At 39.8% G+C, this 144,179-nt stretch overlaps 1 protein-coding gene across 38 annotated transcripts; it reads left to right on the plus strand.

The window, feature by feature from the left end:
- Positions 1-959: 959 nt before the first annotated feature.
- DEUP1 (deuterosome assembly protein 1) lies at positions 960-121,547 on the plus strand. Of its 38 annotated transcripts, none has more exons than XR_014067507.1 (17): positions 1,875-1,996; positions 3,345-3,418; positions 9,026-9,225; positions 36,214-36,385; positions 38,642-38,737; positions 45,827-45,961; positions 50,838-50,951; positions 52,944-53,186; positions 60,308-60,453; positions 64,972-65,077; positions 72,093-72,290; positions 74,240-74,326; positions 90,648-90,671; positions 94,172-94,323; positions 99,953-100,067; positions 118,350-118,469; positions 120,576-121,547. XR_014067507.1 is itself a non-coding variant. In XM_081536606.1 (16 exons), the coding sequence occupies exons 4-16, from the start codon at positions 36,248-36,250 to the stop codon at positions 120,750-120,752; spliced, it is 1,731 nt and encodes a 576-aa protein (XP_081392732.1). In that variant the 5' UTR covers positions 960-1,117; positions 3,345-3,418; positions 9,026-9,133; positions 36,214-36,247; the 3' UTR covers positions 120,753-121,547. The 38 variants fall into 38 exon arrangements, 24 of the variants coding, with proteins under 24 accessions (XP_081392732.1, XP_081392737.1, XP_081392749.1 ...); XR_014067505.1 differs by having other exon boundaries at positions 9,026-9,133; XR_014067502.1 differs by lacking the exons at positions 1,875-1,996; positions 9,026-9,225 and adding an exon at positions 960-1,117.
- Positions 121,548-144,179: the final 22,632 nt, after the last annotated feature.

Below are 144,179 nucleotides of genomic sequence, written 5' to 3' on the forward strand. Positions count from 1 at the left end.
TAGAGTGCAAATAAAAACTTTAAGGATTAATCAACTGAAAGAACTGGGAAGGAATTCTGTCCTTAAAATAATGTTAGAATATTTTTTTAAAAATAAAATTTAAGTGCTTAAAATATCACTCATGGTAAATCAGTGGGAAAAAATGTATATATGTGTGCATATGTACGTACAATATATATGTGTATATTCTTTCCTATCATTTCTTTGACATCAGAACCATGAGACAGAGCTTCTGGTATCAACTTTAAAAAATAATCACAACCTAAAAGTTGACAGTTATGTTTTATTTGGTGATAATTTTTAGGACTTCAAGCCTGGGCGACAGCATCTTAAATGTACATCAAGAGATTTTGTTGTTGTTGTTTAGTAGCTAAGTCATGTCTGACTCTTTTGCGATGCCATGGACTATATAGCCTGCCAGGCTCCTCTGTCCATGGGATTTCCCAGGCAAGTATCCTGGAGTGGGTTGCCATCTCCTCCTCCAGGGGATCTTTGCCACCCAGGGATCGAATGAGTCTCTTACATCTCCAGCATTGGCAGGCGGATTATTTACCACTGAGCCACCAGGGAAGCCCCCATCAAGAGATTATTGTTAATGAAAGGAAACCATATTTCCCAAGTTAAGGAATTTAGTGCTTTCCTATGTATGGGAAGGTGTACTCACTGAACTCATTCCTTTCATGTGCATCTCAGCTCTCTGGGCCCAGTATCCTGTGTTTTTGTTTTTTTGCTCAGTGCTCATCTTGGGGAGTGGCTGCAGCCTAAGGGCTGCAGTATTACATGTATTGTTTTCCTTCCTGGTGGCCTTTAGGGCTCAGAAATCAACATGTTCATGACTGTGACATCCTTGTTTACTAACATGGCAGGAATGCTCCATTTCTCAGTCATCAATTATTCTCAGAATTCAGTGAACAAAAGAATTTAGAATCAATCACTCAGAGTTCTGTCTGGGTTTCCCTACTTAGGTGCTATTCCTTCTCCCTAAAAGGGAGGCAACAGTGTCTGCTCCGGCTTACTTGAAGTTGTTGGAGGGACCAATGTGCTCCATTGGAAAGACAGATGCAGTTGCTTCTGTTAGAGCGACCAGAGTAGCTGAGCACTGAGCAATGCAGTTAAGGTAAATCCAGCTGGAGGACACTTTGGCGAATAGAAAGGCAACTCTCTTTGCCCTAAGTCTATTTCCTGTCATCTCAAAAGTGGTTAAGAGGGGGGAGAGAAGTGAAGTGAAAGTCGCTCAGTCGTGTCTGACTCTATACAGTCCATGAAATTCTCCAGGCGAGAACACTGGAGCGGGTAGCCAGTTCCTTCCTCCTGGGGATCTTCCCAACCCAGGGATGGAACCCGGGTCTACCGCACTGCAGGCGGATTCTTTACCAGCTGAGCCACAAGGGAAGCCCACGGGGGTGAGGGGGCAGGGGAGAGGTCAGAGGGATTTAAGGAGCTTGGATGCAGAACCCCCCTGCCCGCAGCTGTTTAAACTTTGCTCCTCCCATCATTGGTTCATCCATTCATCCGACAAGTCCTCCCTGTGCTCCAGTCGGGTACCGGACACTTGAATCGGCCGTGCGGGCCACGGAGACGAAAGGACCGAGAGGGCGGCCTCGGGGAGCCCCGCGGCTACTGATCCGGCACCGAAAGCGGGACCGCGGGCGGCGCGGGCGGCGCGGGCGGCGCGGGCTCCCCCCGTCCGCCCCCTCCCCAGCCCCCTCCCCAGCCCCCTCCCCAGCCCCCTCCCCAGCTCCCTCGCCCGCCTGTCCCCCTCCCCCACCTTCCTCGGGCTCCTCCCCTCTCCTCCCCGCCCCCTTTCCCCGCTCGCCCCTCCTCCGCCCCGCCCCGCGCCCCGACCCCCAGCGGCCGTTGGCGGCCGCGTCTCCATGGCGACCGCGGGCGGCTGGCCGGAGGCGGGCCCGGCGGCGGGTGCGGGCCCTCGCGGCTGCCAGAGGCCGGGCGCTGCTACTCGCGGGGCCTCGGACCTGGAGAGCGCGGCGCGGGGCAGGTAACCCGCCCGAAGCCCGGCCCTTCGCGGCTCGTCCCGGGGGCCGGGGCCTAGCCAGGCATGGGGTGGGGGCGCGGGCGCGGGGCGGATGGAGACAGGCTCGGTCCGACCTTGCGAATTCAGGACAGATTCGCTCTAAATTGGAAGGTTTAGGTTCTAGGTGTGTGACTTGGGGTGAGTCACCTGGCTCGTCTGTCCCTGAGTTTCCTTGATATTAAAGTGAAGGATTTGAGAACCTGCAAAATCAACTCATTCACCTGAACGTACTGGGCAAGTTTCTGTTCCCATTTCTGCTCCTTGCCCTTCCGCTCGCTCCCTCGCAGTTTTGGGATCTCTTAAATTCCTTTCAGGGTGACTTAAGCCTGCCAGTTTTCTCTTTCTACCACCTTGAATGCGGTTTAACTTTCATTCAGAGAAGTTGAAGTGCCTTTTAATACTTGACTATTTATCCTCATAGATTATTTTTTTTTTAATAAATTTATTTATTTTAGTTGGGGGCTAATTACTTTACAATATTGTAATAGTTTTTGCCATACATTGACATGAATCAGCCATGGGTTCACATGTGTTCCCCTTCCTGGACCCCCCACCCACCTCCCTCCCCATCCCATCCCTCCGGGTCATCCCACTGCCCCGGCCCCGAGCCCCTGTCTCATGCATCGAACATGGAATGGTGTTCTGTTTCACATATGATAATATACATGTTTCAATGCTATTCTCCCAGAACGTCCCACCCTCACCTTCTCCCTCATTAAAACTTTGTTGCTGGGGAAAACTTTTTTCTTTTACTTTAGGCAGGTACTAACATCCTTATTTTGTGAAAGAGGTGAGCAGTGCCTACAAAGCCACTGAGGAACTGAAATATTTCAGTCTATGGGCAGTTCTTAACCTTTTTGTGCTAAATCTCATAGTATACTCACTGTAACCAAACCCAGACAGGGGCAAAGAGTCTATTCAGACAAAGGCAAACCTTTAGAGGACCCACAGGAAGGAAAGCTTAAGTACGTTCAGCTGAGAGTGGTCTGGAGCAGGAATTGATTTTACTCACCTTATGTGCTGGCTCTTTGCAGAGTACCTGGCACCAAGCTGTTGTTCAGTAGATAGTAAATGAATGTTCATCTCAATCAGTAGGATCTGTTTCAACTCATCACTAAGCCAGTGTCATAAATACATGTGACACACACACCCGCACACACGTGTGCAAGTTTCTACATTTTGTTGGAACCAAGAGCTACTATGCTGAGAAAAACTCGTAGAACAACATGGTTTGCCAGTAACAAAATTTTCTTGTTTTAGAGGTTAATAAGGTAAGCGTTTAAGGAATCTAGATCATTTTTCCCCCTCACAGGTTACAAAATCAAGAAATACAAACCAGATGCAGCAGTTTCTTGACATGGAGAACCAAACCCATAATACATTGGGGTAAGTGCTAAGACATTTCTTTTTAATAAGTTGGTGCTTAACAGAGCCAAGAATCCCCCTGCTGGAATGTGAATTTGGAAATTTAGTATTAATAGAGGATGTAGCAATTATTTTTGGTGAGGAAGTTGAGAGAAAGTCAAATGACTTTAATTAAGAATCTATAGTTCGAGTCTTTCCAGTTTTGACTATCAATCAGTACTCAGAAGTCACTCTTTTCCATCTTTTAGTGAATTTCTCCTGGGGTGATGGGTACCCACATGGGCCTCACGTGCCCCTGCGTTTCCACAGTGTAGCAGCTCCTGGCTGGCTTGCTCCTTTTCTGCTGTACTGAGTGTCCAGGCACCCTCTAGGCTTGCCCTTGACAAAGTGAAAGGGAGAGTCGCTCATTCGTGTCTGACTCTTGGTGACTCCATGGAATTCTCCAGGTCAGAATGCTGGAGTGGGTAGCCTTTCCCTTCTCCAGGGGTTCTTTCCAACCCAGGGATCGAACCCAGGTCTCCTGCATTGCAGGCGGATTTTCTACCAGCTGAGCCACAAGGGAAGTTTGCCTTTGAAGCTGGACTCAAAACTTAAGCACAGCTCCCAGACAGATTTGTGTGTGTGTTAGTCAGTCAGTTGTGTCAGACTCTCTGTGATCTCATGGGGCAGGCTCCTCTGTCCATGGGAGTCTCCAGGCAAGAATACTCAAGTGGGTTACCGTGCTCTTCTCCAGGGGATCTTCCTGACTCAGGGACTGAACCTGGGTTTCTTGCATCACAGGCAAATTCTTTACCGACTAAGCCGCCAGGTAACTCCTCAAAACTGCAGCATGAACTGGGTATTTTCTCAAAAGTTTCGGAAAGCGATAAGGAATAGGGTTTGTATGACATCTGCCATTGTAAAAAAGTAAATTCTTTTTGACAAATGTCTGTCCTGACCCCTTTGCTGCCACCAGCATCATAAAGGTTCCTCTTTCTCCTGTTTCATTAGCCAGCTGACCCCTGGTTGACCCCCCAGAACTCGGAGGGTGGGGGCAGCAGAGAAAGTGAGGGTGAGATCGTGTTATTATATGCTTGATATTGACTGTGACTGACTGCAGCACTAGTCAAACCACGCCGGGTGTCTCACTTTCAGTTATTCTGCTCAGACCGTGACTTGACATCAGGCTAAAGCAAAGCTGCACAAGTCTGGATAATAAAAGCTATGCCTTATGAACTTCTACAGCATACTCCTCCTCAGAACAGCCCTCATTCTACAACTAATAGAATTGAATGTATTAGAGCTTGGCGTACTCTAAGTTCTTGTTGACAAAGAGACCCCCAAATACGGGGATTTAAAAAAGACTGTATTTCTGTTTCACATACAAAGTCAGAGATGAACAGACCAGGGCTGGTAGGGCAGCTCTGCTGACCTCACTATGTGATTTCCAGCTCTGGGCCCAAAATGATTGCTTCAGGTCCCACCATCATGACTGTGCTCCTGCCGGAGGGAAGGGGAAAGAGCAGGAGGAGAGAGGGAGACCAGTCCTCCTAGAAGTGTGACCTGGAAGTGGCAAGCCTCGCTTCTGTTCACTTCCCATTGGCCAGAACTTAGTCCTGGGCAAGACCTACCTGCAAGGAAGGCTGAGAAATGTGGTCTCTAACTGGGCAGCTAGGTAGTCAGTTAAAGTTTAGAGGAGCTATAATGAAAGGAGTGAGAGATGGCAACCCACTCCAGTATTCTTGCCTAGAAAATTCCATGCACAGGGGAGCCTGGCAGGCTATAGTCCATGGGGCTGCAAAGAGTTGAACACTACTGAGCAACTGAGCACACACACACACAATGAAAGGAAGAAGAATGGATATTAGTGGACAACTAGCAGCCTCTGTCACACTGCATTTAGAAAGGTAGAAAAAAAGAAATAAAACAGGAACTTGGCCTAGAATACACAGCTGGGTTACTGGAGGAGGTAGGATTTGATTTCAGATATGTCTGGCTCCAATCCCAGCATCCCTCGCTGCACTGTAAGTGGATAGCAGGAAGGCGTGGGGAGCGGCCTGCCTGGTGTCCGTAGCACAGCCAGACCAGGATTCTGGATTGAGAGGGGGTAGACCCCTGGTATGACAATGGCACTGAAGGCTAAGATGCAGATCGAAGGTGTTAAACCTCGGGCTGGGTACCAGATAGCACTTCACTCCTGGAAATCTGAGGCCGTGGAGACTGCTGCTTCTCATCATTCATTCTTTTGGGAAAAGGTGTGGAAGACTGACCGTATGCCAGGCACAACACTAAGCTCTCTGACTCATACAAAGGCGTTTAAGGAACTTAAAACTTAGTAGGAAACCATAGAGCTTGTTTGGGTACAGTGTATTTGGAAACCAGAAGTGAATGAGAATTACTGCAGGTTTCCATTTGGAAGCCACAGCTCACAACAGACATGGGAGCAGACCTTCTTGAGCATGGTCTCCAAAGAATGGAGAACCAGGTTGGGTTTGCCTCTGTCCCGTGCACTACTGAGAAATATGTAAAAATTTAGATCATGAAAATAATGAAACCTCACTCATCAGGGATTTAGTATGTGCTTATCAAATGGTGTCACCTACATAACACAGTAATGTTTCGTGGGACAACCTTCATTTGACAAACATTTATCTAAAGTCTATGATGAGCAAGTCACTGGTCTAAGCACCAGGAAGACAGTGGTGAACAAAGCAGAGAGCACTCCTTCAAGGGCTTAGTATGCTAGTGGGAGATATGAGCATGTTTCATGTGGCGATAGGAGGAAGAATAAACAGGCTGAGGATGAGAGGAAGGGAATGTGAACGGGGTGGTCACACACGGATTCCCTGGTAGGGTGGTGTTCGAGCAGAGCTGTATGTCTGTGAGAAGAAAGTTCCCAACAGGAGGAACAGAAAATGCAAAGGCCTCAGGTGGGAGCTTTTACACAGAGCATTTATGATGTGAGTGAGCCATTATTCTCTGACCTCTGGCTTATAACAGGTTTTGGTTTTTGTTTATCCAAGATTTCCTCCCCAGGATAGGTATTTGTGCCATAATAATCAACTTGAACTCCTTCTAAATGAAACGATCACATTTAAGTGAGTTTGCCCTTTTTGTTTTTCGAGTGGTGTGCCCAGAACATAAATAATTATAGAATGAGTAAAAAATCTGCTTTTTATAAGAGAACCTTGTCTACATTCTTCTTTTTTTCTTTTATTATTCCTGAATTTCTACTCTTGTTAATTTGTCATTCTGTGTTTTATTTTACTTATCTTGCTCTGATTTCTGAGTTGAAAATATGATTCAGTTATTTTCATGATTTCTGAATTTCATGATTTCTTTGAATAATATAGCATTTAAAGCTGGAGTTCCTCTTGGGCTCAGCTTTGCTGCAGGCAATAGGATTAGTGTACCCACTTTCATTTTCTTAAATTGTCTATTATTTCGACTTTGACTTCCTCTTTGACTCAGTAGATATTTGGGAGATGTAATTTCCAGATATAACTTCAGGTTTTAATTATTTTTTTATTCATTACTTTTTAATCCTCCAACATCTATGGTCATAGAATATGACCTGTATGATATTTTGGTTTCATAAAGATTATTCTTATGATCTGTTGTGTGATCACCTTTCATAAATGTCCTCTAGGCATTGAAAGCAAATGTATATTCTCTTTTGCTTAAGAAAAAAGGTTTTAGAAGTTTTACATATATAATCAAACTGTTTAATTATTATTATTATGTTCAAATTGTGTGCCTTTAAAATTCATTATTACCTTTTTGTCTATTTGAGCTGTCACATTTTAAGAAAGATCTTTATTATAATTGTGATTTTTGTCCAATTCTTCTTGTATTTCAGATAGTTTTTATTTTATGTATTTCTGTATTCTGTTGCTCAATATATTGAGGTTCATGGATGTTATATCTTCTTGGTATATTGTATGATTTAGCCATGTAGAATATCTCACAAATATAAGTGAATGGCTTTTTTTGAATTTTACTTTCTTGTTGCTGATATTGCCATCTCTGTTTTCTTTTTAACTTGCTTTAGCCTGTAATAGCCTTGTTCATCCCTTTTGTAAAGGAAAAAATTCAGTCTTTTCCTCTTTTTGTAGGGAAAAACCTCAGTTCTTCCCTACTGTGTCTTTCTTCCCTGTGTGCCTCCTTTACCTTCATAGAAACACTTCACGTCTGACACTTGTGGTCACCATATATGTGGAGGTTTCTCCGCCAACCAAGCAATTCTCTGGAACACAAGCTGGGAGTCCTGCAATTCAACTCAATTCTGACACTGTCTACGCAGAAATAGCATTAGACCCAACAGGCTGAGGGCTTGATCCTACAAGACTTCCTGCCACCCTCTTCAAACTCCAGTTGCAAGTCCAGGTTGTCACCTGTGCTTCTGACCAAACAGTTATAGGTAACCCCCTCCATGGACTTGATTAATTTGCTAGAGTAGCTCACATAACTCGGGGAAACACTTAACCTTTAAACTCTTACTTTCATCCAGTTTATTAAAGGATACAGATGAGCATCCAGGAGCTCGCTAAACCCTATCAGTTCAGTTCACTTCAGTCGCTCAGTAGTGTCTGATTCTGTGAGGCAATGGACTGCAGCACACCAGGCTTCCCTGTCCATCACCAACTCCTGGAGTTTGCTCAAACTCATGTCCATCCTCTCGTCCCCTTCTCCGCTTGTCTTCAATCTTTCCCAGCATCAGGGTCTTTCCCAAGGAGTCAGTTCTTCGCATCAGGTGGCCAAAGGATTGGAGTTTCAGCTTCAGCATCAGTCCTTCCAATGAATATTCAGGACTGATTTTCTTTAAGATGGACTGGTTGGATCTCCTTGCCGTCCAAGGGACTCTCAAGAGTCTTCTCCACCACCACATTCAAAGGCATCGATTCTTTGGTACTCAACCTTCTTTATAGTCCAACTCTCACATCCATACATGACCACTGGAAAAACCATAGCCTTGACTAGATGGACCGTTGTCAGCAAAGAAATGTCTCTGCTTTTTAATATACTGTCTAGGTTGGCCATAGCTTTTCTTCCAAGGAGCAAGCGTCTTTTAATTTCATGGCTGCAGTCACCATCTGTAGTAATTTTGGAGCCCCCCAAAATAAAGTCTGTCACTGTTTCCACTTTTCCCCCATCTATTTGCCGTGAAGTGATGGGACCGGATGCCATGATCTTCGGTTTTTGAATGTTGACTTTTAAGCCAACATTTTCACTCTCCTCTTTCACTTTTATCAAGAGCCTCTTTAGTTATTCTTCGCTTTCTGCCATAAGGGTGGTGTCATCTGCATATCTGAGGTTATTGATATTTCTCCCAGCAATCTTGATTTCAGGCTGTGCTTCATCCAGCCTGGCATTTCTCATGATGTACCCTGCATATAAGTTAAATAAACCGGGTGGCAATGTACATCCTTGACATACTCCTTTCCCGATTTGGAACCAGTCTGTTGTTCCATGTCGAATTCTAACTGTTGCTTCTAAACCCTATACTTTGGGGATTTTCTTAGAGGCTTCATCATGTAGTCATGATTGATTATTAATTCCTTTTTCAGCCCATCTCCCTGTATAAGAGAATGGAGCGGGGAGAGGTGGGACTGAAAATTCCAGACTTCTCATAATGACTTGGTCTTTCAGGTGACCGGCTATAATCCAGGAATCATCTAGGAACCTGCCCAGAGTTGCCTCATCAGATCAAAAGAAACTCCTGTCACCGAGGAAATTACTCAGATGTCAAGAACCGAGGTCTAAGACCAATATTAGAGCAAAAGATGCCCCTAGTGTTCTTATCACTTAGGAAACTGCAAGGGTTTTAGGAGCTCTGTGCCAGGAACTGGGTATAGAGACTAATATATATTTTCTATTATTTCATACCCTCATTTTCAGTCATTTTTTTTAATATCGTATGTGTCTCTTATAAGTAGCATATAGTTAGGTTAATGCGTGTATACACCTCAGTTGGAAGGTCTTTGCAATTAAAGAGAGGATTTTTTTTTAATTAATTTATTTTAATTAGAGGCTAATTACTTTACAGTATTGTAGTGGTTTTTGCCATACATTGACATGAATGAGCCATGGGTGTACATGTGTTCCCCATCCTGAACCCCCTCACCTCCCTCCCCATTAAAGAGAGGATTTTATAATCATTAATATATTAACATTGGATCTGTTTTGCTTTCCCAATATTTACTAGTCCTATCTAGTTTTCTTCTTTTTCTCTTACAAGTTCTATGTCCTATTTTACAAGTTGTTGATTTATATTTTTTACAAACATTTAAAATTAGATTCCTCTTCTGGCTTCCCGAATTTTAACTGTAACTTTGACCTCTCTCAACCCTGGTAAGACTTCACCTTTAGTACTGTTTTTAATTCTGCATTTGCTTATTCCACCTCCAAGAAATAATCTAAATTTCTAGTCCTGATGGCTATTAACTTATATATAAAAGATTACATATAGGATAATGTTAATTATTTTATTCCCCTTTTAAGAATTCTCTATAGCAGCTGTAAATTTGATTGCATTGATTATTACTGTTTTACAGAATCTTCCTTGTTCTCAATTTAAACTTTTTAAAATTCGTTTTTAATTTGACTCAAGTACTTCCTTAGGTGGTCTTTTAATAAAAATGACCAGAGGTGGTATACCTCTTAATTTTTTTCATGTCCAGATGTCTTCTTGTTCCTCTCATACAAGAACTCCGTAAGAGTTATTAGTCCCATGGTCTTGAAGTGTGAGGTGTTACATGGAAAGTCCAATACTAGTCTCATTCTCTCTTGGGTTTTTTTTTTTTTTTCCTTTCTTTCTTTCTTTTTTAGCATCTTGAGAATTATTGGATTTCTGTTTATCCTTGGAATCTACAAATTTACCAGGATAACTTTCTAGGTATAGAACCTCTCTCAATCCCTTCAAAGCATTTGGTGAGCACTTTTATTATTAAAGATTTAAAGCTTTTCAGCACAGTGAATTTTTTCTTCTGTTTCTTTGGTTAATGATTCTCCCCATATTGTTTCATTCTCATCTCCTAGAACACCTATATCTTTCTCCTTTTTTTCATAATTTCCATCATTTTCTCTTTTGCTCTATGTTCTAGAGGAATTTCTTCCATTTTCTCATTTTTATTTCAGCAATGATTGCATTTTTTTTAATTGCTTCTCTTGAGTTTTTTTAGTATTGACAACAGTGTTTTTATTTCCAATATTTCTTTTTTGTATGTTTATTTCATTGTTCCTTATACTTAGTAAATTGCTTTTTTTTATTAATATAATACACCACTGACTCATTAAAAATACAAGTAGAAGTGTTTGAAGTGATCTCTTGCTTCTTATATTAACTCCTTTAGAGTCAGTCATTCTGTGGGTGTATCTCTGGTATATTTCCCTACATTCTTCGATTTGTCTCTTTCGAAACCCCAACTGCTCCACAGCCCAGCCTTTCTCCCAACCTCTGCTACTCTCAAAGAGAAATCAATTAGGTTTTCCCGAGAAATCAGTCCACCAATTACATTGCAGCTACAACTTCCTGAGGGCCCAGCGTAACCACCATCCAATGTGCTGTGTAGTCAAATATATTTAAGATTATTAAATCTCATGTTTAATAAACTTATTTCTGAAGGTCATTTCTAGATAGGAATTCTACAAATGCATTGAGCCATGCTAAGGTCAATAAAAACACATACGTAGAGTCTCCAAATGTCTGAATTCTGGAGTGATGTTTTGAAAAATGTCATTTCCTTGTATAAGTGAATGCACATATGATGGATTTTTTCTTTAAAATACCTTTTCTAACTGAAAAACATTTATCTAGATTTTTCCTTTACTTAGTTATTCATGTATGTAATTTAAAAAATCATTTGGTTATCACTGTTACCAAAAAAAAAAATGCAATCCCCTGTTCCTGCCCTAGTTTTCCACTCCCCAAAAGCAACCACTTTCAGTTCTTTTGGCTGATTCTTTTGGTATTTATTCAATATCTCTAAATAACAACCTTACATCGCTACTTCTTGATTTTTCAGTTTCGATCATTATCTGTTGACGTCCACGATACTTATTTTTCATACTCTTACCTGCTGCGTGTGTGAACATGGGCACATGCACACATACAGATACACACACACTTCCCATTCCTCCATTCTCGCAATACACTGTCATTTTGCTTGGGTCAGTATTCTGTTTGCCTTGTTATGACTTTATAAATACCTCTAGCTTTATAAATACTCTTAACCTCTGAGCCATATATCACAGTATACCGTGATTGCTTTTCCTTTCTTGCACATTTTGTTTTTTCCTGGAGCTAATACTTCTAGTATCTTAATTATAAATTTTTTTGAAGTTTTCTCCTTTCTGGGTAATTTTCTTCAAATCATATCTTTCCACTTGTATTAGACCTCGTTGTGTGAACCGCTTTCATCAGATGTCTGTGATCTCGGACTACTTGCTCCTATTTAAGAATAATGGCATCAAAAGCTGACAAGAAGCTCCAGTGTACACGAGCAGGGCTTGTTGACCATGGTCTTTGCTGTCTGGTCATTAGGCTAATCTCTTCTGTCTCAGGCTTCTCAGTTTCCAGAGAACATGATTCTAAATTCTTCTGCTTACAGGGTGTAAGTTGGGCAGCCAGCATTCACCCCTGACTTCCAGAAATACCTAATAGGTTGCTTCTTGGTTTTCTCCAGTACCAGCTCGTTTTTTTTTGTTCTTGTAGGTCTAACCTCTTAAGTTAAAAATATTCCTTTGCTTTATTTTAGTAGGATTTGGGAAGGAAGCAAAATTTGTTTGTTCCTCCATCTTCAATAAAAAGTCTCATTTTCTCTACTGAATCATTTATTTCTACTTTTTATTCTGTGACTTATATCTTATTCATTGATCTTGTTCATAGAATCTTGTCAAATCCTTTCTAAAAGTCTAGGTGCTACACAATCTACCAGAATTTTTTATCTGCCGTGAAAGTTGTATTTTCAGAGACCAAGGCAGATGAATATTAAAGCACGTTCTCACATCTGAATTCAGAAAAACCCTTCAAAGGATTGCTCTTCTACGTGTACAACTTTCTGAACCTTCAGAGTGTCCTTTCCTTCTGGGAGAGATTCATAATCACAGCTTTACTTGCCTATTTCCTATGAGTCAAATACAGTTTTAGTTATAGCTTGTAAAAATTCTAATATTAGTCAATATATACTTGTAGTTTAGTAAATTGTAATGTATTATTTTTGCACACTGAAAATTATTTTTAATTTGATTGACTCTCATGGTATCTGAATGGCCTAGACTATACCCTGTTATTCTCCCTCCATCATACTTTATCTCCCACAAAATACACATATTCCTCTCCAGAATAATCGCATTTAACAAGTTCCTGTTTCTTGTTTCTCTGAAGAAGCAAAGTAAAGTGGTGAAAAAGTGAAAGCATTAGTTAGTCAGTCATGTCTGACTCTTTGCGACTCCATGAACTGTAGCTCACCAGGCTCCTCTGTCCACGGGATTCTCCAGGCAAGAATGCTGGAGTGGGGTGCCATCTCCTTCAGGGGATCTTCCCGACCCAGGGATCGAACCCTGATCTCCTGATTTCAGGCAGATTCTTACCGGTCTGAGCCACAAGAGAAGCCCAACCTAGGGTAAAATTTTGATATCTCAGAATTTGAAGTTAGATCCTGAAATATTAGCATAGTGGTAAGTGATTGTAAGAATTCAATGAGTGATTTGGAAAGGAGAGGAAAACACTTAAGAAAGGGAGGGAAGGAAGGCAATAGAAGGAGGAAGGAAGGAGGGGAAGAGAAAGAGTCCTCTAAAAGACTTGTTAAGCTCCTGTTAAGGCAAAGATTAAAAATTACCTCTGTGTGAGATAGTACTTTTTATAGGATGGTGTTTACAAAAGTTTAGTTGTATTAGTTACAAGTTACATTTTTTTTTTTTTTTAAAGGACAAAGCCATAATATGTGTAAACCTAGGCATATATATCAGGACCTAGGCACACTCAGCCTGACCTGACATTCCCGGCATTCAGTGGTCTGCCACTTTGGAACCACTTGGAATGCTTGCGAACCTCTTGTCAGAGAACTGGTATAACAGAGAGGTGCCAAAACATGAAGGTGGTGGGAACAGAAGCTTGTTAGTTCTCTCCCCTGGCGGAGGGGTGTTGGGGGAGGAAGTGATTTCATTAGACAGGAGTTCATGTAAAAGCTATGTACAAAAAAGAGCTTAACAGAGCCAGCTGCCTTATAGAATCATGCAGTGAAATGGCTTCCAGTTTTTCTCTAATAAAAGAGAAATGAATGCAATATCTTATGCTAATCTTATGGTTTTCAAGTTATATACTACTTTTAAAAAGCTCAAGAATATGAAAAATGGATGGATCGACAAAATAGCTGACTCATTAAGGACAGCCAGTCAGTGTCCAGATGTAGTCTGTCCCCATCATGTGAGAAGCTGCAGTGTGGGGTACGAGGCACAGTTGGTGCTGTGGCCCAGGACCCCTGGACGCCCACATCGGGTCTCAGCTTGCGGACAGTCCCAAGGGACATCTGCACCGTCGTACACACTCACAATGGCAAAGAAAAGCAGAACACTCTGAGGGGTGAATGATAACACACCTTCCACAGTGCCCCTGGGTCTATGGAGGCACCCCTGCCTGGTCCGCTGTGGTGGTGTTTGCCCCTGGCCAGTGGGCCGCCTGAACCCCACCCCACACTCGGCAGTGATGCGAGTTCCGTCCCCAGGTAGCAGCAGAGGCGCAGGCACAGGCATGGGGTTCCCCGCCTGGCAGTGATGAGGCAGCACCCACTCCTCTGCCGGAGCCTTCTCAGAAAAGGCATTAAACACAGCATTTAAATAAGACCCAGAGTCTTACAACACAGTACCCAAACACAATAGGGGTTTTATTTTTCTGGAGGTTGGCAGTTCATAGCTACACTGTGGTGTACCATCAGGGATTTGTGCAGCTAACAATGGAGCAGGGGGACAGATTATCACACATCAAAGAGGATATATTCTGTCAGAGGGTGGTGATGACTACTTTGAGGAAAAGTTCCACAGGTTATGGGGGTAGAGAGTTACAGAGTAAACCTGGTAAGGTGACCTTTGAAGAGAATTGTCTTTGTACGGACATCCTGGGGGTGGCCTTCCAGACAGAGGGAACAGCAGAAGCAAAGGTTCTGGGGCAGGAGCATGCTTAGTATTTTGAAGGAACGAAAAAAAAGGCCAGTGTGTTTAGAGGAGGAAGCCAGGAGGAACAGAGAGGCAAATAGGGCTTTGCAGACCTGGTAAAGACTTTAGATTTCACTGTGTAGGATGGGAAGTCCCTGGAAGACTTTGAGTAAAGCAGTGACATTTTCTGACTTAATGTTTTGAAAGGCTCGTTCTGGTTGCTATGTGAAGACTAGGCCATTGCAAGGCAAGGGCAGGAAAAAAAGACAAGCTGGACTAATTCAGTGGGAGATGGCAGTGATTTCGATCAGGTTGGTAGAAATAATGACAAATGGGGAGGTTGTGACAGAAGAGCTGATAATATTTAGAAATCATAGACTGGATATGGGATGAGCAGGATGGAAATGAGATAGTGGACTTCTGGCCCATCAATTGGAATAATAAGATTGTCATTTATTAAAATAAGGGAGACTGGAGAAAACGCAAGCTTGGTTGGAGACGCCTGTTACATATCCAAGTGAAGCTCAGATAATTAGCTGTAGGTGCAGGTCTAGATGAATCTTTCTGCTTTATTACCCTCAGTGTGTGGCTTTATTGTTTGGCATCACCTTATGATTGCAAGATGGTTGAACCACCTCCAGCAGCACAACTGCCTCAAGGAAGGGAGCAGAGGAAGGGCAGTGAGTAAATGCAGAAGAGTGCTGCCAGATTTTATTTGGAGCGCCTAGGAGGCCAAAGTTCTGAAATAAAGATTTGGATACAAGTTGTTTATTTGGGAGATGAAAGTATGGACTATTAGTTTCCTATGACTGCTGTATCACAAACTTGGTGGTTTAAAACAATCAAAATTTATTCACTCACAGTTCTAGGGTCCAAAGATCTGAATTCAGTATCACTGGGCTAAAATCGTGGTGTCAACAGGACTATATTCCCTCTGAGTGCTCTAGGGAGAATCTGTTCCTGCTTCTTCAAGCTTCGGGTGACTGCCAGCATTCCTTGGCTTGTGGCTACATCACTCTGATCCTTAAGGCCGGCACTTTCACCTCTCTCTTTGGTTCATCTTCATATCCCCTTCTCTTGTGTGTGTCAGATTTCCCTCTGCCTCTTTCTTAGGGCCCACTCAGATAATGTAGGATAATCTCCCCATCTCAAGACACTTAATTTAGACAAAGAACTTTCTTCCAAATAAAATAACATTTATAGGTTTCAGGGATTCAGATCTGATATCTTTGGGGACCATTTTTCAGCCTATCACCTACAGGATTGAGGAATTGAAACAAGGAAGGGCAGGTTATCAAACCAAGTTATGGCTGAGAGTGACTGGGGCAAAACCCTGATGGGAAATTATGAAACACTGTCTAAGTCACAGCCCTTAGAGTTAGTCCATCCAAGAAGCAAGTGAGAGTTTATACACCAGTAGCCAACAGTTACAGGTTGAAGGGCTTCAATTCCCCATCACTTCTGACCTGTCTATCACACAGGAGTCAAAGAGGAAGAGAGTCACTCAGGCAAAGAAACGCAGGTTCTGTCCACTGGAAATCAGGCGTAGTGCCCAGAAGTGGTGAGCATGAGAGGTGTGTGGACATCAGCAGTGACTGCTGTGGCCTTCCTTTCAGCTGCTTCCTGATAACGTCCACTACGTTTCATAGGCCGGCTTTCGTTCCATGGCCAAGCACAGCTCCAGGGGAGACTGGGAAAGGTAGCCATGTTCTCAGCCAGACGCAGTTCCATACTGAATAACACACCGGAGCTCTGTTAGCATGGGGGAAAGGGAGGAGGGATGTTGAGGAGACAGCCAGCTATGCAAGTGGTAAGGATGACTCAGACTAGGGTTTCATCACTGGATGTGGTGAGTAGTGATCAGGATTTAGAATATTGGAGGCAGTGCCGATAAAACTATTGTTCTGAGGTTTGAGGAAAACACAAATCTAGGATCATGAAGGGTTTTTATCTGAAGCAACTGTAGCAGTGGTGCCAATTAAAGAGATGGATGGACTGGAGTGGGAGCAGGTTTGTGGCACAGGGAGTCTCTCACTCTGTTCTGAACTTGTAAAGACTGAGATGCGTATAGATATCCTGTGGGAATCTCAGTGCTGACTAGGTAGTTGGATAGAGAAGTCCAGAGCCCAGCAGCTCAGGCTGCAGATACTGATTAGGAAGTTATCGGAACAAGCTGGCACTCAAGTTCCATTAAAAATTTCCACTATTTAGGAAACAGTGTATTTCTTAGTTTTCTAGCATTGGAAAAACAGATTTTTATCAGTGTTTGCCTAAGACTCTACTGTTAGGATCTAGTGAAATAGCTGGCTGTAGTTTTAAATAGAAAAAGAGTAAAATGACTGTCCTCATATGTACTAACTCTACAGTCTTTCATTAAATAGACCTTTTGGGCAGGAGGGAATTTTAATTATCTTAGATATTGGCTTATGGAATCCAAGCTATGGTTATTGGTGGAAATCAATAATTAAATGTTTAAGTAATCAAAAAAAGTACCAAGGGTAATTTTAGATTTTGAAAATGGGATAACAGTATAGTTTAGATACAAATTAGATTTGGAGTTTATTCTTTCTCAGTGGCTTAATAAGATGTCCAGATATACTTTAATTTCAGCCTCTCCCATAGGCTTAAAAAAGGAAATATAAAAAAAAAAAAGGAATCTAAGCTAATGCATGTGTAAGCATTTATTCACTATTAATTACATTATATGTTTCTATGTATTAACGTGAAATTATTTTTCAGAGAATTATTTAAACTTTTAGATGATTGTAGAAATCACTCTGAAGAAAGAGGGTTAGTGCTTGCTAACATTTCACTGTCTGTTTACCTCATTTGATCTGTGAACCAGGATGTTCCTTAGAATGTGAATAATCATAGAGAAATTTCAAGAAAAACTTCATCTGTAACGAAGGCTTTTTAACAGAACTTCCATTCTCTTTATAACTTAAAGATGAGAATTAGACTTCTTAAAAAACATTGATAGAGACTTGGAAGTTGTGACATTGCATTTTATTTCTATAAACTTCTTTCTTTGATTATTATGATGAATGCTTTAGGATAAGGCCATTATAGGTAACTTTAAGCATGCTTTATTGGAATAGGGGATTTATACTTCCTCCACATCCTAACACTAAGCTTATCACAAATGAGAGTGAAGAATGGACTGAATATGAGCCACCACCTCGGATATACAGTAAAAATAGGTGTTGCAATGCCTCTATGTCAGCAAACCTCATGGTGACAATAAATAACGTTTTTTGGACAACAAAAAAAGTGCTTGAGAAAAAGTTACTTTTAACTACAATTCAATGATTAATTTGGAACAAGGGCAACCATGAAGCTATGGCCTGAAAATCATGAAGTGATAAATTTTTCATTTACTGTTTCAGGAGAGACGATTGGCTAAAGAACAGACTGCTACCACAAACATGTCTATGAAAGTGGGTTCTGGGAGTTCTCCTGGAGTCTCTCCCTTTTGGCTCTAATTATGTTTCTGTAGTATACAGTATGTGATGGGCACATGGGATCTGTGAGCCACCATAGAAAAGTTAAATTCTATTTGTTTATTATTATTTTTGAAACTGAAAAAAACCAGCTTACCCATTTTTCCTAGCCTCTGGCAACCACCAATCTGTATCTATGAACCTGATTTTTTATATATATAGCTACATTCCTGGGTCAGGAATATCCACTGGAGAAGGGATAGGCTACCTACTGCAGTGTTCTTGGGCTTCCCTGGTGGCTCAGCTGGTAAAGAATCCACCTGTAATGCAGGAGACCTGGGTTCAATCCCTGGGTTGGGAAGATCTCCTGGAGAAGGGAATGGCTACCCGCTCCAGTATTCTGGCCTGGAGAATTCCATGGACAGTGTAGTCCATGGGGTTGCAAAGAGTCGGACCTGACTGAGTGACTTACACTTTCATTTTCATATATGTATCTTAGATTCCACATGTAAGAGAGTATATACGGTATTTGTCTTCCAGTGTCTGACTTATTTCACTTAACATAATAACCTCAAGATTCATCCAGATTGTTGTAAATGGCAGGATATCATTCTTTTTTGTGACTGAGTAATATTCCATTGTGTGGATGTATGTGAACACACACAATGTATACACATGCATACCTCATTTTCTTTATCCACCAGTGGACATTTAGGTTTTTCCATAACTAGGCTATTGTAAATAATGCTTTCATGAGGATGTGTGTATCTTTTCAAGTTGGTATTTTCATTTTCCTCAGATAAATGCCTAGAAATAGAATTTCTAGATTGTATGATAGTTCTATTTTTAACTTTTTGGGGAAACTTCATACTGTCTTCCATAAAAACTGTACCAATTTACATTTCCACCAACAGTGTAAAAGGGTTCTTTTTTCTATACCCTTGTCAATACTTTCTGTTTCTAGTCTTTTTGATAATAGCCATTCTAACACATATGAGGTGATAATCTCCTTATGTTTTTAATTTGCATTATGTTTAATGATTAATGATGTAGAGCATCTTTTCATGTGTCTTTTGGCCATGTGTATGTCTTTTTTGGAAAAGTGTCTATTCAGATCTTCTCATTTTTAAATCACTTTTTGTGTATTAAGTTGTCTGAGTTCTTGCTTTATTTTGGGTGTTTGCGAATGTTTTTTCCCTTTTCTTTTTGTAGATGATTTCCTTTGCTATACAGAATCTTTTTAGTTTGTTGTAGTCCCATTTGTTTATTTTTGCATTTGGTGTGAGATTCCAAAAGTCACCATCAAGGCATATGTCAAGGAGCTTTACCACCTGTGTTTTCTTTTAGGAATTTTATGGTTTCACATGTTACACTCAAGTCTTTAATTCATTTTAAGTTAATTTTTGTGCATGTTAAAGTATTGATCCAGTTTCAATCTTTTGCTTGTGGCTGTCCAATTTTCCCAACACCATTTAATTGTAAAGACTGTTCTTTCCCCATTATTTCACCATATATATGTGGGTTTATTTCTGGGCTCTCTATTTTGTTCCATTGATCTGTGTGTCTTGTTTTCTGTGAATATCATACTGTTTAAATTATTACAGCTTGTAACATAATTTGAAACATAATGTGATGCCTTCAGCTTTATTCTTTCTCAAGACTGATTTAGCTGTTTAAGGGGTTGCTTATGGTTCTATATAAATTTTAGGATTATTTGTCCTATTTATGTGAAAAATTCCATTGGGATAGGGATTTTGATAGGGATTGCATTGCGTCTGTAGATTGATTTGGGTGGTATGGACATTTTAACAATATTAATCTTTCCAATTTGTGAGCATGGGATATCTGTCCATTTATTTGTGTTGTTTTAAATTTCTTTAATGTTTTGTCATTTAAAATATACAGATCTTCCACCTCCTTGATAAATTTATTGCTAGGTATTTTATTCTTTTTGATGTAATCATAAATGGAATTGTTTACTTAACTTCTCTTTCTAATATTTCATTATTAATTTATTTAAATAAGCAAGTTCTTGTGTATTGATGTTGTATCCTGCAACTTTACCAAATTTGTTAGTTTTTGATGAAGTCTTTAGGGTTTTATATATATGTAATATATACACACACTTATACATATCATGTCATCTGAATATAGTAATAGTTTTACTTCTTCCTTTCCAATTTGGATGCCTTTTCTCTTTCTTGCCTAATTGCTCTGGCTAGGACTTCCAATATTATATTTAACGAAATTGGCAAAAGTAGGTATCCTTATCCCTGATCTTAGAGGAAAAAATTTCAGTTTTTCACCATTGAGTGTGATGTAGGCTTATCATATGTGGCCTTTACTATGTTGAAGTACTTTTGTACGTTCCCTCTATACCCACTTTGTTGAGGGATTTTGTCATAAATGGATGTTGAATTTTGTCAAATGCTGTCAAATGCTTTTTCTGCATCTGTCTATTGAGATGATCACATGATTTTTGTCCTTTATTTTGTCTATGTGACATGTCACAATGACTGGTCTGTGGCTGTTCAACCATCCTTGCATCTCATTTGATCACAGTGTATGCCTGTTGAATTCAATTTGCAAATGTTTTGTTGAGGATTTTTGCATCTACGTTCACCAGGTAATTTTCTTTTCTTGTGGCATTCTTATCTGGTTTCAGTATCAGGGTAATGCTGGCCTCATAGAAAGAGTTTGGAAGAGTTCTGTCCTTTTTTTTTTTTTTTAAGAGTTTGAGAATGATGGTATTCTTTGACTGTTTGGCAAACATCACCAGTGAAGCAATCTGGTTCTGTACTTTTGTTTGTTGGGAGGTTTTGGATTACTGATTCAATCTCCTTGTTAGCAGTCAGTCTGTTTAGCTTTTTTATTTCATTATGATTCAGTCTTGGTAGATTGTATGTTTCTGGGTTGGGAAGATCTCCTGGAGAAGGGAAAGGCTACCCACTCCAGTATTCTAGCCTGGAGAACTCCATGGACTGTATAGTCCATGGGGTCGCAAAGAATTGGACACGACTGAGCGACTTTCACTCACTTCACTTCACAATATATGTTGTAATTCCTGTTGTAATAGCTCCTCTTTCATTTCTGATTTTATTTGAGTCCCTTTTCCTTTTTGTTGGTGAATCTAGCTAGAGGTTTGTCAATTTTATCTTTTCAAAGAACCAGCTCTTAGTTTCATTGATCTTATTTACTGTCTTTTAACCTTTATTTTACTTATTTCTGCTCTAATCTTTTTATTTCTTCTACTAGTATTTCTTTCTCTAGTTCCTTGAGGTGTGAAGTTAGATTATTTATTTGAGCCTTTTTGTTTCTTGAGGCTAAGTATTTATCACAGTAAACTTCCCTCTTAAAACTACTTTTGCTGCATCCCATGAAGTTTGGTGTTACATATCCATTTTCGTTTGTCTCAAGGTATTTTTTTTATTTTTCTTTTTCTGTCTTCTTTGAACCTTTGACTGTCCAGTGGCATCTTGTGTAATGTCCACATATTTGTGAATTTTCCAGTTTTCCTTGTGTAATAAATTTCGAGTTTTATACCGCTGTGGTCAGAAAAGCTGCTTGATGTGATTTCAGTCCCTTTAAATGTAGTAAGCTTGTTCTGCGGCCTAACATGTGATATAGCCTGGGAAATAGTGAGAAGAATGCATTTCTGTTGCTTTTGGATCGAGTGTTTTGTAAATATTTGTGATCTCAAATGTTGTTAAAGGCTGATGTGTTCTAGTTGATTATCTGTCCTGTGTATCCACTGATGTAAGTGTGGAGTATTATAGTCTCCTGCTGTTATTGTATTGCTGTCAATTTCTCCTTTAGATCTGTTGATATTTGCTTTAGTTAGATGCTTCTCTGTTGGCTGTGTAAATGTTTACAAATGCTACATCTTCTTGTTGGATTGACTTCTTTATCATTATATAATGCCCTTCTTCGTCTCGTCTTTGTTTTAAAGTCTATTTTGTCTGATAAAAATATAGCCATTCCAACTTATTTTTTGTAGTTTCCACTTGCATGAAATCTGTTTTTCCATCCATTCACTTTCAGTCTATGTGTGTCCTTACATCCAAAGTGAGTCTCTTGTAGGCAGCATACAGATGGGTCTTATTTCCTTATCTATTCATCCACTCTGTGTCTTTGGATTAGAGAATTTAGTCCATTTGCATTTGAAGTAATTATTGGGCTAAGATGGTGGAGGAATAGGATGGGGAGACCACTCTCTCCCCCACAAATTTATTGAAAGAACATCTGAACGCTGAGCAAACTTCACAAAACAACTTCTGAACGCTGGCAGAGGACATCAGGCATCCAGAAAAACAGCCCATTATCTTTGAAAGGAGGTAGGACAAAAGATAAAAGATAAAAAGAGAGACAAAAGAGTTAGGGATGAAGACCCGTCCTGGGGAGGGAGTCGTAAAAGAGGAGAAGTTTCCAAACACCAGGAAACCCTCTCACCAGCGGGTTTGGGGGAAGATTTTTGAATCTCGGGGGGCAACATAACCGGGAGGAAAAATAAATAAATAAAACCCACAGATTACATGCCTAAAGGCAACTTCCAACAAAGCACCCCAGACGCTTGCATCTGCCACCAGCAAGTGGGGGCTGAACGGAGAGGAGCGGGCAGCACTGCTTAAGGTAAGGACTGGGCCTGAATGCCCTGAGGGCAATCTGAGGGAGCTAACGTGACATAGCAACCTAAACTATGGGACAGCCAGAGAGAGAACTATCTTGCAAAAAGCCTAAATCTAAGTCACTGCCGGCCTGCTCACAGAACAAAGGACTGAGCAAAACCAGAGGAGAGCTAGCCGGCTGTGGACCGCCCCATCCCCCGCCGGACACAGTGGGCAGGCGGGGCCAGCCAGAGCCAGAAAGGGGCAAACTCGGCCCCAGAGAGGGCACCCCCTACCAAACTGCAAACAGGCTTCCAGTTTCTAAGCAAAGACTGCTTGAGATCCCGGAGGGTTGACATCCGCCAGGAGGGTCGCAGCCAGAGACCAGCTCCCTAGAACTGACACAAGGCACATCGGAGCCTGGGGTGCCCAGAAACCGAGGCGGGGACCAGGGAGGTGATAAGTCGCACCGCCCCAACAGGGGAGAGTGCGTTCGCCACACACCTGGCTGCCGAGCTGCTCCGACCAGGATCGGCACAAACCGCGGGCCCAACCGAGTCTGCGCCTTTGTGGAGTACCCGGGAACCTGAACCTGAGTGGCTTAGACCTGGGAAGTGCATGCATCTCAGGGCCCACTCCCTGGCAGAGTAACCTGAAGCCTGAGCAGGGCAGACTGGGAAAGCACACACTGCATGAGCAGGGGCAAACCCAGTGCAGCCAAGAAACTGCGAGCTCTCCACACACATGCCAGTGATATTGGTTTACAGTGTTCCTTCCTCCCCACAGCACGACTGAACAAGTGAACCTAAAGAGACCCCCTCCTCCCCCTTATGTCAGGGCAGAAATTAGACACTGAAGAGACCTGCAAACAGAGCCAAATAAACAGAAGGACCCACTTTGGAAGTGACAGGTCAACAGATTAAAATCCTTGTAGTTAACACTGACTACATTGAAAGGGGTCTATAGATCTTGAAAAGTATAAGCAGGAACAAGGATCTATCTGAAACTGAACTGACCCCACACTGCTCACAACAGCTCCAGAGAAAGTCCTGGATATATTTTTACTATTATCATTTTTTTTTAATTTTTTTCTTTTTTCTTTAAGTCCTCTATTACACCTTTAATTTTCATTTTTATAACCCACTATTACCTTGCAAAAAAAAAAAAAGACCCTATTTTTAAAGCAAACTGCATACATATATCTTATACTTTTTGTGATTTTTTTATATTGTATTTTTTAAAGAGTCTAACCTCTACTCTAGATTTTTAATCTTTGTTTTACATATTTGGTATCAATTTTGTACATTTAAGAACCCAATCTTTAGTACCCATTTTTGCTCAGGAATGTGATTACTGGCTTGATTACTCTCTCTCCCTACTGACTCTCTTTCTTCTTCCCCAGGGAACTTCTATCTCCCCGCCTCCTCCTTCTCTTCTCAGCCCAATTCTGTGAATCTCTGTGGGTGTTCTGGGCACCGGAGAACACTTCAGAAACAGAACACTTCCCAGATCTCTCTCTCCCCTCTTGATTCTCCCATTTCTACTCATGCTCACCTCTATCTCCTTCCTCCCTCCTCTCTATGTATCTCCATGAACCTCTCTGAGGGTTCCAGACTGTGGAGAGCACATAAGGAAGTGCTTACTGGCTAGACTGCTCACTCCATGTTTGAGTCCCCCTCTTCTCCTGGTCACCTCTATCTCCTTCCTCCCTCTTCACCTCTCCATGTAACTCGGTGAACCTCCCTGGGTATACCTCACTGTGGAGAATCTTTTTGCCATTAACCTAGAAGTTTTATTATCAGTGCTGTATGGATGGAGAAGTCTTGAGGCTACTGCAAGAATAAGACTGAAAACCAGAGGCAGGAGGCTTAAGCCCAAAACCTGAGAACACCAGAGAACTCCTGACTCCAGGAAACATTAATTAATAAGAGATCATCCAAAAGCCTCCATACATACACTGAAACCAAGCTCCACCCAAGAGCCAATAAGTTCCAGAGCAAGACATACCACACAAATTCTCCAGCAATGCAGGAACATAGCCCTGAGCATCAATATACAGGCTACCCAGAGTAACACCAAACCCATAGACATCTCAAAACCCAATACTGGACACTCCATTGCACTCCAGAGAGAAGAAATCCAGCTCCACCCACCAGAACACCGACACAAGCTTCCCCAACCAGGAAACCTTGACAAGCCACCCGTCCAACCCCACCCACAGGAAGGAACCTCCACAATAAAGAGGAACTTCAAACTATCAGAATACAGAAAGGCCACCCTAAACACAGAAATATAAACAAGATGAAAAGGCAGAGAAATACTCAGCAAGTAAAGGAAAATGATAAATGCCCACCAAACCAAAGAAGAGGAGATAGGGAATCTATCTGAAAAAGAGTTTAGAATAATGATAATAAAAATGATCCAAAATCTTGAAAACAAAATGGAGTTACAGATAAATAGCGTGGAGACAAGGATTGAGAAGATGCAAGAAATGTTTAACAAGGACCTAGAAGAAATAAAAAAGAGTCAATATGTAATGAATAATGAAATAAAGGAGATAAAAAACACTCTGGAGGGAACCAACAGTAGAATAATGGAAGCAGAAGATAGGATAAGTGAGGTAGAAGATAGCATGGTGGAAGTAAACAAAGCAGCGAGGAAAAAAGAAAAAAGAATCTAAAGAAATGAGGAAAACCTCAAGAACCTCTGGGACAATATGAAACGCCCCAACATTCGAATCATAGGAGTCCCAGAAAAAGAAGATAAAAGGAGAGGCCATGAAAAAATACTCGAGAACATAATAGTTGCAAATTTCCCTAAAATGGGGAAGGAAATAGTCACAGAAGTCCAAGAAACCCAGAGAGTCCCAAACAGGATAAACCCAAGGTGAAACACCCCAAGACACATATTAATCAAATTAACAAAGATCAAACACAAAGAACAAATATTAAAAGCAGCAAGGGAAAAACAACAAATAACACACAAGGGGATCCCCATAAGGATAACAGCTGATCTTTCAATAGAAACTCTTCAGGCTAGAAGGGAATGGGCAGGACATACTTAAAGTAATGAAAGAGAATAATCTACAACCCAGATTACTGTACCCAGCAAGAATCTCATTCAGATATGAAGGAGAATTCAAAAGCTTTATAGACAAGCAAAAGCTGAGAGAATTCAGCACCACCAAACCAGCTCTCCAACAAATGCTAAAGGATCTTCTCTAGACAGGAAAAACAGAAAGGGTGTTTAAACACGAACTCAAAACAACAAAGTAAATGGGAACGGGACCATACTTATCAATAATTACCTTAAATGTAAATGGACTGAATGCCCCAACCAAAAGACAAAGACTGGCTGAATGGATACAAAAACAAGACCCCTATATGTGCTGTCTACAAGAGACCCACCTCAAAACAAGGGACACATACAGACTGAAATTGAAGGGCTGGAAAAAGATATTTCATGCAAACGGAGACCAAAAGAAAGCAGGAGTCGCGATACTCATTTCAGATAAAATAGACTTTAAAGTAAAGGCTGTGAAAAGAGACAAAGAAGGACATTACATAATGATCAAAGGAGTAATCCAAGAAGAAGATATAAAAATTATAAATATATATGCACCCAACATAGGAGCACCACAATATGTAAGGCAAATACTAATAAGTATGAAAGGGGAAATTAACAATTACACAATAATAGTGGGAGACTTTAATACCCCACTCACACATATGGATAGATCAACTAAACAGAAAATTAACAAGGTAACACAAACTTTAAATGATACAATAGACTAGTTAGATTTAATTGATATTTACAGGTCATTTCACCCCAAAATAATCAATTTCACCTTTTTCTCAAGTGCACATGGAACCTTCTCCAGGATAGATCACATCTTGGGCCATAAATCTATCCTTGGTAAATTCAAAAAAATTGAAATCATCCCAGTCATCTTCTCTGACCACAATGCAGTAAGATTAGACCTCAATTACAGGAAAAAAACTATTAAAAATTCCAACATATGGAGGCTAAACAACACGCTTCTGAATAACCAACAAATCACAGAAGAAATCAAAAAAGAAATCAAAACATGAATAGAAATGAATGAAAATGAAAACACAACAACCCAAAACCTATGGGACACTGTAAAAGCAATGCTAAGGGGAAGGTTCATAGCAATACAGGCGTACCTCAAGAAACAAGAAAAAAAACAAATAAATAACCTAACTCTACACCTATAGCAACTAGAGAAGGAAGAAATGAAGAACCCCAGGGTAGTCGAAGGAAAGAAATCTTAAAAATTAGGGCAGAAATAAATGCAAAAGAAACAAAAGAGACCATAGCAAAAATCAGCAAAACTAAAATCTGGTTTTTCAAGAAGATAAACAAAATTGACAAACCATTAGCCAGACTCATCAAGAAACAAAGGGAGAAGAATCGAATCAACAAAATTAGAAATGAAAATGGAGAGATCACAACAGACTCCACAGAAATACAAAGGATCATAAGAGACTACTACCAACAACTATATGCCAATAAAATGGACAACTTGGAAGAAATGGACAAATTCTTAGAAAAGTATAACTTTCCAAAACTGAACCAGGAAGAAATAGAAGATCTTAACAGACCCATCACAAGCACAGAAATCGAAACTGTAATCAGAAATCTTCCAGCAAACAAAAGCTCAGGACCAGACGGCTTCACAGCTGAATTCTACCAAAAATTCAGAGAAGAGCTAACACCTATCCTACTCAAACTCTTCCAGAAAATTGCAGAAGGTAAACTTCCAAACTCATTGTATGAGGCCACCATCATCCTAATTCCAAAACCAGACAAAGATGCCACAAAAAAAGAAAACTACAGGCCAATATCACTGATGAACATAGATGCAAAAATCCTTAATAAAATTCTAGCAAACAGAATCCAACAACATATTAAAAAGATCATACATCATGACCAAGTGGGCTTTATCCCAGGAATGCAAGATTTCTTAATATCCACTAATAAATCAATGTAATACACCACATTAACAAATTGAAAGATAAAAACCATATGATTATCTCAATAGATGCAGAAAAAGCCTCTGACAAAATTCAACATCCATTTATGATAAAAACCCTCCAGAAAGCAGGAATAGAAGGAACATACCTCAACATAATAAAAGCTATCTATGACAAACCCACAGCAAACATTATCCTCAATGGTGAAAAACTGAAAGCATTTCCCCTAAAGTCAGGAACAAGGCAAGGGTGCCCACTTTCACCACTACTATTCAACATAGTTTTGGCCACAGCAATCAGAGCAGAAAAAGAAATAAGAGGAATCCAGATAGGAAAAGAAGAAGTAAAACTCTCACTGTTTGCAGATGACATGATCCTCTACATAGAAAACCCTAAAGATTCTACCAGAAAATTACTAGAGCTAATCAATGAATATAGTAAAGTTGCAGGATATAAAATTAACACACAGAAATCCCTTGCATTCCTATACACTAATAATGAGAAAACAGAAAGAGAAATTAAGGAAACAATACCATTCACCGTTACAACAAAAAGAATAAAATACTTAGGAATATATCTACCTAAAGAAACAAAAGACTTATATATAGAAAACTATAAAACACTGATGAAAGACATCAAAGAGGACACAAACAGATGGAGAAATATACTGTATTCATGGATTGGAAGAATTAATATAGTGAAAATGAGTATACTACCCAAAGCAATCTATAGATTCAATGCAATCCCTATCAAGCTACCAATGGTATTTTTCACAGAACTAGAACAAATTTCACAGTTTGTATGGAAATATAAAAAACCTCAAATAGCCAAAGCAATCTTGAGAAAGAAGAATGGAACTGGAGGAATCAACCTGCCTGACTTTAGGCTCTACTACAAAGCCACAGTCATCAAGACCGTATGGTACTGGCACAAAGATAGAAATATAGATCAATGGAACAAAATAGAAAGCCCAGAGATGAATCCACGCACCTATGGACACCTTATCTTCAACAAAGGAGGCAAGTATATACAATGGAGAAAAGACAATCTCTTTAACAAGTGGTGCTGGGAAAACTGGTCAACCACTTGTATAAGAATGAAACTAGAACACTTTCTAACACTATACACAAAAATAAACTCAAAATCAATTAAAGATCTAAACGTAAGGCCAGAAACTATAAAACTCCTAGAGGAAAACATAGGCAAAACCCTCTCTGACATAAACCACAGCAGGATCCTCCATGACCCACCTCCCAGAATATTGGAAATAAAAGCAAAAATAAACAAATGGGACCTAATTAAAATTAAAAGCTTTTGCACAACAAAGGAAACTATAAGCAAGGTGAAAAGACAGCCTTCAGAATGGGAGAAAATAATAGCAAACGAAGCAACAGACAAACAATTAATCTCAAAAATATACAAGCAACTCCTTCAGCTCAATTCCAGAAATATAAACGACCCAATCAAAAAGTGGGCCGAAGAAGTAAACAGACATTTCTCCAAAGAAGACATAGAGATGGCTAACAAACACATGAAAAGATGCTCAGCATCACTCATTATCAGAGAAATGTATATCAAAACCACAATGAGGTATCATTTCACGCCCGTCAGAATGGCTGCTATCCAAAAGTCTACAAGCAATAAATGCTGGAGAGGGTGTGGAGAAAAGGGAACCCTCTTACACTGTTGGTGGGAATGCAAATAAGTACAGCCACTATGGAGAACAGTGTGGAGATTCCTCAAAAAACTGGGAATAGAACTGCCATATGACCTAGCAATCCCACTGCTAGCCATACACACTGAGGAAACCAGTATTGAAAGAGACACGTGTACCCCAATGTTCATCACAGCACTGTTTATAATAGCCAGGACATGGAAGCAGCCTAGATGCCCATCAGCAGACGAATGGATAAGGAAGCTGTAGTACATATACACAATGGAATATTACTCAGCTATTAAAAAGAATACATTTGAATCAGTTCTATTGAGATGGCTGAAACTGGAGCCCATTATACAGAGTGAAGTAAGCCAGAAAGAAAAACACCAATACAGTATACTAATGCATATATATGGAATTTGATAGATGGTTAACGATAACCCTATATGCGAGAGAGAATAAGAGACACAGATGCGTAGAACAGTCTTATGGACTCTGAGGGTGAAGGTGAGGGTGGAACGTTCTGATAGAATAGCATCGAAACATGTATATTATCATATATGAAACAGAACACCACTCCAGGTTCGAGGCATGAGACAAATGCTCAGGGCTGGGGCAATGGGATGACCCAGCGGGATGGGATGGGGAGGAAGGTAGGAGGGGGATTCACGATGGGGAACACATGTAAACCCAGGGCTGATTCATGTCAAGGTATGACAAAAACCACTACAATATTATAAAGTAATTAGCCCCCAACTAAAATAAATAAATTTATTAAAAAAAATAAAGCAATTATTGATAGCTGTGCACATACTGTCATTTTGTTAATAGTTTTCTGGCTGTTTTTGTGTTTCCTGTCTGTTCCTTTCTTCTTCTTTTGCTCTCTTCCTTTTTTGATTTGATGACTTTCTTTAGTGGTATGCTTGTATTTCTTTACCTTTTGTGTATTTACTGTAGTTATTTTGCTTTGTGGCTAGCATGAGGTTCACATATTAACAATTTATATCTATAACAGTTGATATAAAATTGTAAATAACTTAAGTTTGATACCACTGTATACCACTGTAAAGCTTAACCTTCTTACTCTTCCCTCTGCTGCATTTCATGTTTTTGATGTGACATTTTACATTTTTTCATCTTGTCTATCCCTTAATTATTGAAATCATATTTTTATGATTTGTGTCTTTAAATCTTCATGCTAGCTTTATAAGTGATTAACCCACTACCTTTACTATACATTTACCTTTCCAGTGGGATTTATTATTTAAAATGTGTTCTTGTTAGTGATCAGTGCCCTTTGTTTTCAACTTAAATAATTTCCTTTAACATCTCTTGTCAGATCAGTTTAGTGGTGATGAATTCCTTAGCTTTTCTGGAAAACTCTGTATCCTTTCTGAATGATAACCACTTTGAATATATTGTGCCATTATATATTTAGTACAGCTAAATAATAGTAACATACCTAAGACAAATAATATGTTAATACCTTTTAAAAATGAGTTTTATTAAAACTCTTTGGAAAAGTTAAAACCTGATAAGACTGCTCATCAGTGTTTTAAAAACTCGTTTTCTTAGGCTCATCCACGGTACATGAAGCAGTGTCTGTCCTCTTTATTCTTTCTCCATGCATGCTTTCCCCTCTCCCCTTTCTCCATGATGACTTCTATATTTGTCTTTTAAGCCAAATCCCCGCTTCTCTCTCCCAAGCTAAAGATCCACTTCTGTCAGATATCTCTCATGTCCTGAACTAAGCTCACTCTTTTTTTAAATAGACAACCTGATATCCACTTCTGTTTTCCCAGTTGTTGATGGATGGACTGACCCTACATTTCAGTTTGCCTAGAACTGTTATTGTTTGTATCTGTTGTCCTGAAATAATTAATAGTTAGCTTTTCACTTTTAAAATTATCCTGGGTTGGATAACAAATCATATGTCATCATAGCTATCTGTCTGATTAAGTTCTACCTTTTAAGAACCAGCCCCTCAGCCCACTGTTAAAGGACTTTGGAGTGACAGGCATGTCCGTGGGTCTTACCCCAACTCCTATTTCTCTGAGTGCCTCTCTCCACATCGATCCCCCTGACATTCCTCCCCAACGCATTTGCCCCTACTGCCTCCATTTGTATCATCAGCTTTCTATTTTGCTCTCCATCTCCAAGTAATGATGTCCTGATTTTTTTAACTCTAGGATCCTCAGACTGGTATGTTACCCTACAAGTCTCAGTGTGCCCCTTCCTTTCTGCCTTAATGCGTTTAGACCTCTAGCCTTTCTCAGAATCTTGCACTTGTGAATTGCTCCCACGGATAAACCCAATAGGTAGGGCAAGAGCTTACCTATCTGATGTAGTGTATTAGACACAATCCACCCAGTCTCCAGTGCTGAACAGCTTAGAGAATGTTTTTTTTTTTCTACTTCAGCTCCTCAATCAACTTTTATAAAGTTGGAATAAGATCTACTTTATGGGATATTGTGAGGATTCATGCGAGGAAGTACAACAGAGTAATTAGCATAGTGTTAGCATTTAGCTAAAGAAAGAAATGAAAATATAAATAATGGGTGGGCTACAGTCCATGGGGTCACAAAGAGTCGGACACGACTGAGTGACTAACAGTGTCCAACTAATGAAGGAGGCTAAACTAAGTCTTTTGTCTTTTATTTTAAAGTTCACTAGATTTAGGAGCAAATATTGATACTGAGGGGCTTCCCTGGTGGCTTAATGTTAACAAATCCGCCTGCAATGCAGGAGACCTCCTGCAGTGAGGGTGACAGGGGTCTGATCCATGGGTGGAGAAGATCCCCTAAAGAAGGAAATAGCAATCCACTCCAGTATTCTTGCCTGGGAAATCCTATGGACAAAGGAGCCTGGTGGGCTACAGTCCATGGGGTTGCCAGAGTCGGACACGACTTAGTGGCTAACCATCACCAAATGGCATGTACTTGATACCTTTGTTACCAATGCAGAACCTGGTGTCTGTCCTAGGCTTGCTGAATCTGATCAGTGGGGGTGTGATAGATGATTCTCTCCGACCTGTGGAAGATATGCAAACACCAAGTGGGTAGTTGGACTAGATGACTTGTAAAAGTCCTCCCACCCTGAAGTCTAATATTCTTACTTTTGTATAGCATAGTCATACCCAGGAAATAAACCCTTCATTCATTTATTTAACAGTATTGATTGAGTAGCTCATAGTAATGCCATGTTCTTCTTTAGGCGTATGTTTTAATTCCACAGGCATGGCACACTCCTAATTGCCCAGGAGATAGTAATGGAAAGCACTTGTTCGTTGACTCAAAGATTCACTGAGCATCTGCCATGTGCTGGGGCACTGTGCTTGGCCTTGGTGAGATGGTGATGAGCAATACTGTCAGAGTCCTTTTCCTTTCAGGGTTTACACCAGCAGAAAAAATAAACAAATTGTGTTTACAGTAAAGGGAATACATGTTGTTACGAAAAAGAAAATGGTGTGAAAACCATTCTTTTTGTTCTGTTGTTTTTCCCCACATCAGAATTCCAATTAAAATCCAGTCAGGTTATTCATAGCTGCTGCTGCTGCTGCTAAGTCGCTTCAGTCATGTCCGACTCTGTGCGGCCCCATAGACAGCAGCCCACCAGGCTCTTCTGTCCCTGGGATTCTCCAGGCAAGAATACTGGAGTGGGTTGCCATTTCCTCCTCCAGTGCATCAAAGTGAAAAGTGAAAGTGAAGTCGCTTAGTCGTATCCGACTCTTCGCAACCTCACGGACTGCAGCCTACCAGGCTCCTCCATCCATGGGGTTTCCCAGGCAAGAGTACTGGAGTGGGGTGCCATTGCCTTCTCCAGTTATTCATAGAAGAATTAGTAATTCCTCTCCTCAGACTGGTTTTAGGTTTTATGTAAAAACTGAGAGCCTTTGGGCCTTAGCCCAGGAATACTGGAAGACTTCAGGATGCATTTTTGTACTTAAAACCGCTCTGGTGTCACAGCTGGTAAGAGAGCTGTTGAATAAGCCAGCCAAAGGGACATCCCTTGTTCAGGTTGACTCTGGGTATTTTAGAAAGAGATTCTAGAAGTTCTGAGTCCTATGACTTCATGTACCTATTTCAAACCTTATTGCAACAGAGCTCATTTGTACTACATTTTTCAAGGAAGTTCTTATTCAAAACATGAAGATGTTATTAATGTAGACCATGCAATAACTGCAGTAGTAACAAAATAAGTCCACCAACTCTGCTGCCAGTGTTCCTTATCACCAGTGTCCTCAACACTTTAATAGAGAAAATGAAAATTTTCAACTTTGCATGTTGAAACAAACAAACAAAGCCACAATAAAACAGAGAGAGGAAGAAGAAAAACACCCTGTCTTTTGCTGTGGATATTGGAAGGCACTTAATTTAGAAGCAGCTGTCTAGGATCTAGTTCTGGCTCTTCCATTAATCAATGTGTGACCTTGATGTCTCTGGGCTTCAGTTTTTTTAAAGTGCTAAATGATCCTTAATTAGCCCTAAAATTCTCATTCAGTGAAACTAAATGGAGGGAATGGTGTCATTTTACACTTGCCTCTCCTGCCTTCCTCCCAGCTACACAAATACATCAGAAGCCCTATCACCACTGAACAGATGGATACTGAAGCAACTTGCTTCTCTAACCTGGACGTTTGTGTGTGCCTTAAGCTGAAGCCTGAGACCTCAATATCTACCTGCTTATCTGGACTGAATGAGTGAACTGACACCAGGTCCGTGGGGAGCACTGCGGCTTCTCTGAAGGAGAACCCTGCCCCGAGAGCACTTAGGACCTCAGCAACTCTCAGTCTCCATAATGCTAGTTGCACCAACTGTCCTGTTTCAAACACCGTAGGCCTTCCTAGGACAAACTATTGCTGCTTTTCTGACTAATAATATCTGCACTGTCTAAAATCTTACGTTACTCTGCCCACACCTGCCCAGTCAGCTTGCTTCAGCAGACACCACCCACCAGATGGCATCAAGCTTCTGTCCTGAAGGAGCAGCAGTGTAGCCCGGGCACCTGTGAGCCTGGTCCTGCCTCGCCTGGGTCTGTGCCTCTGCCCCGGCAGACCCTGTGAAGCCCCAATCAGCCTGCCATCAAACCTCCTCAGGTTATAAGCACATCAGTTCAGTTCGGTTCAGTCGCTCAGTCGTGTCCGACTCTTTGCGACCCCATGAATCACAGCATGCCAGGCCTCCCTGCCCATCACCAACTCCCGGAGTTCACCCAAACCCATGTCCATCGAGTCAGTGATGCCATCCAGCCATCTCATCCTCTATCGTTCCCTTCTCCTCCTGCCTCCAACCCTTCCCAGCATTAGGGTCTTTTCCAATGAGTCAACTCTTCGCATGAGGTGGCCAAAGTATTGGAGTTTCAGCTTCAACATCAGTCCTTCCAATGAACACCTAGGACTGATCTCCTTTAGGATGGACTGGTTGGATCTCCTTGCAGTCCAAGGGACTCTCAAGAGTCTTCTCCAACACCATAGTTCAAAAGCATCAATTCTTCGGCACTCAGCTTTCTTCACCATCCAACTCTCACATCCATACATGACTACTGGAAAAACCATAGCCTTGACTAGACGGACCTTTGTTGGCAAAGTAATGTCTCTGCTTTTAAATATGCTATCTAGGTTGCATAACCTTCCTTCCAAGTAGTAAGCGTCTTTTAATTTCATGGCTGCAATCACCATCTGCAGTGATTTTGGAGCCCAAAAAAATAAAGTCTAACACTGTTTCCACTGTTTCCCCATCTATTTCCCATGAAGTGATGGGACCAGATGCCACGATCTTAATTTTCTGAATGTTGAGCTTTAACTTTAACTTTAGCTTTAACTTTTTCACTCTCCTCTGTCACTTTCATCAAGAGGCTCTTTAGTTCTTCTTCGCTTTCTGCCATAAGGGTGGTGTCATCTGCATATCTGAGGTTATTGATATTTCTCGCGGCAATCTTGATTCCAGCTTGTGTTTCTTCCAGCCCAGCATTTCTCATGATGTACCCTGCATATAAGTTAAATAAGCAGGGTGACAATATACAGCCTTGACGTATTCCTTTTCCTATTTGGAACCAGTCTGTTGTTCCATGTCCAGTTCTAACTGTTGCTTCCTGACCTGCATACAGGTTTTTCAAGAGACAGGTCAGATGGTCTGGTATTCCCATCTCTTTCAGAATTTTCCACAGTTTCTTGTGATCCACACAGTCAAAGGCTTTGGCATAGTCAATAAAGCAGAAATAGATGTTTTTCTGGAGCTCTCTTGCTTTTTCAATGATCCAGCAGATGTTAGCAATTTGATCTCTGGTTCCTCTGCCTTTTCTAAAACCAGCTTGAACATCTGGAAGTTCACGGTTCACGTATAAGCACATAGGCATATGTATATGTACATGTAAGAGGATGGAATTTTTTTTTAAATATTTATGTATTTATTTGTTTTTGACTGCGTTAGTTGCAGCATGAGGTCTCAGTAGTTGTGATTCATGGGCTTAGTAGCCCTGCTGTATGTGAGATCTTAATTCCCAGACCAGGGATCGAACTTGCATCCTCTGTATTACAAGATGGATTCTTAACCTCTGGACCACGAACGAAGTCCCTGGGATTATTTTTTATAATTAGAATTTTCCTCCAATTAGCCCACTCTAAAATTTATTATTTTTAAATTAACTTTATTTATTGTGGCCTAATTTCTGATGTATAATCTGCATGATACATAAGAAGAGAAATGCAGGATGTAACTATATCTATATATTAACTTTTTCAATATATTGCATTATATTATGGCACAGCTATACTTTTTAAAATGCCACTGAAAAGTATATACTGTTAGCTCTGAAATTAGCCTTTAGTTTTAATTTAAAATGTTAGCATATAGTTTTCAGAATTCTTCCTATTTAAATAATTGAAAATTTTGAGAAAATAATTATCAAGATATTCCAAGCAAAATCATAAGTTTTCTTGTTCTCACATTTCAGTCTTTTAAAATGTATTTTATTCTTCTGCAATTGCCAGAGCTTCTCCTTGTGAGGCTGAGCTTCAGGAATTAATGGAGCAAATTGACATCATGGTAAACAACAAAAAATTGGATTGGGAAAGGAAGATGCGGGCTCTGGAGACACGATTAGATCTTCGGGATCAAGAATTGGCAAATGCACAGACGTGTCTGGAACAGAAAGGTCAAGAGGTACTGTGTAGCTGTGATAATAAATTGTTCATTCCTCAGACTGTTATAAATAGTGCTAGTTCTGTCAGAATGTATTTTTCATTACACATACTTTGTATAGGCATCAGCAATAACTTGAAATGCCCTGAAATTCTGTCACAATGTGCTGAATGTATGTGTTCTATCAAATAAGTGTCAAGCAGAGCCTAAACCTATAGTAATTTGCCGATGCAGACAGACAGAGTCTAGTCAGTGCCATCTAGGAAAGTAAACATTTGATATGTATGTGAAGTACTGTTTTCAAGCAAGGATGTCAGTGCTTTTGCTGCTATAGAAACAAAGTAGTCATCAGAGCTGTGCCTTTGGAGCAGGCAGAGTTCAGGAGCATTTGCCTTTTCTCATCTGCTAGAAGACTCTTTCCTAAAAGAAGTGAAAGACAAAGCCTTGATTGTAGGTCAAGAGAGAAAAGAGTTCGGTGAAGGGGGTGTATGTATACCTGGGTGCCCACATGGCTCAGTGATAAAGAATCCCCCTGCCAATGCAAGAGACACAAGAGATGCAGGTTTGATCCCTGGGTTGGGAAGATCCCCTGGAGAAGGGCATGGCAACCCACTCCAGTATTCTTGCCTGGAGAATCCCATGGACAGAGGAGCCTGGCAGGCTACATACAGTCCATAGAGTTGCAAAGAGTCAGACCTGACTGAGTGACTGAGCACGTGCACCACTTAAGAGGAGCGTCCTGGGCCTGGGGCGGCTGCTTGCGGCCAAGCTGGGGAAGCTAGAGGGAGGCCTGTGTGCTCTTGGGCCTGCTGCGGAGTTCTGCAAAGTCATACGCTTCACCTGACGTGGACTTGCATGTCTGTGAATTTTCTTTGGGACAAGGCATAAGACATGTTTAGTGATCATATGCTAATAACTAAAACGTCAGCGGTCAACTTGTTCCGCAGTTGTTGTTCTACCTCTGCTGGACTCTCAATGGAACTTAAGTTTTTGTCTCAGTTAACTATGGTATTGTTTGGCCCAGTTAAGGTAGTTATCAGTAGAGGCAGGTCATGAGATTGCACATGCAAAGGACTACTTTCTGACTTTCAGTACTGTCACAACCCAGATGTACAAACAGAAGCCTCATGTGCTGTTTAAGCAGACAAATTCTGTAAGCCAAATCCCTATAAGCTCCTCTTAGACATTTTTTCTTTTTCACTCTGTTGGGTCTTCTTTGCTGCTCCTGGGCTTTTTCTAGCTGTGGCGAGCAGGGGCTACTCTTGGCTGCACCGGCTTCTCATTGCGGTGTCTGCTCCTGTTGCAGGGCACAGCCCCTAGGCACAAAGGCTTCAGTGACTGCAGCAGGAGGCTCTGCAGTTGCTCATTGCGGTGTCTCCTCTGTTACAGAGCACAGCCCCTAGGCCCACAGTGACTGCAGCAGGAGGCTCTGCAGTGCTCACTGCGGTGTCTCCCCTGTTGCAGAGCACAGCCCCTAGGCCCACAGTGACTGCAGCAGGAGGCTCTGCAGTGCTCACTGCGGTGTCTCCCCTGTTGCAGAGCACAGCCCCTAGGCCCACGGGCTTCAGTAGCAGCACAGGAGACTCTGCAGTTGCTCATTGTGGTGTCCGCCCTGTGGCACAGCTCAGCCCCTAGGCCCACAGGCTTCAGTAGCTGCAGCAGGAGGCTCTGAAGTTGCAGAGCCCAGGGTCTCGAGCATGGGCTTGGTAGTTGTGGCGCAGGGGTTTAGTTGCTCTGAGGCACATGGAATTTTTCCAGACCAGGAATTGAACCCATGTTCCCTGCATTGGCTGGTGGATTCTTACCCACTGCACCACCAGGGAAGTCCTATTTTTCTTTTCAATTTGTTAGTTTTTATTTAAAAAAAAAAAGGTAACAATTATTCCATAACACCACTAAGACAAGAGCCCCCGTTGAAGGCAGCAGAGCCTGAAATAAAAGCTGAAATGTGTTGGCAGGGGTCCTGCCCCAAGAGTGATGACGTAAGTCTCCCCAAAAGACAATGTGAAGTAAACTTTAAGTCTTGCTTTACTGCGCCGGTGAGAAGTCCCCACACCGATGCCACACTGTCCTAATGTGCGCCCAGTGGGGTAGCCCTAGCAGCGGCTGGTGTTTGTGAATTTAATTATTGATGACCATTCTAAGAACCATAGTACAGATATTTATTCTTGGTTTGGTATAGTGGTTTTATTTGAATTGTACTCCTCTTTTGTACATTTTCTGATTTTGTCAGGCAAAATTTAGAAAAATTAAAATTAAACTTTATTCTTAATGCAGGTGGGGTTACTTCGACAGAAGTTGGACAGTTTGGAAAAATGTAACTTAGCAATGACTCAAAATTATGAAGGACAACTACAAACCCTAAAAGCTCAAGTAAGGAAACTTATTACAATTTAGTATCATGTTTTGATATATGTTTTGACCTGTAAAATTTTGTTAATTTTGCTAAAATTAATTGTTTTAATATAAGCAAAAGCTGTTGTATTTTAAGTACAGGTTATATGTTTGGCCCTGTCTTTCGTTGTTTTATGTGTATTGTTTTTGTCTCTTGTATTAGATTGTAAGCTCTCTATCTTCTGTTAGCACAGTGCTAGACTAATGGCTTTCTATTTATCAAGTGACTAGCTGATTATATTATGATAATTAGCTATGTGAAAAACAACAAAATATCATCTTATTAGTCACTACTCCCTAATAGGGGTGTCCTTTCTTCTATGGCAGTTTAAAATATGGAGGTCGGGAAGATCCCCTGGAGTAGGAAATGACAACCCACTCCAGTATTCTTGCCTGAAGAATTCCCTGGAGAGAGGAGCCTGGCGGGCTATAGTCCATGGGCTGTAAAGAGTTGAACATGACTGAGTGACTTTCACTGTTATAAAATAGATCATTGAAAGAACAAAACTGATCTTTATTGCTTTGTTCCACATAGGTGTTTCATAAATGAGAGGGCTTCTGCTTATGTGGTGAGAGGGATTTCTTTCTGATTTATACCTATGTCATACTCCCCACTGTGCTGGCAAGCAAAAAGTCTCTTTCTTCACACGGATGACACATAGGGCAATAAGCATCTGAGTATCTCAGGTCTAGTAGGTACTAACTACATCCTTGCTTCACTTAGTAAATTAATCAATGGGGAAAATGGTTTGATTATGAATTTTACTTTACAACCAACTTTTATTGAAGTGCAGAGATTTCACAAATGGTAATATGGTTAAGGGAGCCCAAAGTAGTTAAAGCTCCTCCTAACATACCTTTTTAGGGAAGTGATCAGCCATTACGATAGGACTATGAAGCATCTGGTGCAGTTAATGGGTATGATCTTACAAGACTAGCTCTTAAGTCTATCTGGATATTTTGCCTTCAATGTAAATAGCTGCTGCTAGATGGCAACTTGAATTATGAAACTTTATATGCTTATTTTCCTAGCTAAGATTTGAAGCATTTAACACTTAAGCCAAATAACCTTGTTTTTTCTATTAATATAAAGATGAAGCTCTAATATAGCAACATAAATATTGAATCTCTATAATAATTCAGTGTAAACAAAAAGAACATGATCTAGAATAAGTCTGAAAAAAATAGAGATCTAGATACAAGTTAAGTACCATCTCTAAATTACATTTAACTAGTTCAGTCACAGCTTACCAAATCTTTAATTTCTGGGTGTTTTTTTTTTTTTCATGTCTATTGTTAAAAAGTTTTGGGCTTGTTTACAGACACTGAGTGGTCATTTACTATATGAATACTTACCATCTGATGCTTTGCAGCTCTGTTTTATCACTTGGCTGCCAGCTAGCTAACAACTATATTTACAACAGTTTTCACAAAAATTTGTTCTGTACCCCAGCACTGAGAGCTTAGGAAATGCTGTTTACTCCTCTGCTGCTGGACGTTTACGGTACATAGTAGCATATTATAGGCTGTGAGAAGTCCTGCTTTAAAAACATCCATCTAGCCTTTTTAATCCACCATTTTTCAAACATATTTGACCATGGAACCCTTTTGTTTTTTAAACTGAACCCAGCAAACACTGTAGCACAGCTACAATGTAAATACCATAAAGAGGTGTTTCATAGAATATACTTTCGAAACACTACACTGTTGTTGAGAGAACAGCCATCTGCTCCCACTGCAGTCTTCTGCATTTCTTTTCTCCTGTGGCTAAAAGAAAGGAAGGGGGTGGGGAGGGGGGGAAGCAGAAGAGAAGGAAGAGGAAAGAAGGGGTAAAAGGAAAAGAGAAAAGTACTGTGTATTTGCCTCAGTTTGCGTAATAGCTAGTAATATGTCATTTTTTCTAACCAGAAAATGATACCTTGTGGCAAACTTGCTTTTGTTGCTGCTAGTTCACTCTACTGCTTCCTTCTTTGAAATTCTTCATTTATTTACAACCTTATTTTCCTAAAATACCTTAAGGATATGTTTTACCACATTCTGCCTTAAAAAACTCTGACAAAACTTTCTTTTTAAATTGCTTGCTTTTTTAAAATGGTGTGTTTTATTTTCCTTCTAAAGTTATAAAGCTATAATTATATATATATATTATATGCATTTGAGATTTATTCTTCTGGAAAGGTGGAGTCAATGTACTTTCCCCTATTCCTCCTGCTGAATGCAACTAGAAATCCTGGACATTATTTATAAAACAACATAAGACTGAGAAGTGGAGCGGAAAGACAGATCAACTAGGACCTTGGGCCCCAAGGCAAAACATGGTGTTCAGTTCCTGGAATTTCTTTTTGCCTCTTACGTCGTAGACTGGATAACAGAGAAGCCAGCAGGCCTGACTCTCCAGTGGGATAACAGAGAAGCCAGCAGGCCTGACTCTCCAGTGGGCACGAACAAACCAAAAGAGGGAGAAAGCCTCTTCCTTGCAACTGAAAGACCTGAAGAAAGACAGCCTACCAAGATTAAACGCTTTTAGATAATAACTGCTTGACTCTAGCCAAAGGGCACAGAAAAGGAATAGACTACAGCTGCAAACCCACTTCACCAGCAGAGACTGAGTAGACAGCCTTGGTTCCACCCTCACCTTCTGTAATGAGGTAGTCCAGGCCACAGCCTCGGTGGAGTCAGAGAAGACTGAGTGGAAACCCAGTTGGTGTCAGGGGTGACCATGAGGAGAACTTGGGCTTCTCTGCACCTCTGGTGGTGATGCGGCACCCTTCTCTCTTCAGTGGCGTCTGGGGGAGCCTAATGAGTAGTATGGACATTCACTGCCTCTGTGGTAACAGGGCTCCTTCCCTCACCACAGTACCGTTGAAGGCCACGTGAGAAGCAGTCACGAGGCATCTGTGCCCCTTCAGTCAACGTGGTGTCAGTGAAAGATGTGTGGATCCTGAGCTCCCACTCCCACTCAGCAGTAATGAGGAACACCTACCTCCTCCCAGTTACCAACTGAGGCCAAATTAAGACCTGGACTTTCACTACCACAAGGCAGCAATGAGGCACCATTCCATTTTTCCCTGCTGGAATATTGTCAGAAGAGGACTGCTAAAACACAGTATTTCTATAAAATCTGGAGTCACATAACAATACCCCAAAATGGTTTCAATTAAAAAAAAAAATCACTCATCATAGAAAAAACAAGGCAGATCTCAACTTCAATGAGAAAAGTCAATTAAGAGACACCAACACTGAGTTGATATAGATGTTAGAATTATCTGACAAGGAGTTTAAAGTAGCTGTTATAAAAATGCTTCAATGAGCCATTACAAACATGCTTGAAATAAATTAAATTAGAATGTTTTAGCAAAGAAAACTATAAAGAACAAGCAGCTAGAAATTTTATAACTTAAAAATACAATAACCAAACTAAAAAATTCAATAGATGGGTTCAAAGGCAGAATAGAGAGGATAGAAGACATACATAATGAGTGAACTTGAACATAGCACAATAGAAATTACCCAATCTGAACAGCATATTAAAAAGCAACCAAGACAACCTAGACAGCATATTAAAAAGCAGAAACATTACTTTACCAACAAAGGTCTGTCTAGTCAAAGCTATGGTTTTTTCCAGTAGTCATGTATGGATGTGAGAGTTGGACGGTGAAGAAAGCGGAGTGCCAAAGAATTGATGCTTTTGAACTGTGGTGTTGGAGAAGACTCTTGAGAGTCCCTTGGACTGCGAGGAAATCCAACCAGTCCGTCCTAAAGGAAATCAATCCTGAATATTCATTGGAAGGACTGATGTTGAAGCTGAAACTCCAATACTTTGGCCACCAGATGCAAAGAGCTGACTCTTTGGAGAAAACCCTGATGCTGGGAAAGATTGAGGGCAAGAGGAGAAGGGGGCAACAGAGGATGAGATGGTTGGATGACATCACTGACTCAATGGACATGAGTTTGAGCAAAATCGAGGAGATAGTGAAGGACAGGGAAGCCTGGCGTGCTGCAGTTCATGGAGTTGCAAAGAGTCGGATATGACTTAGCGACTGGACAACAACAAAGAGGTTTTGTTACCAATAGATCTACCCTAAAAGAATAGCTAAAGGAATTTCTCCTTGGTAAAAAGGAAATGATAAGAAAAAATTGGAAAAGTGAAAGCATGGATAAATGCAGTAGATTTTAATTCTCTTGAGTTTTCTAAATTTTTGACAACTGAAGCAAAAATTATGATAATAGCTAAAGTGGTTCTTAATGTATACTGAGAAAATAATTAAGATAATAATGTCAGAAATGGGTCATGGCAAAGAGAACTAAGGTTCTAAACTTCACTTAACTGGTAAAATGTCAACACCAGTAGACTGTAATAAGTTATGTATGTATAATATTATACCTAGAGCAATAACTAAAAAAGCTAAACAAATAAGTACATTCAAAAATACTACAGATACATCAAAATGACATTCTAAAAAATGTTCAAAGAACCCAGAGGAAGACAGGAAAGCTAAAACAGATAAATCAAAAACTAGGCAATAAACGTGAAACAAAGTCAGGCTTAAACACTAATATAACAATAATTACATTAAATGAAAATGGCCTAAATATGCTAGTGAAAAGAAATTTTCAGAGTAAATAAAAAATATATGACCCAACTGTATGCTTTGTTCCAGAAACTCACTTCAAATATAACTACATATGTAAGTTGAAAGTAAAAAGATAGAAAAAAATTGAAAAAATATACCCTGAAAATACTAATCAAAAGAAAGCAGAAGTGGTGCAAAAATAATTCAGTGGAAAAGGAATAGTCTTTTCAACAAACAGTGACAGGACAATTAGATATCCACAAGAAAAAGAACTAGATTGGACCCTTACCTAAACCATAGACAAAAAATAACACAAAATGAATCAAAGACCTAAATGTAAAAACTAGATCTGTAAAACTCTTTAGAAGAAAACATAGGAGTAAATCCTCATGGTTTTGGATTAGGCAACAGTTTCTTAGATTTGGTAACAAAAGTGCAAGAAAAATTAGATAAACTTGATTTCATCAAAATTTTAACAACCTTTGTGCTTCAAAGCACACCAAAAAACAACAACAACAAAAAGACAGCTCACAAAATGGGAGAAAACATTTGAAAATCATATATTTAATAAGGTACTCATATCCAGAATTAAAAAAAAAAAAAAAAAAACCTCTTAGTAGTCAATAGTAAAAAGACAAATGACCAAATTTTAAAATGGGCATAGATATAAATAGACATTCCTCCAAAGGAGATATATAAATGGCCAAATAAGCATGTGAAAAAGTGCTCAACGTCCTTAGTCATTAGGGAAATGCAAATCAAAACCATAATGAGATATCCCTTCACATCTGCTAATTGCTATAATGAAATGATGGATAAAAGCAAGCACTGGCAAGGGTATGGAGAAATTGAGGCCCTATACATTACCACTGAAAAGTGGAAAATGGTACAGCCACTTTGGAAAACTGTTTGGCAGTTCATTAAAAAATTAAACTTACAGTTTCTACATTTCAGTCTCTAGTTTCAGCTGTTCTACTCCTCGGTATGTATAACCAAGAGAAATAAAAACCTACATCCACACAAAATCTTCTACACAAATGTTCATAGCAGTATTTCCCCATAACATTGAAAAAGTGGAAACAATCCACATGGCCATCAACTGATGAGTGAATAAACAAAATATGGTATATCCATGCAATGAAGTATTATTCAGCCATTAAAAAGAATGAAATATTGACCCATGCTACAACATGGATGAACCTTAAAAGCATTATGCTGAATGAAAGAAACCAGACACAAAAGATTGCATATTGTATGATTCCATTAATATGAAATGATCAGAATAGGTAAATCTATAGAAACAGAGATTAGTTGTTGCCAGGGCCTTGAGGAAGAAGGAAATGTGTAGTCACTGTTAATAGATACAGGGTTTCTTTTGGAAATGATGAAAGTATTCTGAAATTAGATAGTGTGATGGTTACCCAACTGAATATACTAAAAACCAATAAAGTAATACTCTAAATTTTATGGTAGGTGAATTATATCTCAATTTTAAAAACTATGTGAGAAAGAAAAAGGAAGCAGAAATGACTGCATTACCTTCAGATATAAAATAGACACAATTGTTCATAGTTTTGTTTGTAATAGTCAAAAACTGGAAACAACCAAAAATATCTCAATATGTCAATGGTCAAACAAACTGTGGTTACATCTATACCATGGTATAATACTGAGCAATAAAAAGAAGTGAACTATTGATAGATTGATCACATATTGTACTGACATCAATTTCCTGAGTTTGATACTGTACAAAATTCAATAAGGTGTAAATATTGGGGGAAACTGGGTGGAGAGAACCCAGAATCTCTCTGTAATATCTTTGCAGCTTCTTGTGAATCTATAATTATTACAAAAGAAAAAAGAAAAACAAATTTTGTAAACAGTTATTTAGAAATTTCCTAACAGATGTTGATAGACCATGCTGCTTTTAGTCTATTATTTGAAGGTAGAACAAGAGAAAAAAATTACAGTCTAAGTTATAACAAGAATTACTGATAAGAGAAAGATTATATCAAGCTTTATATTTAATTTTATTTAAACTTACATCAACATAAGTGTGTTTGTATTTTTTATATTAAGTCCTCCATTTCCTTAAAAGAAATGTAAATTGGTCATTTTATAGATTGAGTTATTGAAATTAAAATTGTCAACACAAGATGGCACTAAATAAAAGTAAGAAAAAAAACTTGGTTGTTTTAAATTGTGAGCTTTGCTATGTATGGTTAAGATAAAACTGAACAAAACATTTTATCAAGTGAATTGTTGTTAAACTGTGCAGTCAATGAAGTTCCAAATTTACGTGAAAGCTGAATTGTGTTCAGGTTCAACAATTTAGTTTTAATAACTGATTCTATCTTCACTAATTGGAACATTTAAGCTTTACTGCATTTCCTAATCCTGACTTAAATTTTGAAAGAGGTATGCAAGAGAACTATCATGAAATCAAGTTAGAAATAAGCAATAGTAAAATATAAGCATTCTCTATTATTGACAGTTTTCCAAACTAACTAATAGCTTTGAAAAACTGAGATTACACCAAATGAAACAAAATAAATTTCGACAAAAAGAAGTACCACACCTCAAAGAAGAAATGCCCTTTGAACTGAACAATTTGAACCAGAAATTAGAGGTAAGCTGTATTGTTTAGTTTATCTCTGTATGTATTAAGATTGGTTTTTGTTGTTGTTGTTGTTGTTGAGGGCTATTTGTCTCCAGAATGCACAGTAGCATGTACCACTGTGGTAACAAAGCACCATTAGAAATCTGCTTCCCATTGAAGATATTTTCTTAGTGCACCTTCCCTTCAGGCACTTAGTGAATTAAAACATCACTTTGATTTATGCATCTTTTATACATATGAGCATTTTGGAGAGCAAAAAAATGTTCAAAGAAACTGCAGATGTTGAGTGAAATTGAAGGACATCCCTGGGGTCAGTTAAAGTGAATGTCTAATAAATCTTTTAATAGCTAACTATTAGGTACTTGTCCTGATGAAGCCTCATAGCAATTTTCAGAACAGAGCTTGAAGTTTCAGGATCTTTTCTTTAAAGAGATAGTTTCACTCCAATATAGCGACCCTGTGTCACCCAGAACTCCTAAAATCTCAGTCTCTAAAAAGGTTAACCATGTCATAGAAACACTTATCTCAATCCCCTTAACTTTCCAACCTTGGAAAAAATAAATAAGCTATTTTTCTTCCCTGTGCCCTTGTGCATTCCTGCTACTGGTCACATAACAGGAGATAGAGTCTACTGTGAATTCCTTTTCTAACCTTAGCTAAATTCCCTCTGTGGCTCAATTATTATTTTCTAATTGACCTCAAATTGACCCCATCATGTTATCCCACTCAGTTGTTTTTTTTTTTCACTGTTTTCAAGCCCTAAACAATAGTTTCTCCCCACAGCCAGCCAATGATTTCAGTCTCTTCTACTTTGTTCATAGTTAATGGCTTTATATGTCTCTGATAGCTCAGCTGGTAAAGAATCTGCCTGCAGTGCAGGAGACCCTGGTTCAGTTCCTGGGTCAGGAAGATCCACTGGAGAAGGGGTAGGCTACCCACTGCAACATTCTTGGCCTCCTGGTGGCTCAGATGGTAAAGAATCCACCTGCAATGCAGGAGACCTGGGTTCAGTCCCTGGTTTGGGAAGATCCCCTGGAGAAGGGAAAGGCGACCCACTCCGGTATTCTGGCCTGGAGAATTCCATGGGCTCGCAGAGTCGGACACAACTGAGCGACTTTGGCTTCACTCACTGTGCATCCCAATCACCCAGGTAGAAGCCTCTTAGGAACCTTTGATCTGTTCCTTTCTTACTCCTCCTATTCCAGCCCAGATTTAACCCTTTTCTGTATCTAATGCCTTATCTCTGTCTTCCTCCTAACTGTCATTGTCCTGTTTTATACTTCTTCATCTTTGTCATCTAACTCTTCAATTTACAGTCCTGCTCAAAATTTTCCTCCAAAATATTTTTCAGAGCAGGAAAAAAAAACTGGAACCACAGCCCTAAAACCAGCCTATTGCAAGAATTTTGTTGGGTGTTTGGTTTTAGTTTTTAAATTCCTGTAAATTTTATATTGTACTGCATAAGGAACATATATTTTTAAAAATATAAAATTACTACCACTAAGTAAGGATGACCCTCTAGGAAAATGCACTGTGTATAACTTCCTGCCTCTTGCAATGGTGTAACTAGACTGATTTTTAGAATATTCTGGTCTCATAAAAAATGCCCAAAGATTGTGATATAATATACATGGGCTTTCACTGAAAATGCAGTTAAATCACTGACTCTTCATTTGATTGACTTCTCCTGGGGATTAGTGGGAGAACTACATTCATATAAATTGTTCAAACAAATAAAAAGCCTTAAATTAATATCAAGTATTTTGTGCACGTTACATTTAGAGATTTATATATGGAAAATGTACCTCATGAAATTATACTGGAAATTAGTAGCAAATAGGTGATATATTTGTATTTATAGAAAAGTTTTTAAGCATAATATGTAAACACAGTTTCATCTGTATCATAAAGGAAACACTTCATGTACCTGTCTTTGTTTAGAGGCAGCTGAAAAATTAATGTGTAGGAGATGGACTGTTCCAGTTTTATCCTACATCTAAGCATGTTCCTCCTTTGGGACAAACATTTATACACTGATACAGTGATTGAACAGTGGGAAACAGCTTGCTCCAGTGAAAGAACCTGACAGTTTACAGCTTAAAATAAGGCCTGACTGTCTCGCTTATTTGCCCTGTGACCTTTGGACAAGCTGATGACCTCACAGAGATTACACTTTTCACCAATAAATGGGGGCTAAGATTATCTTATAAGTGACATGTGGTTATGGAAGAGGAAAATATGTGTGTGTATGTGTGTTTAGATGCACTCTGAAGCATCTGGGGTAAAAACACATGAGGTCTGAAAGTTGCCTTAAAATACTCCAGTGAACAAGGTAGAGAGATGAGATACAGATGGACTGACTTGACAGGAGTTAAACTGGGTGAAGGGTGCATGGGAGTTTGTTTTACTGTCTACTTTTATATAAGTAACAAAAATTTTCATAAGAAAAAGTTAAAACTGTCTTACAAATGAAGGTTCATAGAGTCCCTGACCTATAGTAATCACTAAAGAAATGTTCATTCTACCTCTCAAGATTTAGTAGAGGGATTAAAATATATATTTAACACTACAACTTCTGCTATAAACTGATTTTAATGCCTCTTATCCACCCTCAACCTTACAGACCCAGAAAAGGTTTCTAGCCATGGAGAACTTAATCTGGAGGGTTAGACAAGTATATAGACGCTCCAGAACTGGACCCTGGGCTGACATCTCCAGTCTCTACAAAATTCTTACAGTCTCTTTCTCAGTCTCTGTGTGGCCCCATAACTACTGGATAGTGTGTTATTGAAACCAATACATCTAAAACCAAGAAAGCCAGGACTATTATAATTACCAGCTGACATGTTCATGACACACATTTTAGCCTTGTTTGGCCTCATTCTTGGCCTCATTTCTACCTGTTGTAGAATTTGTAAGGGAGAGAGACTGATGTTCCCGTAGTTTTGTAAATTTGTCACTATTTCTGAAGACCCCGTTTTCATGTACCTTATTTAAAACTGTCAAATGTCAGAATCAAAGTCAGTTACTTTAAATGAACTGTCTCCATTTATCTTAATAAATATAGTCTATTTATCAGGGTATTATTGTACATTTAAAACAGGGTCTATCTATATTTCTCCAACTTTATTACCACCACTCAATTTCAGGTCACTTAATTACTATAAAAGCCTACTAATTTAGTAGTGAAGTCTTCCCTCACTGATTATTTGGGGACTTGTGGATTTATAAAATGAAGATTTCCCCCCAAATTCTTTAAAATCATTACTCTATAGAAAATGTGAAATGCCATATTCTCATTTTAAACAAGATAAAGCTTTCATTCTCCAAATTAGTCTATTTATTTTCCTGCATAGCCAATCCAGTCATTTCAGCCATCTTTGAAACACCACCAATCTCTCAAAATAGTTGAAATGAACTACAATTTTCCAATTTGATGTATTATTGGAGATGGCTGAGATAATCGTGGCATCATCTGTATGACTTTTACGTGGCACTGTTATTGTACTAATACTGTAAACTCATTTGTTTACATGTACATTTCCCTACTTTATTATGTGCACGTGTGCTCAGTCGTGTCTGACTCTGCGACCCCATGGACTGTAGCCCTCCAGGCTCCTCTGTCCATGGGATTCTCCAGGCAAGACTACTGGAGTAGGTTGCCAGCGCCCTCCTCCAGGGAATCTTCCTGACCCAGGGATCAAACCCGAATCTCCCGGGTCTCCTGCATAGGCAGGCAGATTCTTTATCACTGAGCCACCTGGGAAGCCCTCAGTCCTTGTTTTTTTTCTTTCAAAAATTTGTTTCTTTTAAACATGTATTATTTTTAAATCCTCCTCTTTCCACAGTACCTGCTGGACACTAGATGCTTAATACTACTGAATTGATGATTGGAAACATCAATATGTTCATGCCATGTATCTACATCCAGTAATATCTCATATGGACTCAGTAGCTATAGAGTTTGTTTCCAGCCATGTTATTTTCTTTGCAAAATTTAGTGAGAAATGTTTACATTTCTGGAAATACTAATACTGTGCTTTTCTTTGTACATTCAAGAAATGTAAGTAAGTGGTGCCTGGCACCTTGTCAGGCACTGTGAGCAATACAAAAGTAATGAAATCTGTAGTACTTAGTCTTAAGTTGCTTACCGCCTGGACAAAAAGAGAAGATATAACGGCCAGCCCTAGGCAAAATAGAAAAAGTGGAAGTTGCTCAGTCGTGTCCGACTCTTTGCAACTCCATGGACTATACAGTCCATGGAATTCTCCAGACAAGAATCCTGGAGTGGGTAGCCATTCCCTTCTCCAGGGGATCTTCCCAACCCAGGACCTGAACCCACATCTCCCACATTGCAAGCAGACTCTTTACCAGCTGAGCCACCAGGGAAGCCCGAAGCTGTGAAGTTTTCTTCAGGGTCCCCAAAGCCACATCCTTTTGTCTTGTAAATCTGTGAACAGATAATCGTTCTCCACAAAGACACTGGGCATCACTTCTTTCCCAGCTCAGCCCAGTTGGTTCCACCTAAGGGAGGCCTGAGACAGTAAAAAGCCACAGGGGACAAAGTCACTACATTAGCCCAAGCCCTACCCCTCACAAACAAGGTAGCAGGTTTGGTGACTGAGTATAAAGAAGGGAAAAAAAAACTTCTGGTGTCAGATTAGGAAATAAAAAGGAAGTACTGGCTGATGCAAAGAGTTGTTTGAAACTCCATTATTAGTAATCAGTATTTTTTACAAGAAAATTTAACAAAATCCTTAGTTTAAAAAAAATGCAGATTAAGTTCCATACTTTTTTCTCAGAACAAAGATGAAAATGAAAGGTCTTATTTATTGTGCTTTAAAATGAATCATTGTTTTAGCTTCTATTTCTCTCTCTATTAAAGGAATTTAGAGCAAAGTCACGAGAATGGGACAAGCAAGAGATACTGTATCAGACTCATCTGGTTTCTTTAGATGCTCAACAAAAAATATTATCTGAGAAGTGTAATCAATTTCAGGTATGTTTTCTAATACTGTCTAATACTAAATTAGAATAAATCAGAGGTTAAACATTCTCTTTACCATTCAGCATGTAATCTTTCTACAGATAGAAATGCCAAGCAACAGAAAATAACCAGAGTAGGTCCAATACTAGGTAGAGTTACAAGTGCATGAAATATCGTTAACGACTTTGTATGTCCCAGAAGGTGGTGCTATTAAAAGCCTCCATTGTTGTTATGTCATTAAATAGTATGTATTTGCATGCCTATGGGCAAGTCATTTACTTTTAAGAAGGATTGGTCCCTGCCCCATAGAACTTTACAGTCTAGACACAGAGATAATGCAGGTACAGGTTGACAGATAATTAATGACAAGTGAATGGAAAGGATTCAAATCCTTTTAGAGGTCACAGGAATAAGAGAAAAATTTGAACTGAGATAGTCAGGAAACATCCTCCAGCAGGAGTGGAACGAGGCGTGGACCTTGAAGAAGGGATGTATTTTGAGACAGGAGAGCGTGTATTCGGTGTAGTGGAAATAACAAGAGCAAAGTCACTGAGGCAAGAGAGCAGAAGGCGAGTTCGCGGAACAGGAAGCAGGCCGGTTGGGTGGAGGACGCGTGGGAGGCGGGGCGGCGGCGGGAGGAGGGGCCTGGGGGCTGATGCAGGTGGTAAAGAGCCAGCAAGCTTACCTAGGAAGTTGGAAAGTTTATTCAAGCCAGTAAGAAGCTTTTTTGTTTGTTTCGTATACACTTCTTTTTCATTCTTTCTTTAAATTACTTGAATATGTTATAGTGTTCCCTGAATTCAACAGCACAAAATAATCTGACAAAATTGCTAACCTCATCCTCTATTCTTATCCATTTAATACAAACACTGTAAACAATTAGGTGTTTATCTTCACATAATTTTTCTTTTGTTTGTACACATATGAGAATCTGTTTGGAAGGAAATTATATATGTTTCTTTTTTAAATTTTGCTTTTTTAATTAATAAGCTATGGATAGCCTTTTGAGTCACTGCTTAATTATATTTCTGAGTATTTAGTATATATATGTGTGTATATTATATATATATATAATATACATCATAGTATATAGTAGATATACCATAATTCTTTCAAACATTTCTTTATTAATGAACACTCAGGTTGTCTCCAGTTTTCTGCTGTTACACAGTAGTGTAACAAATGTCCTTGTATAAACATCTTTAAATACCAATACTCTCATTTTGTTAAATAAAAATCTTAGAAATGTTTGTTGAGCCAAAGGGTATGCTCATTCAAATTTCTAATAAATATTAGCAGATTATTATTTTTTTTAATTATAGCAATTTACAATTCATGAACAGTCAAAGACTACTCCTGTCTTGCCAACATGGAATATCAGTCTTTTGATTTTTACCAACTTGAGAAACTAATAGTAATGCTGGCTTGATTTGCTTTATGTTTCTCTGACTGCTTGTAAGCTTGACCATCTCTTCATGTCTTTCTCAGCATTTTTCATTTCCTGTCCTGTGAATTGCCTGCGCACAAACTTTGCCCACTTTTCTTTTGTGCTATTTGTCTTTTTCTTATGATGTATAGAAGTTTTTGTACTTCGGAAATTACATGTGTTATATGTGTTGACAACTTTTTTCTATAATCCAGATTTGTTTATTTTGTTTATTTTTGGTCGTGGAGACATTTTCAACTATTGTGTAATTAAATCCATACTTTTTTCCTCTTTTTCATATCTTCTATATTTTATTTTTTGCTGAATAAGAATTTCCTACCCAAAGCCCTCTACACTACTCTGCATCTTTGCTCTGAGATTATAGAAATATGACTTCTCTTTATGCCATCTGAAATTGAGGTTTTAGAATAAATACAAGGCTGAATTATGAAGGACAGAGCTTCATCATCTAATAATATATTTAAATATTTTTTCCTAATTTTTTCTGTCATTCTTGAACTTTATATATAAAGCTTAGGTATTCCCCACTTAACTGACACAGTTTTCAAATTTCTCAGAAACAGGCACAAACTTACCAGACTCAGCTAAATGGTAAAAAACAGGGCATAGAAGACAGCAGCCCTGAAATTCCTCGGTTGATATGTGAACCAGATTCCACTTGTGAAACCAGTGAAAGAGATGAATTCATTATTGAAAAATTAAAATCAGCTGTGAGTGAAATAGCATTAAGCAGGAATAAGTTACAAGATGAAAATCAGAAGCTCTTACAAGAACTGAAAATGTACCAAAGACAGTGCCAGGTAAAGATTTGTTTATTTTTCAACTGATACTGCCCTTGAGTTATACAAATGATGACTCAACAGGTATATGGATTGGAAAGCTAATTTTTTTTTATTACACATGTAAATTCAGTTCACATTTCCTCTTAATTCTTACTTGATGAGTGAATTTGGTGATCCTGTGCGTACTGTCCCCCACTAGGTGCTCTTGGGACCTCTGTTCTTAAACACTGTGGCTCTTAAGCCACTCCACACCCTCTGAACCCACTGTTCATTCTCTGACCCTGTGCCTCTGACTCAGGAAATCATTAAGGGTTTGACCCTCTAATCACCTCAGTGAAAGGCATGTGGATCACTCCCTGTGATTTATCACTGTTAGGTTTATCATAATGGTTTACCAAATAGTAGCCCAGAGTTTTGTTTTTTTAGGTGACTCCATATTAATAGATATGATTAATGGTTTTTCCAAGGATTAATTTTTTTAACTCAAACATCTTTCTTTCTTTTTTTTTTCCCTCTCTCTCTTGGAACCACTAAGAAGGTTATGTAGCATTCGTTAAAACTGGTCATCACCAACTTCTTGCCTAAATGTGTACTTCATATTCATGGCTGTCCCAGTCACTTGAGACATTCAATGGTTTTCTCTCCCATTCTCCATCAGACCTCCCGCCTGCAAACCCTCAGCCTCTTTCTACTGATTCCTCTGCGTCAGCCCATTTCTCAGTCCCACGCGCTTCCCCCCCAGGTGGAGATCAGGGCTCCAGGTCACCGCCTGAGCGCTTCCCTAAGATATTCCGCCTCAGGCTCTTCTTCTAGGGCCATTTCTCAGTGTTGGGTCGACTACCTCCCTCTTCCTGCCACGTTGTCTGTGAGATGACACGTGGGCCTCATCCTTGCCCTGCTTTCTCTACACCCATCTTCTGTGTCCCCCGTCCCCAGGCTGGCAAGGGGTCAGAACGCAGACTCCCAGCTTCTCCTGCCCTGTGGCATTTCTAAGAGAAGTACAGCTCCCCACCCCAAACTCCAGCTCCATTGGAGGAGGGGGTGTTATTCTAATGCACATGAGAAAGCAGATGTAAACAAACAAGCCAAGCTAAACCACAAATACTAAATGCTGAGGAGCTCATACAGTTTCCAGAAACAGAAAAGACGATGATGCTGTTTTCTCTGGCTTCTCTAGAAGGTGAATGAGACGAGCACCTCCTCTTCTGCTTTCGGGCTCGTCTGGTGTTCCGCAGTGCCGGCAGAGCTGGGTCTGCGGTTCATGCGGTTCTCAGGCTCAGGGGCTCCCCTTCCCCTTCATCTCCCGGGATAGGAGCCACCGGTCACGCCTCTGGCCCTGAGTTAAAGGCAACTTATATTTACATTTTGGTAGCTGCCTTTGTACTGGTTGGATCCTGCATCAGGGTCACAGTCAATAAATGAAGTTGTTTTTCTGGGTATTACCAGAATATTCTCCCCTTGTTTCAGGCTATGCTGCTCAGACTGAGGACTTCTCTTTGTCCCTTCATGAGGTCTTTGTGGCTCTGGTCCCTAGGAATCTGTTTTCTGCTCCGACCTATTTTGTTCTGTTTTCGTTGGTTTGCCTGAAACATTTCTTCCACAGGTCTAGTTATGAAGCTTGGTTCTACCTTTTAGTGAGATCCTGATTCTTCAAGAACATTAATTCAGTTTCATCTCCCCCAAAAGAGTTCTGTTTGGACTTATTACAGCCCGAGAACATTGTCTTTTCTAGACGGAGGTTCAGCTTTTGGTTCTTGGCTCCCATGTGGAATAGAAATCTCTGTTCTTGTCCAGGATTCTAGGAAGAGGTTCTGTTCCCCTTGCATGGCAGCGTGACTGACTTTCTCTGTAATGCTTTCCTTCATCAGCCCCACTTTTCTCTTTCTCAGAACTTCATCTTTTATACTTTTCCAAGAAGTACACTGGAGAATCTTGTTAAAAGAAAGAAGGCTGCAAATGGAGGAAGTGGGTGCATTGAGAAGCGTTAGTCAATTAACATTCCTGGTCCAGATTACAACCCCTGCTCCTCTGTGAGCACCGTAAGCCTGTGCTGCTCACCTGCCACACTCTGGGCTCCTGTGGACAAGTGCAAAAGTGCAGCCTGAGGACGTGAACCTCTTGATGGCCAAGGCCATCGTACCCATCCTTTAGCACGATTGTCATATATTTTAACCCTTCTAACCCCCGATATGACTCATCCCTCACCCAGGATCTTTACAGACTTGCAGGATTGGAGTGGGTGGCTTACCTGTACTCCTGAGAAGGCTCTGTAGGTTGTCTGGGCTAAGGAAGAGCCACATTAGCAGGAATAGAGACACAGATGTAGAGAACGAACTCCTGGACCCCGCAGAGGAAAGGGAGGGTGGGACAGACTGGGAGAGGAACGTTGCTGTATGTACAGTACCATGTGTAAGACAGATAGCTGGTGGGAAGCCACTGTGTAGCGCAGGGAGCTCAGCTCGGTGCTGTGGGGGTCTGGACGGGTGGGATGCAAGGTGGTTGAGAGAGAGGCTCAGGATGGAGGGGCTCTATGTATACAGACAGCTGGTTCACATTGTTATACAGCAGAAATTAAAACAGCATTGTAAAGCAGTTATATTCCAATAATAAAATTTAAAAAAAAATGAAAGTCCATGTCACCCACTTTGACTTTTCCTTATAAATATTTATTAATGTACTTAATTAATTAACATTCCTAAATGTATACCAACAAAATAAAAACCCAGCTACTCACAGAAGTCAATATAATTATAAAATATTTTGATTGATATTTATACTAAAGTTTATAAATGTAACTATCGTAATTGCCTAATTGTTCTGAAAGAAAAGTGTTAGTTGCTCAGTCCTGTCTGCCTCTTTGAGATCCCATGGACTGTAGCTCCTCTGTCCATTGGATTCTCCAGGCAAGAATACTGGAGTGGGTTGCCATTCCCTTCTCCAGGGGATCTTCCTGACCTAGGGATTGAACCCAGGTCCCCTGCATTGCAAGCAGATTCTTAACCATCTCAGCCATGAGCCACCAGGGAAACTAATGTTCCTTTAAATCAGTGATTCTCTACTGAGGTGATTTTGCTTCCCCAGTGACACTTGGCATTGCTTGAATACATTTTTGGTTATCACTACAGAGAAGAGGGGTGTTATTGGCATTTAGTGGGTAGAGGCCTGGGTTGCTGCTAAACATCTAAACAGTCTCACAATGCACAAGACAAACCCCACAACAAAGAATTATACAGACCAAATTGTAAACTTTGCTGAGGCTGAGAAACCTTGCTTTAAATTTTGACATGTTATTTTTCTCATAGACTTCACCAGTAATTCTCTAACTGTACTTGTGATGTTTTCCAGAGTTAATGATAAATTTTACTGTGACTGGAATTTATTTGTTTATAATCCACCAATTTCTATGAGAAAGTTTACCAAAATTAGTTTTACAGATTTTTGTTCATGTAAAAACTAATTTATTTATCTTTGGATCTCGTAAATTTAAACATCTCCGTTTTATACTTTACAAAGGATTCACTTGTTTGAAAAAAGCAATTCAAATTATTCTGGATTAAGTTTCATACACCAAAAAATGTTAGGGTTCCAGTGAAAAGACTTTTGAGAAATAATTGCTTCAAAACCTTCAAGATGTCTAAAAATTTTATAACTAAACAGATGGGCCTTAAACTTGTTTTACAAAAATTATGTTTTACCAAATGGGAATAATTAGAGGTGAATAATCACTATAACCAGTGCATGTTTTTAGAAAGAAGTTTCTCGTCTCTTTTTGCAAAACTGTCATATGTTAGTGCTCCACATCTTGCACATACATTTAAAAAGACAACCATTTCAGTCTGAATTACTGTCACTTATTGTATATAAAATTCTCTTTAGTTTACAACACACTTTAATGCCAGCTGCATCTGAATTTTCACAGAATCGCATCTTCTCACTTGTCTTTCTACAACCGTGAAGTGTGTCATCGGACACACTGATCCCACTACATGTATTTATTTTCTGTGCTGCACTACACTCACATTTTGAAAGTGTGCAATATTTCCCACTGGTAGTCAATGGCAGAAATAAATTGTTCTGTATCTTTCCTAATATCTATGCCAAAAAATATGACCTTTTTTGTTTGCTCATTAATGTGTCATTAAGGTACTAGAGCCGCACAGTCCTATAGAAATATAATACACAAATGTAATTTAAACTTTACTAGTAGCCACATTAAAAAATGTCATAAGAAATGGGTAAAATTAATATATAATAGTAATATATTTTATTCAGCACAACACATATCCAAAGGTTATCATTTCAACATAAAATCAATGTCAAAAAATTATTAATGAGATATTTTACATTTCTTTTCATATTTAGCCTTCAAAATCCAGTGTATATGTTACACTTGCAGCACATATCAATTTGGATATTAAGTATCACTGGGAATACCTGATCTGTATTTAGATTTTATAAAATTTACAGTTAAAATTTTAAACTTACATACACACACAAGTTGTTCCAAATAAACTTGACAGTGTTCCAATAACTGAATCAAGTACCAAAGAATCATTTTCCTGAATATTTGCATCCACATTGGCAAATAATTGATTTGACTTTTTATAAAAAAGCATGCTAATTTTAAAACTACATCTAAGTTAAATCTCCAATTCTTGTGTCAACCCAGTACTATTGAGTTTAAATTCAAAGGGATATTACGTAAGTCAAAAAAGCAACTCAGTTTATCAATATCAGTAAAGCTTCACATAATGCTGTCAATTAAAAACTTTCACATATTCCTACATGTTAGAAAAACGTGTCAAATCATTATTTATTGTAAGTTTCAGTTTTAACTTCTCTCATCTGTGTAGCTGGATCACAAATAAGCCTTTTATCCCTTGATGATATCTCCAAATGTCACGCTTTTAGGTATTATTGTCTAATGACAGTACATAAATAGACTCCATTAGTATCAGATTTTGCAGAATTTTTGTCAGTTCTCACCCATGGTGATACTACATTTCGCTGGTCTGGAGTTAGAGCCCTCTTGTGACCCCTCTTCCTCAAGGAAGGCGGGTCCACTCCTCTACACGCAGTTTCACGTGCATGTGCTCTCTGGTAGCAAATTTGCAATGCAGGGAGCCCAGAGAATACCTCCTTAAGTTGGGTGAAGTAATGCATGACATTCACATCAAGTTTATTTGTCTATTTGCTAATCTCTTGTTTCATATTTCTTTTATTTATTTTGGAATTGCAATCTCATCTGAAAAATCTACACTGTTTGAGACAGGAACTTTATTAAATCATCTATTTGAACATATTTTCCTACTTATTTCCAAATCAGCTAGGAATATCTGGGGCTCGGAATATCTCTAGGTCTCCTGGGAAACAATACATTATATTTAAGACTTTGGTTAAAAAAATGTTTATATGGGACCTCATATGTCCTATACTGTCTACACAATTATAATTCTAAGCTGTGAAATTTTGGATAAGAATTAATAAGAAAATGTATATCCACATGAAAGCTTATACATGAATTTCATAACAGCATTATTCATACTAGCTAAAAAGATGAAATATGCAAATGTCTATCAACTGATGAATAAACAAAATGGTATATCTATACAGTTAAGTGTTATCAGCCAATAAAAAGGAATGAGGTACTGATACCTGCTACAACATGGGTGAGCCTTGAAAGCATTATATCAAGAGGAAGAAACCAGTCACAAAAAGGCTGCATATTGTATGATTCTGTTTGTCTGAATTGTGCAGAATAGGTAATTCCATAGAGACAAAACATACGTTAGTGGTTGCCGGGGGTGGGAAGGAAGGGAAAATGAGGCGTGGTTGCTGATGGGTTTGTGATGAAAATACTCTGGAATTAAGTTGTAGTGATACTTGCACAACTTTGTGAATATGCTCAAATCCACTGAACTACACACTTTAAGTGGGTGAATATTATGGTATATGGATTACATTTGAATGAATCTGTTATTGATGTATAAAGAATTATTAAACAAATGACTTTTTGAAAATATCAATAGTGTTTTTTATGGTCTTTATTAGCAGTACCCTGAGAACAGCCCTGCCCCCATCTTTACCAATAAGCTACAGGTCTGTTTTACTTATTTTTCATGAAACAATTATTTTTGAGTCTTAAATGTTCTAACTGGACTAGTAGACAAAAGATTTGGATTTTTCCATTGCAGAATCTGCCACTTATGAGCTGTGTAACTTGGGGCCAAGCCTGGCCCTCAATTTGCTCATCTGTAAAAATGGCAATGGATTTGATGACCGATTCACTGCAGGCCATCTCGAACCTTCTCCAGTCTCAGAAATTCCCTTCCCAAGCCCCACTTCCACCTCTCCTTCCACTGGCATTGTCTTTGTCCTTCACAAGGAAAATACAAGCCAACAGATATCCCTTCTCCTACCCCCTCTTCCAAAGGCATAAGTGTGTCTCCATTCCATCTTCCTTCCTTCTTTCCTGTTGCAAGGGCAGTGGGACTCTCTTCTACTTTAGGCAATTCTTTCACTTGTGCTTTGGGATCCACCTCACCCACCTTCTCAGGACCGTGACACCATCAGTATTAACCCTTCTGTCTCCCAGCTGGATCCTTCCGAACAGCTTCTAAACTTGCTCAAGCCTCTGCTATTATCCAAATAAAACACAAGGCTCACAGGATTGTGGGTGTTTCTAGTTACCAGCTAAAGTAGGGCTACTCTCGGGTAATAATGGAACCATAGACCACAGTTTATAATTCACTTTGTTGGCCAGCTTTGAAATTAGGTTTTTCTTGGCCATTAGGAATTATTTGCATTAATCCAAATTTTATGCATTGGTACTCATGCTTTTATGTTTCCGTCTTTCATATAGTATGGCTGTATATGGATGATTCTTTGTCTTTATCACTAGACTGTGAGCTCATGAGGACAGATCCTGTGTCTGTATCCTCAGCACTGAGCAGAGTTAAGAGCTCAGTAAATATTTGTTGAATAAATGAATGAAATTCTGTAAGACCGAGCCAGCAAAGGACTAGGTATCAGGTCATTTGAAATTAGGATGCTTCATAGATATTAAATATTTTAAAATGTATTGCATACATCATGATATCCAAATGTGAGCATTGAAATTTTTTGATGTTTTTATTTAGGCCATGGAAGCAGGACTCTCAGAAGTGAAAAGTGAGTTACAGTCACGTGATGATCTCTTGAGAATTATAGAAATGGAACGATTGCAGTTGCACAGAGAACTGTTAAAACTAGGAGAGTCCCAAAGTACTGAAGAAAATAAGAAAAGGTATATTTTTATATTCAGCAACCCGAGAAGAACTGTTCAAAACATGATGCTTAAATATTTTTAAGAGTTTTATGTTTGAAATTGGAATAAAAAGTCTGTTTTGTATTATTATGCTATTAATTATTAGGTAATATTAGGTATTAAAAATAAAGCTAGTGATTATTTTATCTTCAAAATCAATGTCTTTACTTACCTAGAAAATTATAGCATGTTCTGATATTATGGATACTTATGAAGTCAAAGACTTTCTTAGAACTTTTATTCTTCAGAATAGAGCTAATATTTAATTATCAGTGTTTATAAATAAGATTTACTATATGTTTTTCGAATGTTTTTATGTTGATGGCTTTAAGCCTCAACTATTCACTCATAAATGTTTTGTTTTGGCCTCCAAACTCATCACCTTGTCAGTTCCATTAGGAGTTTTGTTAAAGCAGATGTTTCTTCCTCTTTTAAAGTCAGAGATTGTGTACCATATAACCACAAAGGAAATGGCACTGCTGAGGATTAGTAAATGTTTATGTTTGTGAATAAGACTGTTCTAACTATTCCCTGCTGTTCCAGTTCTCAGTAGACCTTGAGTCCTTCTCACATCTGAAGGCTAATGCCAGATGAGGGATAAGACTTTAGAAACTGAATAGCCAAACGATGATGGATATTTATTGAAAGATGATTACATTGTTTTAAAGTGTCAGTTGCTCAGTCATGTCCAACTCCTTGTGACCCCATAGGCTGTAGCCCACCAGGCTCCTCTGACGATGGGATTCTCCAGGCAAAAGTACTGGAGTGGGTTGTCATGCCCTCCTTCAGGGGATCTTCCTGACCCAGGGATCAAACCGGGCTCTCCCGCATTGCAGGCAGGTTCTTTACTATCTGCGCCACCAAGGGAAGCATTATTTTTTCAAAGCTGTAGGACCTGCTAGCATTCCTTTGAGGTCTTCAAATAGCAAATTAATATTCCCCAAAATAACCTCTTGTCCATCTAACCAAGGGTGGTAGAATGCCTATTAGCCAGTATGCGTTTTAGAGTGGTCAGATATACAAGCTATATGTCATCACCACTGGTCATTAATAAATCCACTGGAAATATATTATGTGCAAGACACTGTTCCGGTGTGGTGAGTTGGTGAAAAATGTCTTCACATATGGAATGTATATGCCTAAAAACATAAGAAATTTCCTAGAAGAGCAAACCATTCAGCCCATGCCTAGCTTTGGTTTATGAAGAGCACTGTAGATATTTTCTCTGGAGCTGTATCTCACACAGTCAATTTTTAATTCCAGACAGGGCCAGCTTTCCTTGAATATATGATTTAATCTAAAATCTTGCAGTTATTTGCATATTTGGCCAATACAACTCTTCTGTTATGCCTGCTTACGATTTTCTATTTAAGCTGGTATATATTTTGGTCTCCAAACTACATCTTTCTCATTTGGAGGATAGTCTTCAGTTCTAGTATTCTGAGATTCGATGAAGAATAGGTATTTAACTTTTCACAGCTTCTATTGTATTTTAGACTTTGGGCATAGTCTTCTCAGCCTTCATGTTTCCCATTGAAAATTTCTAATCCTTTGTTATCATTTGAACATGAGTCTGTCCTCTTTATTGTTTTTTTTTTTTGTTTGAATTCTGTTTCTTTTTTACAGTTGTATTAGGGTGAAGCAGCCAAGGCTACTGAGTGTAAACACACAATAGTTTTATAACAGTAGCATTGCAGTGTTTTCATTTATTTTCAAAACTTTTCGCCATAATGCCAAGATTTTGTTAGCTTTTTCTTTTCTTTACTTATAGAAGCATCTTGGGCTGACATGTTCTGAGAGTTATTAAAAATAATTCCTACATTCCCTTCTTACATGATAAATGATAGTTCCTTTATGTCTTTATGTTAACATGATTATTGTTTTCTTCTTGAACTTGTCCACATTAAAGCTTGATGTTTGTTCCACTCACTCACTGAAATTTATAACATCATTATGAGATTTTTACCATTCAGTTCAGCATTCCACTCCCTGAATTGCTTAGGAAGAATTAAAAATAGAAAATTTCATTTTTCACCATTTTAAAATCATAGCAAAGAAGACAAATTTAAGATTGATCCTAAAATAATGTTTTAGGAGAATACTGGATAAAATGCTCACAGTATGTTCCTGAGGGGAAACAAAAGGGGCCTGAAAAGCAGTGTGTACAGCACATGCTAATTGTATGGGAAACGTGTGTATACACATATGCGTAGACAAAAAAGACAGTACACACAAAAATGCTAACAGTGGTTTTTCCTAGATGGCAACTTATAGCAGTATACTCTGATAAACTCTGTTTTCTGCAGAGGTAACATGTATATTTGATGACCAAAAGTAGTCCAGTCCAGACACATGCACCTCAAGGATATCACTATTAATTTATACCTTTTATTTTTTTTAACTTTTTATTTTATATTGGAGTATAGCCAGTGAACAATATTGTGATAGTTTCAGGTGGACAGGAAAGGGACTCAGCCATACATAAACATGTATCCATATACAGTCTGCTATATTAAAATGGATAGCCAACAAGATCCTACTATATCTATGCTGAATGTTGCGGGACAGCCTGAATGGGAGGGGAGTATGGGGGAGAATGGATGCATGTATAATTTATACATTTTAAAAGAGCCCTTTATTTTCCATCTTTTCATTAGTTATTTCTCATGTCTCTCAGATTTTGTTTTGTTTGTATGTGTGGCTTAAGTTTCTGATTTGTGGAGCTGTTTTAAAAGCTCTTTGGAAATCTAAAATCATGCTCAGTTACAGGTAGGTACATTCCTCAAAACCCCAGATCCTATCAGGTTAGCCCAGCAATAGTGGAAAGCATGCTATGTTTCTTGCATGGTTATCTTTATTTTTTTTTAAGTTTTTTTTTAAATTATTTATTTTAATAATTGGAGGCTAATTACTTTACAATATTGTGGTGGTTTTTGCTAAACATTGACATGAATCAGCCGTGGGATGTGTTCCCCATCCAGAACCCCCCTCCCACCTCCCTCCCCATCCCATCCCTCATGGTCATCCCAGTGCACCAGCCCTGAGCACCCTGTCTCATGCATCGAAACTGGACCAGTGATCTGCTTCACATATGATAATATACACATTTCAGTGGTACCCTCTCAAATCATCCCACCCTCGCCTTCTCCCACAGAGTCCAAAAGACTGTTCTTTACATCTGTGTCTCACATACAGGGTCTTCGTTACCATCTTTCTAAATTCCACATATATGTGTTAGTATACTGTATTGGTGTTTTTCTTTCTGACTTACTTCACTCGTATAATAGGCTCCAGTTTCATCCACCTCATTAGAACTGATTCAAATGCATTCTTTTTAATAGCTGAGTAATATTCCATTGTATATATGTACCACAGCTTTCTTATCCATTCGTCTGCTGATGGACATCTAGGTTGCTTCCATGTCCTGGCTATTATTCAGTGCTGTGATGAACATTGGGGTACATGTGTCTCTTTCAATTCTGGTTTCCTCGGTGTGTATGCCCAGCAGTGGGATTGCTGGGTCATATGGCAGTTCTATTTCCAGTTTTTTAAGGAATCTCTACACTGTTCTCCATAGTGGCTGTACTAGTTTGCATTCCCACCAACAGTGTAAGAGGGTTCCTTTTCCTCCGCACCCTCTCCAGCATTTATTGTTTGTAGACTTTTTGATAGCAGCTATTCTGACTGGTGTGAAATGGTACCTCATTGTGGTTTTGATTTGCATTTCTCTGATAATGAGTGAGTTAAGCATAAGAGTTGAGCATCTTCTCATGTGTTTGCTAGCCATCTGTAGGTCTTCTTTGGAGAAATGTCTGTTTAGTTCTTTGGCAGCATGGTTATCTTTATTTTTCATGTTTCAATGATTTTTCTTTTACCAATCTCCTTGATGTGGAAGTGAACATTACCTGTTTCTAGTTCTCCAAATTTCCTGTGGAAATTGTACTTTTCATACTAGTTCCTGCCTTTCCTCTCTAGTGCCCATGTGGTTGCTATTCCATTTTATAAACTGAGCAGCCGAAAAATAGACTATTTGAGCTTTCTCTGGGTAGGCTGTCAGATGTAATCATTTTGGATCACTTTTATGGAGTAGTTGCTCCCCTCGGACATATCCTGACATAGTTCCTTTCCACAATGTAGAAGCAGGTCAGGTGTGTATCCTTTTTTAAACTGGTTCCCAAGCTATTTTATAATATGAAACAGTCTTTTTCTTCTTATCCAAAAATCTTATCTACATATGCAAATTAAGTATTCAGCCAATTTTTAATGTATAATTGAAATTCCATATTAATTACTGTGTTTTATTTTCACTAACACTATTATTTGCACTCAGTTAAATATGTAAATACTTATGGGACCTGAATGTATTAGAACTTGCCATATGTGTAACTAGAAATGTCTCCAGCAGACTAATCTATCTCTGCAGCCTACCATGGCCTAAATTAACAATGTAATCATAACAATTTATCAAGTTTAATTTTTATTCATTTTAATTTGTAGACTTGAATCATCTTATTCACCGTCTATTAAAGAATCAGAAAAAAAAAGGAAAGAGCTATTTTCAGTGACCCCAGATCAACCAGATCATGAAAAAGAGTTGAACAAGGTATGGCAAATAAGGAGCTCCATTCCTCCACGCAGATCTGAAATCTTTGAATACAAAGGGGAAAAAAATCTTCCCTCTCACTCACTTCTTCCTCCTGCTATTGATGTATTTTCTCCGAAGACAATAACCTACGAAGATGCTAATTCTGACACTTCTCAGTGTGAAGCCATAGGGAACACAAACTTCAGGTCATCACTCTGCTGCTGGGACCCTGCTCATGACAGGTGCAGGGCCTAGGGCTCCGTGAAAGGCCACTGATGGCAAGAGCGAGAGCCCAGCCAGGCACTCGGCCACACGCCAGGTGCATAACCGAGGAAGTTACCTGTGCCGGTCGCTCAAGTTCCTGTTTCTAGGAAGGGGCTGGGCTAATTAGTCCTACCTCATAAGGTCATGGGGCTTCCCTGTTGGCTCAGCTGTTAAAGAATCTGCCTGCAATGCGGGAGACCTGTGTTCGATTCCTGGGTCTGGGAAGATCCCCTGGAGAAGGGAAAGGCTACCCACTCCAGTATTCTGGCCTGGAGGATTCCATGCACTGTATAGTCCATGGGGTCACAAAGAGTCAGACATGACTGAGCGACTCTGACTTCACTTCAGTTCACTTCATAAGGTCATGATGAGAAGTAAACGAGCTAATACTAGCTGCTACTTAAATAACTCTTGGGCTTCCCTGGTGGCTCAGATGGTAAAGAACCTGCCTGCACTGCGGGCAACCCCACCCAGTTCGATCCCTGGGTCAGGAAGATCACCTGATGAAGGGAATGGCTATCCACTCCAGGATTCTTGCCTGGAGAATTCCACGGAGTGAGGAGCCTGGGGAGCCCTAGTCCATGGAGTTGCAAAGAGTTGGACACAACTGAGCAACTAACGTTAAACTGCTCTTGCCATGTGCCAGAAGCTGTTCTAAGGGCTTAGCAAAACCTGATTCTTACATTCCTCACAACCATCTGATAAAGTGAAAGTCACTCAATCGTGTCCGACTTTTTGCGAGCCCATGGACTATACAGTCCATGGAATTCTCCAGGCCAGAATACTGGAGTGGGTAGCCGTTCCCTTCTGCAGGGAATCTTCTCAACCCAGGAATCGAACCTGGGTCTTCTGCATTGCAGGCGGATTCTTTACCAACTGAGCTACCAGGGAAGCCCTCCCATCTGATAAAGTAGGTAGTAATACTATCCTCTTTTATATATAAGGAAACTAAACCACAGAGAAGGTCAGTAATTTCCACTGATATTATAGCTAATAAGTGGCAGAGGCCAGATCTGAATCCAGGCGATCTGGCTCTAGAGTTCATACTCTTCCTTTAAGTTAAAATCCAGAGAATAATGCAAGTAAAGTGCTTAGAACAGGGCCTCCCTAGCTCAGGGGAAGCACCTAATAGATGTTCGCTGCCATTACTGTTGGTTACACCAAACATGTGGCAAGTGTTTTGCCAGCAGCTGGGAACAGGAAGATGAATAAGACCTGGGCACTGCCCTGGAAGAACCTGTGGGTTTCAACTCTCCTACAAAAAAATACCTTCTCTTCTTCCTTTAGTAAAATTCCATAGTGGCTTTTTTTCCCATAAGTTTATCATGGCTGCTACTCACTTCCCTATTCTTTAGGTTAAAGGATTACACAGAATATTCATTACTGTATAGTCTAAACAATTGTTAAAAGTAGGAAAAACTTAGGCATGGCTTTGAACTATCATCCAGTGCCCAGAACAGTGCCTGAACACGATGAGGGAAAAGAAATATTTAGCGACCAAATCAATATTAATGCTGAGGTCTCCCATAATTGTATAGGGTCATAAATTCTGTTGTTTGTATAAATTCAACAAACATTTATTGAGTATCTACTAGGATCCCTGGTGACTCAGCTGGTAAAGAATCTGCCTGCAATGCGGGAGACCTGGGTTCAATCCCTGGGTTGGTAGGATACCCTGGAGAAGGGAAAGGCTGCCTACTCCAGTATTCTGACCTGGAGAATCCCATGGACTGTAGTCCATGGGTTCAGAAAGAGTCAGACATGACTGAGTGACTTTCACTTCACTTCAGGACTAGTGCTATTCTGCTTATTTCTGTAGGAAAATACAAAAATGTAAAAGACAAGTCCAATCTCCTGAAAAATTGACTATGAGGCAACTGTTAAGTGTAGAAAAAGTTGTTATGAATTAATGAACATTTTTCTTATGTTTTTCACATAATCTCCTGGAACTACTTTTACTGATATTTTAAAATATAATTTGTAAAAATATTCTTTACTGGAGACCCCAGTGAATACCTTATGATAAAAGGTTGGTTAAAGCCTCCCAAAGTATAGTTATACTGTTCTTAACCTTATAGATTTAGGTAGAGTAATATAGCTTAGTGATAGATGGAATCTACTGGTTCTGCCTAGTTTTGATATGGAGGGAGAGAATGCCAGGCACAAATCTCTGCACAGGCTCTGGGAAGCTAGCAAATAAATTGTGTATAAATAGCTATAGTTTCCAGGAAGTGTTTGGAGAGAGCATTTTCATTCTCCTGTAATAAAACCAACAAGAGCTATATATTATGAATCTTGCAAGTATTTTATTTTTCTCTTTTTTCAATATAGAATGATTTTTAATCACTAATTTTGTGATAAAATTGCATTTTTAATAAAGCCAAAAGTCATTTAGAGCTAGGTAAATTAAGCTCATTTAAAGAGTTTTGAAGTATAGCATGCTCTAATATCTAAATGTTGTAAAAATAATAAAAAATAACTTACTCCTTCTTCATGATAGTATATTCATTTTTTCCCACATTTTAGAAGTACTATTTTAAGAGAACACGTTAAGCTACATCAGTTCAGTTCAGTCGCTCAGTCGTGTCCGACTTTGTGACCCCATGGACTGCGGGACGCCAGGCTTCCCTGTCCATCACCATCTCCCAGAGTTTACTCAAGCTCATGTCCATGGAGTTGGTGATGCCATCCAACTGCTTCATCCTCTGTTGTCCCCTTCTACTCCTGCCTTCAATCTTTCTCAGCATCAGAGGCTTTTCCAATGAGTCAGTTCTTCACATCAGGTAGTCAAAGTATTGGAGTTTCAGCTTCAACATCAGTCCTTCCAATGAATATTCAGGACTGATTTCCTTTAGGATAGACTGGTTGGATCTCCTTGCTGTCCAAGGGACTCTCAAGAGTCTTCACCAACACCACAGTTCCAAAGCATCAGTTCTTCAGTGCTCAGCTTTGTTTCTAGTCAAACTCTCACATCCATACATGACCACTGGAAAAACCATAGCTTTGACTAGATGGACCTTTGTCGGCAAAGTAATGTCTCTCCTTTTTAATACACTGTCTAGGTTGGTCATCGCTTTTCTTCCAAAGAGCAAGTATCTTTTAGTTTCATGGCTGCAGTCACCATCTGCAGTGATCTGGAGCCCCAAAAATAAAGTCTTTCACTGTTTCCATTGTTTCCCCATCTATTTACCATGAAGTGATGGGACCAGATACCATAATCTTAGTTTTCTGAATGTTGAGTTTTAAGACAACTTTTTCACTTTTCTCATTCTCTTTCATCAAGACTTTAGTTCTTCTTCACTTTCTGCCATAAAGGTGGTGTCATCTGCGTATCTGAGATTATTAATATTTCTCCCAACAATCTTGATTTCAGCTTGTGCTTCATCCAGCCTGACATTTCACATGATGTGCTCTGCATATAAGTTAAATAAACAGGGTGACAGTATACAGCCTTGACGTACTCCTTTACCAATTTGAAACCAGTGTGTTGTTCTATGTCCGATTAACTGTTGCTTCTTGACCTGCATACAGATTTCTCAGGAGGCAGGTAAGGTGGTCTGATATTCCCATCTCTTTAAGAATTTTCCACAGTTATGATCCACACAGTCAAAGGCTTTGGCATAGTCAGTAAAGCAGAAGTAAATATTTTTCTGGAATTCTCTAGCTTTTTTGATGATCCAATGGATGTTGGCAATTTGATCTCTGGTTCCCCTGCCTTTTCTATATCCAGCTTGAACATCTGGAAGTTCACGGTTCACATACTGTTGAAGCCTGGCTTGGAGAATTTTAAGCACTACTTTACTAGCGTGTGAGATGAGTGCAATTGTGCAATATTTTGAGCATTCTTGCTTTGCCTTTCTTTGAGATTGGAATGAAACCTGACCTTTTCCAGTCCCGTGGCCACTGCTGAGTTTTCCATATTTGCTGGCATATTGAGTGCAGCATTTTAACAGCATCATCTTTTAGGATTTGAAATAGTTCAACTGGAATTCCATCACCTCCACTAGCTTTGTTTATAGTGATGCTTCCTAAGGCCCACTTGACTTCACATTCCAGGATGTCTGACTCTAGGTGAGTGATCATACCATCATGGTTATCTGGGTCATAAAGATCTTTTTTGTATAGTTCTTCTGTGTATTCTACATCACGAGGATGCAATCATAAAATCCAAATTGAGACACATTATAGAACAACCCCAGTGGTCATCAGATAAATTTTAAGGAAAAAAATTGGAGAGAGAAGATGGGAGACAAAAGATGTGTAATCCTATTCTGGGGTGAGCGTGCTTGTACTCCAGCCTCCTGGTCTATGCTTCTGCTCTTACGACTGGGTAATTTAGACCCAGCCAGTTCCTTCCCTGAGAGTCTTTTTTTTTTTTTCATTTATTTTTTTAAATGATGGGGTTAGATCATGTGATTTCCAAGGGTACATCCAACTCTGAAATTCTAAAAATGTTAGTGTGAAGAATAGATCCAGGTGAGAGATTGGTGGTATGAAGCTTGAGGCTGGACCACCTGCCTTCCTGACCTGAGTACTTTCCATGTTAGGTCACCACACTCTGGCTTTTTTCCAATGTGGGAACCACATTCCAGGGCTCTGCTCAGACAGGTTACATAGCACAGTGTAATCAGACTGCCAGTTACCAGGAATGTGACTTATGAACAGTTACATATCTTAATTTTCTATCTAATCTGGAAAATAGAGATTGTGGGGATTAAGTCAGATGATGTATGTAGAGTATTTAGAAAACACACACATGCACACAGGAACAAAGAGAGGCTTTAAAACTATAGGAGCTGGTCTCCATGCATGGACCACATTGAGATCTCTGTTCAAACAAATACATTTAAAAACATTCATCACACTGCTGATGCAGTTATAAATTCGATACTGCCTGGGTATTATATGATATTGAGGAATTGTTAATATTTTTAAGACATTATTCTGGTTATGTTTGAAGAGAGAGAGCACACTCTTAATCTTCTAGAGATTATGTCTTGAAATTTTTTAAGATGAAATGAAAAAAAGTTTTTGAAGTAAGTTCCCTGGTGTAAATTCATATAAATCTCTTTGTGTATAGCCCCTGCTTAACCTCCAGCCTTACTTCTCACAGCACGTTGAGTCCCAGCCCCGTCAAGCTGCTTCTGGCTCACTGAGTGCACCCCTCCCTCTGACCCCTTTCCTTTGCTGCACTTGTTGCCTGGGATCCCATCCCCGTCTCTCTCTTCCCTCGGGCTTCCGTTCATCCTTCAGCATCAGTCCCAGGCCCCTTCCTCTGGGAACCCTATCCTGACCCCAACAGGCTGAAGTAAGCACTGCTCTACTACATGCTGGTACTGGTCGCTACACTCTGTTGTAACTGTTTATTTTCCTGTTTCCCCTGATGGACTGTGATTTTCTTTTTTTGAGAGCAGTAATTGTGTACTTTATCTCAGAACCTCAAGAATCAGAGACAGTGAATTAGAAACGGTGAATGATTTCTAAGGGCCTCCCGGATGGCTCTGTGGTAAAGAATCTGCCTGCAGTGCAGGAGATGCAAGAGACATGGATTTGATCCCTGGGTCGGGAAGACCCCCTGGAGAAGGAAATGGCAACCCGCTCCAGTATTCTTGCCTGGGGAATTCCATGGACAGAGGAGCCTGGTGGGCTGTGGTCCACAGGAATACAAATGATTTCTAGAAAGGTGAGAGGAGGCTGAACTAAGACAGAGGTAGTAGGAATGGAGAGCAGAGGCAGGACTTAGGAGAGGCTGAAACAGAAGGACCATGATTTCCTACCTGATTTGATTTGGGAGGATGAGGGAGGGGAGGAGTCCAGGGTGATCCAGCGGTTTCCACCATGGGAGGTTTAGCGAATGTTAAGAATATGAGACTCCACAGGCTAACAAAAGTGGGTGATGCTTTTTCGTGAACACATGAAGTTTGAAATTTATTGTAACCTGATTCTGAAAAACACAGTGTTCAGTCACAAATAGTACAGCACAGTTTAGTCCAAAAAAAAGCACTGAATTTAGAGCCAACAGTCCTGAGTTCTATATCTCGTTCTTCCAGTTAATAGCTTTATGACTTTGAGCCAGTCCCTTCTCTGAGCCAACTTGTTTCTCCCTAAAAACTGGTTCGTCAGTCTCTGGGTGGTGGGTCCAGCACTCTTCCATGGCACCAAACCCAGAGTGGTGGTTTAATGGCTATAAAGTAAGTTATACAAGACAAGTAAGTTCCATATCTGCTGCACAACACAGTGCAACGGTCAACAGTACAGTATTGTGCGGTTAAAGATTTGCTAGGAAGGTAGAGCTTAAGTGTTCTTACCACACACACAAAATTATTAACAAAACCACAAAGAGACACAGAGAAACTTTTAAAGGCAACTGTAATGGTTATTATGTCTGTGTCCAAACTCACCAGATTTTATCCATGAACTGTGTGCAGTTTTTCGTATACCAAGTATACGTCAGTGAACCTGGGGGGAAGTGCTAGATAATACATTCCCCACCTTCCCGTCAAAGTAGTCATCGAAGTGGTATCAGTAGTTGGTGATGACTTGCATACAATAGGAAGTAGAAGTGAAAAAGAAATTTTGAAAGTGGAAGGAAAAAGTAAATGAATCATTACTGTAAGTATCTTTTTAATTCAGCATTGATCAGAAAAGGAGGGTAAGGTGGGGTCTGCCTAAGTTTAAGGTAGGATAGAAAGACAGCACATGGCCAGTGAACCCTTTCATCTGCCTTCTGAAGGATTTGTTACTGTTTTCTGGAAAATATCTGCTGCAGATAAGAAGTCATCTCTATCAGGAGGAAGAGTACCACAGCTCTGAGCAGGAAAGAATGAGGAATGAAATCTCTGACCTAACACAGGAGCTTCATCAGAAGGAGATCACTATAGCAACTGTCATGAAGAAAGCTGCCCTTCTGGAAAGACAGTTAAAAATGGAGTTAGAGATAAGAGAGAAAATACTATCGAAGCAACAGGTATGCAAGGGGCAGGAGTGCCTGTCCAGGTCACTCTTGTTTAGTGCAGACAGTCACCTTCCTTATTGATTACTAAAAGCATTCTATATCTTCTATGGTTTCTGAGTCTAATAGCACAGAAATGCTTTGTGGAGTCACATAACACCTTGGTGAGATAATGCGAAGTGTCATCAACCAGAAGCCAGGGAAGCAAGTGACAGCACAAGGCAATTTCTTCAAATCTCACGCTAACGTTTTCTTGTGACCCATATTCTGATCACCCCCAACAGCATCAGCACACAGTGGTCACAGATTGCTTCCTGATTTTGTTTTCCTTAGTTCTCGTCAATTAATATTTTTAACTTAAAAACAGCTTTTACTCCAGCTTTTCGTGGACACTTCTCACTCCCATTTCATATCTTTATTTTAGAATTTTGAAAAATGGATATTGAAAATGAAGATTAGCTCATATGCACTGAATATTCACTTAATGCATAGCATGGTTCATGGGAAAAAACAGTGATTATAACATTCTACTGTTCAGATACTGCAAGTGACTTCTAAGTCTTCCCTTCCTTCTTCCGTCCCCTCCTATTTATTTTGAAATTCCCTCAATCCTGTGGTGGTGGTGGTTTAGTCACTTAGTCGTGTCCCACTCTTTGCGACCCCATGCACTGTAGCCCACCAGGCTCCTCTGTCCATGGAATTCTCCAGGCAAGAATACTGAAGTGGGTTGCCATTTCCTTCATCACCTCAATCCTGTACTCATTATCAAATTGGTGACCTGCTACTGAAAGTGTAGGGTTTCTCTACATTACCCCAAATATAGTTTTTGAGAGCACCATTCAATAATTTTCTAGATCTATTATGGTTACCGGGGCTTCCCTGGTGGCTCAGATGGTAAAGAATCTGCCTGCAATGCGAGAGACCCAGGTTTGATCCCTGGGTTGGGAAGATCCCCTGGAGAAGGGAATGGCAACCCACTTCAGTATTCTTGCCTGGAAAATTCCATGGACAGAGGAACCTGGTGGGCTACAGTCCATGCAAAATGTCAATAACAGGGCTATTTAAATCCTGTGTATTGTAAAATTAAGAAAAGATTCTGGCTTTGCCCAGTTATAAGCCTTACACTGTGATTAAGCTGTAAAATACACAGGAAAGCTGTATAGGCAGGATGACAGCATTGGCTGCCCTGTACAGGAAACAATATTGTACAGGCATTAAAAGTGATCTCAGTAGTTGGACCATGAATGGTTTTTATTTTAACCTTTATACTCTTCTATATTTTTAGACTTTTGTCAAGGAGAATATATTTTGTAATTTACGAAAGTAAATTACCCACTTACTTAATTTTTTTTCCTTAAAAAGTAAATCTTTTTAAAAGTAAATCTTTTTAGGGAAAGTGCTTTATGTAGAAATGAGCCCTAGATAAATAAAAGGGCAGATGCTATGTCTACGTACTGTCAAGTAGAAGAAATTAGGGAGAAAATAAATTAGGAGACAAAATGAAGTAGTCACAAAAAAAGAAGGAAATTTGGCAGGAGTATCAGGAAGAACAAAACTAAACGTGAAATCATATTTGCATGTTGTAAAAATTAATCAGGTAATGAAGAAACTTAATGGACAGTGTTATTCAAGCATGTTTTTAAAATTGTGATTTTTTTTTCTGGTGATAATTTGCATACCATAAAAAAATAGAAGTGAGAAATGGAATTTGGGAATGGGAAAGGGTCATCAATCAGTATAGTTTGTTTTTAATTTGGCAGCAGTCAGGAAAGGAGGGTCCAGTGGAGCCTGCTGGAGATCAGGGAACTGAATGAGAATACCTGATTTATGACGAGCCTGCCTAAGTGTCTCCCTTTGCTACTCTTAGAAAATATTTATATTAACAAAATAAAATTAATTTTCATAGAATTGTGGGCTCTTATTACGAATATTACATTCACTTTTAACCACTGATCTCCTTTCAGATGTTGGATACGAGATGCAAAGCTGCCGGGACTGAAAACAGACACCTGAAAGGCATGATGGGAGACTTGGACCCCGCACGGTACATGGTAATGTGCTGACGCCACTCAGTAGCTTGAGCAGAGAGCTTGCCTCCCTGGCCAGATACTGTTCACTGAACGCCTCCCGCCTGTCAGGCATGCAGGAGTCGGGGTGACAAAGTATTTTGCACTTGGATAGAATTTACTTTTATCTGCAGGCTGGAACATTTGAATTTCTGGTTTTCTCCTTGTTCTCTTCTTGACTTGGGCTCAATTCCAATTATTTCCTCAAACATATATTACTGTCCTTGCCTTTGCGTCTGGACTCCGACACCCTGCATGGCCTGACTCCTGTCAGTTCTGCTTGATGACGTGCCCCTGAGACTCCAGTCAGAACAGATAGTCCAGCCGCACTTGGGCCCATTTGTTTCATAGCTTGTCAATTCCCCCTCAGATGGTGAACATCGACTGAGTGGTGCTTTATTAACATATCACCAATACCTCCCAGCATCAGGGGTACAGACAGTCTTCAGTAAATGTTGGTTGAATAAAAGGAAGAATGGATCAGTGAACGACTGAGGTCTGACCTTGTGGTTTTTAACTGGTGTCTTTACAGGCTTACACAAGACAGCTTAAACAGGTTATGTGCCTTTCTTTTCAGTTGTTTAATATAACAGTTGAGGTTTGGTCTTTTACATGTAAAATAGGAGAATGTTTATTTATTGAACTAATAAAATATCACAGTTACTTGTTTATCATTTATTTGTTTTGAGTAAAAATTCTGAGATAAAATAATTTTCTGCCAATGCAGGGAATACAGGGGATCCGAGTAAGGAAATTGCTTAACCTGGCCTCAGATTCCTCACCATAAAGTGATAAAGTTGGATTAGGCATTCTCCATGGTCCTCTCTTAAGTCAAGATACTGTATTTCTTTCTTTGTCAGTATTTTTATTTTTGAATTTTTAATTGAAGTATAGTTGGTTTACAATATTATGTAAGTTACAGATATACTACTTAGTGATTCACAATTTTTAAGGTTAGTCTCTACTTATAGTTATTATAAAATATTAGCTATATTCCCTGTGTTGTACAATATATCCTCATAATTTATTTTATACATAATAATCTGTACCTCTTAATTCCCTCCTGCTCTCTCTGTATCTGTGTATCTTTCTTTTTTGTTATATTCACTATTTGTTGTATTTTTTGTATTATACATAGAAGTGGTGTCATACGGTATTTGTCTTTCTCTGACTTATTTCACTTGGCATAATACCCTTCAAGTCCATCCATGTTGTTGCACATGGCAAAATTTCATTCTTTTTATGGCTAAGTAGTAGTCTATTGTGTGTATGTGTACCACATAATCTTTATCTGTTCATCTGTTGATGGACACTTAGGTTACTTCCATATCTTGGCAATTGTAAATAATGTTGCTATGAACATTGGGGTGTATGTATCTTTTTGAACCATGTTTTTGTTTTTTTCAGATATTTAGATACCCATGAGTGAAATTGCTGGGTCATAAGATAGTTCTATTTTTAGTTTTTTGAGAAACTTCTTTACTGTTTTCCACAATGGCTGCACCAATTTGCATTCCCATCAACAGTGTATGAGGTTTTCCTTTTCTCCAAGTTCTCACCAACATTTGTTATTTGTATTCTTTTTGATGATAGCTATTCTGACAGGTGTGAGGTGATAATCTTATTGTGGTTTTAATTTGCATTTCTCTGATGATTAAGAATGTTGGGCAATGTTTCATATGCCTGTTGGCCATCTGAATGTTCTTGAAAAAGTATCTATTCAGTTTATCTATTATTTAACTGGGTTGTTTGTTTTTCTGACGTTGAGTGTATGAGAGGTTTATTTACTTTTGATATTAACCCCTATTGATATATCATTTGCAAATATTTTCTTGTATTCAGTAAGTTGTCTTTTCAATTTGTCATTAGTTTCCTTTTAATTAGGTCCCATTTGTTTATTTTTGCTTTTATTTGCTTTGCTTCAGGTGATAGATTCAAAAAATATTGCTACAGTTTGCATCAAAGTGTTCTGTCTATGATGATACTGTATTTCTGTGATAAGCGAGTGAGTGAAGTCTCTCAGTTGTGTCCGACTCTTTGTGACCCCATGGACTGTAGCCTACCAGGCTCCTCCGTCCATGGGATTCTCCAGGCAAGAATACTGGAGTGGGTTGCCATTTCCTTCTCCAGGGGATCTTCCCGACCCAGGGATCGAACCCGGGTCTCCTGCATTGGAGGCAGACGCTTTAAGCTCTGAGCCACCAGGGAAGTCCTATTTCTGTGATAGTATGTCCTTAATTCTCCTAATAGTCCATAATCTAGCCTCAAAGAATAGAATCATTCTGGAAGCTTTCTGCATTCTTCTTTGCACCTTGTTATGGATCATGTGATTGGAATATGTGTTGTGCTATGCTTGGTCACTCAGTTGTGTCTGACTCTTTGGACCCCATGGACTGTAGCTCACCAGGCTCCTCTGTCCATGGGGATTCTCCAGGCAGGAATACTGGAGTGGGTTGCCATGCCCTCCTCCAGGGGATCTTCCTAACCCAGGGATCAAACCCAGGTCTCCCGCATTGCAGGCAGATTCTTTACCATCTGAGCCACCAGGGAAGCCCCATTGGAGTATAGATAAAAATAAGGTATGTGTGATTTCCCTGTCTGTTACAGAAAGTCTGTGTGACACAAGGACTGTTTTTCCTAAACTGTATACACAAAAAAGTTAAATTGGATCCTGCCTTCATCTATGCCTCTTTTCTCTCTCTCTCTCAAAACAGTGGTTTTTGTGTTATTTTTCAAAATTTCAGTCTGAATGTCTTTGGTTGTGCATTCTGCTTTATTACAGCCCCCACTAAGCCTGCTTCACTCTGACTCCTGTAGGCATTTGGCTCTGTTTATTTGTTGTCAATTTTTCAAGAAATAAAACACAGAAAGATGTGTAAAGAAGCAGCTAATTATCCCCACGTCCATCCTCAATCCCAGTTTGGACTGCAGAGATACTCAATACTAACCAACTAGTGTATTGCATTCTATAAAATGTTTTCCTTGCTTGTGCAAACACTTAGATAGGATGAGTTGAGTGTTCTTTTACAGAAATACATGTATAATATTTACATTTGGCCTTCCCTGGTGGCTCAGTGGTAAAGAACCCACCTGCCAGTGCAAGAGATGTAACAGACTCAGGTCTGATCTCTGGGTTGGGAAGATCCCCTGGAGGAGGGCATGGCACCCACTCCAGTATTCTTGCCTGGAGAATCCCATGGACAGAGGAGCCTCACCGGCTACAGTCCATGGGGTCACAAAAGAGATAGACCAAGTGATTACATGATGACAGTAATGTTAAGATGATGACAGTGACACACAACTGTTATTAGATGATTATAATAGCAACAATATATACATTATTATAAACTGCCTTTTGACTATATATCATGGATATCTCTACAAGTCAGTAGAGAAACATCTTTCAATTTTTCTTAATTTCTCAGAAAAAACATATATACTCATGTAAAATACGTATAAATTTTAATGAATTGAAGCATAACTTATATGCCAGTGATTTTAGTGTTGTCACTCTTTTTCTCTTGTTTCTCCCCTTCCCTCCATTTCTCTAGCCACCTCATAACCAATCCATTAGATAACATGTTAACTCTTTGGTATGCATCATTTTATGTTTTTTCGTGTGTGTGTGTGTGTGTGTGTGTGTGTGTGTGTGTGTAGTCATGTACCTATTCAGGGGTTTTAACTTTTTTTAAAAATAGATTGCATTTTGTACACTTCTCTGTGTCTTTTATCCTTTGTTAATGCTTATAAGTCAGCAGGTTTAGGTCTTATCTATTAATATAGAAAAAAAGTCAAACTATCTTTCAATCCTAGTAGGCTTTTTACTAGAGGTTCTTAAGTGCTTTGAGATATGCAGTTGTATCAACAAAATTAGTTGTATCTCTTCTACTGTTCATGTCAGTAACTTTTGTCATATTGAACTTGCTGAAACTTCCAAGAGAATATTAAATAATCATAGTGATTATTGGCAAGTTTGTCTAATTTCTGATTTTAGGTGAAACCATTTTAGAGTTTTACTATTTAGGATAATATTCTTGATTTATGGTCTTTATTATGTCTTTCTATTCCTGAATTGCTTAGAGTTTTTAAGATTTGCTTCTGTTTTATCAAATGCCCTTTCAACATATGTGACATCATGTAGTTTTTGTCCATTAGTTTTTTGATGTGTAAAAGGCAAAAAGATAGGACACTGAAAGATGAACTCCCCAGGTCGGTAGGAGCCCAATATGCTACTAGAGATCAGTGGAGAAATAACTCCAGAAAGAATGATGAGATGGAGCCAAAGTAAAAACAATACCCAGCTGTGGATGTGACTGGTGATAGAAGCAAAGTCCGATGCTGTAAAGAGCAATATTGCATAGGAACCTGGAGTGTTAGGTCCATGAATCAAGGCAAATTGGAAGTGGTCAAACAGGAGATGGCAAGAGTGAACGTCAAATTCTAGGAATCAGCGAACTAAGATGGACTGGAATGGGTGAATTTAACTCAGATGACCATTATATCTATTACTGTGGGCAGGAATCCCTTAGAAGAAATGGAGTAGCCATCATGGTCAACAAAAGAGTCCAAAATGCAGTACTTGGATATAATCTCAAAAACGACAGAATGATCTCTGTTCGTTTCCAAGGCAAACCATTCAATATCACGGTAATCCAAGTCTATGCCCCGACCAGTAACACTGAAGAAGCTTAATTTGAACCGTTCTATGAAGACCTACAAGACCTTCTAGAACTAACACCCAAAACAGATGTCCTTTTCATTATAGGGGACTGGAATGCAAAAGTAGGAAGTCAGGAAACACTTGGCATAACAGGCAAATTTGGCCTTGGAGTACAGAATGAAGCAGGGCAAAGGCTAATAGAGTTTTGCCAAGAGAACACACTGGTCACAGCAAACACCTTCCAACAACACAAGAGAAGACTCTACCCATGGACATCACCAGATAGTCAACACCGAAATCAGATTGATTATATTCTTTGCAGGTAAAGATGGAGAAACTCTATACAGTCAGCAAAAACAAGACTGGGAGCAGACTGTGGCTCAGATCATGAACTCCTTATTGCCAAATACAGACTTAAATTGAAGAAAGTAGGGAAAACCACTAGACCATTCAGGTATGACCTACATCAAATCCCTTATGATTATACAGTGGAAATGAGAATTAGATTTAAGGGACTAGATTTGATAGACAGAGGGCCTGATGAACTATGGACAGAGGTTCGTGACATTGTACAGGAGACAGGGATCAAGACCATCCCCATGGAAAAGAAATGCAAAAAAGCAAAATGGCTGTCTGAGGAGGCCTTACAAATAGCTGGGAAGAGAAGAGAAGTGAAAAGCAAAGGAGAAAAGGAAAGATATTCCCATCTGAATGCAGAGTTCCAAAGAATAGCAAGGAGAGTTAAGAAAGCCTTCCTCAGTGATCAATGCAATGAAATAGAGGAAGACAGCAGATTGGGAAAGACTAGAGATCTCTTCAAGAAAATTAGAGATACCAAGGGAACATTTCATGCAAAGATGGGCTCAATAAAGGACAGAAATGGTATGGACCTAACAGAAGCAGAAGATATTAAGAAGAGGTGGCAAGAATACACAGAAGAACTGTACAAAAAAGATCTTCACGACCCAGAAAATCACGATGGTGTGATCACTCACCTAGAGCCAGACATCCTGGAATGTGAAGTCAAGTGGGCCTTAGAAAGCATCGCTATGAACAAAGCTAGTGGAGGTGATGGAATTCCAGTTGAGCTATGTCAATTCCTGAACGATGATGCTGTGAAAGTGCTGCACTCGATATGCCAGCAAATGTGGAAAACTCAGCAGTGGCCACAGGATTGGAAAAGGTCAGTTTTCGTTCCAATCCCAAAGAAAGGCAATGCCAAAGAATGCTCGAACTACCGCACAATTGCACTCATCTCACACGCTAGTAAAGTAATGCTCAAAATTCTCCAAGGCAGGCTTCAGCAATATGTGAACCGTGAACTTCCACATATTCAAGGTGGTTTTAGAAAAGGCAGGGGAACCAGAGATCAAATTGCCAACATCCACTGGATCATCGAAAAAACAAGAGAGTTCCAGAAAAACATCTATTTCTGCTTTATTGACTATGCCAAAGCCTTTGACTGTGTGGATCACAATAAACTGTGGAAAATTCTTCAACAGATGGGAATACCAGACCACCTGGCCTGCCTCTTGAGAAACCTGTATGCAGGTCAGGAAGCAACAGTTAGAACTGGACATGGAACAACAGACTGGTTCCAAATAGGAAAAGGAGTATGTCAAGGCTGTATATTGTCACCCTGCTTATTTAACTTATATGCAGAGTACATCATGAGAAATGCTGGGCTGGAAGAAACACAAGCTGGAATCAAGATTGCCGGGAGAAATATCAATAACCTCAGATATGCAGATGACACCACCCTTGTGGCAGAAAGTGAAGAAGAACTAAAGAGCCTCTTGATGAAAGTGAAAGAGCAGAGTGAAAAAGTTGGCTTAAAGCTCTACATTCAGAAAACTAAGATCATGGCATCTGGTCCCATCACTTCATGGGAAATAGATGGGGAAACAGTGGAAACACTGTCAGACTTTATATTTGGGGGCTCCAAAATCACTGCAGACGGTGATTGCAGCCATGAAATTAAAAGACGCTTACTACTTGGAAGGAAGTTTATGACCAACCTAGACAGCATGTTAAAAAGCAGAGACATTACTTTGCCAACAAAGGTCCGTCTAGTCAAGGCTATGATTTTTCCAGTGGTCATGTATGGATGTTAGAGTTGGACGGTGAAGAAAGCTGAGCGCCGAAGAATTGATGCTTTTGAGCTGTGGTGTTGGAGAAGACTCTTGAGAGTCCTTTGGACTGTAAGAAGATCCAACCAGTCCATCCTAAAGGAGATCAGTCCTAGGTGTTCGTTGGAAGGACTGATGTTGAAGCTGAAACTCCAATACTTTGGCCACCTCATGCGAAGAGTTGACTCATTGGAAAAGACCCTAATGCTGGGAAGGATTGAGGGCAGGAGGAGAAGGGGACGACAGAGGATGAGATGGCTGGATGGCATCACTGACTCGATGGACATGGGTTTGGGTAAATTCCAGGAGTTGTTGATGGACAGGGAGGCCTGGTGCGCTGCGATTCATGGGGTCGCAAAGAGTTGGACACGACTGAGCGACTGAACTGAACTGATCACTGTGATTGATAGATTTCCTGATATTGATCCACCTTTAAATTCCTGGAATAAACCTTTTTGATCATTATATTCATTTTCGAGTCGTGTCATAACAATTTGCCACAAACTGAGTGTCTTAAGACAAAAGAAACTTACCATTGTATAGTTCTGGAAGCTAGAAGTCTAAAATCAGGGTGTCAGTAGGACTGTGAAAAGAAAAAGAAAGTGAAGTAGCTTAGTTGTTTCCAACTCTTTGCAACCCCATGGACTGTAGCCTACCACACTCCTCCATCCATGGGATTTTCCAGGCAAGAGTACTAGAGTGGGTTGCCTTTTCCTTCTCCAGAGGATCTTCCTGACCCAAGGATTGAACCCAGGTCTCCCACATTGTAGGCAGATGCTTTAATGTCGGAGCCACCGGGGGAGTCTCAATAGGACTATGCTCCCTCTGAAATCTTTGGGGGAGAATTCACCCTTGCCTCTTTATAGCCTCTAGTGTTTTGCCAACAATCTTTGTCAGTCCTTGGCTTGCACATGCATTGTTCCAATGCCCTGTCTTCACATGGCCAGCTTCTTTCTTTTTGTTTCTCCATACCATCTTCCTTCTGTGTATGTCTGTTCTGGTTTCCGAATTTCCCCCTTTTATAGAATCCCTGTCGTATTGGATTAGAGTCCACCTTAATGACCTCATTCTTCATTTGGTTACCTCTGTAAAGATCCTGTTTACAAATAAGATCATATTCTAAGGTATTAATGATGGCTGGGACTTCAACATATAACAGTCATACTCTTAACGGTTTTGATATATTACTGGCTTCTATGTGGTAATATTTTATTTAGAAATTAAGATTTGTGTGTATAAATGAGATTTGTATATAGTTTTCTTTTTTCCAGCTTGTTATACAGTTATGTTGGCTTTATAACATAAATAGGGAGTTTTCCATATTTATGAGTGGTCTGCCATAGTTTAAATAATATTGGAATTACAGGTCTTTAAAGGTTAGAACAACTTAGCTATGAAACTATCTTGATATTGAACCAGTGAAGATAAACCAAAATGGAAAAGAATATAAAGGAGAATGTGTATATATATAGATACACCATCTTGGAGTGGCGGAGTATAAGGACGTGTGCTCATCTTCTCCTGCAAGACTCCAAAATTACAACTCACTTTTGAACAACCGTCAACAAGAGAATGTTGGATTCCACCAAAAAAAGATACCCCATGTCCAAGGGCAAAGGAGAAGTACCAGAAAGATGGTAGGAGGGGTGAAATCACGTATACAGTCAAACTCCAGCTCATCAGAGATGCTCAGAAGGCTCAAGCAAAACCTTATGCACACCAGGAGACCCCACAGAGACTGAGCCAGACCTGCCTTTGAGTGTTTGAGTGTCTCCTGTGGAGGTATGGATCATCAGTGGCCTGCCGCAGGGGCAGGGGCTCTGCGTGCAGCAGACCTGGGTGTGGCATAAGCCCTCTTGGAGGAGGTCACCATTAACCCCACCATAGAGCCGCCAGAACTTACACAGGATTGGGGAAACAGACTCTTGCAGGGAACAAATGAAACTTTGTGCAAACCAGGACCCAGGAGAAGGGAACAGTAACCCCACAAGAGACTGACCCAGACTTGTCTGTGAGTGTCCAGGAGTCTCCAGCCTGCTGCAGGGTCGGGGGCACTGAGTGTGGCAGTGCATGTAAGGGACCATTTGAAGGAGGTTGCCATTTTCTTCATTACCTCCACCATAGTTTGGTCTCAGGTCAAACAACAGGGAGGGAACACAGCCCTGCCCATCAACGGAAAATTGGATTAAAGATTTACTGAGCATGGCCCTGCCCATCAGGACAAGACCAAGTTTTCCCCTCAGTGAGTCTCTCCCATCAGGAAGCTTCCATAAGCCTCTTATCCTTCTCCATCAGAGGGCAGACAGAATGAAACCACAATCACAGAAAACTAATCAAACTGATCACATGGGCCACAGCCTTGTCCAACTCAATGAAACTATGAGCCATGCCGTGTAGGGCCACCCAAGATGGACGGGCCATGGTGGAGAGTTCTGACAAAGCGTGGTCCACTGGAGAAGGGAATGGCAAACCACTTCAGTATTCTTCCCTTGAGAACCCCATGAACTATATGAAAAGGCAAAAAGATAGGACACTGAAATATGAGCTCCCCAGGTCAGAAGGTGCCCAATAAGTTAATGGAGAAGAGTGGAGAAATAACTCCAGAAAGAATGACGAGAAAGACCCAAAGCAAAAACAATACCCAGTTGTTGATGTGGAAGTTGGTGATGGAAGTAAAGTCCAATGCTATAAAGAGCAATATTGTGTGGGAACCTGAAATGTTAGGTTCCTGGATCAAGGTAAATTGGAAGAGGTCAAACCGGAGATGGCAAGAGTGAATATCGACATTTTAGGAATCAGTGAACTAAAATAGACTGGAATGGGTGAATTTAACTCAGATGACCGTTACATCTACTACTGTGGGCAAGAATCCCTTAGAAGAAATGGAGTAGCCATCATAGTCAACAAAAGAGTCTGAAATGCAGTACTTGGATGCAATCTCAAAAACAACAGGATGATCTCTGTTTGTTTCCAAGGCAAGCCATTGAATATCACATTAACGAAGTCTACGCCCTGACCAGTAATGCTGAAGAAGCTGAAGTTGAACGGTTCTATGAAGACCTACAAGCCCTTCTAGAACTAACACCCAAAAAAGATGTCCTTTTCATTATAGGGGACTGGAATGCAAAAGTAGGAAGTCAAGAGATACCTGGAGTAACAGGCAAATTTGGCCTTGGAGTAAAGAATGAAGCAGGGCAAAGGCTAATAGAGTTTTGCCAAGAGAACGCACTGGTCATAGCAAACAACCTCTTCCAACAACACAAGAGAAGACTCTACACATGGACATCACCAGATGGTCAATACTGAAATCAGATTGATGTATTCTTTGCAGCCAAAGGTGGAGAAGCTCTATACAGTCAGCAAAAACATGACCGGGAGCAGACTGTGGCTCAGATCATGAACCAAATTCAGACTTAAATTGAAGAAAGTAGGGAAAACCACTAGACCATTCAGGTATGACCTAAATCAAATCCCTTACAATTATACAGTGGAAGTGATGAATAAATTCAATGGATTAGATCTTATAGAGTGCCTGAAGAACTATGGGAAAAGATTCATAACATTGTACAGGAGGTGATGATCAAAACCATCCCCAAGAAGAAGAAATGCAAAAAGGTAAAATGGTTTTCTGAGGAGACCTTACAAATAGCTGAAAAAAGAAGAGAGGCAAAAGACAAAGGAGAACAGGACAGATATACCCATTTGAATGCAGAGTTCCAAAGAATAGCAAGGAGAGATAAGAGAGCCTTCCTCAGCGATCAGTGCACAAACTAGAGGAAAACAATAGAATGGGAAAGACTAGCGATCTCTTCAAGAAAATTAGAGATACAAAGGGAACATTTCATGCAAAGATGGGCTCAATAGAGGACGGAAACGGTATGGACCTAACAGAAGCAGAAGATATTAAGAAGAGGTGGCAACAATACACAGAAGAACTATACAAAAAAGATCTTCATGACCCAGATAACCACAATGGTGTGATCACCTACCTAGAGCCAGACAACCTGGAATGCAAAGTCAGGTGGTCCTTAGGAAGCATCACTACAAACAAAGCTAGTGGTGGTGATGGAATTCCAGTTGAGCTATGTCAAATCCTAAAAGTTGATGCTGTTCAAGTGTTGCACTCAATAAGCCAGCAAGTTTAGAAAACTCAGCAGTGGCCACAGGACTGGAAAAGGTCTGTTTTCATTGCAATCCCAAAGAAAGTCAATGGCAAAGAATGTTCAAACTACCGCACAATTGCACTCATCTCACACGCTAGTAAAGTAATGCTGAAAATTCTCCAAGGCAGGCTTCAGCAATACGTGAACCGTGAACTTCCAGATGTTCAAGGTGGTTTTAGAAAAGACAGAGGAACCGGAGATCAAATTACCAATATCCGCTGGATCATTGAAAAAGCAAGAGAGTTCCAGAAAAACATCTATTTCTGCTTTATTGACTATGCCAAAGCCTTTGACTGTGTGGATCACAATAAACTGTGGAAAATTCTTCAACAGATGGGAATACCAGACCATCTGACCTGTCTCTTGAGAACCTGTATGCAGGTCAGGAAGCAACAGTTAGAACTGGACATGGAACAACAGACTGGTTCCAAATAGGAAAAGGAGTACGTCAAGGCTGTATATTGCCACCCTGCTTACTTAACTTACATGCAGAGTACATCATGAGAAACGCTGGGCTGGAAGAAGCACAAGCTGGAATCTAGATTGCTGGGAGAAATATCAATAACCTCAGATATGCAGATGACACCACCCTTGTGGCAGAAAGTGAAGAAGAACTAAAGAGCCTCTTGATGAAAGTGAAAAGGAGAGTGAAAAAGTTGGCTTAAAGCTCAACATTCAGAAAACTAAGATCATGGCATCTGGTCCCATCACTTCATGGGAAATAGATGGGGAAACAGTGGAAACACTGTCAGACTTTATTTTTGGGGGCTCCAAAATCACTGCAGATGGTGATTGCAGCCATGAAATTAAAAGACACTTACTCCTTGGAAGGAAGTTTATGACCAACCTAGATAGCATATATAAAAGCAGAGACATTACTTTGCCAACAAAGGTCGGTCTAGTCAAGGCTATGGTTTTTCCAGTAGTCATGTGTGGATGTGAGAGTTGGACGGTGAAGAAAGCTGAGCGCCGAAGAATTGATGCTTTTGAACTGTGGTGTTGGAGAAGACTCTTGAGAGTCCCTTGGACTGCAAGAAGATCCAACCAGTCCATCCTAAAGGAGATCAGTCCTAGGTGTTCATTGGAAGGACTGATGTTGAAGCTGAAACTCCAATACTTTGGCCACCTCATGCGAAGAGTTGACTCATTGGAAAAGACCCTAATGCTGGGAAGGATTGGGGGCAGGAGGAGAAGGGGACAACAGAGGATGAGATGGCTGGATGGCATCACCGACTCGATGGACATGAGTTTGGGTAGACTCCAGGAGTTGGTGATGGACAGGGAGGCCTGGCGTGCTGCGATTCACAGGGTCGCAAAGAGTCAGACACGACTGAGCGACTGAACTGAACTGATGTCTTCACTGTAAAAATGCCTGTTAATGTCCTCTATTCATTTTTAATGAGATTTTTTTTCATGTTGAGTTGTATCAGTTCTTTATATATTTTGGATATTAAGCCCTCATCAGAGGTATCATTTGCAAATATCTTCTCCCATTCATTAAGCTGCCTTTTTTTGTTTATAGTTTCCTTCCCTGTGCAAACACTTTTTAGTTTGATGCAAACACATTTGTTTATTTTTGCTTTTTTATTCTTACCTGAGGAGACAGATCCAAAAAAATATTACTAAGACCAGTGTTGGTAAGCATACTGCGTTTTCTTCTAGGAGTTCTTCGGTTTCAGGTCTTACATTTAAGTCTTTTTAAGGTTTATTCATTTATTTTTGGCTGTGATGGGTCTTTATTGCTGCACATGGGTTTTCTCTGGTTGTGGCAGGCGGGGGCTACTCTTTAGTTGTGGCGTGTGGGCTTCTTTTGTTGCAGAGCATGGGCTCTAGGTGTGCAGGCTCAGTCATTGTGGCCCACGGGCTTTGTTGTCCCAAGATATGTGGAATCTTGTCCCAAGATATGTGGGGCGTCTGGGAATCTTCCCAGACCAGGGATCGAACCCGTGTCCCCTACATCGGCAGGTGGACCTGCCATTTTTAACCACTGGACCACCAGGGAAGCCCTTACATATAAGTCTTTAATCCATCCCATGTTTATTTTGTCCATGGTGTGAGAGTAGTCCAATTTGATTCTTCTGCATGTAGCTGTCCATTTTCCCAACACTGTTTACTGAAGAGGCTGTCTTTTTCCCATTGTATATTCTTGCCTCCTTTGTCATAAATTTTTGATTGACCATGTTAGTGTGGATTTATTTCTGGATGCTCTAGTCTGTCCCATTGGTCAATGTACTGTTTTTGCCCCAGTGACATACTGTTTCAATTACAGTAGCTTTGTTCTTGTTGTCGTGTCTGACTCTTTGCAACCTCATGGACTGTTGCAAGCCAGGATCCTCTGTCCTCCACTGTCTCCTGGAGTTTGCTTAGTTTCATGTCCACTGGGTTAGTGGTACTATCTAACCATCTCATCCTCTGCTGCCCACTCTTCCTTTTGCTTTGTAGAACATGCTCCTTTCTCAATATTTTTTGGTTATTCAAGGTCTTTTGTGTTTTTGAAGAAATTTTAGAATTATTTCTGCTAGTTCTGTGAAAAATACAGTTGATATTTTGATACGGATTGCATTGAGTGTGCAGATTGCCTTGGGGAGTATGGTCAGTTTTAAAATATTAATTCTCCTAATTTATGAGTACCATATATCTTTCCATTTGTTTGTGCTATCTTCAATTTCTTTCATCAGTGTCTTATAATTTTCCAAGTATATATCTTTTACCTTCTTAGGTAGATTTATTCCTATGCATTTTATTATTTTAATGTGATTCTAAATAGGGTTGTTTTCCTAATTTCTCTTTCTTGTTCATTGTTAGTATATAGGAATGCAAAAGATTTCTGTATATTAATTTTGTATCCTGCAAATTTACTGAATTAATTTATTATGTCTAATAGTTTTTTGGTGGCATCTTGAGGATTTTCTATATATAGTTTCATGTCACCTACAAACATTGATCGTTTTACTTCTTCCTTTCCAATTTGAAATCTCTTTATTTCTTTTTCTTGTCTCATTGCTGAGGCTAGGACTTCTAGTATTGTTAAATAAGTGGCAAGAGTGAGTATCCTTGTCTTGATCCTAATCTTAGAGAAACTGTTTTCAGCTTTTCACTGTTGAATATGATGTTGGCTATGTGTTTGTCATATAGGGTCTCTATTATGTTGAGAAATGTTCCCTCTATGGCCACTTTCTGGAGAACTTTTATCATAAATGGATGTTAAATTTTGTCAAAACCTTTATCTATTGTGATGATCATATAACTTTTATTCTTCAGTTTTTTAATGTGGTATGTCACATTGATTTATTTGTGGTTATTGAACCATACATATACTCCTGTGATAAATCCCACTTAATCATAGTGTATAATCTTTTTAATGTATTGTTAAACTTGATTTGCTGACATTTTGTTGAGAACTTCTGCATCTATGTTCAGCAGTGATATTGACCCGTTACTATTTTTTGTGGTGTCTTTGTCTGGTTTTTGCATCATGCTGATACTGGTCTCCTAGAATGAGTTCAGAAGCATTCCATCCTCTTCAGTATTTTGGAATAGTTTGAAAAGGATGAGCATTAACTCTTCTTGGGTAATTTCCACTACTCTATCTTACGGTTCACTGGTCTGTTCTTTTCTATCATGTAATCTACTGTTTATTCTTTGTAGTGTATTTTCTTTATTTCAGTTGTGTTATTAAGCTCTTTTTTGGATCTTCTTTGTGTTTTTTCTTTGTTAAACTTACTGTTGTATTCATCCATTCTTCTCCTGAGTCCATTGAACATCTTTAACATCATTACCTCTAACTCTTTCCTGGGTAGATTGCTTATCCTACATCTTCTTCATATGGATTTATACCTATCTCATCTCATTTTGCCCAATTTTCTTTTTTATTTCTTCATACTAGGTAGGTTGGTTATGATTCCTGATTTTGGAGAAATGGCCTTATGTTGGAGATGTCCTATGGGGCCCAGCAGAACACTCCCTCTTTTCACTGGAGTTATATGCTCTTGGGATGCCTCATATGTGGGCTGTGTGAACCCTTCTCTTGTGGCATGGCCAGCTGCTGTGGGCATGCTGGTTGGCAGGGCTGGCCCCTTGCAAAGGTGGCTGCCAGCCACCGCCTCATGTACTGGCTGCTTTCCCACTGGTGGGTGGGGCTGGATCCCAGCATAGCCGATCATGGGGCCTGTGAAGCCCAAGGTTGGTGCCAACTCTTTAGTGGGTGGGGCCAGATCCTGGCACAGCTGAATGTGCAGTCCATGAAGTCCTGGGACTGGTGCCAACCAGCTGGTGGGCAGGTATCCAAAATGGTACTTGTCAGTGCTGGTGTCCATATGGTAGAATAAGCTCCCAAGAACGGTGGCCACTGGTACCTCCACCCTCAGGGGAGTCCTAGTTGCCACTCACCTCTCCAGGAGGCTCTCCAAGATGAGCAAGTAGATCTGACCCAGACTCCTTTCAAACTGCTGCCTCTGTGCTGAGACTCAGAGCATGAGAAATTTTGCGTATGTTCTTTAAGAGCAGAGTCTCTGTTCCCTGTAGCCCTCTGGCTTTCTCAAAGGTAAGTCCTGCTGGTTTTCAAAGCCAGACATCCTAGAAGCTCATCTTCCCAGTACAACATCCCCAAGCTAGGGAGCCTGATGTGGGCTTCAGATCCGTTGCTGCTTGGGGAGGACCTCTGCAATTGTGATATTCTTTCAGTTTGAGAGTTGCTGGTCCAGGGATGTGATTCTGACTACACCCTTCTTAGTCTACCCCTTCTACTCATCTCGTTATGGTTCCTTCTTTATATCTTTAGACATGTAAAATCTTCTCTGCTAGTCTTCAGGTTGTTCCCATAGGTAGTTGCTGTGTAAGGCGTTTTTATGATTTGCCCCTGGAACAGGTGAGTGCAGGGTCTTCCTACTATGCTATGCTATGCCATCTTGAACACACTCCCCCCATTTAGGAAGCTGACTTTATAACTCTCTCCATTTTTTATGTGTGAAGATTTGGAATTAACTTTGCTAACTGACATAGTCAAGCCATTGCCCAAAGAGAAAAATCTCAATTGTCTAGTGAATAATAAAAAAGAGTTCCGTATGACTCTTGTCTTTTTTAAGCTTTTATAATCTGTTACGTCATTTATTTACCACTTACTAGTTTAAAGATATCATAAAGAAAATTCATCTGTTATGTGTTAAACTCCCATAATTAGATAGTTAATTCTCTCTAAAATAATTGGAATGAATAAGTAAACATATAATTAAATAATTTGCTGAAATTTTCCCTCAGGCAATAAAAACCATAATATTTACATCATTATTTTTAAGTCTTCTAAAATATATAGTATTTCTATAATATTAAAATAACAATTATTTTTTCCTTCCTAGACAAGTGGAATTACCAATATAAAGGTAGGTCATTTCTGAATTACTAGAGCTTTGATAACTTTTCTGCTTAAGTGTGAAGCTCCCTGATTATTTACACTTAGGGAAAAAAGGTTGAAAGTTCATACCCACCCAATAGTAGAAACAGCTATCTTGCACTCAGTCCTTTACCTATTGCATGCCTGGGGCTGTGACAACCCCCATTTTCCTTTGGAGAATTTACTAGTGGGACTAACCACCTTGCATGTAAGCTTTACTCTGGTCTCAGTGACATACTTAAGGCCAGAATTAGCAAGAGGTTTTTGGTTTATTTGGATATTTTTTGGTGTTTTGTTTGTTTGTTTGTTTGTTGCTTTGAAAAAGATGTTTTCCATGGATTTGTGCAAAAGCTTGACTATATAGAGAAAAGTGAGGGGTTTATCTTTATTCTGCTCCTGGGTAATTAACAAAGAATCAAGTTTATCATGATAGGCTTTTTTGTGATTCCATATTTACTTAGACATATTTGTATTTGTTAAATCTTCTTTCACTTAGGGAAGGTGTTATAAAATTAGATTTAGTCAGAACTCAGAACTTACAGTAATTGTTAAGACTAATTGGCCTTTCACTATCCCTACAGTTTGCTAAATAAAATAACAGCATAAAAAATTAGTACCCTCATAAGCATCTAAAGGGCTTCCCTAGTAGCTCAGTTGGTAAAGAATCTGCCTGCAACGCAGGAGACCTGGGTTCGATCCCTGCGTTGGGAAGATCCCCTGGAGAAGGGAATGGCCACCCCCTCCAGTATTCTTGCCTGGAGAATCCCCATGGACAGAGGAGCCTGGCAGGCTACAGTCCTTGGGATCACAGAGTCGGACACGATTATGTGACTAACTTTAAGCATCTAAAACATTCATTTACATGCTATAAATTAATAAACTAACCTTAAAACATGATTAAAGTCAGTCCTTCTATAGAAATACTTTGTTAGTCTAACTATTATTTAAGAGAAAAAAAACTCTTATAAAATACTATCATCCAGACAGTTCAGTAACCCAACTGTGTGTTCAACTAAACAGGCACCGTGAGGTTTCGCCATTTCAAAAAGAAAAGTCCAGGAGGGGGAACACATGTAAACCCATGGCTGATTCATGTCAATATATGGCAAAAACTATTGCAATGTTGTGAAGTGATTGGCCCCCAACTAAAATAAATAAATTTATAAAAAAAAAAAAAAAAGAAAAGAAAAGTCAGTTAAAACTATGAAACCTTAAAATTTGGGGGGTGGGGGTAGGGAATAAGAAATTGATTGGGCCTGTAAAAAGAACCCATCAACAATACGTAGGTAAAGTTTAATCAGTGCCTGTTTTCACATGATAACCTTCTACTGGAGGATATATTTTTGAAATCATTGGAAAAGTATTTAGGAAGAAATGAAATGAGAGAGCACCAAAAATGCTATCCAGGAAAATGGAAAATGTTTTTAAATACAAATTGTATAAATCCATTACCTGTGTAATTCTTTCAGGTCATACTTTTCAACACTTATTTAATTATGGTACATTTAGAAAATTGTGGGTTTTTTAAAAAAATCATTACTATCATTCTTAAATACTTTAAACCAACACTGGGCCGAAAAGTCACAGGTGAAATCTAATTTTATAGAAAATTTTTGAATGAAATTGTAACAGAGCAGCAGACTATCAAGAGTTATATATTTTGATTAGGAGATGTCTTTTTAGGAGTAAAATTTTGAATCTTTTCCAAGATCATTTTTCAACAGATCTGCCCATGAGTGTTCTCCTTTGGAGAGGAAAATTGTATTAGATCTACCTTCTTTATGTTTATCACAGATGGGCTCAAATTTTAGAATGAGCAATCCTGTCTCCATTAAAGCAGATTATAGATTACTTTCTTATCTGTACTAGTATATCTCAAATGAGCAAAGTTAACATAGGCTAAAGGCAAGGGCCTAACAAGCAGAGAAATACCCTGAATAACCCTTCTCTCCCAAAAGTCACACTGGCCAATATTGTTCTGAGAACGTCTGACCTCCTGGAGCATTTTTTTTCCATTCAAAAGTAGACCTTTCTAAAGATTTATAAACTTCTATAAAAGGATAGTGTAGGTGGCTCAGATGGTAAAGAATCTGCCCACAATATGGGAGACCTAGTTTCGATCCCTGGGTTGGGAAGATCCCCTGGAGAAGGGAATGGCAACCCACTCCAGTATTCTTACCTGGAGAATTCCACAGACAGTGGAGCCTGGTGGGCTACAGTCCATAGGATCTCAAAGAGTTGGACACTACTGAGTGACTAACACACACACACATAATAATTAGGCAGTAAACAGAAGTTTTAATGAACGGATTTGGCCTTTGAAGCAAAACATAAAACAGGTAAGCATTTTTAATGCTTAATATATGCATTTCTATTCTTATTTATCAATATTGATATTAATATAGTATATGAATACTTTTAAATGTGCAGTTAGTAAAAAATTTTTGAGTGACTTTATCACATGCCAGCCCATATGCAATGGCACTCAAAGCCTTAAATTTAGAAACTTAGAAATAACAGTTCTAAGCCATAATCATCTATAGGCTTACAAGCTTTTAAACATAGAAAATTGGAGCTTCAAAAAAATATTTTACTCATGTTATGCTTTTTGTACTAAAATATTACTCTTCTGAAAGCAGAGAACTATTGTTTAATCAGCAACTACATAATTCATGGGTATTCAAATCATAGTTCTATTATAAAGGACTTCATGGGGTTATTTAAAGCATTTTCATGAGTTTTCATATCAGAATATATCCTGTTTTTTAAAATTTTGTGAGGAGAAAAGTTTAGACTCTCCCTAAGAAACTTCTTACAGCATTTAATTAAAACAGCATCAGAAATCTTTAATCTTGCTCTAAATTTTTCATGTTGTGATTTAAATATGTTTCTTATTGTTGCCCATACCAGACAGTAGAACTTTTTCATGATGCTGCACTGCTCAAGACTGTGTGTTATTGGCACAGTCTCATCCAGGACCTAGTGATCTTGGTATAGAATGGCCCAGAATCAGACTGCCATCATATGGATTTAATATATAATTTTTCATACCACCCAACGGTGAGGGGTTGATAAGTGATTTTCTATAATGACATATATTGTTTTAATGTGAAAAAAATCTTTTAAAATTAAAAGATATGTTAATTCTGGTTCCACTACTAATCAGCACTAGAAGGCATGCCCTATTAACACATAAAGTCTTAAAACTAGAAGTTTGTGCTAGCTACGGAGAACAGTAATGCATGCAGTGCGCCTTTTCTATACTGGAGCATGGGCATCCCTTTCACTGTGATGTGTTCAGTGGCAGCTGTCACTGAGGACCTGTGTTGTAAGAAGGTAGAGGGTGAAGAGAGACATTTAGGAGGTACACAGGGGTAAAGTCACATGACTTGACTTACATGAAAGGGTCTTTCCAACATGTGTCCAAATGCACAGAAAATATGCATCACTTGTAAGTAACAATTTTTTCAATGGTATTTTATTCTCTAGAGTGTAGACTTCACTAACAGGGAACATTCAAGGCATACATCTATTAACAAACTGGAATACGAGAATGAAAGGCTCCGAAATGATCTTGCAAAACTTCATGCCAGTGGAAAATCAACATGGGCTAATCAAAATACCTATGAAGAAGCAGGAAGGTATGCCTATCAAAGCCAAATAAAAATGGGGTAAAAATGAAGATGAGTGTGCCGGCTCCACTTACATAAGGATATAAATGTACAAACATTCAAGTGAAATTTGTTTTTAAATAATGAAATTGTAATTTTATACACTTTCCTTTCAGCTGCTTAAAATTTGTTTATGGGGACAATTCAATAGTCTAGATACACTGTTACATGAAATTCTATGGTCTCAGTAGCTTTCAAAGGATGATAGTGAAATGAGTAGACAGTTAAAATGAATTTTTGTCAGTTCAGAACTTTCTTAGAACCTGATGTGGCATACAGAATATACAAAAGTAATTTTTTTTAATGTCAGAATACAGGAAGATAGCACGTCTGGCTTAACTTCAAATATATGTACACTTTATACTGACACTCCAGCAGTGGTGACAAACTGTGGTCTTTTCATAGGAAAGAACCTGTGGATGTGTAAGAGAGGTCTTCTCTGAGTAAAGAGAAGCATGTGGAAATATCAGTATCTGCTGCCTACATTATCCCCAGGCTCTTTAAAATGTCTTACTTCCAAATTTACGTAAATATATCAGCCTTAACATTTGACTAATTTCTTCAACTTTAATAAAATATGTTTGGAGTCAGAACTGTCTCTGGAGTTCTTTCACCATTTTCCAGTACTGGGAAAATGCTCAGCAAAACAAATAAGTTTCTTTTCTACAGGATTTTGCAAAGCCATTAATGTGCTAATTACTTTTGTGAGTTTCCAGGAACAGGTATGGTGTGCAATATTCCCCAAACTTATTTGATATCAGGTTTACTAAAATTCCATGGTGCTGAGAAACGGTGAATCAATAGGTCCAGACCTAACATCAATACAACTTTTGTTTAAAAGCTCATAATAGTTAGCATGAAAACTTCACATACAAATAATTAATATTTGCAGCTTTGGGGAATTCAAATATTTAACCTTTATTTTCCCATCTGACAAATAGGGATAATAATTATAAGGGTTTTCTGAGGATTATAGGAGAAAACCTATTTCTTTGTAAAATGTATAATTCCCTAAATGTTAGACATTATCATGATATTATTATTCTAACAAAATTGTCAATATTTACAATAATATTAATACTTCTCCAACTCCCAGTACCTAAAAAGTATATTTTGGTGGATAAACAAATGGCTGAATCTGACATTTCCTCTAAAGATAGTCCTGTTGGGGAAGGGTGATGCCCAGCTCACTAAGCAGCCCAGTTCTACTGGTAGACGTCCGTAAGTCCAGCGGCCGTACTAAACACATCTGCTCAGCATCCTTGTGCATGTAGTACATCCTCTCACACTCTCACCACCCTAGCCCTGTATGTGCCGGAAGGATATGTTCTAACCCAGTGTAAGAAACAGCAAGCACTCAGAAGTGCTGAACTAATAACTCTTCAGGGGGTTAGTGGAGGGAATGAGAGAAGACTGCTGCTGCTCCAAAGGGGCGCTTCTTCGGTTGGTAGGGTGTTATGTATGGGGCGGTGCAGCAAGAGTCCAAAAGGAATGTGGGGAGGATGAGATGGCGTGAGCCCCAGGCAGAGGCCATCTCCCTGGTGAGTGTCCCCATGTTGACTGGCCAGTGAGACTGAAAATCTGTCCAGAAGAATCTAACCTTGATTTGGGGGTTAAGAATATAACTTCTAATATAGAACAAACCCTTTACAAAGTGCTCCTCTCCCCATGGGTTCATTTCTCCAAGGGTCACATCACCACCCTCTGTATATAGTTTTCTCTCTGTAAGAGAAAAACAGGACCCTGGTGATGTTATGGAGGGTCTTCGCCATATCTTCTTCAGCCACTGGTCTGTATTGTGCCCCTGTTAATGCAGAACACTGTTTCCTATTCTTGTTTGTTGGGAATAACTTGGAAAGCCTTAGGTGAAGGTACTAGATGTTCTTGCTTAAACAAAAAGACAGTTCCTCTGCCTTTTACTGTTTTTAAACAGTGTTTATATTGTTTGGATTGCTTGGGCAGTACGGGATGTGTGAAGAGTGCCTAACAGAAACAAGACAGCAGGCGACACAGGGAGCAGTGTGAGAGGTAAAACGCTCAGCAGGAGACTGTTAATAAGCAGCCTGGACGACTGTTCCTACTGCAGAGCCCTGTGTCCTGCCAGTCTCATTTGTTGAAAGTTTCATTAAATTTGTTTTAATGGCTTGTCTGATTTCAGTGTTCTCCAGTGACCTAATTTTTAAAAGAAACAGCATTTCAAATGTTCTGAATAAATTATTACCATGTAAAACCCACTATGGGGAAAGAATTGTCGAGAGGCAAGGACACTGTGAACTCACTGCTGGAGAGCTGTAAAGCACATATCTATTAATTTTAGCAAGCAAAAAAGGCAATGTCCTTTCCTTCCCTCACAGCACAGCTCAGTGAAGTCAAATACTAAAAGCTGTATGTGTTTATTAGGAAGAAAAAAATAAAAAAACACACAGTCATATTTACATATCAATGGCTAATGCAATAAGGTCTTATTAAAGTATTTTAGAAAGGAAAAAGCTTTTAGATAAAGGTATATGAACATAATGTTCCACAACATTTTAAAGTCTGTAGTCTAATTTTTAACCCCTTCTTGCTTTTGACTGAGGAACACTTATATAATATATTATTAAAATAATCTTCTGTCTGCTTGGAAGTTAACTCAGTTTTTATTGTTTTTCACTCCTGTTAGAAGTGACAAGATTTTTGTGCTCATCCACTTAAAATGTGAAGCATTTTAGGATATTTCAAAGGATTTCTTTTCCAATAAAAAAGTTATTCAGCACTTTAAAAAACTTAATGGAGTTCCTTGGTGACCTAATGGTCAGGATTCCAGGCTTTCACTGCTGTGGCCCAGTTTCAGTCCCTGGTCAGGGAGCTGAGACCCTGCAGGCAGTGTGATGGGACCAGAAACACACAAACAGGACTAGTGAATGAGGTGAAACTGAATCTGACAATGATGTAATAAATGTTTTCAACGTTTTTAGAATTAAGTTAGAGTTTTGAAGTTTAAGGATCATTTACAAGCTAACTTAGAATAGTGGTATCCAGAACTATTAATATATAACTAATTTTAATGGCAAATCAGTTTTCTAGTATATGGAGTTTTATCTCTATATACAGTTCATACTTAAAACTGAATATATGGCTTTAAGAATTATATCAGGTACTGGAAAGATTTTGGTACTCACAAGCTAATCAATAAAATTCCTTCAAATCTAGTCAGCAAATTAAAAATCTCTAGTACTAAAACACCACAAAGTCAGGTTTGTCATAATCACTCTACAGGATCCCTTGTCAAGGAATGAATAGTTATTTATCTAGAAGCAAAAAAGTAAGCTGAGTCCATTTTGCACCATGGTCTTGCTCAGTTAGGAGAAAAACATAGCAGACGGAAGAGTTCCAGGCTAGAAAATAATGGGTAGTGCATGGAATAGGGAGTGTTATGTGGAGTGTTAGAAGGGGAGGCCAGAAGTGGTAAATTAGCTTACTTTGTGAAGGGATCCCATTTCATGCTGAAGACTTTACGCTGTATGTAGCCCAGGGAGGCTTGTAAACTTAATGGAGGGCCAGGATTGGATGTGTAGACAGACAGCTCTGCAAACTGTGCAGTTGATTCAGCTCTCAAGCCGGCTCCAGTTGGGTAGAGTTCTCTCCAACAGAGACACCTGCTCCTGCCCTCCTGGCAAAGTAAGGAGAGGCCTTGGAATAGGGTCTATGGAAAAGCTAATTGAACAGACCAGCCTGTGAGATGGTAGTAAAAGCTTTCTTAAATAATTTTTAAGATAGCTTTTAAATTGATATACTTAGCATTTTTTTGCAAGGTGGTTTTATGAAGTATTTGAATAGCTGTATTCTAGAAGAAGAACTTTTCTGTCAGATATAAAGATGATTTAAAGCAAAAGTGCTTTGCTTCATAATGTAGTCTTTCCTTTCATTCTCTGCACTATTGATCTTACAATAAAGAAAATGTTCATATATAAATTTTAATAATTAAGACCATAAAGTTGTATCTATACATCCAAAGAAAAATGGATAATTGAGATAATTATTTAGATAATTTAGGGCAAATAATACTTTCTCTGAAATCTCTGTATAATTGAGATTACAGAGGGATGTATATTTCTTGAACCATTTCTATAATTATCTTATTTTTTTCCACTGTGCTTTGAAGTATAGATGGATTCATTCAAATTAAAAGGTTCAGCTGAAGATTCTATGCAGATGTACAAGGCAATTGTTATAATTCTATTTGAATTGTGGAATGTTTCATTTTATTTTGCACATCATAAACCATGTTATTGCAGTTCAATTTTCTGTTCTGTTTCCATGGTAATTATGGTTTGGAAGAATGGATTAAAAAAAAGATCTATTTCAAGATAAGTAAAAATGGAGAGCATGTTTTGTTTGTTTTTATGTACTAATTTACAGATGCCTCACTTAACTTTTACTGCTATTTGTATGTATAGCTTTGAAAATGTTTGCATAATAAAATAAGTCTATATAGACAGATAGTCTTTGGATAAGAACAGAGAAAAATAATGTAAATTTTTTGAACTATGTGAAGTTAAAATATGAAGACTTTGAAAATGGTTAAATAATACCTGTAGAGAATTTGAATTGTTAGTAAAAATAAATAACTTTAAATTGAAAGGATTTTTATGTTTCCATGGTCTTTGATGATTTTGATTGAATTTAAACCCTATTTTCATGAATTAATGTTCAGAGAAGATACTTATTTAGTTCCAAACAGCCCATACTGTTAGGACCTTTTTGTGTAAAATTTTAGGGCAAGTTGGTGTGTTTATTTTATTATTCATTTGTTTAGTCAGAACACCAAAATTTAAAATCCCACTGGTATTTTATTCAGTCTAATCTTCTACCCTATATTTTGGCACAAACAACAAATTCTATACTGTGCTTTTCATCAAACTGTGGAGTTCAATTCTCATAACAACCCTTTTTTATAAATGAAAAAATTAAAGTTACAGGTAGATATAGTTACCTGTTGCTCAAGGTCATACAACTAAGTGTGGAGGAGTTTAGGAGATGATGTAAACTGAAAACATACTATAAATTATTAAGCTCTATAGCAATTAGAATTATTGTTATTGTACAGAGACTTATTCTAGTGTCAAAAAAAAGAGAAGAACGATTATGTTAAGAAAGGCCCCCAACTGAAATACATAAATTTATAAAAAAAAAAAAAAAAAGAAAGCCAGTGAGGTTAAGTGAAATGATAATAGAAAAAGAGTATCTATTTAGAATTGTCAAGGGCATCCATGTTAGCTGTTTCAAAATTTTTCTCAAACTGGTTTAATGTTATTTAATTAAATAGCAAAGAGACAAAACAGTAAAACACAGAAAGAGAAACAATATAGGCAATAAGAATGGCAGAATATTTATAATAATTAAGAAAGTTTCCTGCTTCATTATTAATTGTTCTAAGTCTTTTAAGTGGAATAGAAATTGTCAGCAAAATTATTTTCAAAGAAATACCCAGATAACAAGCCCAAATATTTTGTTGTGCTTTCCTCACAGTTAGAAATTGGAGAAATTTAAATTCTTAGCTCCATAAATAAGCAGGTGTCCTTGGTAGCAATAATGACAACCAGTCCTTCTCTTTTAGATTTAACCATGATCGTGAGCCAAACAGAAGTACAACACCTCCATTGCCATCTTTGCCATTTCAAACCAAAGAAATAACAAGTCCTTTGGTTAGTGATGATGAAGTATTCCCAATGGTGAGTTGCTGATTATCGGTTACTATTTTTTCCTTTATGGAGTGAATACTTTTACACTAATACTGATATTACTGATGTGTACACAGTAGTTTAAAAAAAAATGTTGCTCTTTGAATAGGACTCCAAGATGGGTCTGCAAGTAATTCAGCTGTGACTATCTATAGAAGGAAAAGCATCCATAATGTTTTGTGACGTATTTCACCTCAAGTACAGGCTGAAATTACTGGTGACTTTTAAATATGCAAGTCACTTCTGGACATTCCATGAGCCTCAAAGCTCTGTATATTTTAAAGAGCTACAAGTGATCTTTTGTGACTGTTTAAAAAAAATCTCTTTTACTGACTCTGACATACATACAGAAAGATGCACAAATCAGAATTGGACAGCTTGATGAATTATTGAAAAGGCAGCAGAGCAGTGCAGCTACAGCCCAGGTAATAAACAGAGCATCAGGAATATTCCAGAGGCCCCCTTCCCACGCCCTTCCAGTCACTCCAACCTGCTCCCAAGATAACCACTGTCCTGACGTTTAAGGTCGTAACTTGGTTGTAGCCATTTGTAAATTTTAGATAAATGGTATCATGCTGCATGTGTTCTCTTGTATGGATTATTTCTTCCACCATTGTTTCAACATTGTTTGATGAGAGTCATTATCTATATTGTTGGCTGTAGTTTATCCATTTTTGTTTCTCTATTACTATTACATTATATATAAATACCATATACAATGATACCATTGTCCATAATGATAAAATTTATCCATTCCACTATTGACATACATTTGAATTATTTCCTGTTCAGAGGTGATTACAAATACTTTTCCTAAAAACATTCCTGTAAGTGACCTTTGGTGCACATGTGTACACATTTCCGTTGGATCTGTACCTAAGAATGGAATTGCTAGGTCATTGTTGTTGTTTAGTTGCTAAGTTGTGTCTTTGCAAGTCCATGGACTGTACCCCGCCAGGCTCCTCTGTCCATGGGATTTCCCAGGCAAGAATACTGGAGTGGGTTGCCATTTCCTTCTCCAGGGGATCTTCTGACCCAGGGATCAAACCCATGTCTCCTACATTGGCACCTGGATTCTTTACCACTGAGCCCCCTCACTCAGAGTTGCTAGGTCATAGAATATGCACAAGGTCAGCTTTAGCATGTACTGTCAAGCTCTCTTCCTGTTTGAGTCAGTTCAGAGCCCTACAAGTAGTGTATGAGTATTCTCCTTTTCTGTATTCTTTCCAACAGTTTTTAACTGTTCAGTTCAGTTCAGTTCAGTCGCTCAGTCGTGTCCTACTCTTTGAGACCCCATGAATCGCAGCATGCCAGGCCTCCCTGTCCATCACCAACTCCTGGAGTCTACCCAAACCCATGTCCATTGAGTCGGCAATGCCATCCAGCCATCTCATCCTCTGTCATCTCCTTCTCCTCCTGCCCCCAGTCCTTTCCAGCATTAGGGTCTTTTCCAATGAGTCAACTCTTTGCATGAGGTGGCCAAAGTATTGGAGTTTCAGCTTCAACATCAGTCCTTCCAATGAACACTCAGGACTGATCTTTAGGATAGACTGGTTGGATCTCCTTGCAGTCCAAGGGACTCTCAAGAGTCTTCTCCAACACCACAGTTCCAAAGCATCATTTCTTCGGCACTCATCTTTCTTCACCATCCAACTCTCACATCCATACATGACCACTGGAAAAACCATAGCCTTGACTAGATGGACCTTAGTTGGCAAAATAATGTCTCTGCTTTTCAATATGCTATCTAGGTTGGTCATAACTTTCCTTCCAAGGAGTAAACATCTTTTAATTTCATGGCTGCAATCACCATCTGCAGTGATTCTGGATCCCAAAAAAGTAAAGTCTGACACTGTTTCCACTGTTTCCCCATCTATTTCCCATGAAGTGATGGGACCAGATGCCATGATCTTAGTTTTCTGAATGTTGAGCTTTAAGCCAACTTTTTCACTGTCCTCTTTCACTTTCATCAAGAGGCTCTTTAGTTCTTCACTTTCTGCCATAAGAGTGGTGTCATCTGCATTTCTGAGGTTATTGATATTTCTCCTGGCAATCTTGATTCCAGCTTGTGCTTCTTCCAGCCCAGCGTTTCTCATGATGTACTCTGCATATAAGTTAAATAAGCAGGGTGACAATATACAGCCTTGACGTACTCCTTTTCCTATTTGGAACCAGTCTGTTGTTCCATGTCCAGTTCGAACTTTTTCTTCCTGACCTGCATACAGGTTTCTCAAGAGGTAGGTCAGGTGGTCTGGTATTCCCATCTCTTGAAGAATTTTCCACAGTTTATTGTGATCCACACAGTCTTAATTTTAACTTTTATGGTCAGTGGGTGCATACGTGCATGCTAAGTTGCTTCAGTCATGTCCGACTCTTTGCATTCCTATGGACTGTAACCCACCAGGCTCCTCTGTCCATGGGATTCTTCAGGCAAGAATACTGGAGTGGGTTGCCATGCCCTCCTCCAGGTAATCTTCCTGACCCAGGGATTGGACCCGCGTCTCTTATATCTCCTGCATTTGACAGGCAGGTTCTTTACCACTAGCGCCACATGGAAACCCCATGGTCAGTGGGTAGTAACATCTTATTGTGACTTTGATTCTTATTCCTTGGAGACTAATGAGGTGAGTGCCTTTTCATAAATTTATTGACTATTTTGATATTTGATATCTGTTTGATTTGCTTGCCTAATTTTCTATTGAATTGTCTTATTGATTTATAGGAGTTCTTTGTATACTCTAGATTTAAACCCTTTGGTAGTTACAGGTATTACAAATATCTTCTCCCATTCATACTTGCCTCCTCACTTAATAGAATGTTTTGATGATCAGAAGTTCCTAATTTTAATATGTTCATACTTATAAGTATTTTTCTTTATGCTTGATATTTTTGGTGTCTTATTTACAACTTTTGCCTGCCGCAACGTTATAAAAATATTATCTATGTTATCTTTTAGAAGCTTTGGCTTTTTTTTTTTTCACTTAAGTATAGACCTGGAATCAACATTTGCATATGGTGCAAGGAACAACCTTTGTCCCATTCCCATGGAAATATTCAGTTTGATTTATATATGCTTTACAGTTGTATAGATTCCTTTGAATTTTCTATACTTGGAATCAAAATTCCCTGGTGGCTTGGATGGTAAAGAATCCACCTGTAATGGGGGAGACCTGGGTTCAATCCCTGGGTCAGGACGATCCCCTGGAGGAGGGCATGGCAACCCACTCCAGTATTCTTTCCTGGAGAATCCCCATGGACAAAGGAGCCTGGCGGGCTACAGTCCATAGGAACGCAAAGAGTCGGCCACAACTGAGTGACTAAGCACACAATGTTTCCCAGTTCTATAGATTCTTTTGGATTTTCTATACTCAGAACCAAAATAATGATAGCTAGACTTCCTACTTTCAAATCTTTATACCTTTTTTCTTTTTCTTGCCTTATTGTACACAAGGACCTCTAGTAAATGTAAAGCAGTAGAAGTGATATTGCCAGCATCTTTCTCTCATTTTCAATTACAAAGGGAAAACATTCAATATGCCACCATTGTGCATAATATTTGCTGTAAATATTTTGCAGGTTCCTTATTAAAAGATTAAGAAGTTCCTTTTATTCCTAGGTTGGTAAATTTGTTTTCACAAGTTGGTATTAAATTTATCAATTGCTTTTTCCCATGCTGTTGAAATGACCATATAATTTCTCCTTTGATCTGTTAATGAGGCATTTTTTTTTCTTGATGTTAGATTGTTAACTCAACTTGGAATTCTTAGAATAAACCACACTTGATCACTGGATTTGATCTGTTCATATTGGTTTAGAGTTTTGCTTTATGTTCATGAGGGAAATTAGCCTGTGATGTTTCATTGTTATCCTTGTCAAGCTTTGGTACCCGATTATGCTGTCCTCGTAAAACAAGTGGGAAAGGTTTTAAATTTCTCATTCTCCTATTCTCTTTCCTGCGTTGTGTTCTGTGCATGAAGAGCCACTGCTCCCAGCCTTGAGGAAGTGGCCTCATACTGTAGGTTAATTTTTTTTTTTTCTGTTCCTGAATTTTCATTTGATTTTTTTTTTTTTTTTAGTTTCCAGTTCTTTGCTGAAATTTTCTACCTTGTGATTTGATTTATTGAACATAATCACATTTTTAAAAGATATGTAGGTTTTTTTACCTCAGAAACTAGTAGTGCTCTTGCATTTACCCTCACTTGTGTATTATGTAATTTTTCACTGCCTGTCCATGCTATACCAATATTGGGTACAAATGATAAAAACAAACAACAATAACAACAACAACAACAAAAAACAGAAAATGTTTGAGCTAGTTGAGGCATGCCATGAACACTTCTCTGCCTTTCTGGAAGCTGTCAGCTGCTTTGGGAAGGGCTGGTAGTAAGATTTAAGCTGTTGTGGAAGAGGAAGACTTAAAACCATCAACTCTGGAAGTTTTACAGATCTCAACCAGTCCATCCTAAAGGAGATCAGTCCTGAGCATTCATTGGAAGGACTGATGTTGAAGCTGAAACTCCAATACTTTGACCACCTGATGCCAAGAGCTGACTCATTTGAAAAGACCCTGAGGCTGGGAAAGATTGAGGGTGGGAGGAGAAGGGGACAACAGAGGATGAGATGGTTGGATGGCATCACTGACTCGATGGACATGAGTTTGGGTAAACTCCAGGAGTTGCTGACGGACAGGGAGGCCTGGTGTGCTGCAGTCCATGGGGTCGCAAAGAGTCGGACATGACTGAGCGACTGAACTGAAAGCCCAGCAATGCTCTTTTGTTTCATCTCAACATAAAATGCCAAAATTATCTGAACAGAATAAAATTCCATAACAATAAAGTAAATAAACTTCCTCATTTAAGCTAAGGGAACCTCCAAGAGGACTTAGCAAGTTCTGCATCAACAAAACTTCTCTCTTTAAGGACTCCAAAGTAAACACATACTCCAACCCAGCAAGGGGTGGGGGCGGGGGGGGAGGAGTGATTAATTGCTAAAGGTTTCATTGCAACTCACTTCAGTATTCTTGCCTGAAAAATTCCCTGGACAGAAGAGCCAGGTGGGCTACAGACCGTGGGGTCGCAAAGAGTCGGACATGACTGAGCATACACATGATGTGACTTCACTGTTCTAATATCTGGTGACTTTAGGATGATTAGTTTTTGCTTAAATAACATCTCATCAGAAACACCTGAGGAACTGCCCTATAGTACCACATCCCTCATCATATTCTATTTTTTGTTTTATCCATAGCACTTTATTATACCATATTTTGTTTGCCTCCTTCCTCTAGAATTTAAGCTCCATTAAAATAGGATTTTTTTCTATTTTTGTTTACTGTTTTAACCCTAGCACCTAAAATAATGTCTGGCACTAGTAGGTACATAAAAGACATGCAAGAGTGTCTATTGTATAACTTAATGAACATTGGATTTCTTTCCACCTCTAAAATTCTACATTATTACTCAAGGAGCTCATAACTACAGAGTGATCCAGGAAAGAAAATTCTCTACCATTGTAGGTCTGGGCACAGGGAACTTTGGCTGTGATGGCAGCCCTGGAGGCTCCTGAAAGACACGGCCCAGACCACCGTTCTGAGTCCAGGGACTTCCATCCACTGTTGCATTCTTTATTCTGCATCAGCGCTGTTCCTCCTTGGTCCACCAGTGACATCCTCGTTGTTAATTAAATAGACAGTTTAAAGAACTCATCTTCCTTAATCTTCTTCTCTTGATATCATGTCTCCTGTTGCCTTTCTAATCCCTCTTTCCCAGTCTGCTTCCAAGGTTCTCCCTCCTATACCTGTCCCTTAACCACTAGTGTTTATCATTCACTCAGTCACTGATGGAGTAAACATGTTTTGAGCACTCACTATATGGCAGGTTCTATTCTAAACACTCATTGATGAGATATACAAGTCTACAGTCTGGTGAAAAAAGAGGGGAACTCCATCAGTGGGTGAATGGATAAACAAAGAGTAGTATGTATACACAGTGGAACACTATTCAGTCATGAAAAGGAGAGAAGTGCTGATACATGCTATAACGTGGATGAACCTGGATAATATCATGCTACCTGAAGGAAGCCAGACACAAAAGGTTATATATTGCATAAAAATGCCCATAATAGGTAAATCTGATTAAAACAGATTGCAAGTTGGTGGTTGCCAGGAGTACAAGGGGACAGGAAAGCCAGGGAGCAAGGCTTGATGGGTACAGCTTCCTTTGGGGATGAAAATGCTTTGAAACTAGATAGAGTTGTGGTTTTAATACACTGTGACTATACTAAATCCACACCAAATTGTTCATTTTGAGATGGTGAGTCTTATTTTATGTAAATTTTATCTCAAAGAAAGGGAACAGTTAATGACTAGAAACAAATTAAAAAATCAAAAAGTTATAAATACTATAAAAATTGATGAAAAGATAGCAAATTATGTGATAAGAAGTGATGACAGTGTGGGGGGATGACTTTAGGTTAAGTGGCTAGGAAAATGATTACTGAGAAGGGGACATTTAGGTTGAAACTTAAATAACAAAAAAGGATCCAGCCTTGCAAAAATCTGGAAGTAGAGAGTTTGGGGCAGATGGAATGACCGGGGCAAATCTGTTTGGCAAAACAAAGTTTGTTAAAATTGAGAACCAGAAAAGGGGAAGCGGGTGGTCTGGAGCTAAGAAATGTGTAATGAAATAGGGACAGAGAAATAGGCAGGAGAACTCCAGATCTGTATCAGTAGGCCATGGGAAGCAATTGGGAATTTATTTTAAAGCAATGGGAAGCCATGAGAAAGTTGCAAATGGTAGAGAATATAATCTGTTTTTAAAATTTTTTGAAGATCCATTTGACTACCAAATAAATTATAGATGGGCAGAGGTAGAAGTGGAGAGAGCAACCATCAGGCTATTTCAATAGTCGAAGCAGGAGATGATGCTGCTGGCTTAGGAACAGTGGAGGTGGAGCCAGGAAATATTTTGGAGAGCAAATGAGACTTGACAGTGGATGGGCTGTGGAGAATGAGGGAAAGAAAAGACTCAGAGATGACTCCTAGGATCTCTGCTTGAGCCTCAGGTACATAGTAGCACCACTCTCTGACATGGAAGACTAGGAAGGAGCAGTGTTGGTGGAGAAAATTCATTATTTCCAGGTTAGATATTTAAGTATTTACTAAACATGCAAATTAAACAAGCAATAGGATATGTGAATCTGGTGTTCAAGGAATAGATCAGAGCTGGAAATAAAAAAGGGACATTTTAATCAGCATGAGGCTGATACTTAAATCTATCAGACTAGATGATAATACTTAGAAGAGTGTAAATGGAGAAGCTGTCCCAAGACAAAGCCTTAGACCATTATGTTTAGTCCTCCAATGGGAATCTTCAAAGAGAGGAGGAACGTCTGGTGGTGAAAGAGGTGGAGTGGGACCCAAGAAGCAAGGTCATTAAGAAGGTAAGATGGAATAGAATCCACAGTGTGGGTAGAAGGAAGGGTCTCTGAAGCAGAGTGGCCTAAAATGTGACTCTAAGTGCAAGTGGCATGGAGGGATGAAGGTCCTGAGAAAGAGCAGGGCTGCATGGCCGTGATTAAGGAAGTGAGCATACTAGGGAAGTGCAGGAGAACGGCCAGGCAGTGCTAACTAACCATGTAAATTTGTGCTCATGAATTTTAAGTGAAACTAGTCCCTGTGTAATGTAATTTCTCCTCCATTCACTTGCCCAGCATTCAACCGCTCAGGTACATGCTTGGTGCAAGCAGTTGTAATTAGGCCTGAGTTTTACCATGTATCTAGCATGGAGCTAGGATAAAGGGAGGGACAAGTTGCTGAATGGCTACAATAATGGATTGGAATGCGAGCAGAGTTAGAAAAGAGAGATATGAGAGAGTGGGAATGCTAGACTAAGTCAGTTGAAAGCATAATAGGTGGGTTACATAAAATCTCTATTAGTAAGTAATGCAGTTATCACTGATGACAGTGTCAAGAATGTAACCGTGGGAGTGGGTGCCTAAAATGAAGTGTTCCCCAGGATTCCACTTTTGCATTTCTTCCTCTTCTTTTATTTTCAGATCTTGGATGATTTCAGTCAAAGTCATAGCTTTAATTATTACATATAACTTCCAAATATACATCTCTGGTCCACACCTATGTTCTGAGATCAGGACTGATATATCCCACTGTCTTCTTGACAATCTGTGTCCCAAGTCACCTCTCAGTTCAGTTCAGTTCAGTCACTCAGTCGTGTCCGACTCTTTGCGACCCCATGAATCGCAGCACACCAGACCTCCCTGTCCATCACCAACTCCCGGAGTTTACCCAAACCCATGTCCATTGAGTCGGTGATGCCATCCAACCATCTCATCCTCTGTCGTCCCCTTCTCCTCCTGCCCCCAATCCTTCCCAGCATTAGAGTCTTTTCCAATGAGTCAACTCTTCGCATGAGGTGGCCAAAGTATTGGAGTTTCAGCTTCATCAGTCCTTCCAATGAACACCCAGGACTGATCTCCTTTAGGATGGACTGGTTGGATCTCCTTGCAGTCCAAGGGACTCTCAAGAGTCTTCTCCAACACCACAGTTCAAAAGCATCAATTCTTCGGCGCTCAGCTTTCTTCACCATCCAACTCTCACATCCATACATGACCACTAACTCGACATTATTCAGAGTTGAATATATTTCCTTCATTAATATATTAATTCAGAAAATTATTGAAAGCATACTTTGTGCAAGAACCTGTGCTAGAATCTGGGGAATCAAAAGTAACTAAGACATTACCCTTAACAGGCCTCTTTTACTGTCTTTCCTTTCTCACTCTGTACTAGCATTGATGTCATTGATGTCATCCATCCATGCAAGCCAGAATCTAGGAAGCGATCAGTCTAGAGTCAGGTTTCCTAGAACCTGAGATGAAAATTCTTGGAAAAGTGGTTTATTCGGGGGTTATTCTCAGCAGAAGGAATGAGGGAAGCAGGCGAGGGGAAGGGAGGAAGGCTAAATAAGGATGAGGTCTTAGCTAGAGATTAGTCTAGTCTGGCCTCACCAGGAGCTTGGAACACGGATTGCACAAAAGAGTTGCTCCCCTGGAGATGAGAAGTTTGGCCCGTGTGGGTTTGTTTGTTTTCTATTAAAGTATATTGATTTACAGCGTTTCCAGTGAGCAGCAGAGAGACTCAGTTACACATGCATGTCTATTTTTTTAGATTCTTTTCCATTATAGGTTATTACAAGATATTGAATATAGTTCCTTGTGCTAAACAGTAGGTCCTTGTTGTTTATTTTACACAAGTAGTCTGTATCTGTTAATCCCAAATTCCCAATTTATCCTCCCCCACTTTCCTCTTAGATAACCATAAGTTTGTTTTCTATGTCTGTGAGCCTATTTCTGCTCTGAATGAATTCATTTATGTCACTTTTTTTTAGATTTCAGTAATAAGTGATATATGACATCTGTCATTGTCTGACTTACATCATTTAGTATGATAATCTCTAGGTCCATCCATGTTGCTACAAATTGAATTATTTCATTCTTTTTTTATGCCTGAGTAATATTCTGTTGTGTGTGTTATGTGTATATATATATATAGATACATGACACACATTCTTTATCTATTCATTATTTAGGTTGCTTACGTGTCTTGACTGTTGTAAACTGTGTTATAGTGCTGCTATAAATACTGGGGTGCATATATCTTTTTAAATTAGCGTTTTCATCTTTTCCAGATATATGCCCGAGAATGGGATTGCTGGATCAGATAGGAACCCTGTTTTTAGTTTTTTAAGGAACCTCGATACTGTTCTCCACAGTGGCTGCACCATTGCATTCCCACCCACAGTGTAGGAGGGTTCCCTTTTCTCCATACCTCCTCCAGCATTTATTATTTGTAGACTTTTTGTTGATGGCCATTATGACTTGGGTGAGGTAGTACCTTATTGTAGTTTTGATTTGCATTTCTCTAATAATTAGCAATGCAGTCCATGGGTTCACAAAAAGATGGACATGACCTAGCAGCTGCTGCTGCTGCTGCTAAATCACTTCAGTCGTGTCCGACCTTGTGCGACCCCATAGACGGCAGCCCACCAGGCTCCCCCGTCCCTGGGATTCTCCAGGCAAGAACACTGGAGTGGGTTGCCATTTCCTTCTCCAATGCATGAAAGTGAAAAGTGAAAGTGAAGTCGCTCAGTCATGTCCGACTCTTAGCGACCCCATGGACTGCAGCCTACCAGGCTCCTCCATCCATGGGATTTTCCAGGCAAGAGTACTGGAGTGGGGTGCCATTGCCTTCTCCGGACCTAGCAGCTAAACAACAACAAATAATTAGCTATATTGAGCATCTCTTCATGTGCTTGTTGACCATCTGTATGTCTTCTTTGGAGAAATGTCTATTTAGGTCTTCTACTCATTTTTTGCTTGGATTTTTTGTTTGTTTTGTCATTGAGCTGTATAAGTAGTTTGGATATTTTAGAAATTAGGCCTTTGTTGGTCACATTGCTTGCAAATATCTTCCCCCATTCTGTAGGTTTTATTTCCATTTTCTTTGTTGTTTCCTTTCCTGTGAAAAAGCTTTTAAGGTTTATTAGGTCCCACTTATTTATTTTTTCTTTTGTTCCATTGCTTTAGGAGATGTATCCAAAAAGATATTGTTACAATTTATGTCATAGAGTATTCTGCCTATGTTTTCCTATAGGAGTTTTATAGTATCTGGTTTTACATTTAGATCTTTAAACCAATTTTAATTTTTGTATATAGTGATAGAGAATCTTCTAATTTTGGTCTTTTACCTGTAGCTGTCTAGTTTTCCTAGCACCATTTATTGAAGAGGCTATCTTTTCTCCATTGTATATTATTGCCTCCTTTGTCATTGATTAACTGATCATAAATGTATGGATTTATTTCTGGGCTTTCTATCGTTCCATTGATTTATGTGTCTATTTTTGTACCAGTACCATACTGCTTTAATTACAGTAGCTTTGTAGGGAGCATGATTCCTCCAGCCCCATTCTTCTTTCTCAAGATTGTTTTGGCTATTTGGAGACTTTTATGTTTCCATGCTAATTTTAAAAATTCTTTGTTCTAGTTCTGTGAAAAATGCTATTAGTAACTTGATAGGAATTGCATTGAACTGGTAGATTGCCTTGGGTAGTATGGTAATTTTAACAATGTTCATTCTTCCAATCTAGGAACATAGTATATCTCTCCATCTGTTTGTGTGATCTTCAGTTTCTTTCATTATTGTCTTATAATTTTTGGAGTATAGTTCTTTTGCCTCCATAGGTAGGTTTATTCCTAGGTATTTTATTCTTTTTGATGTGATGGTAAATATGATTGTTTCCTTAATTTTTTTCTTATATTTCATTGTTAGTGTATAGAAATGCAACAGATTTCTGTATATTAATTTCATATCCTGAAACTTTACCAAATTCATTGATGAGCTCTAGTTTACTGGTAGCATCTTTAGGATTTCCTATGTATAGCATCATGTCATCTACAAACAGTGACAGTTTTACTTCTTTCCAATTTGGAATCTTTTATTTCTTTTTTTCCTCTGATTGCTGTGGCTAGGACTTCTAAAACTATGTTGAATAAATGTGACAAGAGTGAGCATCCTTGTCTTGTTCCTGATCCTAGAGGAAATGCTTTCAGCTTTTCACCATTTAGTATGATGTTAGCTGGGGGGTTGTCATGTATGCCCTTTATTTATTTATTTTTTTAATTAGTTTATTTATCTATTTTTTAACTTTAAAATATTGTATTTGTTTTGCCATACATTGACATGAATCCACCATGGGTGTACATGTGTTCCCCTTCCAGAACCCCCTCCCACCTCCCTCCCCATTCCATCCCTCCAGGTCATCCTGCTGCACCAGCCCCGAGCACCCTGTATCATGCATCGAACCTGGACTGGCGATTAGTTTCACATATGATAATTTACATGCTTCAGTGGCATTATCCCATATCATCCTGCCCTACCCTGTATGCCTTTTATTACATTGAGGTTTCTTCCACTTTCTGGAAAGTTATTATCATAAATGAATGTTGAATTTTATCAAAAGCTCCTTCTGCATCTATTGGGATGATCATATGGTTTTTATTCTTCAATTTGTTAATGTGGTGTATCACAACGATTGATTTGAATGTATTGAAAAATTCTTGTATCTCTGGTATAAATCTTACTTGGTGGTGGAATATTGTTGGAGTTGGTTTGCTAGTATTTTGTTGAGGATTTTTGCATATAAGTTCATCAGTGATATTGGCCTGTAGTTTTCTTTTTTGTGTGATATCTTTGTCTGATTTTGGTATCAGGGTGATGGTGGCCTCATAGAATGAGTTCAGAAGTGTTCCGTCCTCTGTAATTTTTTGGAGCAGTTTCAGAAGGATAGGTCTTAACTCTTCCGTAAATGTTTAGTAGAATTCACTGGTGAAGCCATTTGGTCCTGGACTTTGGTTTATTGGAAGCTTTAAAATTACTGATTTAATTTCAGTACTTGTAATTGGTCTATTCATGTCTTCTATTTCTTCCTCATTCAGTCTTGAGAGATGGTACCTTTCTAAGAATTTTTTCAAAGTTTTCCATTTTATTGGCATATAGTTGCTTGTAATAGTCTCTTATGGTTCTTTGTATTTTTGTGATATTATGTGTATCTTTTTCTTTTTCATTTCTAAGATTTGGGCCCTCCCTCTTTGTCTATTGATGAGTCTGGCTATAAAGTTTATCAATTTGATCTTTTCAAAGAACCAGATTTTAGCTTCATTGATCTTTTCTGTTGTTTTTTAGCCTCTATTTCATTTATTTCTGCTCTGATCTTGATGATTTCTTTCCTTATACTAACTTTTTACTTTGTTCTTCTTTCTCTAGTTGCTTTTGGTGTAAGGTTAAGTTGTTTATTTGAGATTTCTCTTCTTTTCTGAGGCAAAGTTGTATTACTGGAAACGTCCCTGTTAGAACTGTTTTTGCTGCATCCCATAAGTTTTTGGATGATCATGTTTTCATTTTCATTGTCTCTAGTATTTTTTGGTTTCCTCTGATTTCTTCAGTGGTTGTCTAATAGCCTGTTGTTTAGCCTCTACATGTTTGTGTTTGTTGCAATTTTTTTTCTTGTAGTTATTTCTAGTCTTATAGTGTTGTGATCAGAAAAGATGCATGACATGATTTCAGTTTTCTTAAATTTATCAAGCTTGTTTTTTAGCCTAGCATGTGAGCTGTCCTGGAGAATGTTCCATGTGCACTTGAAGAGAACGTGTATTCTGCTGCTTTTGGATGGACTGTCTATAAATATCAGTAGAGTCCATGGGGTCTAATGTGGTATTTAAGACCTGTGTTTATTGATTTCTGTCTGGACAATTTCTCCATTGAGGTAAGTGGGGTGTTAAAGTCCCCCACTATTATTGTCAGTTCAGTTCAGTTCAGTCACTCAGTCGTGTCCGACTCTTTGCAACCCGATGAACCACAGCATGCTAGGCCTCCCTGTCCATCATGAACTGCCAGAGCTCACCCAAACCCATGTCCATCGAGTTGGTGATGCCATCCAGCCATCTCATCCTCTGTCGTCCCCTTCTCCTCTTGCCCTCAATCCTTCCCAGCATCAGGGTCTTTTCCAATGAGTCAGCTCTTCGCATCAGGTGGCCAAAGTATTGGAGTTTCAGCTTCAACATCAGTCCTTCCAATGAACACCTAGGACTGATCTCCTTTAGGATGGACTGGTTGGATCTCCTTGCAGTCCAAGGGACTCTCAAGAGTCTTCTCCAACACCACAGTTCCAAAGCATCATTTCTTCGGCACTCATCTTTCTTCACCGTCCAACTCTCACATCCATACATGACACTGGAAAAACCATAGCCTTGACTAGACGGAACTTTGGTGGCAAAGTAATGTCTCTGCTTTTTAATATGCTGTCTAGGTTGGTCATAACTTTCCTTCCAAGGAGTAAGCATCTTTTAATTTCATGGCTGCAGGCACCATCTGCAGTGATTTTGGAGCCCAGAAAACTAAAGTCACTGTTTCCCCATCTATCTGCCATGAAGTGATGGGACCGGATGCCATGATCTTAGTTTTCTGAATGTTGAGCTTTAAGCCAAATTTTTCTCTCTCCTCTTTCACTTTCATCAAGAGGCTCTTTAGTTCTTCTTCACTTTCTGCATATAAGTTACATAAACAGAGTGACAATATACAGCCTTGATGTACTCCTTTTCCTATTTGGAACCAGTCAGTTGTTCCATGTCCAGTTCTAACTGTTGCATCCTGACCTGCATACACGTTTCTCAAGAGACAGGTCAGGTGGTCTGGTATTCCCATCTCTTGAAGAATTTTCCACAGTTTATTGTGATCCACACAGTCAAAGGCTTTGGCATAGTCAATAAAGCAGAAATAGATGTTTTTCTGGAGCTCTCTTGCTTTTTTGATGATCCAGTGGATGTTGGCAATTTGATCTCTGGTTCCTCTGCCTTTTCTAAAACCAGCTTGAACATCTGGAAGTTCACAGTTCACGTATTGCTGAAGCCTGCCTTGGAGAATTTTCAGCATTACTTTACTAGCGTGTGAGATGAGTGCAATTGTGCGGTAGTTTGAGCATTCTTTGGCATTGCCTTTCTTTGGGATTGGAACGAAAACAGACCTTTTCCAGTCCTGTGGCCACTGCTGAGTTTTCCAGATTTGCTGGCATATTGAGTGCAGCACTTTCACAGCATCATCTTTGAGGATTTGAAATAGCTCAACTGGAATTCCATCACCTCCACTAGCTTTGCTCATAGTGATGCTTCCTAAGGCCCACTTGACTTCACATGCCAGGATGTCTGGCTCTAGGTGAGTGTGAGTGATCACACTATCATGATTATCTCGGTCGTGAAGATCTTTTTTATACAGTTCTTCTGTGTATTCTTGCCACCTCTTCTTAATATCTTCTGCTTCTGTTAGGTCCATACCATTTCTGTCCTTTATTGAGCCCATCTTTGCATGAAATGTTCCCTTGATATCTCTGATTTTCTTGAGGAGATCTCTAGTCTTTCCCATTCTATTGTTTTCCTCTATTTCTTTGCATTGATCACTGAGGAAGGCTTTCTCATCTCTCCTTGCTATTCTTTGGAACTCTGCATTCAAATGGGAATATCTTTCCTTTTCTCCTTTGCTTTTTGCTTTTCTTCTTTTCCCAGCTATTTGTAAGGCCTCCTCAGACAGCCATTTTGCTTTTTTGCATTTCTTTTACTTGAGAATGGTCTTAATCCCTGTCTCCTGTACAGTGTCACAAACCTCCATCCATAGTTCATCGGGCATTCTGTCTATCAGATCTAGTCCCTTAAATCTATTTCTCACTTCCACTGTATAGTCATAAGGGATTTGATTTAGGTCATACCTGAATGGTCTAGTGGTTTTCCCTACTTTCTTCAATTTAAGTCTGTATTTGGCAATAAGGAGTTCATGATCTGAGCCACAGTCTGCTCCTGGTCTTGTTTTTGCTGACTGTATAGAGCTTCTCCATCTTTGGCTGCAAAGAATATAATCAGTCTGATTTCGGTGTTGACCATCTGGTGATGTCCATGTGTAGAGTCTTCTCTTGTGTTGTTGGAAGATTGTATTACTGTCAATTTCTCCTTTTATGTCTGTTAACATCTGCCTTATATATTGTGATGCTTCTGTGTTGGGTGCATATATATTAACAGTTGTTATATCTTCTTCTTGGATTGATCCTTTGATCATTATGTAGTGCCCTTTGTCTCTTGTAACATTCTTTATTTCAAAGTCTATTTTGTCTGATAAGTGTTGCAACTCTGGCTTTCTTTTGAGTTCCTTTTGCATAGAATATCTTTTTCCATCCTCCCACTTTTAGTTTGTATGTGTCTCCAGGATCTGAAATGGGTCTCTTATAGGCAGCAATATGCTGGTCTTTTGATCTTGGATCTTTTGATCCATTCAGACAGTCTGTGTGTTTTGGTTGGAGCATTTAGTTCATTTATATTTAACGTGATTATTGATATGTATGTACTCATTGCCATTTTGTTAATTGTTTTGGATTTGTTTTTGTAGGTCTTTTATTTCCTTTATTTTTTGTGATTTGATGAGTATATTTACTGTTATGACTGGATTCCTTTTTCTTTTTTGTGTATATTGTTATATATTTTTCATTTGTAGTTACAATGAGGTTTTAGTATGGCAGTCTATGTATATATAGTTTTATATATATATATATATAGCAGTCCTTACATATAGTTATATATAAATGTTTTAAGTTGCTGATCTCTAATTTGAAACACATTTAAAATGCCTTGCATTTGTATTCCCCTTCCCTCACAGTTACCATATTTTTAATATCATATTTATATGTAATTGTTTTGTGTATCTCTTAACTGCTTATTGTGGAAATAGATGATTTTACTACTTTTGTCCTTTAACCTCACTGCTAGCTTTGTGTGTGGATGATTTCCTACCTTTACTTTATGTTTTCCTTTACTAGTGACATTTTTCCTTCCATAATTTTCTTGTTTCTAGTTGTGGCCTTTTTCACCTAAAGAAGTTCCCATATTTGTAAAGCTGCTTTGGTGGTGCTGAATTCTCTAAGCTTCTGTTTGTCTACAAAGTTTTTGATCTCTCCATCAAATCTGAATGAGAGCCTTGCTGGGCAGAGTATTCTTGGTTGTAGATTTTTCCCTTTCATCCCTTTAAATATATCTTGCCACTCCCTTGTGAACTGCAGAGTTTCTGCTGAAAAATCAGCTCATAACCTTTTGGAAATTCCCTTGCACTTTATTTTTTGCTTTTCCCTTACTGATTTTAATATTCTCTCTTTAATTTTTTCATTTTGATTACTATGTGTCTTAGTGTGTTACTCTGTGAGTTAATCCTGTTTGGGAGTCTCTGTACTTCCTGGACATGGGTAACTATTTCCTTTCCCAGATTCAGGAGGTTTTCAGCTATTATCTCTTCAGATATCTTCTTGGGTCCCTTTTGTCTCTTCTCCTCCTGGGACTCCTTTAATGCAAATATTAGTGTACTTGATATTGTCCCAGAAGTCTCTTAAACTGTCCTCATTTCTTTTAATTCTGTTTTCTGTTCAACAGCAGTGATTTCCATTACTCTGTCTTCCAGCTCAGTGATCCATTCTTCTGAATCATTTATTCTGTTAATGATTCCTTGTAATGTATTTTTTCATTTGAGTTATTGTATTACTCATCCCTGTTTGGTTGTTAATTATAGTTTCTAACTCTTGATTTCTAATTTCTCGCTCTGTGCATCCATTTTTCTCCAGAGTTCTTTGATCATCTTTATGATCATTACTCTGAAGTCTTTCTTGGGTAGATTGCCTATCTCCACATCACTTAGTTCTTTTTCTATGATAGTTTCTCTTCAGACAGTTGTGATTTTGATATGCCTGTGAGAGGAGGTGAGTGCAGGGCCTGTCTGCTCCACCATCTTCCCGGCTGGTGTGCTGTACCCCCGCGTCAATCAGTCACTGCCCCTGAGAAGAGCGGGGATTGCAACTTCCCAGGTGAGGCAGGAGGCTCCAGTTCAGCCTCGTGCAGATCTCCAGAAAAGGGGCCACCTGTGAGCTGTTAGCAGCCACAACCCAGGGCAGCTGGAAGATAGACATGCCAGCCTGATGACGGGGTCCAGGTAGACCACTGGCAGCATCCATTATGGTCCCCTTCTTGAACCACTCAGATCCATGTTCTTTTCACATTGTTCATTCCATTCAGGCCTAGCTTCTCTAGGATTCTGACTGGTCATAATTTCTGGGAAAACTTATAGGAGGAGGGTCAGTGGAACAAACTGTAGCCCTTGATGCCGTCTCAAGGACCTAACTGACCCTCATAGTCTCCTCACACACTCTAGATTCCCTTCCCCCAACTGACACTTCTGTTGGTTCAAGTGGCTGGCCTTGTGGGGTAAGCCCCTGGTTCCTGTGCCCTTATCAGGATGTGGTTTGGCATCTGTACTTAAAACTGGCAATGAGAGCACCAAAAGACCCCCTCAGTGGATTACCTGAGTCCCAGACATATTCTTCATTGCCCCCGTATAGTAATGGTCTCACCTCTAATGATGATCAGGGTCAGGTACCTCTGCCGATATAGCACCTCTTTTCTGTGCCTCTGACCTGTCAGCATGAAGAGTCCTGTGACTAGATGCTGCCAAAGCTTTAAGTTTGTGGAGACTCTACGGTCTTACTTGGTGAGAGGCATTCCTTCTCTGACACCGAAGACCTGTAGACCAACAGAGCCTAAAGACAGAGAGAGAAGGTACAAATTCTCCAAGAGGGTTAACAGAGAGTGAATCCTTTCCTACATCCTCCCTTCTGTTCCCAGATCACTGTTACAAACACAGGAGCCTGTGACAGCCATTGGTTTAAAGTCCACACCATATCCTGAAGAAAGGATATGGTTGACAAGCTAACGCCTCAGCTATGCCTTCAGGAAGCCTATCAGGTTAGCACCCTCTGAAGACAAATATGCCATATGTGGTAGAATCAATGGACACCTGATCATGCCCTCACTGCCATATTCCTCTGCTGTAAAGTAGGTTCACTTATTATTAATCAGGATCTCAGGTCAATCAATCAGTTACTCTGTGAGCCCTCAGATAGTGGTGCTGGCCAAGACCCTGCAGGCAGGAGATGCAGACTGTAGGATACACGTCAGTTCTGGTAAGGATGACATACTGCCCTTTCTGCCCTTTCCAAGGTTTGAGGGACCTGCTGTAATCTATTTGCCACCAAGAGTCTGGTTGATCTCCGATGGGGGATGGTGCCATATCAGGAGTTCAGCTTTGGTCTCTATTGCAAGCAGATCAGACATTCAACAGGAACAGTAGCTAGATGAACCTAGGTAAAGGGAGATAGTGTTGGTGGACCCATGCATAATTCTATTGGAATAGCCAAGTCAGAGGCTAGATCAAGTCATCCTGTCTGCTTCTTAGATGCTCTGTCTCAACCAGGGCTCACGAGCATGACAGGAACTGTCTTGCTAATAGTATACAGTGTTCTGCTGCAGATGGCATGGCTTAAGGGATTGTAATACAGCTTTCCCTTTGAAACTTGCCAGAGGCTTCACAAAGAGCCTACCACAATTTTTCTCTACCACAACTTCTTCTAGTATGAAACCTGCTAAGTCATTTCACCCAAGTAGCAAGACGGCTTGTGCCCCACTCGTAACTGACTGCAGAGCCCTTTCTTGCTCTGGGCCCTTCTTAAAAACAAACAAACAAAACAGCCTTCTGTATCACATAATAAATGATTCAGATTATTCCTCCCCAGAGTGGAACATGCTGCCTCCAAAACTTGAAGAGACCTACCAAGCTATATGCTTCTTTCATAGTGATAAGAAATGCAAGGTACATTAATTTGTGCTTAAAAAGATGTCCTGACATGCTCCTTATCTCCAGACACCTACAAACAGAGTGTCAAGCCCTGAATTGCTTCTGGGGTTTCCCTCTTAACTCTCTGAAGTACCTCTGTCTTTCCAAGCCTTCAGCATGCTTACCAATTCTTGCTCATCATGTCTTAGCATGATGCTCATGGTACTATATCTGCAGTCTTTGGAATGTCCAGCTGATCCAGGCTCCTTAAGAGAGTGTATTATGACAGCATCGTTAACATAAAACATCATGTTGGGATGAGAACATGGATGTGTACTGTTGTTTGTCCCAGAAGAATGCTAGCTACTTCTGATCTTCTTCCTTATTGAGTATTAAAAAGAATGTATTTGCCAGATCAACAGCAGTGTCCCACGCCCCCAGACTGCCATATTCTATTGGAGTGAAGATGTAGTACCTGGCCCAGCAGCTGCGCTGGGGCTGCCCCATGAGCTGGCTGCACGCCACCGCCCTCCGCCCCAATCCATACACCCCTGCCAGAGACCAGGCTTGTAGACTGTGTTCTCCATAAGACTTCACCTGCATATAGATCGTTGACTCTTCTTAGGCTTTATAAAAATCCCATTCTCCCAATAAAACAAACATTGAAGAAGAGCCTGGGGGTGCTGCAGAACTAAAAGACAAAAGTAAAAATTTCCCCAACTTATTTTTTAAATTAACCTAAAACATTAATTTTGAATGAAGCACTGTAAAATTATCTATCATTGCTCTTTATTCGTCAGTCATACATTTTGTGTGTGTTTGTGTGTGTGTGTGTGTGTGTGTGTGTGTGTGTGTAAATAAGCACTAGACAGGTCATAGTTAACTGAGCACCTCCATACCACATGAAGGGTGCAACCCAGCACTCATCACTGAGGTGATCTCAACTGCAACTGGACAGACAACATTTACCCTCTTACCAAACATCATGCTTTTATCCCGCCTCACCTGGCTAACTGCATGCAGCCATAAGCCCCCTTTTTAAGCCAATTTTTAAATTTCCTTGAGGACTTCATTAGCAGTGATTACATTACACTGGTGTAGAGAGTTCAGCTTAAGATATATTTTTCATTAAGAGCTACAGTGTTGGACAGTTTGTCAGGGGTGAAGCATACCAAGAAATACAAAGATTGTAAAAGGCCTCGTGTTCCTCATCTAACTTTTTCTTCCTCTTTCTTTAGTCTCCCCCAGATATATCCTTCCCGGCTTCTTTGGCCGCACAGCATTTCCTTCTGGAGGAGGAGAAGCGAGCAAAAGAACTTGAAAAACTTCTAAATACACATATTGATGAACTGCAAAGACACACAGAATTTACTCTTAATAAATACACCAAGATAAAACAAAATAGACACATATGAGCTTTTAAACGTTTTTATTTGCTTCCCCCACTCCAGGAAAACAAAGCTCTGTCAAAATATTTACAAAGCTGATTAATGAAACTGAGAAATTTTGTTCTGTTTTCTTGAGTAAATCATTTCTGTAAGTCAGCTAGAAAATAGTAAGTATTTTGTTTGATAAAGCTCTTTGTATTTCTGTATTAACATAATAAATTGTTCAGCTACAGAGTTACTATAGAATAAACACGACTACTCCAAAAGAGATTTTTTTCCCTCCAGTCTAAGGAGTTGTTTGGAATTAAATATGCAGCTTTTTCTCACTTTAATCACGTGTACGGGAACCCCTTTCCTCTGTAACAACACATGATGAAGGAAAGGGCTGCACTATATTCTAAGTATAAACAGGTGAAGTGCAGCTCCATTGTATTAGGTATGAAAATTCAAGGATTTTTTTTAAATGAAAAATTTAAGTATTTTAAACTATATAAATATCCTAAAATTTATTTTAGAAAAAACTATATAGCTTACTGTTTCTGCATTCATCTTTGTAATGTCTTTCTGTTTTAACACAAAAAGATGTGGAACATACTGTCTGCACACTTAAAACATGTGCCAAAGATTAATGCTTCATGTACTAATTACTTCATGGACATAAGATAAAATAGAAAGCATCACTGTTACCTTCTCCTTTGTAATACCTCTGTTTTAAATATAATAAAGGAATGAGAAATTCTTTGGACTTAAAACGCAAATGCCAAGTCTGTATAGAAGAGTAATAACATGGTAGTGAACAATAAAACTCAAGTTACAAATAAACAAGTGTGATAATCTGCTTTTCTTTCTTTAAAAATGACATTTATATAAAGATTATGAAAAATCCCTGTGTCATTATTCCAGGTAAGCCCTACAGCTTTTATAGTGTTATTTTTCTCTTTGAAGAAACGGAATCTCCACATACAGAGAGATAAGTCACGATGTCCTTTAGATGAGTGCCATTGCCATGGGAAATGCAGAGCCCTGTTCACTTCAGTGACACAGCCATGTGGATTTGTAGAGCTCTTGATATTTGCAAAAAGGCTTCACAGAGAATTATTTATTTCTACCCGGAACAAGCCTGGGAAGTCAGCAAGGCTAGTATCCTTGCTCCTGGGACTCAAGCTGTTAAGAACTTACTAGAATCATAGTAACAGAGAAATGCCAGCTTCTGACTCCCAGCTCTAGCTTTTACCACGTTCCAGCATTGCCTCTTGTGAGCACGCAGGTGGTGAGTAGCACTGTGGCCACAGTAACCACGTTTCATGACAGAACATTGGCGGGTACAAAGTTCCACATGAGGAAAACAACCCAAGTTATCATTCCTTAAACTTAGTGATTTTTATCCTGGACACAAAGGATATTTTTCAGTGTTATCTTTAGAAGATGGGAAATGTTATCTTTAGAAGATGCAAAGAAAATTTGTGTTTAGGAAAAGAACAGTCCATGGACAAATTCTAAAACCTTTATATCCCTAATGCAAATGCAAACAAGGCAAAAATTTAAAACCTGCTACATCTGAATGCCACTTCATTCTCTTCAGGGTTAACACATGATTGGAAATTGCATGCAGAAACAAAGATCTAGATGACAATTATCTTAAAATTTAACCAAATCAAGGGGCTTCCAATGTGGCTCAGTGGTAAAAAATCTGCCTGCAATGCAGGAGTCTCAGGGTTTGATCCCTGGGTTGGAAAGATCCCTTGGAGAAGGAAATGGCAACCGGCTCCAGCATTCTTGCCTGGGAAATCCCATGGACAGAGGAGCCTACAGTCTAGCGGGTCACAAGAGAGTTGGACACAACTGAGCACACACACACACAACAGAGTCAAGAGAGCATGAGCGTGGAGTGTGTCCAGGACGGACAGTGCACTTGCCTCCCCGGATCATCGTGTCAAGTCCACAAGCAAACTTCTTTCTTTGCCTTTGTTTTTTGTTTGTTTTTTATTGGAGTATAGTTGCTTTGCAAGGCAAGCTTCTTTTAAATCACTATTTCAGCTTTCCTCTTCATACCCAGTTTCTTAACAGTAGTTTTCAATGGGTTTTGCTTAACAGCAGGATTCAACATTCAAAAGAAATCATAGGTTGAGGCCCAACACATATACAGTTGAGATAAAAAGCAAGCAGCTCTGGTTGAACATTGAAAGGAGGAGAGGAGTGAGGACTGCTGCTTCTCTCCCTCCCCCCTCCCCTCCCCTTTCCTTCCCCCTCCCCTCCCCTTTCCCTCCCCCTCCCCTCCCCTCCCCTCCCCTTTCCCTCCCCCTCCCCTCCCCTCCCCCTCCCCTCCCCTCCCCCCTTCCCTCTCCCCTCCTCTCCCCTCTCCCCTCCTCTCCCCTCTCCCCTCCCCTCCCCTCCCGTCCCCTCCCCCTTCCTCCTCTGCCCTCACCGCCCCAGATCCAGCAGGCCACAAGCAATTGCCCCAGGTGTTGCTATGGGAGGGAGTGAACAAAAGGCAGAAGTCTTGTTATTACATCAGCAAAGAGTGGTTATAACCTCCTTTGTATGACACCAACAAAATTCTTTAAAGCAATTATCCTTCAATTAATAAATAAATTTTAAAAAAAGGGAAAGGCTAAACCAATATAAAAAAAAAGTCTATTTTTAGTTTTAGAAAAGGCAGAGGAACCAGAGATCAAATTGCCAACATCCGACAGATCATCGAAAAAGCAAGAGAGTTCCAGAAAAACATCTATTTCTGCTTTATTGACTATGCCAAAGCCTTTGACTGTGTGGATCACAATAAACTGTGGAAAATTCTTCAAGAGATGGGAATACCAGACCACCTGACCTGCCTCTTGAGAAACCTGCACGCAGGTCAGGAAGCAACAGTTAGAACTGGACAAAGAACAACAGACTGGTTCCAAATAGGAAAAGGAGTACGTCAAGTCTGTATATTGTCAACCTGCTTATTTAACTTATATGCAGAGTACACCATGAGAAACACTGGGCTGGAGGAAGCACAGGCTAGAATCAAGATTGCCGGGAGAAATATCAATAACCTCAGATATGCATATGACACCACTCTTATGGGAGAAAGTGAAGAAAAACTAAAAAGCCTCTTGATGAAAGTGAAAGAGGACAGTGAAAAAGTTGGCTTAAAGCTCAACATTTAGAAAACTAAGATCGTGGCATCTGGTCCCATCACTTCATGGGAAATAGATGGGGAAACAATGGAAACACTGTCAGACTTTATTTTGGGGGGCTCCAAAATCACTGCAGATGATGATTGCAGCCATGAAATTAAAAGACGCTTACTCCTTGGAAGGAAAGTTATGACCAACCTAGATAGCATATATAAAAGCAGAGGCATTACTTTGCCAACAAAGGTCCGTCTAGTCAAGGCTATGGTTTTTCCACTAGTCATGTATGGATGTGAGAGTTGGACTGTGAAGAAAGCTTAGCGCCGCAGAATTGATGCTTTTGAACTGTGGTGTTGATGAAGACTCTTGAGAGTCCCTTGGACTGCAAGGAGATCCAACCAGTCCATCCTAAAGGAGATCAGTCCTGGTTGTTCATTGGAAGGACTGATGTTGAAGCTGAAACTCCAATACTTTGGCCACCTGATGCAAAGAGTTGACTCACTTGAAAAGACCCTGATGCTGGGAAAGATTGGGGGCAGGAGGAGAAGGGGACACAGAGGATGAGATGGCTGGATGGCATCACCGACTTGATGGACATGAGTCTGGGTAAACTTCGGGAGCTGGTGATGGATAGGGAGGCCTGGCATGCTGTGATTCATGGGGTAGCAAAGAGTCAGACACGACTGAGCGACTGAACTGAACTGAACTGAACTGATTTAGCCCATGATTGAGCTACAATATGACGGAGGGAGGCAGAGGAGGGCCACAGGCCATCTGAGGAAGACCCTTCAGGCCGTCTAGCGCTGGGAATCACCTCCAAGAGGAGGTGGGACTTGAGTTAACTTTGGCCTCGTAATGGCCCAGATATATATTTTTACTTCTTAACTGATTGTGCATACATATTCAGTCATGTCCAACTCTTTGTGACCCCATGGACTGTAGCCCATCAGGCTCCTCTGTCCATGGGATTCTCCAGGCAAGGATACTGGAGTGGGTTGCTATTTCCTTTTCCAGGGGATCTTCCCGACTGAGGACTCAAACCCATGTCTCCTGCATTGCAGGTGGATTCTTTACCACTGAGCTACCTGGAAAGCCCTTACTTTTAATTATCCAGGAGCAAACTGGTTTGAGAATTGAGCACATTTGAGGAGTGAGGGCTGCTGGAAAAACACAGATAACGCCCACATTTCAGTTAACATGATAGCCAACTCTGGATCATGTCACCAGCGCTGCTCTGGCTCAGCGGAGGACATGGTCCTGAGATGGTGCCCTGTGCCGTGGGAGAGCGTCTCTCGGCACCTCGGCTCCCTAAGTAGAGGCCTGCCCTGCGGTGGGTTTGTCTGGATCCCTGCACTGTCTCAGCCATGGTTAACCTGACTCCGTGCTGTGGGGTTATCCTCCCCCCATCCCATTCGCTCAGGGAATGTACATTTCCTCCTTACACGTGCGCCTCTAGTCTCTCCAACTGGCCTGAAAGCTCCTGGAAAAGAGGAGTAAAGGGCTTCTCTGCCTCCTTTGTGCACCCAGCACAGGTCTTGGTCATGGCAGGTATTTGAGAAGTAGTGATTAATGGGTGCAATGAATCCAGATATGGGGAACACAAAGGCAAAAAGCAGAGGAAGTTTGAAGCAGTTTAGATAAAAGACAAGCTCCTAGCCACGTCAGACTGTCAGCTGCAGAAAAGAGCACAACACTGTGAATTTGTCTGAATGCTGGTGGGTGTGGGAGATTTGACTCATACCCAACTTCATGCAGACCAGCTGAGCGTCTACATACTCCTTTTACATATGTTAACTAATGTGTACTGCTGCTGCTGCTGCTGCTAAGTCGCGTCAGTTGTGTCTGACTCTGTGCGACCCCACAGATGGCAGCCCACCAGGCTCCTCTGTCTAATAGGAATCCAATAAAGAACAAAAGGAACCATTAGAATCCCAGGAATGCAGCAGTTAATGTGAGAGGGATTTGGGCCCAGCTAGCACCTGAACCTGTCTCACTCTCTAAACCGTAGCCTGGAGCATCACCCAGAGCTGAACTCTAAAGGATAAAATATCCCAAACTGATGAAAGGCTCTTCCACAGAGAGGATGCACTGTGGCCTAAGGATGGTAATGGATGGATGAGGGAAAAGCCTGAGGAAACATGTTCGTGAACTTCAGGGACTCCCAAGGCAGGTGTGAGGCAGAAGCACTGGCCTGAGTCACAGAAACCTAGTGAGCAGTGTTGAGAGGCTCCCTGCCACACATCACCATCCTCCAGCATGAGTCAAGAGGGGTCGCAGTGGTAATACAGCTCAGCAACAACAACAACAACAAACCACAAACAGCCCAGTCAAAAGCAGAAGACCTAAATAGAGTTTCCCCAGAGAAGACATACAAATGACCAACAGGCACATGAAAAGATGCACAGCATCACTCAGTATTAGAGAAAGGCAAATCAAAACCATGATGAGGTATCACCTCACACCTGTCAGAATGCCCGTCATTTAAAAATCTACAAATAATAAATGCTGGAGAAGCTGTGGAGAAACAGGAGAACTCCTACACTGTTAGTGGGAAGGTAAATCGGTGCAGCCACTATACAGAAAAGTATGGAGGTTCCTTAAAAACTAAGTTATCATATGATTCAGCAATCTTACTCCTGGGTGTATATACAGAAAAGGCAAGACAAGAACTCTTAATTCAGAAAGATATAAGCACCCCAGTGTTCATAGAAGCACTGTAATAGCAAAGACATGGAAGGAACCTAAATGTTCATCAAAAATGAATGGACAAAAAGATGTGTTTTATACACACACACACACACACACACACACAATGGAACACTACTCAGTCATAAAAAAGAAATAATGCCATTTGCAGTAACATGGTTGAACCTAGAGATTATCATACTCAGTGAAGTAAATCAGATAGAGAAAGACAAATACCATATCATTTATATGAGAAACCTAAAAATATGATAGGGATGAACTTATTTACAAAACAAAAAAGACTCACAGACGTGGAAAACAAACCCATGGTTACCAAAGGGGAAGGCGGTGGAGGGATACGTTAGTTTGGGATTAACAGGTACACACTACTATATATAAAATAAATAAGAACCGACTGTATATCATAGGGAACTGAATTCAATATCTCATAATAACCTAGAGAAGAATCTGAAACTAAGATAACATTGTAAATCAGCTATGTGTGTGCCTGTGTGCTCAGTCACTCAGTTGGGTCTGACTCTGCAACCCTAGCGGCGGCAGCCCACCAAAATCAACTGTACTTCACTAAAAACAGAATTTGACACCTCGTAAAAAGAGAGGGGTCATAGACACAGTCTTGTGCATGAGTCAGGGCCAGTCAGGCAATTACTGTTATGGTGGCCAGCAAGCTCATTGCACAGCAGAACTGCCAGGTAATCTGGAGGAGCAGGCCTCAAACAGCAACGGTTTCAGTAGGACCAAGTATAGCACAAAGAAGATGCTCCGAACCACCTAGCCAGGCCCATGAGCAGACTAGGAATTCTTAGGTCTTAAGGGGTCCTGGGACATTTGGCCAGGTTAGATCTGTTGGACACAGGAGATTTGCCATGCTACAACCCCATGACCTTAACGAAGCTTCCATTTCCTTTCCTATAGAACAGGCATCATATTACCACCTGTGTCAGGGAACTGTTATGAGATTAATTCTTAAAGAAGGCGGGTAGCACAGAGTCTAGAAGAGTGAGTGTTAGTTGGTCAGTCATGTCCAACTCTCTGCGACCCCATGGACTGTAGCCCTCCAGGCTCCTCTGTCCATGGGATTCTCCAGGCTACAAAACTGAGTACTCAGTAAATGCTAGTTGTGACCATTTACCATCCTTGGCCTCTTGAGGCATCAGGTCTGAGCTCAGAAGATGAAAGAATAAGACTACCATTTATTGAGGACCATGTGCCAACCTCTATAATATAAGCTCATTTTAATCATTACGAGTTCTATTGATAATTTACATACCATAAAATTCATCCATTTCAAGGGTACAACTCAATGATTTTTACTAAATTTATGAAGTTGTGCAAACATCGCCACAACCCAGATTTAGAACATTTGCATCATCTCTCAAAAGATGCCTAATGCCCATTTGCCATCACCCCCTTCCCACGCCCAGCCCCAGGCAGCCACTGAACTACTTTCTGTCTTTATGATTTACCTGGACATTTCGTATAAATGGACTCAGATACTCTGTGGGTTTTTACATCTGGTTTCTTTCATTTGGTTTATTTTTGTGGTTCATATGGTAGCATACATTGATATTTTGTTCTTTTCATTGTTGTTGAGGAGTTGTATTCTGTTGTATTAACAAACCACGTTTTCTTTAACCACGTTTTCACTAGTTGATGGCCATTTGAGTTGTTTCCAGTTTGGGGCTGTCATGAATAAAGCTATTAAGAACACTTACATACAGGTCTGTGTGTGGATATGTCTTGGTTTTATTGAGTACATTCCTATGAATAGAATTTCTGATTCACATGGTAAATGTATATTTAACTTTTAAAAGAAACTATCAAACTATTTTCCTAAGTAGCTACACCATTTTGTTACCAGCAAGGTCTAAGGGTTCCAATTTCTCCATATCCTCTCTCATATCCTCTATCTTTTTGGTGACAGCCATTTCACAAGTGTGTGAAATGGTATTTCAGGCTAGTTTTAATTTGCATTTCCCTATGACTAACCATGTGAGCATTTTTTGTGGGCTTATTGAGCATTCATATATCTTTTTTGGTGACACATCTTTTCAAATCTTTTACCAAGTTATAATCAATTCTCCTTTTACTGAGCTATAAGGATTTTTTATATATTTTGGATGCAAGTCCTCTATCACAGGTATGATTTTCATATATTTTTTCCTAGTCTGTGGCTTCTGTTTTCATTTTCCTAATGGTGTTCTTTGAAGCACGTAAGTTCTTAATTTTGATGTAGTACAATTCATCAATTTTTCCCATAAAGGATTGTGTTTTTGGTATCATATCTAAGAAATATATTTGCCCCACTCAACATCACAAATATTTTCTCCTACATTTTCTTCTAAAGGTTTTATAGTTTTAGGTTTTACACCAGGTTTATGATCCATTTTGATTTAACATTTTTGTATAGTGTAGGGTCTAGATTCACTGTTTTACATGCAGATGGATATTCCACTGTCTCAGCACCATTTGTTGAAAAGACTATTCTTTACCCTATTGAATTGCCTTGGTACGTTTTGCTGAAAAATCAACTGAAGATAAATATAAGGTCTTATTTCTAGACTCTTAATTCGTTTCCACTGATCTATGTGTTTATTCCTATGCCAGCACCATAGTCTTAATTATTGCTTTGTAGTATGTTTTGATATTGGGAAGTGTAAATCCTCCAGCTTATAAGATTGCTTTTGCTATTCTGGGCCTTTTGTATTTCCAGGCAAGTTTTAGGATTAGCTTGTCAGCTTTTTAGTTTTTACCCCCTGCCTCCCCCCCAGAAAAAAATCCTGCTGGAATTTTTGATAGGGATTTAAATGACAATTCTCTCCAAATTAACCAGTATTGAATCTCAATTTATGGAGAATTACCAGCTTAATAATTGAGTCATCCAATCAATCAGTGAACATAAAATATCTCTCCATTTATTTCTATGCGTACTCAGTTGTGTCCCACTCTTTATGACCCTATGGACTGTAGCCCACCAGGCTCCTCTGTCCTTTGGATTTCCTAGGCAAAAATACTGCAGGAGGTTGCCACTTCCTCCTCCAGGGGAATCTTCCTGCCCAGGAATTGAACCTACTTCTCCTGCGTCTCCTGCATTGGCAGGTGGATTCTTAACCACTATGTCAGATCTTCTTTAGTTTCTCTTAGAAATACTGTACAGTTATCAAGGTGTAAGTCTTGAGTTCTTTTGTTAAATTTATTCCTAAGCACTTTATTCTCTCTGATACTATTGTGAATGAAATTGTTTTAATTCTTTTATTGTATTATTCATTGCTATTACATAGAAATACAGTCGATTTCTGTGCATTAATTTTGCCATCTGTGACCCTGCTGAGGTTATTTACTCTGAGTGTGGTTTCTTAAAATTTTCTACATAAAGATCATATTGTCTTTAAATAAAGATAGCTTTTACTTCTTCCTTTCCATTCTGGGTGCATTTTCTTTCTTTTTCTTACCTGATTGCACTCACTAGAAACTCCAGTACTCCAACTTGAAGCAGTGAAAGCAAATTGTTTGTCTTGTTCCTGAGCTTATGAAAAACATTTCAGCCTTTTACTGTTAACCATGATGTTAGCTGTAGAGTTTTTTCTATTTTTTTGTATATGCTTTTTATTAGGTTAAGGATGTTCCTATCTATTCCTGGTTTGTTGAAAGCTTTTATGATTGGACATTAGATTTTGTCAAATGCTTTTTTTTTTGTATCTATTGAGGTGATCACATGGTTCTTGTTCTTTATTGATATAGTATACTGGGCTTCCCTGGTGGCTCAGTTGGTAAAGAATCTGCCTGCACTGTAGGAGACCTAGTTTCGATCCCTGAGTCGGGAAGATCCCCTGGAGAAGGGAAAGGCTACCCACTCCAGTATTCCTGCCTGGAGAATTCCATGGACAGAGGAGCCCAGTGAGCTATAGTCCACAGGGTTATAAGAATCAGACACAATTTAGCAACTAAACCACCACAACACAGTATACTGTATAAACTTGCTTTTAAGATGAACCAATCTTGCATTCTCAGGATAAATTCTACTTGATCATGAAGTACTGTTTCCACATGTTTGCTGGATTCAGTTTCCTAACCTTTTGTTGAGGATTTCTGTGTCTATATTCATAAGCAACAATGGTTTACAGTTTTCTCATCATATCTTTTCTGGCTTTGGTATCAGGGCAATTTTTTACATCACGAAACAAACTAGGAAGTTTCCCTTACTCTTCTCTTTTCCGGTAGAGTTTGTAAAGGACTAGCACTACTTCTTCAGTTATCTGAGTTACTAGTGATGCTATCTAGGCCTGGGCTTTTTGTGGGAAAATTTTAATTATTAATTCAATGTTTTTCCCTTTTACAGATCTGTTCCAGTCTTCTATTTCTTCTTGAGTCAGTTTTGATGATTGTTGATTTTTATGTTCAATGTAATCTTTATAATCGTCCTTCAAAGTAAGAATGCTGCTGCTGCTGCTAAGTCGCTTCAGTCGTGTCCGACCCTGTGTGACCCCATAGACGGCAGCCCACCAGGCTCCCCCGTCCCTGGGATTCTCCAGGCAAGAACACTGGAGTGGGTTGCCGTTTCCTTCTCCAATGCATGAAAGTGAAAAGTGCAAGTGAAGTAGCTCAGTTGTGTCCTACTCTTAGCGACCCCATGGACTGTAGCCTACCAGGCACCTCCGTCCATGGGATTTTTCAGGCAAGAGTACTGGAGTGGGTTGCCTTTTCCTTCTCCACAAAGTAAGAATAAGGCCCTCTTTATTTTGAAACTTAAAAGACTGAGTGATTTCTCTCACGGTCAGATATCTGGAAGGTGACCATTCAGTGAGACTGCAAAGTCCATGCTGCTTCTACCAAGCCACACTGCCTCAAAACAGGCATAGGGCTTCTTAAGGTTGCCCCCACCCACCAGGGTCACCATTAAAAACAATCTTATTTATTTGTAGAAGCCCTGGTCCATCCAAGTTTAGGGTTATTTTAGTCAAAGACTTGTGACTCCCTGCAGTTAAGTTGCTGGCAGTAGGGACACTGCCCACAGCCTAGGTTTTCTTTCTTCAAAAGCCCCATCAAGGGTCTCCGCCTCAGACGTTCTACCCAATGTGACACTCTCAGGTAAACTCAAGGCTCCAATGCTTGGGCCACCTGATGTGAAGAGCAGAGCTGACTCCTTGGAAAAGACCCTGATGCTAGGAAAGACTGAAGGTAGGAGAAGGGGACGACGGAGGATGAGATGGTTGGATGCCATCACTGACTCAATGGACATGAATTTGAGCAAACTCCAGGAGATGGTGAGGGACAGGGAAGTCCATGGGGTCACAAAGAGTCAGACACAACTTAGTGACTGAACAACAACAAAACTCTTTGGGGAAGACATCCAGTGACAGAGGCTCCACTTAACAATTTAAAGTGATACACCTTCCTCCTCTCCCTGCAAAGGACATAAGTGGTTAGACTGAACCACACTTGTAGTGACAGTGATAGGTGACAATTGATAATCAAGACCCCTGCGAGATTAAGAGAAGCCTGATATGTGACTTCTTGAGCTTTGTTTTCTTGTGCAGAAACAAAGTGTTGCTCTCCTAAAGGGAAGAACCATCAGGGATAAAATTTATTGGGTGCTGTGTGCTTCACGTAAAAAAGGATGAGGCTTCTCACTTATCTGGTCAACATGTCTTTTATCAGGTGTGGTGAATTTCCTGAAAGATTATTATATAAGATGAGGCCAAAGGGCCCATGCTAAGTAGATGCTATGTTGTATTTAGGACTTCCCTGATAGCTCAGTTGGTAAAGAATCCGCCTGCAATGCAGGAGACCCTGGTTCAATCCCTGGGTTGAGAAGATACACTGGAGATGGGATAGGCTACCCACTCCAGTATTCTTGGGCTTCACTGGTGGCTCAGCTGGTAAAGAATCCACCTGCAATGCGGGAGACCTGGGTTCGATCTCTGGATTGGGAAAAGCCCCTGGAGAAGGGAAAGGCTACCCACTCCAGTGTTCTGGCCTGGAGAATTCCATGGACTGTATTGTGGTATTTAAGGTGCACACAACAGATCTCTATCAGAAAATTTTATACATTAAAGCAATAAAACAGAAAAGAACTGAGCTAACATTCTTCCCATTTTAGTATGATTTCTTTGTTGTTGTTTGTTTCTGAACAAAAACAGCTTTGAAATTCCTCATATTCATCAGCTTTAGGAAAATCTTCCAAAAGTCAGTACCATTTGATTTCAAACCATTACAAATCCCAAACATATCTCTTGACTGAGATAAATTATTTGATGAGTCATTCCCAAATGACTTTGATGGATAAAAGTAACCAAACTAAAACAGCTCTTTGGCTTGCAATGGCACCCCACTCCAGTACTCTTGCCTGGAAAATCCCATGGACAGAGGAGCCTGGTAGGCTTACAGTCCATGGGGTCGCTAAGAGTCACACATGACTGAGCGACTTCACTTTCAATTTTCCCTTTCCTGCATTGGAGAAGGAAATGGCAACCCACTCCAGAGTTCTTGCCTGGAGAATCCCAGGGACGGCGGAGCTTGGTGGGCTGCCATCTATGGGGTCGCACAGAGTCGGACATGACTGAAGCGACTTAGCAGCAGCAGCTACATAAAAAGTTTAGTTTAGAACCAAAAGTTTTTATATTAACAAGTGTTGCACCCAAGAAAATTTCGGAAGAATAAACATGTATACATATATATGTGTGTGTACATGTATTTATATGTAAGCAACATATACATACTTACATATACACACACATGAAGCTCTGAAAATAATTAATTAATAATAAATAGAGAGGGAGAAAACTTTAAGAGGTGACAGAAATATTAATGGCATAGGTGGTTTCACAGATGTATCGTTGTTTGTTGCTGTTTAGTCACTAAGTCATGTCTGACTCTGCGACCCCATGAAATGTAGCCCACCAGGCTCCTCTGTCCATGGACTTTTCCAGGCAAGAATATTGGAGTGGGTTGCTGTTTCCTTCTCCAGGGGATCTTCCCGAGCCAGGGATCAGACCCACATTTCCTGCACTGGCAGGAAGGTTTTTTACCACTGAGCCACTTGGGAAACTGAAAGGTTTGTTGCTGACCCACGAAAAGACGCCAGAATTCTTGGCCTCCGGAGGAGAAAAATTCAATCCGGGGCCAGAGATGAGGCTTGATCGCTCAGAGCTTTTGTGTAATAAAGCTTTATTAAAGTATAAAGGAGATAGAGAAAGCTTCTGACATAGGCATCAGAAGGGGACAGAAAGAGTACCCCCTTGCTAGAGTTAGCAGTGGAGTTATATACTGAATCAAAAGAATGTCTGGAGGTTGGCACTCATTTCACACTCTAGTAAAGTAATGCTCAAAATTCTCCAAGGCAGGCTTCAGCAATACGTGAATCATGAACTTCCAGATGTTCAAGGTGGTTTTAGAAAAGGCAGAGGAACCAGAGATCAAATTGCCAACATCCAATAGATCATCAAAAAAGCAAGAGAGTTCCAGAAAAACATCTATTTCTGCTTTATTGACCATGCCAAAGCCTTTGACTGTGTGGATCACAATAAACTGTGGAAAATTCTTCAGCAGATGGGAATACCAGACCACCTGACCTGTCTCTTGAGAAACGTGTATGCAGGTCAGGAAGCAACAGTTAGAACTGGACATGGAACAACAGACTGGTTCCAAATAGGAAAAGGAGTACGTCAAGTCTGTATATTGTCACCCTGCTTATTTAACTTATATGCAGAGTACATCATGAGAAATGCTGGGCTGGAAGAAACACAAGCTAGAATCAAGATTTCTGGGAGAAATATCGATAACCTCAGATATGCAGATGACACCACCCTTATGGCAGAAAGCAAAGAAGAACTAAAGAGCCTCTTGATGAAAGTGAAAGAGGAGAGAGAAGAAGTTGGCTTAAAGCTCAACATTCAGAAAACTAAGATTATGGCATCTGGTCCCATCACTTCATGGGAAATAGATGGGGACACAGTGGAAACACTGTCAGACTTTATTTTTGGGGGCTCCAAAATCACTGCAGATGGTGATTGCAGTCATTAAATTAAAAGACGCTTACTCCTTGGAAGGAAGGTTATGACCAACCTAGGTAGCATATTGAAAAGCAGAGATATCACTTTGCCAACAAAGATCCGTCTTGTCAAGGCTATGGTTTTTCCAGTGGTCATGTATGGATGTGAGAGTTGGACGGTGAAGAAAGCTGAGCGCCGCAGAATTGATGCTTTGGAACTGTGGTGTTGGAGAAGACTCTTGAGAGTCCCTTGGACTGCAAAAAGATCCAACTAGTCCATCCTAAAGGAGATCAGTCCTGGTTGTACATTGGAAGGACTGATGTTGAAGCTGAAACCTCATGCGAAGAGTTGACTCATTAGAAAAGACTCTAATGCTGGGAAGGATTGGGGGCAGGAGGAGAAGGGGACGACAGAGAATGAGATGGTTGGATGGCATCACCGACTCTATGGACATGGGTTTGGGTAGACTCTGAGAGTTGGTGATGGACAGGGAGGGCTGGTGTGCTGCGATTCATGGGGTCACAAAGAGTTGGACGTGACTGAGCGACTGAACTGAACTGAACTGAGACCTACTCCCATAATTTACATTTTAAGGTAACAGAATTAGCCAGAAGGTTTAATCCAGTGACTGTCCTCAGGCAGGATACATTATTGTTATATAATCCTAAGGAATATAGGGAGAAAAGAAAAAAAAAAAGTTTGTCCTTTCTTCCTCCTTGAGAATTCCAGACCCTTCTCTCCTTGGGGACCCCTAGACTTCTTATCAACCTGCCTAGGAAATGACTCTCTCAAAACCCTCACAGGTCTATACATATCTCCAAATGCATCCGGTTGTATACATTAAACATGTACAGTTTTTATATGTCAATCATATTTCAATACGGTGGTTTACAAAAATGAACGTGAGTCAGGAATAGTCTCAGAGCTTAGAAAATTTAGTTTTAGTCACTACTGTGAATATTAAAAATATGAGTACTTAAGGAAATAAAGGACTTAATGGCCAAACATAACAGCTTCATTTTGGAGAAAATGCACTTATTTCATTTAAGACACTATGCTAGATGTATAAGGCACTCCAAATTTTGGGTCTGCTGTTTAAGCCACCCAGTTTACAACACTTTGGTACAGGAGCCCAGGCAAACACTTCCTTGGAGCTGAAAAAGCTGACAACTTTGAAAGAACAAAGGGCCCAAACAAAACAAACAAACAAACAAAACAGCAGAATCTGCTCTCTCTACACAGAAGACAAAGCAAAGGGCAGCAGAGCAAAGCAGAAACCTTTTAGACAACAACACTCATTCAGTCAAACACCACAAACTGTAGCCCCTCCCCAACCACACCAGCAAAGGTGGACAGAGCACCTAGATTTCCAGCCTCAACCCAAATCCTGCATCAAAGTGGGGTCTGGAAGGCTGAGTAGGGTAGCAAGACAGAAGCACTTTCATCACTGCCAGGATACAAGGAGGCATCACCCCAGCAGTCCCAGTGGAGAGTCTAATGTGTGGAGAGCAGAGGAGGTGATAACAAGGCATCCCTTCCCCTCTCCACTGCGGGCGACAGTGAGGTCTAGTGGAGAGGCAGGATATTAACCACAGCTGAGTGGTAATGAGGTCCTCCTCCTTTGCCCCACAATGGGGATCGAGTCTGTGGAGGAAGCAGTAATGAGGCACCCTGCCCCTCTCAGCCAGGGTGGTATCAGCACAGACTACTGGGGGCCAGAACTCCCCCTGTCCAGCAGTAATGAGGAGCCCCTTCCCCAGGTGTCAGCAAAAGTTGAGTCAAGAACTGGAGTTTCCACTACCATCTGCAGGAATGCTGCTACACCCCATCTGACATTGTCAGAATAGGCCTTCCAAAACACAAAATTTAGATAAGATCCAGAATCTCAGAATTCAGTTCAGTCCAGTTCAGTTGCTCAGTCATATCCGACTCTTTGCGATCCCATGAACCGCAGCACGCCAGGCCTCCCTGTCCATCACCAACTTCCGGAGTTCACCCAAACCCATGTCCATCGAGTCAATGATGCCATCCAACCATATCATTCTCTGTCGTCCCTTTCTCCTCCTGCCTTCAATCTTTCCCAGCATTCTGGTCTTTCCAAGATCCAGAATCCCAGAATATAATGCCCCAGATATTCAAACTCACTTGTCATACCAAGAACCAGGAAGACCTCAGCTTGAATGAGGCAAGACAGTCAGTGCAGGACACTGAGATGACATGGATGTCAGAATGAGCCCACAAAGGTTTCAAGCTGCCATCATAAAATGATTCAGCAAGCAATCAGAAACATAATGGGGGGAAATGAAAATATGGAAAGTTTCAGCAAAGAAATAGAAGATGCAAAGTAAAACTGAGTGGAAATCTCAGAATTGAAAAATACAATATCAAATCAAAACTCAGGGGAGGACCTCAAGCAGAATGGAGACGGAAGAAACAATCAGTGAATAGTAGAAACTACCCAACTTGAACACCTGGGCTTCCCAGGTGGCACAGGGGTAAAAAACCCGACTGCCAACGCAAGAGACACAAGAGACGCAGGTTCGATCTCTGGGTCAGGAAGATCACCTGGAGAAGGAAATGGCACCCACTCCAGTGTTCTTGCTGGAGAATCCCATGGACAGAGGAGCCTGGTGGGCTATGTGACCATGGAGGTCACACAGAGTCACTGAGCACTACTGTTACCATTAACCTGAACAATAGAAAAACCAGAATGATAATTAAAATCTACCAGCTAGGGCATACACATCAAGGAAACCAGAATTGAAAGAGACACGTGTACCCCAATGTTCATCGCAGCACTGTTTATAATAGCCAGGTCATGGAAGCAGCCTAGATGTCCATCAGCAGACGAATGGATAAGGAAGCTATGGTACATATACACAATGGAATATTACTCAGCCATTAAAAAGAATACATTTGAATCAGTTCTATTGAGATGGATGAAACGAGCCCATTATACAGAGTGAAGTAAGCCAGAAAGAAAAACACCAATACAGTATACTAATGCATATATATGGAATTTGAGAGATGGTAACGATAACCCTATATGCGAGACAGAATAAGAGACACAGATGCATAGAACAGTCTTATGGACTCTGAGGGAGAAGGTGAGGGTGGGACGTTCTGAGAGAATAGCATCGACACATGTATATTATCATATGTGAAACAAAACACCATTCCAGGTTCGATGCATGAGACAAATGCTCAGGGCTGGGGCAATGGAATGACCCAGAGGGATGGGATGGGGAGGGAGGTGGGAGGGGGGTTCAGGATGGGGAACACATGTAAACCCAGGGCTGATTCATGTCAATGTATGGCAAAAACCACTACAATATTATAAAGTAATTAGCCCCCGACTAAAATAAATAAATATATTTTAAAAAAAAATCTACCAGCTAAAATAAAAAAAATTTTAAATAAATAAATGAATGAATGAATTCAAAAAATGAAGAGTAATGTGGAAACTTACCTTAACATATGTAAAATAGATAGCCAACGGGAATTTGCTGTGTGGCTCAGGAAACTCAAACAGGGGCTCTGTATCAACCTAGAGGGGTAGGATGGGGAGGGTGATGGGAGGGAGGTTCAAAAGGGAGGGGATATATGTATACCTAGGGCTGATTCATATTGAAGTTTGACAGAAAACAACAAAATTCTGTAAAGCAATTATCCTTCCATTAAAAAAATAAATAAAAAAAAATAAACAAGTGAAACCTAAATAAATTCAAAAGCTTTTGCACAGCTAAGGAAATCATAAACAAAATGAAAAGACAACCCAGAGACTGAGAGAAAATATTTGCAAATGATTTGAACAAGGGATTAGTCTCCAAAATTTACAAACAGCCCATGTGGCTCTATATATGAAAAAACAAACAACCCAATCAAAAAATCAGCAGAAGACCTAAGTAGACATATATTCAAGGAAGACATCAGATGGCCAAAAAGCACATGAAAAGATGCTTAGCAACACCAAAAATTAGAGGGATGCAAATCAAAACTACATTGAGATATTACCTCACACCAGCCAGAATGGCTGTCATCAAAAAATCTACACACAATAAATGCTGGAGAGGGTATAGAGAAAAGGAAACCCTCATACATTGCTGGTTGGAATGTATATTGCTGCAGCCACTATGAAAAAAAATATGGAAGTTCCTTAAGAAACTAAAAATAGAGCTGCTGTATAATCAGCAATCCCACTCCTGGGCATATATCTGGAGAAAAACATAGTTTGAAAGGATGCGTGCACCCCAATGTTCACTGCAGTGCTGTTTACAATGACCAAGACATGCTGCTGCTGCTGCTAAGTCACTTCAGTCGTGTCCGACTCTGTGTGACCCCTTAGATGGCAACACACAAGGCTCCTCCGTCCCTGGGATTCTCCAGGTAAGAACACTGGAGTGGGTTGCCATTTCCTTCTCTAATGCATGACAGTGAAAAGTGAAAGTGAAGTCGCTCAGTCATGTCCGACTCCTAGCGACCCGATGGACTGCAGCCTACCAGGCTCCTCCGTCCATGGGATTTTCCAGGCAAGAGTACTGGAGTGGGGTGCCATTGCCTTCTCTGACCAAGACTTGGAAGCAACCTAAAAGTCCATTGACAAATGAATGGGTAAAGAAGATGTGGTACATATGTACAATGGGATATTACTCAGCCATTAAAAAGAAATAAATAATGCCTTTTCAGCAACATGGATGAACCTGGAGATGATCATACTAAGTGAAGTAAGTCAGACAGAGAAAGACAAATATCATATGATACTGCTTATATGTGGAATCTAAAAAAATGATGCAAATGAACTTATTTACAAAGGGGAAACATGCTCACAGACTTAGAGAACAGACTTGTGGTTACCAGGAAGGAAGGGTAGGTTGGGGAAGGATAGATTGTGAGTCTGGGATTGACTTGTACAAACTGCTATATTTAAAATAGATAACCAACAAGGACCTATTTTATAGCACAGGGAACTCTGCTCAATATCATGTAACAATTTAAATGGGAAAGAATTTGAAAAAGAATAGATACATGTATATGTATAGTTGAATCACTTTGCTGTACACCTAAAACAAATGCAACATTGTTAATTAACTATATTCCAATATAGAATCAAATTATAATAAAATAAAAGAAATCTACCAGTTCTCAGGAACATGTGAAACTATAAGAAGGGACCTGAGAGCCACGTCTTTGGACTCTGGGAAGGATGAAGAGAAAGGGCAGTACTGAGAAAGTTCTTAAAGAGGTCCTGCCTCTAAACCTCCCGAGGAGCTGAACAGGCCCAAACAGGGCAAACCCAAGAAATCTGCACACACAGGTTTTGCCTGCTTTTCAAAAGTTTGCTTTAAACCACTTCACTTCTACAGAAGACCTACATTAGTACCTGTTTTCACTAACTGAAAGCAATCTGAAGAAAATTTTTGCTTTTATGAAAAAAAAATTGCTTCTTTGCTTTACACCATTTCAGCATACAAAATGTTTCATAGGAACTCTCTACTTTTAGATAACAGAGAAAACCTGTATTACAAACATCTGAAAACAAAACAGTCTTGAAAGCAGCAATAGAAAACACCTTAATTATAAAGAGAAAACAATTTTAATTAAAGTGAATGTCTAATCAGAAACCATGGAGACCAGAAGTAAATGGCACAGTATTTTTGAGGGATGAAAGAAAAGAACTCTTAACCAAGGATCTCATACACAGTGAAAAGGTCCTTCAGAAAATGAAGTCAAGATATTCTTGGGTGAAGGAAAACTAAGAGAATTTGTCAGGCTTTATACAATAATTATTTTTTGGCAATTGAAAAAATCATAAAATTAATTATACAAAAATGGAGCATGGACTTAAATGTAAAGCTATAACATTTAAGAACAAAAACATAAGAAAAATCTATGAGGAAAACACCCTAGACCTAGGGCTATGCCAAGAGTTCTTTGATGTGAAAGAAAAGAACGTTCCGTAAAAGGGAAAACTGATAAATTGGAAGTCATCAAAGATTAAAAACTTTTGATCTGCTAAGGGCCCTGTTTTGTTGTTGTTTAGTCGCTAAGTTGTGTCTGACTCTTTGGTGACCCCATGGACTGTAGCCCATCAGGGTCCTCTGTCCACGGGATTTCCCAGGCAAGAATACTGGAGTGGGTTGTCGTTTCCTTCTTTAGGAGATCTTCCCCATCCAGGGATTGAACCCAAGTCTCCTGAGTTAGGAGGCAGGTCTATACTGCTGAACCACCTGTGAAGCCCCACGGGCCCTTATAGGAGAAGGAAAACAGTTACTACCAGGAGAAAATATTTGCAAACCACATATCCAGAGAAGAACTAGCATCTGGAATGTGTACAAATATCTCAAAACTCAATAGAAAACTAGGTTAAAAAATAAACAAGCCAACTAGAATATGAGTAAAAGATATGAAGACACATTCACTGAAGGGAATATACAGGTTGCAAATAAACATATAAAAAGATGTTCAACATGATCAGTCATTAGGGAAATGCAAATTAAAATCACAGTAAGATATCACTGCAGATCTATAAGAATAGGTAAAATTTTAAAACAGTGACGACACAAAATGCTGGCAAGAACACACAGAAATTGGATCACATCACTGGTAGGAATGTAAAGTGGTACTGCGACTCTGGAAAACAGTTTGGCAGCCACCATATGATCCAGCAATTGCACTCTTTGGTGTTTATCCCAGAGAAGGATTTATGTTCACACACAAAAAGCTATACATGAATGTTCATAGCAACCTTATCCATAACAGCCTCAAACTGGAAGCAACACAGATGTCCTTCAACACGTGAATGATTTAAAATGGGGAAGTGGGTGCAGGGTACATCTACCACTCAGCAATTAAAAAACAAGCAAACAATGGATTCAAATACAACCTAGAGGACACTCCAAAGAATTATGCTGAGCAGAAAAGTTAACCACAAATGGCTACATTTTTGTTATATAAAAAAATAACAAATACATGTGACAAAATGATAGAAATGGAGATCCAGTTAGTGGTTACTGTGGGACAGTGGAGGGAATGAGGGAAAGAGGGAAGTGGGCAGAGCTAAAAAGGGGACAGAGCATCCTTTGGTCTCTGCTCTGTATCTGGACCATGCCGATGTCAGTATCCCAGTTGAGCTAGGTCCTTGTCTACAGGTTTGAAGAAGTCAGTCCTGGGGAGAACGAGGTAGAGGGGACACAGGATCGTTCTACATTACTTCTCACAACTGCATTTGAATCTGACATAATCTCAAAATAAAAGGTTTAATTTTTAAAAAGTAGCTATTCTTAGCTCTCCATCTGTTCAAAAACAGGTGGTAGGCTGAATTTGGCCCACAGGCTGTAGTAGTGTATAGAGCTTAATGCAAACAACAAGAAACATCGTACATTCATTCAGTGGAGTCTTAGATGCTAAAGCTGTAGGGAGGTCTGGACACAATTAGAGGTCTTAAAATGTGTCTTCATTAGTCCTTAAAATTACTGCAGTGCTTTTCTAGATGGCAAGTGTCCATTCCCAAAGCTAACCTGAAGGGGATAGGAGCAGCAGATATGGAACCCCTCTGGTTTTAGAATCTTCAAAATCCTCTTTCTCTTATCATTGCTCTCATATCAGTATCACGAGCTCACCTTCTCTAGGTATATGCTGACCCCATTTTCCTACCTCCTGGATTTTCACTGCATCATGGAAAAAAGTGTATGTTATTCAACTGTTGTGTGGATCATGTAAATATGATCATTCTTTGAACAGGAGTTGTGTTTGAATTGTATAGACTGGTGTTCACTTTCTCAGTCTTTCCATTTCAGTCTCAGTTTTGTCCACTGTGCAGCACACACACCCAGTTAACACCATTAAAGCATCTGTGAGGGCTTCCCAGGTAGCTCAGTGGTAAAGAATCAGCCTGCCAATGCAGGAGACACAAGTTCGATCCCTGGGTTGGGAAGATCCCCTAGAGGAGGAAATGACAACCCACTCCAGTAGGGTTCCTGGGAAAATTCCATAGAAAGAGGAGTCTGGCAGGCTACAGTCCATGGAGTTCCAAAGAGTCGGACGCAACTGAGCATGCATGCATGCACAAAGTATCTATATTCACATTTATATTAGAAAATCTTTGATCCAGTAATCATTATTCATTCACTGTGGTCTCAGTTTCCTTCGTATCGCACTGTAATTATTTATGTTGGCTTCTCCTTAAAAAATTGTATTGTGGGGAATTCCCTGACAGTCCAGCGGTTGGCACTCGTGCTTTCACTGCGGTGGCCCAGGTTCAATCCCGGGTCAGGGAGCTAAGATTTCCTCAAGTCATGAAGCACAGCTGAAAAAAAAAAAGAGAGAGATGCATTGCGATCCTTAGCTGATTGCATTTAAGGGTAGGGCACCAGGAAGCTCTGTGCTCATGGGTGAGGCTTCGGGGAGCTTACGACCAAGGGCTCTGCTGTGAAGGCTAATCCCAAGTAGATCACTCTTTGACAACATTCATGCCTTAGGTCTTTTCTCCTGGGCCTATTAAATTACCTGCAGAAGACACTTTACTTTTCCATCTTAAGGTTATGATCTTCCTTGACACATTCTTGGTGCTAGATATAGGGGGGGGAAGCTGCTCACTTTGTCTTCATCCTGGGATGAAGTTCTTTTTTTCCTTCACTGTTGTCTTATCATCAGGAGAGAGCATGTGTTTGACTCACCATCACTAGCCAGAGGTCTTCATTTAAATCATCATAATCTGAGCCAACACATGAGGAATTAAAATGGCAGGAAGGGTTTAACATGACATCTGGGTTTGTCATCATTCTTTTGTTTTTTTTTTCTGTTTGTTTGTCATCATTCTTGGCCCTCAGCCCCGTGGTTACGTCAAGCATATGGACTCAAATGACCATACTAGATATAGCTGAGATGAGTTCTCTTTACCGGAGATGGTTAGGCTAGAAGGCTGGAAGTCAAATCCCAAGCCTAACTTGAAGGAGGAAGTATTTGTATGTGGCATCTTCTTCAAAATCCTTTTTCTCCTGCTTTTTGTTTTGTCAATATTATACCAGGATTGGGGGCCCATCCTCCCCAGCTGTACACTCTACTAATCGTAGATACTTCATCAGAATGGATCAGGGTGTTATAGGAAGAGGCAGGAGATTGAACCAGTAATTTCTATAGATGGGTCTTTTGGCTCTAAGTTTCTGAAATTCAAATAGTTTTTTGTGAGGTGTTATAGAAATTTAACCATAAAATACACACCTTTATTGCTTTGTGAAAATGTGCTCTGAGTTCCATGTAGCAACCTGACGTGTCAGTAACAGGGTAAATGCCAGTGCGGGGGACACACTCCCTTGGGGCAGAGCTCCAGTCTCGACGTGCTGGGTGAGGGCAGCTCAGCAGGGAGTTCCTGGGGGCTCTTCAGAAACGGGTGGTCCCCAGCGGTGGGCCTGGGCTTCCCCAGTGGCTCAGCAGGCAAAGAATCCACCTGCAATGCAGGAGATGCAGGAGACTCAAGTTCAGTCCCAGGGTTGGGAAGATCCCCTGCAGTAGGAAATGGCAACCCACTCCAGTGTTCTTGCCCGGAGAATTCCATGGACAGAGGAGCCGGGCGGGCTACAGGACATGGGGTCACAGAGTCGGACATGACAGCAGCTAAGCACATACACGCGCAGCTGTGA

Source organism: Giraffa tippelskirchi, chromosome 10, assembly GCF_054371585.1.
Source record: "Giraffa tippelskirchi isolate mGirTip1 chromosome 10, T2T-mGirTip1v1.2.pri, whole genome shotgun sequence".
In the NCBI taxonomy this organism is placed as follows: Eukaryota; Metazoa; Chordata; class Mammalia; order Artiodactyla; family Giraffidae; genus Giraffa; species Giraffa tippelskirchi.

Coding starts and splice junctions, on each gene's coding strand:
- DEUP1 (XM_081536599.1), top strand. CDS start 3,372: ATGCAGCAGTTTCTTGACATGGAGAACCAAACCCATAATACATTGGG. Junction 74,327..90,647: donor TGGACCCCGCACGGTACATG/GTAATGTGCTGA, acceptor TTTCCTTCCTAG/ACAAGTGGAATTACCAATAT. Junction 100,068..120,575: donor ATGATGAAGTATTCCCAATG/GTGAGTTGCTGA, acceptor CTCTTTCTTTAG/TCTCCCCCAGATATATCCTT.